At 39.9% G+C, this 123,965-nt stretch overlaps 4 protein-coding genes across 9 annotated transcripts in view; 1 reads left to right on the top strand and 3 right to left on the bottom strand.

Annotated features, from left to right (window-relative positions):
• Positions 1–8,694: 8,694 nt before the first annotated feature.
• Positions 8,695–55,162, bottom strand: LOC108266669 (serine/threonine-protein kinase Nek5). Of its 5 annotated transcripts, none has more exons than XM_017470299.3 (22): positions 55,011–55,162; positions 54,543–54,666; positions 52,008–52,104; positions 41,467–41,564; positions 41,222–41,305; positions 40,779–40,849; positions 39,551–39,637; positions 38,045–38,099; positions 36,068–36,268; positions 35,141–35,216; positions 29,741–29,850; positions 17,849–18,090; positions 17,580–17,658; positions 17,335–17,436; positions 17,057–17,137; positions 16,670–16,750; positions 16,510–16,596; positions 16,336–16,425; positions 14,829–15,057; positions 14,366–14,488; positions 11,042–11,201; positions 8,695–9,051 (listed from the first exon to the last, which is right to left on the bottom strand). In XM_017470299.3, the coding sequence occupies exons 2-22, from the start codon at positions 54,660–54,662 to the stop codon at positions 8,886–8,888; spliced, it is 2,439 nt and encodes an 812-aa protein (XP_017325788.1). In that variant the 5' UTR covers positions 54,663–54,666; positions 55,011–55,162; the 3' UTR covers positions 8,695–8,885. The 5 variants fall into 5 exon arrangements, with proteins under 5 accessions (XP_017325788.1, XP_017325789.1, XP_017325791.1 ...); XM_017470300.3 differs by having other exon boundaries at positions 11,042–11,195; XM_017470302.3 differs by lacking the exon at positions 55,011–55,162 and adding an exon at positions 52,772–52,827 and having other exon boundaries at positions 54,543–54,631.
• A 2,394-nt stretch (positions 55,163–57,556) lies between these two features.
• Positions 57,557–70,551, bottom strand: itm2b (integral membrane protein 2b). Its single transcript, NM_001200774.1, is given in 6 exon segments — positions 57,557–57,663; positions 58,992–59,142; positions 62,020–62,130; positions 63,713–63,928; positions 65,364–65,495; positions 70,367–70,551. Coding segments are annotated over 6 exon segments (780 nt in total). The 5' UTR covers positions 70,448–70,551; the 3' UTR covers positions 57,557–57,574.
• A 24,266-nt stretch (positions 70,552–94,817) lies between these two features.
• lcp1 (lymphocyte cytosolic protein 1 (L-plastin)) overlaps positions 94,818–123,965 on the top strand; it is a 45,232-nt gene continuing 16,084 nt past the window's right edge. Inside the window, exon 1 of one of the 2 annotated variants that reach the window (XM_053680857.1) lies at positions 94,818–94,830. The gene's annotated coding sequence lies outside the window, so the exon portion shown is untranslated. Of the gene's footprint in view, positions 94,831–120,231; positions 120,301–123,965 lie in introns of those variants that run through there. The other variant, XM_017470297.3, reaches the window with a different exon arrangement.
• On the bottom strand, positions 97,520–111,088 carry LOC108266668 (uncharacterized). The gene is made up of 7 exons (XM_047156342.2): positions 110,575–111,088; positions 109,314–109,432; positions 108,647–108,745; positions 107,163–107,299; positions 105,706–105,789; positions 105,056–105,197; positions 97,520–99,556 (listed from the first exon to the last, which is right to left on the bottom strand). Exons 1-7 carry the CDS (start codon positions 111,086–111,088, stop codon positions 99,227–99,229), a joined length of 1,425 nt encoding a protein of 474 aa, XP_047012298.1. The 3' UTR covers positions 97,520–99,226.

Below are 123,965 nucleotides of genomic sequence, written 5' to 3'. Positions count from 1 at the left end.
GCCCCTTTTATTTATATATATATATATATATATATATATATATATATATATATATATATATATATATATATATATATGTATATGTATATGTATATGTATGTATGTATGTATATGTATATAAACTAACTCATATTTATCCACATTTTCATACTCAACTTTATTTACACAGAAAGGGCAAGTCAAGTCAAAACTTTTATTACAGACTCGGGTCCAATTAAAATACAAGACAATGCATTAAATGATCAGCATACATAATAATAATATTAAAAAGAAAAGATAATTATAATCAGTGTGTTACAAACATGCAATGGTACCACTGTCTCCCCAGCTTGGATTGGTAGTGTGTAATACTGACCCTTATATTCGATAAGGCCACAATAATTTCATTTTCTGAATTGTTGAGCTGACAAATGGACTTATACATAAAATTTCTTAAAACAGCATGAAAAGTATTAACTCCTGCAGCCACAAACATTTCTCTCGCACTATACCATCTAGGTTTCTTTAATAAAATTCTCAGTGCATAATTATAAGCTACTTGAAGTCTTTGTAAACTTGCTATCCTATAGTTTGACCACAAATGTGCAGTGTAGAGTGACATACAATATGCTTTAAACAAAGACATCTTCACTCCATCTGTATTTGCACTAATCTAAAATTATGTTAGCCTGTGTATACACCATGCGGAGTTGCCTTTCAATGTCATCATCTGTCATCTACTCAGTAATAAAATGTCCATGATATTTTACCTTCACACAAACATTAAGATTCTTTTCAGACAGTTTAAAAACAGGAAAGTTTAGACATTATTCTCTTTAGTTCTGCAAATCATAACAACACTCTTACTAGCATTATATTTGATATCATGTTCAAAACCATACAGTGCATCCGGAAAGTATTCACTGTGAATACTTATGTACATGTGCTTTTTTTTGTTTTATATTTGTAATAAATTTGCAAAGATTTCAAACAAACTTCTTTCACGTTGTCATTATGGTGTATTGTTTGTAGAATGATCAGAATTTTGTAGAATGCACTGTATTTTTCATACAGCAGGCCTATTTACAATAAACTAACATTAACTGCACCACAATATTAAGAAAAATCATCTTTCCTACACAAAATATTCCACAAAGCTGTCATGTCAGTGTCTTCCTCCTGTTCCCTGTGTCGTGTTTTGCTTTGAGTGTCTGTAGCAGTCCCATGTCCCTTACGTATCCATGAGTGCACAAATGGCTCTGGATTGAACTTGTAAGCAGTGGGCCCACAAACATCAGACGAGATGGTGGGGATGAGAAGGAATACATGCTGCGAGCTAAAAATGAGATTCATTTTGGAGAATCCCCACTCACACTCCACTCATGATTGGTAATCACAGTAGCCAACAACTGCCTCAATCCTTCTGGAACTATTGTGTATTTGAGTCCCTTTACTCAATAAAAGCCCGAATTACTGTAAGTGGGTTATTATTTAATTCCTGGCAGTTAATCTCACTTTTAAAGGCATGCAATTGACAACATTTTTTGCCATCCTCCTTCTAAGCGGTTCTAAAAACCTTCCACAATAAGACAAGCATTATCACTGCTAGTCATGCTAGTCACCAAAAGGCTTCATCAGTGACCTGCTGTCACTCACTCTCTTGGACTCTTGCCTTTTTAGTATTTTGTTCTGTTTTCTCACTGTCATTCTGTTCTTAAAAAATGCTGATAATGATAACTGCTTTCTTTTTGCCATGATACTCTACAACGCATGCTATGTGACTGTAGGATTCACTTCATGACAACGAATTCAGGTGAACATTGAACTTGAAATCATTACGTTATGTGAGAGGCTATTGATTGTCTATTAGCAATATTTGAGAAATGGTTAGCATTTCTGTTGCTGTTTTTTTGTTGTTCTATTTGACTTTTGGTGAATTAAAAACTAAGACTATTTGTCTTGATAATATTGATGAATGAGACTTTAAACATCTGCTGCCGAGTTGACGGATCCACATAAAAAGGTTCCAGAACACAGGTGTGATACATTTTAGAAGTGCCAGATCCTTTTCCGGCAGGATCTGGCTCAAATTAATCTCTTCCATGCTTGCTTTATAAGCTCTTTGTGGCGTATGGCTTTTCCACTTGGATGTTATCAAGATGATGTCAGGAAAATCCTATAGGAAAAGCTATATTTTATTTGGGTTTAATCACCCACTTTAATTGATGGCAGGTGTATACGAATTAATATTTAACATTAGTTGATTCTGAACTTCCCAATTATAAAAGTGGTGCTCACACTTATGTAAGGTGGCTATTGGAAATTTTTTGTTTTTCTTTTTTTCCCCAAAAACATTTCGGGTTGCTTGTTACTTGAATTGTACATGTTGCAATTTCATACAGATAAAAATGTTCTTACATGGTTTAAAAAAAAAAATTACATCACAAAAACCTGCCATTTTAACACGGTCATGTAAGCTTTTTAGGTCTGCTGTGTATTAGGGGGGGAAAAAATCACCTGGTCTTTTTCTAGTCTTGAGCTGTCCAGTTTTTGTGAATCTGTGCTCATGATAGCCTCAGGTTCTTGTTCTTGGCTGACTGAGGTGGAACCTGATTCTGCTAATATAAACTCAGCAAAAAAAGAAACATCCTTATTTTCAGGAGACTGTATTTTAAAAGATAATTTTGTAAAGTCCAAATAAGCTTTACAGATCTTTATTGGAAAGGGTTTAAACAATGTTTTTCATGCTTGTTCAATGAACCATAAACAATTATGGCAAATTATTGCACCTGTGGAACAGACCTTAAGACATTAACAGTGTACAGGAGGTAGGCAATTAAGGTGACAGTTACAATAACTTAGGACACTAAAGAGACCTTTCTACTGACTCTGAAAAACACCAGAAGAAAGATGCCTAGTGTTACTGCTCACCTGCGTGACCATGCCATAGTCCTGCTGCAGGGAGGCATGAGGACTGTAGATGTGGCCAGAGAAATAAACTGCAATGTCTATAATGTAAGATGCCTAAGACAGTGCTACAGGGAGACAGGAAGGACAGCTGATCGTCCTTGCAATGGAAAATTACATGTAACCATTTGTCCTCACCCAGATGTGATTTTGCAAGTGCAAATGCCTTGGTCGTAGAATGGAGTAACATCTCACAGCAAGAACTGACAAATCTGGTGCAGTCCATGAGGATAAGATGCGCTGTAGTACTTAAAGCAGCTGGTGGACACCAGACACTGACTGTTATTTTTGATATTTGCTTGTGTGTGTGTGTGTGTGTGTGTGTGTGTGTGTGTGTGTGTGTGTGTGCGTGTGTGAGGGATGTGTGGTATACCGGTACTGGAAAAATACCAGTATATATTATATTTCAAACGGTACAATATCATAATTTTGCTCAATTCTGTATTTGATGCGCTGCTGTTCTGAAGTTCACAGTGTGCTATCCAAACTGACGTGAAACCGGCAAATGTGACAACGGAAGAACACAATGGATCAAACAGATAAAACTCATTCTACATGCCTGAAACTAATAAATGAAGAGCACAGTAGGAGTGAAATATGGCAGTACTTTGCTTACAAAAATGATGAAAAAGGTGAAGCAACAGACTTTAATGCACCAATCTACAAATCATGTGTTGCCACAGGAGGCAACACATCAAATCTTGCTAAGCATTTGTTGCTTGCTCATCCTGACTTGTTCAAAGAGTTCAGAGATTGACAGGTGAGTCCATCATTCAACTGAATTCATTTAGACTTTTATTCACAACACTGATCAACGCACATACATAAGAGCGTATCAGTTAAATATGATACGGTAAACACAATTTACTCAAACATGAGTGCGTGGCATGCTAGAACCAATGAAGTTTAGGTCTCAAAATATTTGCACTTATATTAATTAAATTTGAATGACTAAAGAGATTAGTAATATTAATTTTAGTATTAGTAATAGTAATATGAACTACGACCCCTAGAGGAAGCAGCTGAGAGAGAGAGAGAGAGTAGTATGAATATTACTAATATAAATGTTAGAATAACACTTTACAATAAAGCTACATTTGTCAACATTCATTCGGTAAAATGACCTAAGAGTATTATAGCATTTATTAATCTAGTCAATCAGTAATTATTGACAAATATACTAATTTAGCATTAATATATTGTTTAGCATGTTAACATTACTTTATGCATTAAACTAATATGAACCCACATACAAACCTAACAATAACCAAGATTAATACATTTTTCCAAAATCAAAATTTAACCAAAATTTAACATATGTTCCCTGTATGTTTTTTGTTACATTTTGTTACATTTTGTTTGCCATTTGTTACTGCAGAGTTTCAAGCAGCGTTTTTCATAAAATTGCTTTCAATTCACTTATTTTTAGAAGCTGGTTATTTGTCACCTATGGTATCGATTTAGTTTTGATACCGAGGTATTAGATTCTGGTATTGTACTGAAGCCAAAATTGTGGTATTGAGTGATCCCTAATGTGTGTCTTCTGAAAAGCAAAAGCAACAATAAAGAGAATAAAGAGCCTTTTTGAGTTGTCTTCTGTCTGCCTCCCACCTTCTCATTCCAAACCCAACCCAGAAGTGTTACAAGTGTAAATAAGGTCTCAAATTGCTCTGGAAGTGTATCAAGCAGAGGCCAGCTAGCCTTTGGAGAGCTGAGTACATCCAAAAGTAGAGGAAGAGGAAGGAGAGGGAACTTCTACAAGAATCCCTTCAAGTATGCCAGGCAGCTGTTGGGGGAAGCAAAGAGTGGGAAGGTGGAAATGACCAGGGAAGAGCTGGAAGAATACATCAGAAGGCAGTATAGTGACCAGCAAGGAATGAGCCATTAGGTTCGCTAAGGCATGTACCTCGTACAGCCTTACCTGTGTCCCAGTCTAACATCTTCCCCCATAAGCTTAAAGAAGTTAGAGAGGTTATAAGAAAAGCCAGATCATCAGCAGCTCCAGGCCCCACTGCAAAACACTACAATCCCTATAAGAACTGCTCTGCATTGCTGAAACTGCTGTGGATCCTCATGCAAGCCACCTGGAAAAAGCAGTGCATCCCATCGGAGTGGCGAAGAGCAGTGGTGGTATTCATCCCGAAGGAAAAGAACTCTAGAATGATCAGCCAATTCAGAAGTATCTCCTTGAAGGAAAGATCTTCTCTGTTTTGGCACAGAGAATAACCAACTACCTCACAGAGACACCAGTTGCCAGAAGGAAGTGGTCTCAGGCTTCCGTGTGTGGTGCACTCATCGGTGATGTGGGAGCAGATCCAACTGGCCAAGCACGAAAAGAAAGATCTGCATGCTGTTTGGCTTGACCTCACAAATGCATATGGATCAGTTCCACATCAGCTCATCAACTATGTCACTGAGTTCTTCCACAAGCCGACAACATCAGGAGCCTGTTCTCAAATTACTTCAAGTACCTGCAGATGGGCTTTGCCCTCCAGGATTTCACTACTAGATGGCAGCATTTAGAGGTAGGAATCACCATGGGATGCTCAGTCTCCCCCATTTTGTTTGTGGCCACCTTAATACTCCGTAATACTCATTGGACAGATGGGGAGAGAGAAGCTACAAGACAAATTGGGAGAGGAGAAGCTACATGGATGATGTTACTAGCCTCCTTCTGACAGTGTCATGTGCAGCTTGGCTGCTGAAAAGGATGGATAAACTGATGTCCTGGTCAAGGATGAAGATCAAGCCTGCTAAGTCCTGAATTCTCTCTGTCAGGAAAGGGGTTAGGAACAACAGCACCATCTTTGTTGTCTGTGGTGAGAAAACCCCATTGCTGGTTGAACTGTCCATCAAAAGCCTTGGGAGACAATATATGGCTAAGCTCTCTGACAAGCACATGGGGAAGAGTATGCTGAAACAGCTTTCTGACAGGCTGGCAAGGATTGACCAAAGCCAGCTTCCAGGAACGTACAAGGTGTGGTGCTACCACACTGTATCAGAGAATAATGTGGCTGTTGAAATTGTGTGAAATCCCTTTATCTCCAGTAAGCAAGATGGATGGGAAAGCCAAATCTTTCATCCAAAAGTGCTTGGGCTTGCTGCGATGCCTATCTGAAATTGGTCTATTTGGAAAGAACATCTTACAGCTGCTGTTGCTAGAAGCAGGAGAAGACCAGGCTAGTGTTGAAGCGGTGGGAGTCCACTGACCAGGAAGTGAGGAGTACAAACGTCCAGCTCCACATGGGCCACAAGTGGAAAGCCCATGCAAAAGCCGATCTGGCAATTAACAGACTGCAGCACAAAGTGATCATCGGAGTCCAGACAGGAAGGTCAGGTCTTGGGTGTGGAGAAGCTCTGCAGGTCTGGTCTAAGGCCAGCAGGAAAGAGAGGAAGGAACTGGTGGTGTCTGAGGTGACGAGGATGGAGGACGAGGGCTATAAGATCAAGGCAGTAGCACAGGGACAATAGGGGGACTGGACAATGTGGGAAGGCATTGTTGGCAGAAACATCAACATGGCAGACCTGTGGAAAATCCCAAAGGCAAGGCTTAGATTTCTTAAAAGGGCAACATACAACGCATTCCCTGCCTACTGAACTTGCCATAAGTAGAGGTCATTCTCCACCAGAGTGTCAGCACATCCAATTCATCAGAGAAAATGGGGGCAACACAAGTGCCATGCCAAGAGTTCCATAAAGGATAGTTCCCTTCACCCAGGACCAGAGAATGAGAGTCCATCTGGACAGGAAGCTCCAGTTCCCTAGTAAGAGCACCAACAGAAGTCTCCACCCTGATATAATGATGTGGACCAGCGGCATCAGGACTGTGCTCCTCATCGAGCTACAATGGGGGAAATAAGTATTGGATGTGTCAACATTTTTTTCAGTAAATATATTTTCAATGAGGCTATTCACATAAAATTTTCACCAGACATCAGTATTAAGTCAAGAAATCTGGAAAAGTAAAGAATTCACAACATTAAAGTCCATAAATAAAGTTAAGTGTAATAAAGTGGAATGATACAGGAAAAAAGTATTGAACACGCTAAGAAAAAGCAGTTCTCCAAGGCAAGGAACCAGCTGTAATCTGTAAGTAATTATACCCCCTATCTGTGCAAATTTATATCAGCTGGGTTAGTAAATTGATGAGCTATAAAAAGGCTTTTTGTTACCAAGATTTCACACAAGAAACATCTCACGATGGGTATAAGCAAAGAGCTCTCCCAAGACCTTCGGAACCTTATGGTTGCAAAACATATTGATGGAATCAGATACAGATGTATTTCACATTTATAACGTTTAATAAAGTGGAATGACACAGGAAAAAAATATTGAACACGCTAACTGAAATTTATTTAAAACTTAGTGGAGAAGCCTTTGTTTGTAATGACAGCTTCAAGACGCTTCCTGTATGAAGAAATGAATCGGCTGCAGTTTTCAGGTGTGATTTTGTGTCACGATTCCCCCTTGAAGCGGTGTGCTCTAAGCGCAAATGCGCGAGCACCTGCTTTTCCGCTGTCGACCGTAGTGACATTGGGACACGTGTGTTTTGTTTATGTTTGTCATGTCTCCTCCCTGTTCCGTCATTGGCTGGGAATTCATGTGGGTCTGTATTGCGCCCAGCTGATAGCAGTTTACACGCTAATCATGTCCGCATATATACTGCGCGCTTCCCAGCATACAACGCGGAAGATTAATAAGTCGTAAGTAAATGTCATAGTCATAGTCATAGTCATAGTCATAGTCATAGTCATAGTCATAGTCATAGTCATAGTCATAGTCATAGTCATAGTCATAGTCAGTTCGCGCTGGATATCCGCTTCCAGTTCATCGTCATAGTTTGTTTCTTGTTTTGGTTATCGACCTAGATTCCTGCCTAGCCCCGTGTATACCTGTTTGCCAATCGCCTGACCTCTTGCCTGTTTATGAATTACGTTTTGGATCACGTTTTGGATTTGTCTGCCTGCCTGTCTCTTTAAATAAACAACTGTTATCCTGCACTTGCATCCGCCTTATCTCTGCTTCGTATCTCTGCTACGATGTGTGACATTTTGGCCCATTCTTCTAAACATATTGTCTTTAAATCTTGTTCAGTTGTATTGGATTGTATCTGCTCCTATACTTTTGCTCGCCTAAAAATTGTGTGGATTGATACAAAAGGTTCTACGTGTTAAGTTTGTTTAACACATCTAGATGTAAATACCAGGAAATAAAAGCTGAAATTCTAAACTCTCATCCCATATCCATCATTTGATATCAAGCCCAAATTTCTTTGGCGTAGAGCACAAACAAATCAATTGGCCTAGCCATTCCAATAGTTTTAGAGGGGACTGTACAAAACTTCATACTATTTACATTTTATTTACAAAATATTATATAATATTTTAGAGTAATAATGTAAAATATTAGTATTTTAGTTTGTTTTTTAGGGAAAAAATCAAACACTAAAAAATTTATCTTAACACATTACAGTAGTGAGAATTCAGAGGAAAATGTTGTCACAGGTGGGGGCATGGTGTAAAATGGGTAAGTACTGGGAGAGAGTTGTTTATAGATGAGCTAGCAGAGTAATGACTAACATTACACCCAGGGCACCAGTGCCCAAGTTGTCCAGTCCTTCTCAAAACTACAGGAGCAGCAAGCTCAACTAAAGCGTTTGGGGAAGAATGTAGTGAGATGAGTATGTGTGTGTGGTTGTGAGCAGAGCTAAGAAATTGCTATGACAAAGTCATGTCACAAGAGTCCATACTGGAAAGAAAGGTGTAATTAAATGTTTATTTCAAACTATTAGTATATACCATTACTGATTTTTTCTATTACACAGAAACCTATACATATCAAAACATGTAAATACACTCCAGCGCTCTCTTAAACTTGCATTAAAATACATTTGGTGCTCCTCTGGGTTCAGGGTCTTTTAAAAAAAATTTTTGCTCAGTCTAGGAGTGGCTCTGTTCCAGGGCCGCTGGTATGTGAGTCTCTGTATTCCTACCCTCCTCTATCGCCTTAGCGCTCTGTACCTCCTCATCCTCCACCGAAATAAATAGGTTTCTCATGGAATCCTTCACCTCCTCCCTAAGCTCATCCTCTGACTCCTCAAAGTTCCTGAGAAGACATGGGAGAAGGAGGCATTAGACTGTTTAACCCTACTTTTCTTTGGTAGAAGGGCAAATAACAGGCAATGACATTTTTAAATGTGAAACAACTCATGAACCTGTGGTTTGTCACTCTCATAGTTAGGGCTGTATTCTTATTATCTTAAGTCCAAAAGTTATGTCAGTATTTAAATTGGGAAAGTTACTCGTGTTTCAGTCCATACAGGATGTTTGGAGTTTTTTTGTGATTGTTGTGGCCAAAAAAGCTTGATTTTGCTGCAGCTTTTTTCAATATTTGCGATGCAATTTGTGGAGATTTTTATGCTTTTTTGCCGAAAACTACTTGAATCTGTGAAATTCTAATTGCACGAAATTGTTTTACACTGCCTTTCGCAGTGATGTTTCTTGGTGAATGAGACCTTATAGCTGTGCTCATGTAAGACGCCCGTGATTTGAAGGGGGCTTTGGCTGAATGCGTGTTGTGGTGATATCACATGGCACGTTGTGATGACATCACATGATGCATCTTGGCCCAAATCTGTGGTAATTTTGAAAAATTGCAAGCTCTTGCGATTATTGTGCTGTTTCTTTGCATTAATTAATTAATTTTGCATTAATTTCTGCGATCGCAAAATCACAAAATCCTGGAGGGACTGATATTTAGAGTAGGGCTATGCACATGTGTCAAGCAGTGGAAATAGTTACAGTTGCAGGTGATGCTTGCTAAACTCGGGCAAACAATCCAAAACATGAAGCAAAATCAAGATCAGAAATCCAGAAATTGGAAAAGAAGGTAACAAAAGAAATTCTAGACCAGAATAGCAAGAAGCACAACAAAGGCATGGTACTGTAAGTCAGGAAATAATACATTGAGCATTACTTCATAAAGTTGTGAAGTTTTCTGTGTGCTTATATAGTGTTGATTGTGATTGAGACCAGGTGCATGTAATCAGTCCTAAACAAGTCCTAAAAGTAGATAAAGAGAACCTAATTAAACAAATGAGACAAAAATATTATACTTGCTCATTAAGCCAATGGAAATGTTGTGAAAGTCCCTGAAGCAAGCAGTTCATGTGAGGAAACCCACCAACATCCCAGAATTGAAGCTGTTCTATAATGAGGAATGGGCTAAAATTCCTACAAGCCAATGTGCAGGACTGATCAACAGTTACCGGAAACACTTAATTGCAGTTAATGCTGCACAAAGGGGTCACACCAGATGCTGAAAGCAAAGGTTCACATACTTTTGCCACTCACAGATATGTAATATTGGATCATTTCCCTCAATAAATAAATGACCAAGTATATTAAAGTATATTATATATAATATTTTGTCTCATTTGTTTAATTAGGTTCTCTTTATCTACTTTTAGGACTTGTGTGAAAATCTGATGATGATTTAGGTCATATATATGCAGATATATAGTAAATTTTAAGGGTTTAAACTGTAGCTGGCAGAGCTTGCCAAACACACATGCACACACACCCGTACACACGTCATACACACGCCTTGACATAGCTAGAGCCATGAGTTGTCCTGTGTTGTTAAGTTTTTCAAAGTGCGCTGAAAAGCACACACTGAATAAACGCGAACCCTGAGCTTGGCTAAAATTCCACCTGTCTCCCATGTCTTCTTCACAGACCAGGTTCTACAACTGCCAATATGGCTGCTACACTTATTGTTGCTACATTACTCAATAATTTACAGTCCATGTTCTGTGTATTTATTGTCCTGTATATTTATTGTTCTGCACATACTGTTCTGTGTATTTATTGTCCTACATTCATCTTACACTGTTGTGTATTTACACTTTATGTACTCTTTATGTACTTTTATGTGTTGCACCATGGTCTTTTAGAAACAACATTTGGTTCTTGTATTTTTCTTATTAAGCCAAGCATTTTTAACACAACAATCTAACTGCATGGTTTTGACCTGAACTGAAAGTTTGAGAAGCCTTTGCTTTGCTGCTTTGATTTTTTTTTTTGGCAAGGCTCACGTGTCATCATCATCTGATCTGGGCTCCAAGCGCTCCTTGTCCACCTCCACGTCAGAGTCGTCCTCTCCTTCATCGTCAGTGTTGTCTGTTTTTTTATCTTCCACAATCTTTTCACTCCCTTCCTGCAGTTCACTGTCTTCATTCAATGGTAGGACTGTTCCTGACAAAGAAGTAGAGAAAGGCAAAAAAGTAAGACTGTAGCGAGTCCTCCCAAAGAACCAATGTTGGGCCCTTAAACAGTTCTAGGTTTGGAGTGCATCAGCCAAATGAATTACAGTGCTATAAAAAAGTATTTCCTCATTTTCTGATTTATTCTATTATTAAGAATTTGTTACAAATTAATGGTTTTATATCTTTAGACAAAATTCACCATCAGACAAAGAAAACCTGTGTAAACACAATTTCAGAAGACTCAACTTAAAATGTGTGTGTATATATATATATATATATATATATATATATATATATATATATATATATATATATATATATATATAGTGTGTGTGTGTGTGTGTGTGTGTGTGTGTGTGTGTATGAAAAAGGCAGGAGATGTTTATTTACAGTGCCCTCAAGTAATACTGGCACCCTTCGTAATATGACCAAAGAAGGCTGTGAAAAATTATCTTTATTGTTTAACCTTTTGATCTTTTATCCCAAAAATTCACAAAAATACTCTGCTCTCATGGATATAAAACAATTGCAAACAAAACACATGTTTATAAAAAATATATATCTTTGTTAAATATAGTTGTGCAACAATTATTGGCATCATTTCAGCCATAATCTTGTGCCAAGATAACAGCTCTGAGTCTTCTCCTATAATGCCTGATGAGGTTGGGAAATACATAGCAAGGGATCTGAGACCATTCCTCCATACAGAATCTCTCCAGATCCTTCAAATTTTGAGGTCCATGCTGGTGGACTCTCTTCTTCAGTTCACCCCACAGGTTTTCTATGGGTTTCAAGTCAGGGGACTGGGATGGTCATGGCAGGACCTTGATTTTGTGGTCAGTAAACCATTTTTGTGTTGATTTTGATGGATGTGTTGGATCATTGTCCTGCTGGAAGATCCAACCACGGTTCATTTTAAGCTTTCTGGCAGAGGCAGTCAGGTTTTCATTTAATATCTGTTGATATTTGATAGAGTCCATGATGCCATGTATCCTAACAAATTGTCCAGGTCCTCTGGTAGAAAAACAGCCCCAAAACATTAAAGAGCCACCACCATAATTAAACGTGGACATGAGGAACTTTTTCATATGGCTACCACTCTGTGTGCACCAAAACTACCTCTGGTTTCAACATTTTGGTTTCATCTGACCATAGAACCTGATCCCATTTGAAGTTCCAGTAGTGTCTGGCAAACTGAAGACACTTGAGTTTGTTTTTGGATGAGAGTAGAGGCTTTTTTCATGAAACCCTTCCAAACAACTTGGTGATGTAGGTGACGTCAGATTGTAGTTTTGGAGACTTTCTGACCCCAAGACCCAACTAACTTCTGCAGTTCTTCAGCTGTGATTCTTGGAGATTTTTCTGACCACTCGAACCATCCTCTTCACAGAGTGTTGAGACAATATAGACACATGCCCAATTCCAGGTTAATTCATAACATTTCCAGTTGACTGGAACTTAATTATTGCCCTCATGGTAGAAATGGCCATTTTCAATGCTTTTGCTATATTCTTATAGCCACTTCGCATTTTGTGAAGCTCAACAACCTTTTGTCGCACAGCTATATTTCTTGGTCTAACCCATTGTTATGAATGACTAAGGGAATTTGGCCTAAGTGTTAACTCATATTTATACCCCTGTGAAACAGAAAGTTATTGTTGAACAATTTCCTGTTCCTAGTCACCCAGGTGTACTAAAAAAAATGTAAAATATAATTGGGAATATACTTCAAATATATTTTTCCTCATATTAATTCACAGGGGTGCCAATAATTATTGCATACCTATATTTAACAAAGACATTTAACAGACATGTGTTGTGTTTGCGATTGTTTGCTATCCATGAGAGCAGAGTATTTTTGGGACTTTTTTTTAACAAAAGATCAAAAATATAACAAAAGATTAAACAATAAAAACTAAATCTCACAGCTTTCTTTGCTCATCTTCACCAAGGGTGCCGATATTAGTGGAGGGTACCGTATCTTTTATGGAAAAAATCTCCACTTTCAGCACTTTGTAACCATCCGTAAGTTTAGTAAACTTGTTACATGCTACCACAGTGGTTCTGTGCTAGCAACAAAATATAAATAATAGTGGGTTCTGCCAAAGTGTCCATGTTGAGCCCTTAAACTTGGTGCTTAACCCTTTGCTACTCAGTTCTAAGCTTGGATCGGATTAAATCTCACTTAACACTTTTGTGTAAAAGCATTGGCTAACTGAATACAGTGCTGTAAAGAAGTACTTTTTTGATTTCCTCATGTTTATGTGCACGCTCGAATGTCTTACTGTTTCTATAATAAGACCTCAATCTCAGGGACTCATATTATTTATCGTTATCATTAACTTACACAACACAAGAAAGTCTTCAGAACAGAGGACTTGATGGTGCAAGGGAAAAATGTATAAATTTGTTGTATATTATTAATTTATATGTTTCTATAAAACTGTTTTGTGACAGCTTTCCATACAAATAAAATTGAGTTGAGCTGAATTGAATTCAGAGAGTGCTTTTTGGTTGCTCGCTAACATAACAAGGTACGTTTTTTGTCTCATTAACTGAAAGAGAGAGAGGAAATAAACTAACTTGTTTCACTGACATTTGAAAACGTTAAATGCAACTATCAATGGATAAAAAGTATAATGTGTTATCTGTTTATTAATAAAACATTGTTTGCTGTGGTGTAAGAGGAATAAAACTATTCAGCACATGCTGTTATAGGAAAATAATCAACTTCAGGGTGGAAAGAGTAACTGTGGTTTGTGTCAGGCTGAATCACACCAAGTCATTGTTGATTTTTTTCCTATAAAAGGATAGAACATGGGGGCAGTGGTGGCTTGGCGGTTAAAGCCCTGGGTTACTGATCAGAAGGATGGGGGTTCAAGTTCCGGTGCTGCCAAGCTGCCTCTGTTGGGCCTCTGAGCAAGACCCTTAACCCTCTCTGCTCCAGGGGTGCCATATCATGGCTGACCCTGTGCTCTGACCCCAGCTTCCTGACATGCTGGGGTACACAAAGAATACCCCAATAAAGTGTAACCAATAAAGAGTCATCATCAATATGTGCAGTGTGTATAGAATACAGAATAAGCTTCTATAATAATGTGACAGATAAACTTTTACATTCATCAGCTTCTACTGTATACTTGGCCATGTTACCCAGTGTAGAGTTGGTGAGCTGTGCCTTAGCCAGAGCATTAAGGAGTGTATCAGGTGGGCAGTCTGTCCATTTTCGCCGCCCTTCTGAACATTGCTCCTTCTCTTCCTGATCAGTAGGTCTGGCTACAATAAAAAAAAAATGTAAATAAGCAGGTGTTTATATGAATTCTGGACTCCAGGACCTGGTCTCCCCAATATCATTAATACTGTGACTCTTGAGTGGGGAACTGCTAGATGTTATTAATTTGAATTCTGATATTGACATCTGTGGCTAAGAGGACCATAATTCACCATACTCTCTAGGTGGGAAATAGAGCAACACTGGCCTGTCGAGGGTTTCTCTAAGCACATGTTTTCCAATAAGTGCAGTTAATGCGCTCCTGCAAATACTTCTTACTGCTCTATGATTTTACATGCTCACTGTTTATTGTATATGTGTGCATGTTCTTCATGTGCCACTTACCCTGTGTAGATGAATATGTGGAACAAATGGATGAGACCTCCATGTTTGCCAGAGCATTCAGAAGAGTTTTAGGAGCTTCATGTCGCCACATCCCTCTTTTCACATGCTTCTCTCCTTCTTCACTCCTACCTTCCTCGAATCTTTCTTCATGCTTGATTTCAGTCTCACCTGCAGGTCTCCAGAATTTGAGCTTTGCATCAAATTTCAGTGTTTGATTCAGGGGATCCTCCTGGAAAGCAGCCACATAGACACATTTTTAAATATATTATTATTTTATATATTATAGCAAAAATGGTTTTCTCACATCTAAATCAACCTCTGTAACGAAACAAAAAAACATTTTACTTGTTAGTTTAATAAAAGACTGGTAAAAGTTTCCTGTGTTTTTCTATCATGCAAATAAATCATGACACTTATGTAGACTTGAAGCATGGTGGTGGCAGCATCAGGTTTGAGGTTGCTTTTAATCAGGAGGTACTAGGAATATGCTCAGGATTATGGGTAAGCAGAGAAAGCAGGGAAAATGGGCAAGCGTAAGGATCTGAGCAACTTTGACAAGGGCCAAATTGTGATGGCTAGATGACTGGGTCAGAGCATCTCCAAACAACAGGTCTTATGGGGTGTTCCCCGTATGCAGTGGTTAGTACCTACCAAAATTGGTCCAAGGAAGGATAACTGGTGAACCAGTGACAGGGTCATGGGTGCCTAAGGCTCACTGATGCTTAAAAAAATAATGCTGGCTATGATAGAAAGGTGTCAGAACACACAGTGCATCTCAGCTTGCTGCGTATGGGGCTGCGTAGCTGCAGGCCGGTCAGAGTGCCAATGCTGACCCCTGTCCAACATGAAAAGCACACAGATGGAGCAGTGGAAGAATGTGGTCTGGTCTGATGAGTCACATTTTCTTTTACATCATGTGTGCATGTGCATACCAGGATGCACTATGGGCAAGTCAGCAGAGGCAGTGTGATGCTCTGGGCAATGTTCTGCTGGGAAACCTTGGGCATTAATGTGGCATTAATGTGGATGTTACTTTGACATGTACCACCTACCTAAACCTTGTTGCAGACCAAGTACACCCCTTCATGGAAATAGTATTCCCTAATGTCAGTGGTCTCTTTCAGCAGAATAATGCGCCCTGCCACATTGGAAAAATTGTTCTGATATGGTTTGAGGAACGTGACAAAGAGTGGAAGGTGTTGACTTGGCCTCCAAATTCTCCAAAATCTCAATCCAATTGAGCATCTGCGGGATGTGATGGACAAGTCCAGTGGAGGCCCCACCTCGCAACTTACAGGACTTAAAGGATCTGCTGCTAATGTCTTGGTGCCAGATACCAAAGTACACCTTCAGTGGTCTTGCAAAGTCCATGCCTTGATGGGTCAGAGCTGTTTTGGTGGCCCAAGGGAGACCTACACAATATCAGGCAGGTGGTTTTAATGTTATGGCTGTTCGTCGTCTATAATGTAATACGTTCTAGGGTATTTTACTGTAAGTAGTATTTTACCTCATTCTTTTCATCCATTTCCTGTGGTTCTTTGTCTCCTTCACCCTGCATTATGTCACCTTGCAGCTTGATCTCAAACATGACTCCCTTCTGCGTAACAGAGGGGAGACCTTCAGTGCTGATGAGCAGTGAAGGCTCCCATGTGTACATCTACAGTTTGAAGAATGTAGCTACCTTGTCATTATATTTTTTCTGCAGCTCTCTCCTCTCTTTCTGATTCTGCTTGAGAATCTGCCTCAGAGCTTTTTCCATATCTGTGGGCTAAAGAGAAAAGCAATCAGCTTATGTGTCTGTTTGTGTGTGTGCGTGTGTGCGTGTGTGTGTGTGTGCTTACCTTTTGCTCTTCACTGGGTGGATGTGTGTGATTTTCTGTAGGCCGCTCCAACAAGTATGCACCTGCTACATTTGGCTGGACCTGAGGAGACGTACAATGAAAGCAGGAAATTAATCAGGTTGTTTATGAAACTTATGTAGCTAACATTTCCCTAAACAGAGACTAATTTCTCTTTTGTTTTCTATTGGCTTGGGCTTCCAAGCCATTCATGTGGCCTCCGTTATTCAAGTGACTGAATTAGTGAATTGATCTATCTGGGTTAATTAAAAATTATTGTTGGTGGGTAGAAACAAATTACTGTTCGAGTGAGTGCCTTTCCTGCCTGTTTTTTTTTTTTTTTTTTTGGAGGGTCCACTGTTCTGTAGTTAGTGTGTATGTGTGTGTTACCTCAACATAGGCTCTCTGCCTCATCTCTCTGATCTCATCATGATAATGTTGCCTGATTTGCTTTAACTGCCTGAGATACTCCTGCACACACACACACACACACACACACACACACACACACACACACACACACACACACACACACACACACACACACACACACACACACACACACACACACACACACACAAAAAAAAAATCCATATACTCACACACACTGCATGAACAATTCATTAATCTATAATTTCAAAAGACAACCAAATGGCAGTCCTAGAGACCTGTTGTCCCTGTATTTTGTCATGTGGTCCTTGCTGAGGTGGAGTGGCTCTCTCATCAAGGCATTTGTACCGTTCAGCATCTGCTGTACTTGGCCTCAGCCCCTGCATACAGTATGATATAAGGCTATGTAAGAGTTTTAAGACTAACAGTGAAACTATTGTGTGTGTGCGTGTGAATGTCTGTGTGTGTGTGTGCGTTTGTGTGTTTGTGCTTGTGCATGTGTGCGTGCTTGCACGCATCTTACCAGCTGTTTTTCGGCTCTGAGTTTGTACTGGCTGGCTTCTTGTCTTCTCTGTAGGTATTCCTCCCTTGCTGCTGCCACACTAGAAAAAGAGACATAAAGAAACAAGAGAGCCATCTGCTATCTGTCAATCCCTTTTCCATCCATTATCATCTGTCTTACATATTAACATACAGACATAACTCTAATCCTCCCATCTCCAACCAAATGCATCTCTTGTCCACTAAAATAATAAAACACATTTTTCAGTTCTCTCATACACACACACTCACAGCTGGTAGGGCTCCAGAGCATTCCGTCTATTGGCCGGCCTCTCCAGCTCCATGGGTTCTTGTGCAGCAAGACGAGGTGGAAAAGGAGGTTGATGAACACATGGCTGGTGTTGCAGTTGGTCCCGATGGTCACAGTGCTGCCTGTAATGCTGCAGATGTGCATTAGGCTTGGTCTCAAACTGAGCGGGTGCTCCTGCTCGTGCCTTTCCCACTTCTACCACTGCTGCTTGGCCTGCCACTTTCTTGGAATGAGACAAAATAGGACTTTAAATTTCATGTTACTTTATGAGTTTTATATAAAACACACACACACACACACATACACACACACACACACACACACACACACACACACACACACACACACACACATAATTTCCATGGGTTATGAAATCACACACACACATTTGTATGTTACCTGGACAGTGACAGTACAACTGTAAGCTTAAATTGCAAAACTTTACATTGAGTTTAAAGGGTATATATACTGGTATTGTAGGAATATCAGGGCTAGGTCACTAGCCTGTTATGGTAGTTTTAAATAATGGATTCTGTGTCACTCTTTGGGATATTCAAAGTTTGGGTTATTTTGTTTAGACGTTTGTATAGACTTGTTTTTATAGTTCCTTGATCTTCATGATGCCATCTGTTTAGGTATGTTCTCTAACAAAGTATAGGATGTTCCAGGAACAAGTGTATTTATATTGAGGTGATGTGACGCTTTAATTGCACACTGGTTAACTCTATTCAACTAATTGTGACTTCTCATGGCACCTGGTTGCACCAGAACTAATTCAGGGGTTTCGCAGAAGGCACTGTATGCGCCATCTAAAAAATACTCATCAGTCAGTTACTGTAATCAGTTACAGTAATCAGTCAGTTACTGTACACTGTGCCATTTCTTAACAATGTCAAGTTAATACACTACTTTTGTTTCACAAATGATATATGATGTTTATTTTGCTCACACTTTCCCATTCCATCACCCGTATACAGTGGCAAGAAAAAGTATGTGAACCTTTTGGAATTTCATGGTTTTCTGAATAAATTTGTCATAAAATTTTGACAAATATAATATGTGTAAAATAATAACACAAATAAATTCTGGTCTTTCATGTCTTTATTGAGAACAACCAAAAAAACCTCATAGTGCTTGTGGAAAAAGTATGTGTAACCTTGAGTTAATGACCTCAAAAAAGCTAATTGGAGTCAGGTTTTAGCACACCTGGAGTCTCGTTAAGAAAAATGAGTTTTGACTACAGCTACTTTGACTGATAAAAACCCCTCAGACTTTTGGTGTTTGCTCTGCACAAGAAGCACACGCTTATGTGAGCCATGCCTCGCCAAAAAGAGCTTTCAGAGGATCTACGATCAAGAATTGTTGATTTACATAAAGCTTGCAAGGGTTATAAAGTGATTTCAAAGACTTTAGAAATTCACCAGTCTACAGTTAGGCAAGCATTCTACAAATGGAGACACTTTGGGACTGTTGCTACTCTACCATGAAGTGGGCGCCCAGTCAAAATGACACCAAGAGCACAACGAAGACTCATCAATGAGGTAAAGAAACAACCCCAAATGACAGCCAAAGATTTGAAGGCATCATTGGAACTGGCTAACATCTCTGTTCATGAGTGTACAATACGTAAAACATTGAACAAGGAGGGTATCTATGGAAGAACATCACGAAGGAAGCCACTGCTTACTAAAAAGAACATTGCCTGAAGTTTGCAAAAGAGCACATTGACATTCCACAGTGGTATTGGCAAAATGTTTTGTGGACTGATGAAACTAAGATTGGACTATTTGGAAAAACCACACAGTACTACATCTAGCGTAGAAAGGGCACAGCATATCATCATGAAAACATCATCCCAACCGTAATGTATGGTGAAGGAAACATCATGATTTGGGCCTGCTTTGCTGCATCAAGGCCTGGCCAGCTTGCAATCATTGAACGGAAGATGAATTCCCAAGTATATCATACAATTCTTCAGGATAATGTGAGAATGTCTGTACGTCAGTTGAAACTGTGTAGAAGTTGAGTGATGCAACAGGACAATGTCCCAAACACCAGAGCAAGTCCACAACAGAATGGCTTCAGAAAAACAAAATCCGCCTTTTGGAGTGGCCAAGTCAGAGCCCAGACCTCAACCCAATAGAGATGCTATGGAATGACTTGAAGAGAGCCATACACATGAGACGTCCAAAGAATATGACAGAGCAAAAGCAGTTCTGCCAGGAAGAATGGGCTAAAATCCCTCCTGAACGATGTGCAGGTCTGATCCACAACTACAGGAAGCGCCTGTTTGAGGTTATTGCTGCCGGGGAGGGGGGGTCAACCAGTTATTAATTGTAAGGGTTCACTTACTTTTTCCACTGCCATTTTGAATGTTGAATGAGAGTGTTCAATAAAGACATGAGGGATCAGAATTTATTTTGTGTTATTGTTTTAGGCACATTATATTTCTCAATACCCTTGACTTAGATGAAGATCAGATCACATTTTATGACAAATTTATATAAAAGCATTCATTCATTCATTCATTCAAATTCCAAAAGGTTCACACTTTTTCTTATCACTATATATATTTGTGCATCTGATTGAAGGTTTTCTAATATGGCATTTCCCAGTATCTGGAATAAACTGTAACAAATACTACACAAGGGAGAGGTGGCAGTGCCTCTACACCTTGCACCATGACTACCCCTAGTCATAATAATCTGCTCTTTTATTTCCAAATATACAGCAAATACCATATTGCATTTTATATTTTTATATTTTTGAACAGTACTGGATGCTATTGTTTTCTGTAGCCGCAGATTCCTGTTCTTGGTTAACCTCATGTGGTCTTCTGCTCTTGTCGCCAGTCCCCCTCGAGGTTGAATATGTTGTGCATTCTGAGATGTTTTCTGCTCACATCGGTTGTAAAAAGTGGTCATTTGGCCATTCTCCTCTGCCTGCTCTCACCAGCAAGGCATTTCGGCTGTCATAACTGCAGCTTGTTGGATGTTTTTGCTTTTTGCACCATTCTGTGAAAATTCTAGTTTACTGGATACACTATCAGAATCTACTACAAAGGCAGGACATAGTGTTGCTGCGAGTTACATTACATTTACACTTAAAGCATTGAACAGATACCCTCATCCAGAGGGACTTACAGAAGTTAAAGGACATTGAATTTTAGCTCATTTATACAATCAAGAAGTTAAGGGAAGTTGACCTTTTCTGGGATTTGAAATCACAACCTTCCGATTAGTAGTCAAATGCCTTAACCAGGTAAAAGTTTAAGAAAGGATCTGTGAATTGTATGGCAGTTTGTACAGAAATATAGTAGAAATATCGTTTTATTTTGGAGCTCAGTAAGGCAGTATTTGTATATGTTGGGTTACTGGCACAAACCACAGATGAGAGCAAAACAAATAGTGTGCCCCCAATTTGTATCATGTTAAGTAAAAAAAAAAAAAATCTCTGACACTCTACCACTATCAAAAAGTTTCAGATGTGAATATGACTTACATTAAAATAAACAATGTAGCTACAGTATGATACTAAATGCAAGAGACTGGTCTAGTTTGTAAAAACTGTTCAGAAAATGCCAGCTCTACTTTACATGGTCACCAGACAAGATGTCTACCTGCTGCCTACAGTAATCTTTCACTAAAGTCAACTGGGACCTGGCCAGCTTGCAATCATTGAACGGAAGATGAATTCCCAAGTATATCATACAATTCTTCAGGATAATGTGAGAATGTCTGTACGTCAGCTGAAACTGTGTAGAAGTTGGGTGATGCAACAGGACAATGTCCCAAAACACCAGAGCAAGTCCACAACAGAATGGCTTCAGAAAAACAAAATCCGCCTTTTGGAGTGGCCAAGTCAGAGCCCAGACCTCAACCCAATAGAGATGCTATGGAATGACTTGAAGAGAGCCATACACATGAGACGTCCAAAGAATATGACAGAGCAAAAGCAGTTCTGCCAGGAAGAATGGGCTAAAATCCCTCCTGAACGATGTGCAGGTCTGATCCACAACTACAGGAAGCGCCTGTTTGAGGTTATTGCTGCCGGGGAGGGGGGATCAACCAGTTATTAATTGTAAGGGTTCACTTACTTTTTCCACTGCCATTTTGAATGTTGAATGAGAGTGTTCAATAAAGACATGAGGGATCAGAATTTATTTTGTGTTATTGTTTTAGGCACATTATATTTCTCAATACCCTTGACTTAGATGAAGATCAGATCACATTTTATGACAAATTTATATAAAGGCATTCATTCATTCATTCATTCCAATTCCAAAAGGTTCACACTTTTTCTTACCACTATACATATTTATGCATCTGATTGAAGGTTTTGAGTTCAAGTGTCAGGATGGCTGAGCGGTCTAAGGTGCCAGACTCAAGGTTCAACTCTTCCCCTGGTTAATGGAGGATTCTGGTCTCCAACTGGACGTGTGGGTTTGAATCCTACTTCTGACATGAGATTTAAAAAAAAAATTTAAAACTCGGTTATTGAATATAAATACAAGGATTTTAACATGACTATAGTTTTATACTTATGTATTAAATTGAAGATGACGTCCAACACTGGAAAAGTTCATGTGGGGTGAATACTTCTATTCAGTGCCTTGAAAAAGAAAAATAATCAGATTTGTGTGGATTACAAATGACACTTTCGCAGATTGTTCCAACCAGTATTTTTTTTTATTGCCTACCAATATGATCTTAAAGCAAACCTTCAGACTAGTACTTAGACTGGTAGAACAAACTTGTTCCTGGAAAAATAGCTTTAAGTTTGTTGGAGTAAGTGCAAACCAGCTTTGCACACTGTTTGAGAGTGATTTCTGCCCATTCTTCCTGGCAGATTTGCTACCGGTTCTTCTGGTTGATTGGACGTTGTTTGTAGACTTCAATGTTCAAATAGTGCCAAAGATTCTCAAAGGGATTCAGATCTGGACTTTGACTTGGCCATTGTAGAACATTCACCTTTTTGTTTTTAACCAATCCTGCATTGCATTGGCCATAGTGTTTGGGATCATTGCCTTGCTGAAAGGTAAAATTTCTTCCATGCTTTTAGTTTGTTTGTGTTTTTGCAGACTGCAGCAGGTTCTCTTGTAATATCCACCAGTTCTGAAGATGAAAAGCATCCCCAGAGCGTGATCATATATTTCCCCACACCATATTTCATTGCTGGGATGGTGTTAATTGAGGTATGGCCTGTGTTAGGTGTATTATATATGTTTGCTACACATGGTGTTTTGAAACCTGCCCAAATACAGTATCTCGATCTTGGTCTCATCACACCAAAACCCACAAAAAACACATGTTCACTGGTTAACTATTCTGCTTTCATGTGGCTCTTGAGCAATGGTTTCTTTCTCACCACCCTCCCACACAGTCCTCAATTATGCAGAGCTCTTGAAAGGGTTGTCTGGTGTACTTTCAATCCACTCTCAACCACTGTAATCTGTAACCTTGTATAGGTAGTGCTTGGGTGGTGTGATGCACCTTCCACTTTCTTCAATATTGAGAAAAGTGCTTACTGAGATGTCCAACCTCTTAGATATAATTTTACACACTAATACTAAGTTATGAAACTCTATTACCTTATCATTAACTGTTAGATACAATTTACATACTACTGCTATGCATTAAGTGACGCTTATAGGACTATTGGTATTATTTCGCGTATGAAGGAGTAGTTATTAAAAACTAGCTCATGCAATCTGATTTACTGTTGTAACATTATAAGTTGGAGAAATACCCAATAAACAACAAATGTGGCAATGAGGTTAATGAGAAGACTGTTTTTTGCCTTAAGAAAAAGACAAGGGGAAAGGATTAAAGGTATGCATTTTTCTTCAGTGGCTGCTGAAGGGTGGCTGCTTTTTTGCAAAAAGGGAGGACAATAAATGAAATGTTGTGAAAAAATGTACAGTGGGGTCCAAAAGTCTGAGACCACATTGAAAACCTGCATTTTTTTTTTCTTTAAAAATTGGAAATAAATAGAAGGTTTTAGAATTTTTATATCGTAAATATTCTGTACTATTTCTAGGTCACTGTTTTGTACAAAAGGTCACATTTTCCTCATGTCTAATCTCTTCTATTGAAGCATGTGTTCATAGAACACTCTGATAGATTTGATCTAAAGGGCTCATAAGGTTTTGAACAAACTTTTGGAGTCCATGCCAGCTCAAGTGTACACTGTCATTAAAGCAAAAAGGGGACAAACCAAATACTAAGAAACTCTGAAATTGATGTAAAGGTTTCAGATTTGACTTTTCACTCAAGTTATTGTCAATAATATAATTTGTAATGAAAACTGTTGTATTAAATTGTAAAAGAATGCAATAGAAGCATTTTTACTAGGGCTTTCCGACTTTTGGACATCACTGAATTTGTGGCAAAATGTAAAAAAAGTATATTTTTATATTTACAGTGGCAAGAAAAAGTATGTGATCCTTTTGGAATTTCATGGTTTTCTGAATAAATTTGTCATAAAATGTGATCTGATCTTCATCTAAGTCAAGGGTATTGACAAATATAATGTGTCTAAAATAATAACACAAAAAAAATTCTGATCCCTCATGTCTTTATTGAGAACAACCAAAAAACTTCATAGTGCTTGTGGAAAAAATATGTGAACCCCTGAGTTAATGACCTCAAAAAAGCTAATTGGAATCTTGTTAAGAAAATGAGTTTGGAGGTGTGGACTACAGCTACTTTGACTGATAAAAACCCCTCAAACTTTTGGAGTTTGCGCTGCACAAGAAGTACACGCTTATGTGAGCTACGCCTCGCCAAAAAGAGCTTTCAGAGGATCTACGATCAAGAATTGTTGATTTACATAAAGCTTGCAAGGGTTATAAAGTGATTTCAAAGACTTTAGAAATTAACCAGTCTACAGATAGGTAAACATTCTACAAATGGAGACACTTTGGGACTGTTGCTACTCTACCATGAAGTGGATACCCAGTCAAAATAACACCAAGGGCAGAAAGAAGACTCATCAATTAGGTAAAGAAACAACCCCGAATGACAGCCAAAGATTTGAAGGCATCATTGGAACTGACTAACATCTCTGTTCATGAGTGTACAATACATAAAACATTGAACAAGCAGGGTATCTATGGAAGAACACCACGAAGGAAGCCACTGTTTTACTAAAGTTTGCAAAAGAGCACTCCACAGTGGTATTGGCAAAATGTTTTGTGCACTGATGAAACTAAGATTGAACTATTTGGAAAAACCACACAGCACTACATCTGGTGTAGAAAGGGCACGGCATATCATCATGAAAACATCATCCCAACCGTAAAGTATGGTGGAGGAAACATCATGATTTGGGCCTGCTTTGCTGCATCAGGGCCTGCCCAGCTTGCAATCATTGAGGGGAAGATGAATTCCCAAGTATATCAGACAATTCTTCAGGATAATGTGAGAATGTCTGTACGTCAGCTGAAACTATGTAGAAGTTGGGTGATGCAACAGGACAACAACCCAAAACACTAGAGCAAGTCCACAACAGAATGGCTTCAGAAAAACAAAATCCACCTTTTGGAGTGGCCAAGTCAGAGCCCAGACCTCATCCTAATAGAGATCCTATGGAATGACTTGAAGAAAGCCAGACACATGAGACGTCCAAAGAATATGACAGAGCTAAAGCAGTTCTGCCAGGACATAACTGGACTTCTTCAATAACTTGTTGAGTTTGTCAGCCTCCCCAGCCTTAATTCCACCTCCCCAGCATGTCACAGCAAAGAACATGGCACTGGCTACTACAGACTGATTGAACATCTGCAGTAGCTTGCTGCTCACGTCAAATGACCTGAGCCTCCTTAGAAATAACAGTCTGCTCTGTCCCTTCCGGGAGAGAGCTTCAGTGTTTTCCGACCAGTCCAGATGTTGAGCTGAAGGTGGTTATCCTCAGACCATCTGAAAAAGCTCTCCAATACGCCTCTGTACTCCTCCTCCTTATCTTCACTGATGCAACCCACGATGGAGGAGTCATCAGAGAATCTCTGGAGGTGGTATGTACCAGAGTTGTAGCTAAAGTCAGAGGTGTATATGGTGAATAGAAAGGGTGAAAGCACAGTTCCTTGAGGTGTGCCGGTGTTGCACATCGCCACATCTGACAGGTTGCCCTGCAGTTGGACGTACTGTGGTCTGCTGGTGAGATAGTCCATGATCCAGGCCACCATGTTGTGGTCTACCCGCATGTCCCAGAGCTTTTCTGCAAGTAGGGGGGGCCGGATGGTGTTAAATGCATTTGAAAAATCGAAAAACATGATTCTGAATGTGCTTCCCATCCTCTCCAGGTGTGAGTAAGCCCTATGCAGTAGGTAGATGATTGCATCGTCCACGCCGATCTGGTATGCAAACTGCAGCGGATCAAGGGAGTCACTTACGATCAGCTTCAGATGCCTCAGGACCAGTCTCTCAAAGGTCTTCATGACATGTGAGGTCAGCACCACAGGTCTGTAGTCATTTGAGGTACTGGGATGACTTTTCTTGGGCACCGGAACAATGCAGGAGGTCTTCCACAGTTGGGGCACCTTTTTCAGCCTTAGAGAAAGATTGAAGAGGTGTTGAAACACACCTGCAAGCTGTGTGGCACACACCTTGAGCAGCCTGTGGTTGATGTTGTCTGGGCCCATAGATTTGTTGATTGGGAGCTTGGATAGCTCCCATCTCACCTGGCTTGATGTTATTAATGAGCTGGTGGAGGGGAAGGGGGTCACTGGGGTGCCTGTGTGTGTGATTATTCTTGTATTGTCCGCATCATCAGGAGTGGGCGAATGTCCATTTGAGCTCTCAGGGGTGGGGGCTGTGTCAAACCTGTTGAAATACCGGATTAGCTCATTTGCATGTTCCAGGCTGCCCTCCATGGCTGGTCTGGAATTTTTAAGCCCAGTAATCCTGTTCATGCCCTCCCATACCTTTTTGGTGCTGTTTTTTTTTTTCCAGCTTGCACTCTAGCCTCTCCCGGTAGCTGTGTTTTTGCTTTCCTCAGCTCCCTCCTTAGCTCCTTTTGGACTGACCTGACCTCCATATTGTCTCCTGCCATGAATGCTCTCTTTTTCCTGTTTAAGAGGGTTTTAATGTCTTTGTTGATCCATGGCTTGTTGTTTGAAAAACAGCGGACCTTCTTTGTGGGTACAATGCTGTCCTTACAAAAGCATATGTGGTCCGTAATACACTGGGAGAGTCCCTCAATGTCCTCTGCGTGATCCTCAAGGAACAGGTCCCAGTCTGTGGTGTCGAAGCAGTCCTGCAGGGCCTTTTCGGCCTCACTGGCCACACCTTTACGAACTTGGTGGTGACAGGCTGCTGTTTGACTACAGGCTTGTGCACAGATGCAAGGTAGATCAAGTTGTGGTCTGATCTGCCCAGAGGGGGAAGGGCAGTGGAGCTATATGCCCCCTTCACATTGGCATACAGCTGATCCAAGATTTTATTCTCCCTTGTTTTGCATTTTAAATATTGTGTGAAGTTTGTAAGGGTTTTAGAGAGGGGGACATGGTTGAAGTCCCCGTTAATAATCATGAGTGCGCTCGGGTGTTGTGTCTGAAATTTTGCAATGGCGGAGTGGATGATGTTACAGGCGTATGCCACTACTGCCGATGGTGGAATGTACGCAGTCACAACAATGGCGTGAGAGAACTCCCTGGACGAATAGTATGGTCTCAGTCCCACAGCCAGTAGATCTACATCTGGCATACACATGCTCTCCTTCACCGTTATGTGTCTAGCGTGGCACCATTTTGAGTTAACAAAGACAGCTATACCTCCTCCCTTCTTCATACCGCTCTGTTTTCATCGGTCAGCTTGCACTAGTGTGAAGCCAGCTAGCTCTACCAAAGAATCATTAATGTTCCCTGTTAGCCATGTCTCCATGAAGCACAACAAACTGGCCTCCCTGTGCTCACGTCAGTGCAATCTCATCTGTCTTGTTGGCCGATCTTACATTCCCCATAACAACTGATGGAAGGCAAGGTTTGAGTCTCCTTTTTCTTTCCCGCTTCTCTCTAACCTTCGTGCCTGCTCTCATCCCTCACCTGTGCCTCTGTAGCGCCGCTGGTATGTCCGTCGGCAAGGCCGTTGCTCTAATCTGATACATCAGGAGCTGCTCCCTTGAATAAACAAGCATTGTCCGAGTAATCTTGGTGGGTCCAAAATACGGCAAGAAAAACATTTAAAATGACAAATTCAGGCATAAATATAGACAATAAGGTGAAATAAAAAGTCTGGCATAAAACCAGAACGATAGAAAGTCGGAAAGAGGTGAAAAAAATAAGTTAAAATTAATAGCTGCAGGAGCTGCTGTGACCGGCTGCTGCTCGTGTCGGCGCCATTTACCAAATTTCATTATAATATCAGCAGATCTTTAAGTCTCTGTCTTGTTTTGTGGGAGAGCCTTGGCTAGGTAGTGTTTGGGTGGTGTGATGCAGCTTCCACTTCTCAATATTGATCCAACAGTGCTTACTGGGATGTCCAACCTCTTAAATATAATACTTATGTAAGAAGCAGCATTTTTCAGTTTTTGCTTTTCTTCAAAATACTTGTTGACCAATAATTCATTTTGACTTTGAAAATTCACTGTAATAGTGAATACTCCCTGAACTAGATATAGTATGCAACTGAATTATCAGTCTAATATGGCATTTCCCACTATCTGGAATAAACTGTAACAAATACTACACAAGGGAGAGCTGGCAGTGCCTCTACACCTTGCACCATGACTACCCCTAGTCACAATAATCTGCTCTTTTATTTCCAAATATACAGCAAATACCATATTGCATTTTATATTTTTATATTTTTGAACAGTACTGGATGCTATTGTCTTCTGTAGCCACAGATTCCTGTTCTTGGTTAACCTCATGTGGTCTTCTGCTCTTGTCGCCAGTCCCCCTCGAGGTTGAATATGTTGTGCATTCTGAGATGTTTTCTGCTCACATCGGTTGTAAAAAGTGGTCATTTGGCCATTCTCCTCTGCCTGCTCTCACCAGCAAGGCATTTCGGCTGTCATAACTGCAGCTTGTTGGATGTTTTTGCCTTTTGCACCATTCTGTGAAAATTCTAGTTTACTGGATACACTATCAGAATCTACTACAAAGGCGGGACATAGTGTTGCTGCGAGTTACATTACATTTACACTTACAGCATTGAACAGATACCCTCATCCAGAGGGACTTACAGAAGTTAAAGGACATTGAATTTTAGCTCATTTATACAATCAAGAAGTTAAGGGAAGTTGACCTTTTCTGGGATTTGAAATCACAACCTTCCGATTAGTAGTCAAATGCCTTAACCAGGTAAAAGTTTAAGAAAGGATCTGTGAATTGTATGGCAGTTTGTACAGAAATATGGTAGAAATATCGTTTTATTTTGGAGCTCAGTAAGGCAGTATTTGTATATGTTGGGTTACTGGCACAAACCACGGATGAGAGCAAAACAAATAGTGTGCCCCCTATTTGTATCATGTTAAGTAAAAAAAAAAAATCTCTGACACTCTACCACTATCAAAAAGTTTCAGATGTGAATATGACTTACATTAAAATAAACAATGTAGCTACAGTATGATACTAAATGCAAGAGACTGGTCTAGCTTGTAAAAACTGTTCAGAAAATGCCAGCTCTACTTTACATGGTCACCAGACAAGATGTCTACCTGCTGCCTACAGTAATCTTTCACTAAAGTCAACTGGGACCTGGCCAGTGTGCTCAAATGTATAAGTTAAACATGTATGACAAAAAAAACAAAAACAACGTTTTCAGTTCAAGGGGCTAAAACTGACACACTGGTCATATCCTCACAAAATTCCCTAATATTAGACTGGATATTAAGCATAAAGTGAAAACATGGAGGAAGAAGAAGAACAATACTTTATTCTGTGTGATGCAAGGCTTGGTTACTGCACATCTTCGCTCTGGTCTGGGAGGCAGCTTGCTCGGTGGATGCTTAGGCTTTACTGCTGGACCAGGCCTTGGTGTAACTTTGGACAGAGAGAGAAAGATTCAAGGAAGTGCAAAAAGAGGCTGGTGAGAGAATGCCTGTTTATAGCTGCTATAGCATGAGTGGGACCTAACTTAACCCCATTAAATATAACTATAAACAAAAAATGGATAGTGTTATAGAATATGTCGTTATAGGAAAATCAACCTTCATTTTGTAACATTTACTTCACTTCACATTTTACTTAGTACAAGTATTGTTTTAATTTGTCTCATATGTATGTGCTGTAATACTGTAATACTGTAATACTGCTGTAATACTGCTACGTGGAAGCTTATAGGCACTTTTCTACCACAGGAACCTTTTTATACTTCGTAAAATATACTCTATATATACTCTAAATATACTCTAGAAAATATTGCTGACATAAAATATGTAGGGAACTTAGCCAGCGGTGGGCGGAGCACAGACACACAGGAGGCCGTTTTAGTGTTGCCCATGGAGAATCTTTATTCAAGATAGTTTGTGAAGGGGGGTGTGCGTGTGTGTGTTGGAATGCGATCGTGCGGTGAGGGTCTCAGTCGTCTGCGGGGTTGCCGGGGTCGCGCTGGGGTTTTCCTGAGTGACGGGGCTTCCGTTTGGCTTTCAGCACTGGGGCGCTGCTGAGGGCTTCTTTCAGGGCTTGGAAGGCCCGCTCTGCTTCTGCCGACCACTTCACCCGGTCCGGCTGGCCCTTCTTGAGATCTGAGAGGGGGGAGGCTACAGTGAAGAAGTTAGGCACAAATCTGCGGTAGTACCCCGCCAACCCCAAGAAGACAGGTACCTGTTTTTTTTTATGTAGGCCGGGGATAGTCCCTTACTGCCTCAATTTTCTTCATCTGGGGCTTTAGTAGGCCCCGGTCAATACGGTACCCAAGATACTGTGCCTCAGTCAGACACAGGTGGCACTTTTTGGGTGTCAGCCCAGCCTTCCGGAGCTCTTTCAGGACCTCCCCCAGGTAGAACAGGTGTTCTGACCAAGTGGAGGAGTGGATGACCACATCGTCCAGGTAGGCAGCTGTGAAGGCCCGATGAGGCGCAGGACAATATCCATCAGTCGCTGGAACACTGCGGGTGCCCTGTGGAGCCCAAACGATTGGACCCAGTATTGCGTGTGGCTATTCACCGTGCTGAAGGCCGTGTTTGGTCTCACCTCTGGGGCCAGGGCCACTTGCCAGTATACTTTGGTTAGGTCCAGGGTGGATATGAACCAGGCCCTCCCCAATCGTTCCACTAGATCGTCCACTCAGGGGAGTGGATAGTCGTTGAACTCTGAGACCTGGTTCAGCTTCCAGAAGTCATTGCATAGGCACATACTTCCATCGGGCTTCAGCGCGACAATGATGGGGCTGGACCAGGGGCTGTTGTATTCCTCGATGATGTTGTCCCGCAGCATTCAGCCCATCTCCTCCTCGATAGCCTTGCGGCGGGCCTCTGGGACCCGATAGGGCCGCTGCCGCACCACCACTCCCGTCCGGGTCTTGATCTCATGGTGGACCATCTGCATCATCCTTGGGGAGGTAGAGAACAGATCCGTGAATTGACCCACCAACTCGTATAGCTCCTGTCTTTCCCGGGAGTGAGGTCTTCACCCAGCGGGACCAAGGTACCCTCGTCATGTCCTGTGTCTCTTGCCGCAAACGCAGACACTACTGGCGCCGGCTCTACCCATTTATTTTGCAAGTTCACGTGGTATGTTTGTGTCTTCGCTCGCTTACCGGGCTGTTGCAGGTGATAGTTTATGGCCCCCTTCCGCTCGAGGACTGTGTATGGCCCTTGCCACCGGGCTAGGAACTTGCAGGAGCTGTTCGGCACCAGTAGGAACACCTGATCGCCAGGTTGGAACTTCAGGGGTTGTGCCGGGTGGTCGTCCACTCGTTTCTGCTCCTCCTGGGCGGCTCTCATATGCTCCTGGACGAATGGGGCCACTCAGTCAATCCTCCCCTGCATCTCCTGCATGTACTCGACAACCAAGCGAAACGGGGAGGGCTGTTCCTCCCAGACTTCCCGGGTCATGTCCAGCAGTCCTCGAGGTTGCCGTCCGAAGAGGAGTTCGAAGGAGGTGAAGCCCGTGGAGGCTTGGGGGCACTCCTGGATGGCGAAGAGGACATAGGGTAGGAGGAGGTCCAAATTTCTCCCTCTTCATCTACCACCCATCGTAGCATCTGCTAAAAGGTCTGGTTGAACCTCTCGATGAGCCCGTCGGTCTGTGGGTGGTAGACGGACGCCTTTAGGTGCTTAACCTGCAACAGCTGATACAGATCAGACATTAGTTTGGAGATGAAAGGCGTACTTTGGTCCGTCAAGATGTCCTTTGGTATCCCCACGCAGCTGAACAGGAGCATCAGTTCTTTTGCGATGTTACGGGAGGTGGCTTTGTGGAGCGTCACCACCTTGGATTATCAGGTGGCGTAATCCAGGATGACGAGTATGTACTCGTGGCCCCGGGCGCATTTGGGGAGTGGTCCCACGAGGTCCATGCCAACCTTCTCAAAGGGGATGCCTATGATGGGCAGAGGGATAAGGGGAGCTGGCGGGGGCCTCCGTGGGGCGGTGCGCTGGCACTGGGGGCACTGTTGGCAGAAGCTCCGGACCTCTGCATCCATCCCCGGCCAGACAAAGCAGTCTTTTAGCTTTTCTATGGTGTTTCGTGCCCCCAAGTGGCCCCCGAGCAGGTGGGTGTGGGCCAGGTGCATCAGCGTCTGTGTCTAGGTCTTGGGGACTACCAGGAGGTCCACAATTTCCCCTCAGCGGCTGGCCCGTTGATGTAGGAGGCCTCCCCTGATGAGGAAGTAGGAGGAGGGGAGCCTCTGGTTCGGATTCTGGTCGACCCCTTCTATCTGCCGCATCTGGGCCCAGCAGTGTTTCAGGAGGTCGTCCTCCTTCTGCTCCTGCCCAAAGTTCCCCTGCCAGTTTACCTGTTGGAACACAGATGAGATCGGGTTTGAATGTGTGTGCGGCTTACTGTGGCGTCCCCCTCATCTTGCGCCAAGCAGGCATGCCAGGTTCGTGTCTCTTTCGCTCACTGGGGAGCCCTCCTGGATTTGGGAGCTGGGCTGGCCGGGAACCTTGGCCAGTCTCTTTCCAGAAGCAGCGGCACAGGGAGGTCGGGGATGATGCCGACTAGGAGTGGCCAGGTGCATGTTTTACCCGGTATCTGGACCTCAACCGCGGGGACTTCCTGGGCATCCCCATGGACGCAGGTTACAGTGATAGTCCCGTTACGGCTGATTTCTTTTGGCAGGATTGTCAGACGGGCGAGGGTCACTGTGCTCCCGGAGTCCAGCAGGGCGGTGACCGGGCCCCCTTCGACCCACACAGTCAGGGTAGGGGCTCTTGGTGGGTTTGGCGTGTGGAGGGCGCACTCTGCCAGCCAGGGTTTCTGGGCCTTCTTCGGTGTCTCCTGGTCCGGCTCCGTCGGCATAGGCTCGTCCCCGGGCGTCCCATAGGCGGGCTGGGAATATTCTGGGCAGGCTGCGGGACCGCCGTCCTTCCCTGCCGAGTTCAAGGGTGGCCAAGGCACGCTTCAAGGTGGTTAGGAGTTCCTTGGGGCTTCCCCGGCGCCTGCATTCCCACTACCTGGTGTTCTGTGGGCAGGAAAGTCCTTAGGAATCGATTCAGGCCACCTTTTCTGCCACCTCGGTGGCGGTATATAGGTCAGGTTGGAGCCACCTCTTGGTTATGCGTAGGAGGGTGTCCATCTGACCGTGTGGCTTGACCTCCAGCCGATAGCTCCACCGGTGGAACTCTGCCGCCTCTTGGTGGGGGGTTCACCCACACCATGTCAGGATCTCCTTCTTCACTTCCTCATAATCTGCTGCCTCCTCTGGAGAGAGGGCATAGTAGGACGTGCGCGCCTCTCCGGAGAGCAGCGGGCCGAGGATGCATGGCCACTCGTTGCTGCCCCAGTCTTCGCGGTGGGCGAGTCATTCAAAGGCCTCTAGGTAGACCTCGATGTCATTCTCGGGGGTCAGTGGGGGAGGCATCGGACCTCATGGCTGGGATCGTGTAGAGGCGTGGTGGCTGAGGGGGTCGTTGCTTTCAGGGCCACCAGTTCCCGGGTTGCGACCTGCAGACTGTGAGCGAGCTGCTGCGTCACGGCTTGCTGCTGGAGATTCGACTCCATAAGATGCTGCAGTGTGGGATCCAATTTTTTTTTGTGTGTTGTGTGAAGTGTGAGGTTTTACCAAGAAGGGAAAGAGGAAAGAAGGGGGGGAGGACATTATCTCATTATCTATTAAATTTTTTTTCTTCTTCAGGTGGGTGGGTCTGTGCTCATGCCCACATCCTCCACCAGTGTAGGGAACTTAGCCAGCGGTGGGCGGAGTGCAGACACACAGGAGGCAATTTTAGTGTTGCCCGTGGAGAATCTTTATTCAAGATAGTCTGTGAAGGGGGGTGTGGGTGCGCCCACGCGTGTGTGTGTGTGCGCGGGGTTGCCGGGGTTGCTGGGGTTGTGCTGGGGTTTTCGGGAGTGATGGGGGTTCCGTTCAGCTTTCAGGCAACACGCGGTAGCAGCCAGGGGGCAGAGTCTTCGCTCGCGTCGGAGTCATATGTACTGAGAGCCTTCTCTCCCTTTGCGAGCGGAATATCCCCCTTTTATACTCTCCCCTCACCTACTGGATGGTGGAATTCTTCCATGCTGTGCGCCATTCACCGGCCGTGTGTGTGTCGGCAACCCCACCCAGCCGCCATGTGCTGTCCGGCCGTCCAAAACATTGGTGGTGCTGAAGCAGAGCTGTCTCTTCAGCACCACCGCGGCAGTCACGGGAGGAGCAATCTTTGACTCTTGTGCGCCGGCTTCCGGCCCATCGTCACAAATAGTACAAATAGTACAAATAAATAATTTTTTAAAAATCTGGACTACAACAAAAATACTGTTTTTGCAGTGTAGAGCAGGGGTCAAGCTCATTTTAGTTAACAGGCCACATTAGACTGATTCCAAGTAGGTTGGACCAAAAAAATCCATTTAGCAGATTAAGTCCATATACATTCCTTATAAGTATTCACTCTCTTGTACTTTTCCACATTTTGTAGTGTTACAATCTAGTAACTGTTTCTGGAAACTTGCTAATAAACAATTACCCATCATTAGCACATTTTGTTAGTAGCCAGGTTTATAGCTATGAGTTTACTACTCTATTTTGCCCCCTAGTGGGGCAGACAATAGCTAATTTTTAGATTTAACTTAATCCGTGTTCTAAATTAAAATCCTCGTTGTACTGTAATTAAGTAGGTTAGACACCCTTGGGGTAGAGTATGTGTGCTGTGTGTAGGACAGTGTTGGGTACCTGCAGTATGTTTGTTCACATGCTGTGCTACAGGTTCTCTGTGCAGAACTGTGTGACTAAATTCCTCCTCTATGAACTGCAACACAGCCAGAGACAGAAACCCACAACACACACACACACAGTGTAAAAGAAAATCATGTGTCTGTCACAACAACCCAAGACAGTACCCCTCGCTGCCAGCAGAGGTCAATAATGAGCTGTTCATTTCCTGTTTACTTCCTGGGTTGGGCACATGCTCTTCAGTTTATATTTGCCATTGAGTCTTGCCATTCTCAAGTTGCGTCATGTTTTTTTGGTAGCCTATTTGTGTGTTCTGACCATTTTGCATTTTGACCATTGCCTGCCTAACAACAGACACATCCTCCCTCTTCTACTGATTCTGGTTCATTACATGAACTACTTGTATTTTATTACTTTTAATCAACTTTTATATGTTAATGTGTCTTTTATGTATTTAGAATTAAAGGCGCATTAGGTAAGTTTAGTTTCTTTTTTATAGATTAGGTCTTAAACGTTTAGGTGGGTTCCATACTTGAATGATTTCCAACCCATGTTCATGAAGCTCCGCCCCCAGGATCTATAGTGGCCCATAGAGTAAAGTGTCTATAAAATGATTGACAGGAGGCGGATCTAAACACAAGCCTTCAGGAACAGAAGTCATTTTTCCAAACAAGATTTATCAGTGAATTAATACACTAAGGCAATGGCTTAATGCCTTGCTTTTTAAGAATTTTTTTTTTTTTGCCATGTTTTATATATATATATCTTCCAGGTTATTTGGACCGATTGTAAGGAATAAAAAAAAAAGGTTAATATAAAACTGCATTTTCAAATGAACAGGTCATAGGTCACCAAGATATCAGCACTTTAAAACTAACACTCATATAGCACAACAACACTATGTCTGTGTGTGTATTTGTGTGTTACCTGTGGGTCCAGGTGCTTGCTGATGTGTTTGACCAGAAGTGGGCGTTTCAGCAGCGAGTTGACCGAGGGCCGGTCTCGGGGACTGACCTTAAACAGCTGTGAGAGCAGCAGCCTGAGTTCAGCAGTGTAACGCTGTGATATTGGAGTGTAGTGCCCCCTACATATCCTCACGATCAGCTGCCTCAAACTGCTGCCTTCAAACTGTTAACACATACGCAGTATCACAGACAAGCAAATGCACCCACACTGATCCAATAATCAGAAACACAATCTTTAAAAAATCTGATATGATATGCAGGAAATTACTGACATTCTATTATTATTATTATGGATTATTATAGTTTGGGTATAAATGAATGAATGAAAGTACAGTAAATGTAAGTGTTCATAAGTTTCTATGTGTATGGGTTAATGTGTGTGTGTGTGTGTGTGTGTGTGTGTGTGTGTGTGTGTGTGTGTGTGTCAGACATTTTCACAAGTCCCTCAGGTCCAAGTCAAAGGCAAGTCTCAAGTCTCTGTGGTGGAGTCCAAGTCAAGTCTCAAGTCTCTGTGGTGGAGTCCAAGTCAAGTCTCAAGTCTCTGTAATGGAGTCCAGGTCAAGTCTCAAGTCTTTGTTCTATTTTTAGCAATGGTTCTTTCAGCTAGTTATTGTAATTAACAGTGTATGAGGATAAATCAATTTTGAAATATTAAAACTGAAATATGAAAACATAAAACTAAACATGAAAAGGACATGGAAACATTTGTACTTGTTGAAAAGGGACAGCAAGCAAGCCCCTGACAGCTGTGTAACACCACAACTTCCCATTGGATTAATTGATCGCTTTTCAAATTAAATCACAAGAAGATCATCATAAGGTAAGGCTTGGCTATATTGTTATTGTTTGTTGTTCATGTATATAACAGAACTTTTCCAATAGGTGATGAACACGCGCCTTCAGATGCATCACGCGTGTATATAATAATCCTGGCTTAGTGTGTTTAGAGATTAATTGTTGGGATATTTGCTGCTGTAGCACATACTGATAGAGAATGAATGACTGAGGAATGAATAGAAAAATTTGATGCTATCATGTGGGGTAGTAAAGAAAGAACGCAATCGGGAATGCCAAACCAAAATGACTTGTGTTTTTCATGAGTCTCTATCTTCAAGTCCAAGTCAAGTTTTGAGTAATTTTTTCACGAGTCCAAGTCAAGTCGTAAGTAATTATACAATCACCTCAAAAAGTGTTAAAGAAATCAAAAGTTATGTTAAAGAGATTAAGTTATGTTAATGAAAAGTTAAAGAGAAATCAAAATTTCTATTTAAGGCGGAGAAAATGTGCATTTTGATTCAGAAATAAATTTACACGTGGTCATTACCTTCACTATTTATATTTGTCTTGGAAATAAATTTCACCAAGAAGTGTTTAAGAAAACCTCTTTAAGGCAATGAAAAATATATGTTTAATCTAGTGTGTCTAATTCTTTGGTGTACATGTGCTCCTGAATGATATTGATTTAATTCAGTTACATTTTAATTTGCATATTTTATTTATTGTTACAATACTGAAATTTAGAAATCAGATTTAGATTTAAATCCCTAATGAAAAAACTAGAAGCGAAAAAAAAAACCTCCCTGAGATGACATGAGGAAGAAACCTTGAGAGGAACCAGAGTCAAAACAGAACCCATCCTCTTCTGGGTGACACTGGATAGTGGGATTATAAATAATTTATATGTTTGTCATATTTTGTGTGTGGCTTTGTGTGTGGCTTTGTGTGTGAGATTGGAGGTGTGTGCACGTGTGTGTTTGCACGTGTGTGTGAGAGTGTGTGTGTGTGTGCACGTATGTCTGTGTGTGTGTGTGTGTGTGTGTGTGTGTGTGCGCACGTGTGTCTGTGTGCGTGTGTGTGCGTGTGTCTCTGTGTGTGTGAGAGTGTGTGTGTGTGTGTGTATTGTATGCGACTGCAAATAGTGGTTTGTTCTAGCACTCACTGGGTGTCTTAGTGTGCAGAGCTCATAGAGGACACAGGCGAGAGACCAGATATCTCTGTAGAACAAAGACATATATAAATACACAGGAGCGAGAGAGCAAGAGAGAGAGAGCAGGAGATATATATATATATATATATATATATACATATATATATATATATATATATATATATATATATATATATAGAGAGAGAGAGAGAGAGAGAGAGAGAGAGAGAGAGAGAGAGAGAGAGAGAGAGAGAGATGGAGAGAACCACAGAGCTAGTTTTTCATCTTAGCTGCTAAAAGTTTCTGTGGTTTCTCAACTTTGCCAGCTTCCTTCCTAAGCACTACGTGGCGTCTGTGTATGAGAAACTGTACAAGCACACACAAACACACACTGTATGTTTAATGCTTTACAGTTTGTTTATCAAGACTTATACAGGGTCTGATTTTGATAGATTATACAGAGACCTATACAGGTCAGAAGGTGTTGAAGGTGAAGAATTTTCTATAACAGTAGCTCAAACAGCATATAATTCATATCAAAGGTTTATATTAATGTGATCCTTTTTTCATATTAACAACAAAAGACAGAAAAAAATGATAGGCTGGCAAGAGAACAACTGTAATTTAAATATTTAACAGTAACTACAAAAATAAATGTAACTATAAACAGATAAAAAGTAAGATGTGTCTTTATTAAATGAACAGTTGTAATGGTTGGCAAATTCCTGTGGTGTAAGCGGAATAAAACACTTTGGAACATAGGAAAATAATTAGTGTAGTAGCCTTATTTCAGGTTTCTACTGTTTAAATTCATTATAATATTTTATAGTCTTATTTCAGGTTTCCATTGTTAAATTCATTGATATATTTTACTTGTGTTAAGCAGACATTTAACATTGTTTATCTTTCCTTTGTTCTCACTGGTTCTTACTGTGCATGCTCAGTAATGGTATGCTAGTTCAGCGTTAAGTAACAGACGTAAAAAAAAAAAGGCTATTAAGATGTACACGTTTGGGAGAAAACAAGCTTTTGACTGTAAGGGATTACAGTATGTTAGACAACAAACAGATTGTTGAGAAGATGTGATAAAACAAGTGGATTATACTGTACAACAATTGAAAGAAAGTTTGAGTTTGAAGAATAAAGAAAGACTAAGGATATTCCATGGACAGGGTTGTGAGTATTTCAACATGAAGACAAGAGCTAAGATACAGTATGCATCAAACTTGTAAACTAACTTCAAGAAAATCACGTCACGTACAGTCAGGGTGGTAACAGTAATTCCGCTTCATCACACTACTTCATCGTTAATTCGCTTCCTACAACTGCATGCCCCAAGTGTTTTATTCCATAATTATTATACAGTGATCTGTAAAGAACTAAATGACGGATCAGGCACATTTTCTTTTAGGTTAATTTTAGATCCGCCCTTATATGGACGGACGGACACACACACACACACACACACACACACACACACACACACACACACAACATGCAATGTGTCACAGTACATACGTTTTGTTGTTATAAGGCTTATTCTCACAGATTTCCGGAGAAATATAGTATGGTGTCCCAACACATGTTCTTGCCAGCTCTGTTGTGCTGCACCAGCAAAAGACATGAGTTAGTTACAGTTTTATTTATATAGTGCTTTTCTAGATACTCAAAGTGCTTTACATAGTATGGGGGGTGGGGTCTCCTCAACCACCACTACTGTGTAGCATCCACCTGGATGATGCAACGACAGCCACAGTGCACCAGAATGCCCACTACACACCAGCTATTAGTGGAGAGGAGAGAGTGATGTAGCCAATTCAGGGATGGGGATTATTAGGAGACCATGATAGAGAAAGGCCAATGGGGGAATTTCGGCAGGACTCCAGGGTATACCCCTACATGAGGCATCTTAAAATACTGATAAATGCACATGTAAAATATTTAGTCATTCAGAAAGGTTTGGAATGGTGCAGAAGCTCACTGAGGGCTTCACAGATTAAATATACAGTACTCAGAGACAAGCAGGAAAAAGAAGTAACATAAATTAATAATAAAATCAATTACAGTGAATTTCTATGTGGCCAATCAGCTGTCTCCAAAGTACACCTCTTCCATTTCCTTGTAGCTCTAAACAACATGAACTTGTTACAATCAGTCTGTGACTGAGGGAAATCAAAAACCTTATTAAAATGAGTAAAATTCTTAATGTTTGAGTAAAATCCAGAATTACTTTAAGATCACAAATATCATAGTCCACTATATGAAATTAATTAAGGAAGTCCAAAAACGTAATAATAATTCAAATAGGATTCATTTAAACATGATTAATAGTGTATCATTCACATCCATCTGTCCAATCTTCATACTGCCTATCCTACACAGGGTTGGAGGGGAGACTGGAGCCCATCCCACGGTATTCAGGTACAAAGCAGGGGACACCCTCGATGGGGTGCCAACCAATCGCAGGGCACAATCACACACTACAGACAATTTAGAGATGTCAACTGACCTACATCACATGTCTTTGGACTAGGGGAGGAAACCGGAGTACCAGAAGGAAACACCCACGGCAAGGGGAGAACATGCAAGCACCGCGCACACAAGGTGGATGCGAGGCAAGATGCGAGGCAAACATGTTAACCACTAAGCCACCATTCCTAATTCAATTATAAAAAACACCTATAACCACCACCACCCCCCCCCCCACACACACACACACACAGAATAACATATTACACACACTCACTTGTTTAACATTCGTGCGATGCCAAAATCTCCGAGTTTGACTTTTGTCCCTCCTTGAGTGAGAAAGATGTTCTACCAGGTTTCATAAAAACAATACAAGAAAAAAATTTTACAAGAATTTTTTTTTATATTATTCAATTATTCAATTATTACAATAATTTCTATCAATGTAAAGCTTATAAACCACTTCATGACATCCTGTTATAGGAAAATTATCAACCCCGTGGTGGTAACAGTAACTCCGCTTTGTGTCATCGCACATCACACCACCCTGTCACTCATTATTTTCCTAAAACTGCATGTCTCCAAGTGATTTCAATGTAGTGTTTTGAATGGTTTTGCTGCCTATTTGAATACCATATATCATGTATCGTGAAATATATTGTGATCAGTATTATTGTGATATTTCGCCCACCTTGAAAATTAAATGTAAGAAGTGTGTACCTGAGCTTTGATGTCTCTGTGCAGAACTTTTCTGTCATGAATGTGCTTCAGACCCAAACAGATCTGAACAAACCAGTCTATTATCTGTAAAGAGACAGGAGTAATTATTTAAGAATTCATTCAAACTAATTACAGACAATTATTATGAGTGAGAGTGAGAGAGAGAGAGAGAGAGAGAGAGAGAGAGAGAGAGAGAGAGAGAGAGAGAGAGAGAGAGAGAGAGAGAGAGAGTGTAAGACATATACCTGTTCCTCTGTGAATGGCTGTCCTCTTTGCAAAGTGATTTTCTTCATGAGATCCCCACCATCACAGTACTCCATCACTATATAGAGAGTATTTCTTTCTGAAACACACACACACACACACACACACACACACACACACACACACAGGTAATAACCATCCTTTTTGCATTATACTCCAGCTTATTTCTGGGTCACATTACAAGACTTTTAGTCAAAATCCACGTTGAAAATATCCTCCTAATTGTTCTTCAGTAATCAAAGCCATCGCAGATTTGCCCAGAATAGAACATCACGTGCTTTTTATGCTCATGGCGATTGACCCAGACAATTAATACCTGGGATTTACAGCCAGTGACTTACCACAACATTAAATGTAAGTAAAATAATCAACTTCAGGATTGCAACAGTAAATGTGCTTCATCACACTTAAAGGTAAATGGCTAGTTTAATTGTCAATAGGGTGCAATTACAGTCTCCTAATTGTATAGCCAAGGAGTGGGCAGAAATACCTACAGAGATCCTGATTATTTAGATTTCTTAAATCAGTGTTGTTACATTTATTGTTTTCTACTATATAACTTTTGTACAAATTCGCCATCTCAGCGAATGACACGGTTCAAAGTGTGGTGTGTGCTGCATTTTTGTGTAGTTTTGAGTTCACTTCATGTGCTTTTGTTTATCCCTACATTGTGAAATTGTTATGGTATACCCTTGTGCCATCATTGGTCTGTTACCCAATGTGTGCACCTGTTTTCAGTTCATCCCTAGGGTTAGTTTGTTTTTATATACTCTCATGTTTCTTTATCTTGTTGCAAAGTCTCTCTCATTGTAGTGTACGTATCTGAGCCTTAGTTTCCTGTGGTCCCTGTTACCAGTTTTACTTCTGTGTTGAGATCTTTATGATTATAGATTCTGATGATTACCCTGTTTGCCTGTACTGTGACCCTAGTATTATTTGAACTATGGAGACTATGTGCGAGACTATTCGACTAGTCGACTAAACGGTACAGCTGCTACTAGTCGCCAAAGAATAGTCAATTTGTTACGCCACGGCCAGCAGAGGGCACTGCGGTACGGCCGCTGACTGGTCACGTGACTCTTTTGTTTTCGTTCACTTCCCGCTTGGACACTGAGTTAACTTTGTCTCTGATTTGCCACAGGTGCACATGTTTTGAGTTAATTAGGTTTGTTAGTTAAACCCCCGTGTGACTGCGCACATCGCGCAGTATTATAGTTGGTTTAGTTCGTCAAGTGAAGGAAGTATACCAGTATGTGCTAATGTGTAGCATGCTAGCGGTCGTAGCTAGGGGACCAGAGTGTGTAGAGTCAGTAGAGACCGCGCTCCCTGTGTTTGTTTATTTGTTTCTGGTTTAAGTAATAAAGACTGTGACCTGCACCTGCATCCGCCTCCAGTCTGTTTCGTAACAGAATACTGCGCCCAAAATGCGGAAGCAGCAAGTCGCCATGAGCGCCGCCGAAGAGGCCAGGATTTGGGCGCTCCTCCGTTCGTCCCTGGAGTTGAGCGAACAGCTCGAAGAGGAAATGGTTCAGTGCAAAGCCGAGCTGCGCGCCGCGTCGTCCCTCGCACCGTATACCCCGTCCCCGCCACCAAGGAGCGACGCCTCGCAACACAGCCAGCAAAGTAGCCTGAGCATCTGGGGCTTTCCACTGCAGGGGAGGTACACCTTGCTGCGCAGTCCAGAGGTGAAGGCTGGCCCAGAAATTTTTTTTTGGGGGGGGGGCAATGAGGACAGCAGAGCTCCAGCCTGAGGCCTACGGGGAGGTCTCAGCTGTGGAGCTCCCACCTGAGGTCAACATGGCGACCTCAGAAGGACAGGCAGAGGAAGCTGTCCTGCTGTCCAGCCCAGCCGAGGAGGCTGTCCCGCTGCCCTGCACAAACGAGGAGACCGCCCTGCCGCCCAGCCCAGCTGAGGAGGCCGTCCCGCTACCCTGCACGGCCGAGGAAGCTGTCCTGCTGTCCAGCCCAGCGGAGGAGGCCGCCCCGCTGCCCTGCACAGCCGAGGAAGCTGTCCTGCTGCCCAGCCCAGCTGAGGAGGCCGTCCCGCTACCCTGCATGGCTGAGGAGGCCGTCCTGCTGCCCAGTCCAGCTGAGGAGGCCGTCCCGCTATCCTGCACGGCTGAGGAGGCCGTCCTGCTGCCCAGTCCGGCTGAGGAGGCCGTCCCGCTGCCCAGTCCAGCTGAGGAGGCCGTCCCGCTGCCCTGCACAGCCGAGGAAGCCGTCCCGCTGCCCTGCACGGCCGAGGAAGCCGTCCCGCTGTCCAGCCCGGCCGAGGAGGCCGTCCCGCTGCCCTGCATGGCCGAGGAGGCCGTCCCGCTGCCCTGCATGGCCGAGGAGGCCGACCCGCTGCCCAGCCTGGCCGAGGAGGCCGTCCCGCTGCCCTGCATGGCCGAGGAGGCCGTCCCGCTGCCCAGCCCGGCCGAGGAGGCCGTCCGGCTGCCCAGCCCGGCCGAGGAGGCCGTCCCGCTGCCCCGCCCGGCCGAGGAGGCCGTCCCGCTGCCCCGCCCGGCCGAGGAGGCCGCCCAGCCCTCCAGTGCCGCCGAGGGTGGCACCCAGAGTTCCAGAGCTGCCGAGGGTGGTGCCCAGCATCCCAGGCGCGGTGTCCTGTGTCCCAGCGCCGCCAGGGGCGGTGCTCTGACTTTCAACCCCGGTGGGGATGCTGCTCTGCTCCTCTGCTGCCCGACGGAGGCTGCTTCGCTTTCTGTCGCAGCAAAAGACAGTTCGCACAGGGGCCCGGGACCCCCGTTGGAGGGGGGTTCTTGGTGCTCCGGGAGGAGCACCCTTTGGAGGGGGGTTCTGTTACGCCACGGCCAGCAGAGGGCACTGCGGTACGGCCGCTGACTGGTCACGTGACTCTTTTGTTTTCGTTCACTTCCCGCTTGGACACTGAGTTAACTTTGTCTCTGATTTGCCACAGGTGCACATGTTTTGAGTTAATTAGGTTTGTTAGTTAAACCCCCCGTGTGACTGCGCACATCGCGCAGTATTATAGTTGGTTTAGGTCGCCAAGTGAAGGAAGTATACCAGTATGTGCTAATGTGTAGCATGCTAGCGGTCGTAGCTAGAGGACCAGAGTGTGTAGAGTCAGTAGAGACCGCGCTCCCTGTGTTTGTTTATTTGTTTCTGGTTTAAGTAATAAAGACTGTGACCTGCACCTGCATCCGCCTCCAGTCTGTTTCGTAACACAATTATACACAAATAAAACATTAAAATAATGCATAAAAAAATACATTATTTTTAAAAGTGTATCTGGAACAGAAACAAAATCTTTTTATTTTACCTCAGATCTTGCGTGCGTTTTCTCCTTGTCAGTTGCAGCGGGCTCAGAAATGACCACTCAAAAGACAAGCAATGTGTGGGAGTATAAAGAATAAGCCCAACACTATTTAATATAAATATAAATGAATTGGCCTTCATTTTAGATGCCCACGGTCGCACTCTACATGACTCAGCGGTCAAATTCCTGCTGTATGCAGATGACCTGGTCCTGCTGTTCCCCAGTGTTCAGAGTCTACAACAGAACCTGGACGTGCTGCAGCAGTACTGTCAGACCTGGGCCCTAACAGTGCCAACAAGACCAAAACTATTATTTTTCAAAAAAAGATTCAGAAAGATTCATGTGTCAAGGAAACACATCACACATCACTGTATGGACACACAATATAGAAAATTCTAAAGAATACAATTTCCCAGGATTGAAAATTAATTCCACAAGAAATTTCATTCCAGCAGTCAATGACCTGATAGAGAAAGCATGCAGGGCATTCTACACAGTTTATAAAAAAAAAAATTTAAAAAAAAAAAGTTTTTTTTTTTAATCGAAGCAATTTTTTTGGAATCAAATTCCAATCTGAATCTGGCTCAAACTGAACCAATTCTGCTGTACAGTAGTGAGGTCTAGGGGCCACTTACAAATCAAAACTTTACAGAAAGGGACAAACACCCTTTATGCAAATCCATTCTACAAGTTTGACAAAGAATGGCTGCAAAGCTGAATTACATTTACATTTACATTTATTCATTTAACAGACGCTTTTATCAAAAGCAACTTACAAATGAGAAAATACAAGCAAAGCGATATATCAAACAGAGAACAATACAAGTAGTGCTACCATACAAGTGCTTTAATTGAGTTCCAGAAGAAGCAAAGTGCCAGACTGAGATTTTTTAATGGGTTTGGGAAGGTGTTCTCTGAAGAGGTGGGTGTTTAGCTGTTTTTTGAAGATGGTGAGAGATTCTGCAGTCTGGATTGAGGTTGGAAGTTCATTCCACCACTGAGGAGCAGTTAGTTTGAATGTTCTCGAAAAGGACCTTGAGCCACACTGAGTAGGTACTACTAAGCATCGGTCGTTGATTGATCGCAGATTGCATGAGGGAACGTAAGCCTTCAGGAGAGAGTTAAGGTAGGAGGGTGCTGTTCCAATTAGGCTAATTCCCACAACTGCTCAAAATTCAGAAAAGATCTATCAAATATTGGCTCCACCTTAAACACAGTGACCCCCAAACTTATCACTACAAAGCCCTGCAATGCCAAGAGCTGAACAGAAAGAAGGGTCTCCTCACCTGGCTGGTCCTGAACCTCAGCTCACTAATACACACTAAACAGTTCTACATCAGGAGCAGCCAAACACAAGAACCATCAGACCTCACCAAATTATAACACTACAAAATCAAAACTACATCACCCATTGGAACAAACAAACACAAGCACAAAGTAAAGTGCAGCGCTATCTGGGCCTGAATCGACAGTAAACTGTAGCTGACTATCTGAACACAGTGTCTGAACACCAACACAGAACCACGCTGACAAAGTACAGAGCAGCACACACACACGAGAGCTGTCACTGTTAGAGATGGGCTGCTATAAGTACAGACTCGGCGCACACACACTGGCCATTAAGACAGGATGCTATAAGTACAGACTCAGCACACACACTGACCATGGAGACGGGCCGCGATAAGAAATCATGGCTCAATACAGCGCAGTGAATGTGCACAATGCAAAAGCAACACAGTAGAGACAGGAAGGAACCCAGTGGTAAGGAATGCACACCTGCAGGGAATTCTACTAATGAGTGTGTATTCTCTTGCAGTGAGCCAAGGCAAGGATAAAAAGGAGAGAGACAGGCACCTCGAGAAAACCAGCACAAAGCTATGTGTCTGGGTGCATGTGTGTTGATAAAATAAAACAGCTGAAAAGTGAAAGTAAAGAGCAGAGAATAAAGCACCTTTTTGAGTTATTCCAAGCCTACCTCCACCTTCCTCATTTCTGCCTGAACTTGGGAAAGTGTCACACAGGTGCTGAAACCCATTATAAATTGAGGAAGAGTGAAGAGTCCTCACCACCACTGGCCGAGATTGTGAGGTCCCTCACCAGCCTCAACAAGACCGAGCATCAGGCCTTCCTCCATCGGAGACAAGACCAAGAGCAGCGCATCCAGGATCTGCTTGAGGCCCAAGCAGCAGACAAGCAAGTATTCCAGCTGCGGTCTCATGCCACATGTTGCCCTCGCCAAGATGAGATTTCAGGTCAACCCGGAAGCGTTCTTAGAGCTCTTTGAGTGCACCATGGAACCGTGGGGCTGACCTGATGCCCAGTGCACTGCCCACCTATTGCTGCTCCTGACTGGAGAAGCCCAGCTCACATCCCAGCAGCTGCTGGTCGCCAACATCCTGGAGTACCCGACCTGAAATGGGCAATTCTGCAAGGGCCGGCCGCACCCCTGAACAGCACCGTCAACAATTCCACACGCGGTGTGACCAGGTGGGACCAGTGCCACCAGCCAGTGTAGATTGATGAGGAGGTCCAGCTGGCATAGGATCACCTGGCGGCATATCCAAAGGCAGGTGAGCCCCTATCTCCTGTCTCTCTCTCCATCTCTCTCTCTCCCAAAATTCACCTCACCCATTCCCCATCCCTGCACCATGGAAACAGGGACCAATTCCCCCAAAACCAGATCCAAACCCGCATGGTGCAGCCTAAAGATCATTGAGATTGCTGATGGTACCTCTTAAAAACCATAAAGATGGCTTTGGACCTCAATTCACATGAACAGTTATGCTATAATGGCTTAGGACTGCAATTGCCACAAACAGTTTTGCACTCAGATCTCCATCAGTGAACAGTGGATAAGTTCAACAAAACAGACCTCATGTAAAACCTGTAATGAATTTCCTGGTTACACAAATGAACTATTTCACCATGTAGTATTAGCACATTTATAGAAGGGATTTTTATTTTTTTTATTTATTTTTTATAATTGTACTGATGTCAAGCAGATGAAGATGGGTTCCCTTTTGAGTCTGGTTCCTCTCAAGGTTTCTTCCTCACATCATCTTAGGGAGTTTTTCCTTGCCACCATCGCCTCTGTCTTGCTCATTAGGGATAAATGCATACATTTAAAATCTATATTCAGAATTTAAATATTTCTGCTCTTTTGCTGTCCAAATTAAACTGGGTGTTTAAATGGGGTTGTAGTTCAGCACTCGGACGGCAGTTACACAAGGAGCATGGTTTGTGTTGTGTGTGTGGGCTACAGGCCCGCAGTCACAGTTCCTACCCAGCTGCAAGCTTACTGATGGCGAGAGATGAGTCCAGAGGGCATGTCTTCTCGAGAGGTGGAGCCCAGGTGGAGAAGTAGATGATGACATCGTCCAAGTAGGCAGAAGCGAACTGGCAGTGCAGCCTTAAGACAATGTACATCACATGCTGGAAGGTCGCTGGCATCCCATGTAGGCCGAAGGTGAGAACCCGGTACTGCCAGTGGCTGCTTGCAGTGCTGAAGGCGGTCTTAGGTTTTGCTTCTGAGGCCAGGGTGACTTGCCAGTAGTCCTTCGTCAGATCCAGATCTTGCTGGGATGGGGCCAAGTCTGGCTTGGTAGGCATGGGGGTGTCCCATAGGCGGGGTGGCTATCCTGAAGTCTTCTCTCCCAGTGCAGACCAAGCCCCGGCCATCTTGGAGCTTGGCCCTGGCCAAGCTGTAGCAGGCTGTCCCTCCACTGCATTGTTGGGGAGAGACCACAGCGGCTCAGAATCTCAGCTTTTAGTGTCAGGTAATGGGAAGCTTGGTCGGGCAAAAGGTCGTGGTAAGTGCACTGGGCCTCCCACAACAGAAGGGGGGTGAAGATGTTAGCCCAGCATTCTTCTTCTCATTGTTTGTCCTCTCTGCCTGCTGCTCCCTTTTATAGCTGCCTGTCTTCTGCAGGAGGGTGAGGAACAGCCGCTCCACTCATCAGTTGTCAGCCGTGTGTTTCTGCCGCCCCACCTTGTAGCCGCGCGCTCTTTTGCTGTCCCAAACAAACAAGTGGTCTCCATTCAGCACCCGGCTGGCAGTTGCGTATGGAGGAGCCGGTGTGTGTGTAGTCTGCAGGCCTGCTGTCACAATATGCTGCTGCATATTTAGATGATTGTTACGACCCTTTATTTTTGTCTTTTTTCCTCTCTTTCACTCTATTTCGGAAGTGTTTGTGTCCAGGTACAGTGCTGGTTGGCTCCTGCAAGCTAATGAATGGTCCGTCCTGATTGGTGCAGTTGATTCCAGGCATGCATCATAAGCCCTGCTGTTAATTCCTTCAGGAGTGCATTGTGTTCTGTGGGGAGTATCGTTGGTTTGACTGTTTGTTTAGACAAAGTTTGAATATTTAAAGCTCTGATTGGGAGTTAGATATTGTAAGTAAGAAACTGTTTGGTATTTCGACCCCATTGTCTGATTAACGACACTGTGTTTGGTTTGCCCTCTTAATTAGTTTGCTCTGGTCTGTAAATAGCTTGTAAAATATTGAATATAAACTCGGGAAAAGTAAGGAGTTTGATGCCATTTTTGTTTACCTACAGTGAGGGAAAAAAGTATTTGATCCCCTGCTGATTTTGTCCGTTTGCCCACTGCCAAAGAAATGATCAGTCTATAATTTTAATGGTAGATTTATTTGAACAGTGAGAGACAGAATAACAACAAAAAAAATTCAGAAAAACGCATGTCAAAAATGTTATAAATTGATTTGCATTTTAATGAGGGAAATATGTATTTGACCCCTCTGCAAAACATGACTTAGTACTTGGTGGCAAAACCCTTGTTGGCAATCACAGAGGTCAGACGTTTCTTGTAGTTGGCCACCAGGTTTGCACACATCTCAGGAGGGATTTTGTCCCACTCCTCTTTGCAGATCTTCTCCAAGTCATTAAGGTTTCGAGGCTGATGTTTGGCAACTCGAACCTTCAGCTCCCTCCACAGATTTTCTATGGGATTAAGGTCTGGAGACCGGCTAGGCCACTCCAGGACCTTAATGTGCTTCTTCTTGAGCCACTGCTTTGTTGACTTGGCCGTGTGTTTTGGGTCATTGTCATGCTGGAATACCCATCCACGACCCATTTTCAATGCCCTGGCTGAGGGAAGGAGGTTCTCACCCAAGATTTGACAGTACATGGCCCCGTCCATCGTCCCTTTGATGCGGTGAAGTTGTCCTGTCCCCTTAGCAGAAAAACACCCCCAAAGCATAATGTTTCCACCTCCATGTTTGACGGTGGGGATGGTGTTCTTGGGGTCATAGGCAGCATTCCTCCTCCTCCAAACACGGCGAGTTGAGTTGACGCCAAAGAGCTCCATTTTGGTCTCATCTGACCACAACATTTTCTCCCAGTTGTCCTCTGAATCATTCAGATGTTCATTGGCAAACTTCAGCGGGCATGTATATGTGCTTTCTTGAGCAGGGGGATCTTGCGGGCGCCGCAGGATTTCAGTCCTTCACGGCATAGTGTGTTACCAATTGTTTTCTTGGTGACTATGGTCCCAGCTGCCTTGAGATCATTGACAAGATCCTCCCGTGTAGTTCTGGGCTGATTCCTCACTGTTCTCATGATCATTGCAACTCCACGAGGTGAGATCTTGCATGGAGCCCCAGGCCGAGGGAGATCGACAGTTCTTTTGTGCTTCTTCCATTTGCGAATAATCGCACCAACTGTTGTCACCTTCTCACCTAGCTGCTTGGTAATGGTCTTGTAGCTCATTCCAGACTTGTGTAGGTCTACAATCTTGTCCCTGACATCATTGGAGAGCTCTTTGGTCTTGGCCATGGTGGAGAGTTTGGAATCTGATTGATTGATTGCTTCTGTGGACAGGTGTCTTTTATACAGGTAACAAGCTGAGATTAGGAGCACTCCCTTTAAGAGTGTGCTCCTAATCTCAGCTCGTTACCTGTATAAAAGACACGTGGGAGCCAGAAATCTTTCTGATTGAGAGGGGGTCAAATACTTATTTCCCTCATTAAAATGCAAATCAATTTATAACATTTTTGACATGCGTTTTTCTGGATTTTCTTGTTGTTATTCTGTCTCTCACTGTTCAAATAAATCTACCATTAAAATTATAGACTGATCATTTCTTTGTCAGTGGGCAAACGTACAAAATCAGCAGGGGATCAAATACTTCTTTCCCGCACTGTACTTTTGATCTTTGTTTTGGGGTAGGCTGTCAGGGAAGGTGATTGTATTTTTTTTCTTTTCTTTTGTTTTAGGAAAATAAGGGTTGAAATCGGTAGTGACTTTTTGTTTGATATTCTGGCCTGGTCAACTCCAGAAGCAATCTCCCTATTCATGTTTGATTGTTGGAATCTTGTTTATATCATTAAAATAAACCCACAAAAAATCTCCCTGCTTCCACTCTCTCCTTTCATGCTGCACCCTTTTCAGTGATATAATCATTTATAGTAATTATTGGCAATGGCACCTACATCTGAGGGCTATCCTGATATCCTTGAGATGAGCAGTACTCACAACTGGACAGTTGGACGGGTGGAAGTACAATATCTGAGCTTCCACCTGTGAGAGTTGATTTGTTTGTGTCTCTTTTTGCTTTCAGTTGTCTCCGACAGAAGCAGAGTGAGAGAGAGAACAGAGAGACCCAATCAGCACAGAGCGCGGTGTGTGTGTGTGTGTGTGTGTGTGTGTGTGTGTGTGTGTGTGTGTGTGTGTGTGTGTGTGTGTGTGTGTGTGTGTGGAAAATAAAGCCACTTAAAAGCGAAAGTAAAAGATAAAGAATAAAGTCCCTTTTGAGTTGTCGCAAGCCTGCCTCCCACCCCAGGAGAAGTGTTACAAATACAGTTACAAATAAAGCTTGTGAAACTGAATTGAAGTGTTAAAATTTTAAATCTCATTAATATTATTACTATTCAGTATATGACAGTGACTGCTAGTGTAAGCAAAAGTTAGGAGGGTTTTTTTTTTTCCTCTACTGTGAAAAAACCATGTTAGGCACTCCCAATAACATTACTGCTTCCTCTTTTCAAATATTGCCTCAAACACTTAAATAATGTGCCTTTATTTATCTTATGTATGTATGTGGAGGCCCAGATGTGAAAGATTGTATAATAAATGCCCTATATATAGAAGTATTTGTCTTCTGATTGTACAAATGATTGACGTCTGGCAAATAAACACAGAGAGCAAGGTGTGTGTCTGTTTAAGTTAAACAGATCTCTGTGTTTAATTAAAGCTGAGTGACATATCACTTCACTGCACTGCACTAACCATTAAATGACTGGAAGAAAGCCACAATGTTAGGATGTTTCATTTTGGACAGTAAAGTCACTTCCTTTATGGCTGCTTCTCTTTCTCGAGTGGACATCTACAGGAGAGAGAGAGAGAGAGAGAGAGAGAGAGAGAGAGAGAGAGAGAGAGAGAGAGAGAGAGTGTGTTCCAATAAGTACTAAAATAAGTTCTTATTTACACTGCCTTGAACAAGTGTTCACCCCACAGATTTTATATATATATATATATATATATATATATATATATATATATATATATATATATATATATATATATATATATATATATATATATATATATATATATATATATATATAAACTGGATAGCTCATAGAATACCAGCAGTAGGTGAAGCCACCAGAAGTGCTCTGGCGGCCATTTTACGATTCTCTACAGACAGAGGGCACCATCAGTGGACAAGATGACCTGCTGTGCTGCTTTTAACTACAAAACAATGTTGCTATAGGATGTGACAGAAGTGCCCACAGGTTGTAATTTATACAGACCATGTACCTATTAAGCACAAATGCGTCGTTATCCCCATGTAGAGTAGGGAATCCCCCGCCACAAACACTGTACAAAATACCTAATCATTTAACGACCATTAGTATAATAAAGTAATTATTTTTTTGTATCTTTTCCCTCCGTAGATTACAGTTGTGTTGAAGTGTTGGTGTTTAAGTGTGACTGTTTTAGTGTTTAAGTGTTTAGCCTCCGGTTGTTGTTAAGCTCTCTGTTCTTACCTTTTGACTACAAAGCTGATATTCTAACAGCATGGAGTGAAATCTCTATAAAAACACTGAAATGAAACACACATCATCCCATTATGTGGTTAAATATTCTCTGTATGCAAATATCTGCTCTATTTTTATATTTGTTTTATGCTTCAGAGCTCTGACCACTGATCTTATATATATAGATCAGTGATTATGACCCATAGTGAGTTCAGAATGTTAGGGAATACAAAGATGGCAGCGCAGTAGCATCACTGTTGGTGATGTCATGAGTTATCCAGTTTATATATGTATATAGATCAGTGATTCACATCCTAAGAATCAGATTTTTACAATTCAATTTACAGAATATTTTGAGGTGCAAAATATTATTTACTGTGAAAGTTAATTAAATCTCTCACTTTCATAAGTATTAACCCTCCTGTGCCAGTAGGCAGATTTGGCTGCAATTACATCGGCAAGTCTTCTGGGATATGGCGTTATCAGGTTTGCACATTTGCATCCTGATATTTTTTTGGCCATTCAGCTTAGCACAATTCCACAAGACCTGTCAAATTGGGCTTTCAGTGAACAGAAATATTTTCCAGTATTGACACAGATTCTTAATAAGACTGAGGTCTGGGCTTTGACCAGGTTGAAGCAGTAACTGAAGTTGAATGAATGAAAGAAAGACACAGTATGAGGGGCGGTGGAGAGTATAATTTAGAGTTTAGTCTATGATTATACTTGATTATTGTATTTTCCTTTCTTTTTTTTTAATTGTGTGTATTTTTTTAATTATTATTTTTATTATTATTTTATTTTTTTGGATATGTGAGTTTATATTCGATTGACCACAGGGGTGTTCGTGGGGGGACCAGGGTGGGGTGGGAGGTTGGTAGGGGGAGGGGTTATAGTGGGGATTTATGTTAAAATAGTTTGATTCATTATATATGTTATTTGTCTCTTTGTGTTAACTTGTGAATCAAAAGTGTTAATTACAAAGAAAGACACAGTATACAAACTTAATAAAAAGGAACTATAATTCATTGTAGCTATGGCAATATCTGTAGTGTCTGTGTCTTGTTGGAAGGTGATCCTGAACAGGTCCTACATGCGTTTGCATGTTTGTCATTAAATTACAGTTTTTGAGCAAAAATAGCTTTAGGTTAATCGCAGCATGTATAAATGTAGCTATAATTTTTCTATAATATAGCTATAATATTTTTAGTGTAATTGCATGTGAAAGTGAGTGCTAAAACTGTACACTGTTAATAAACCACCTTTGTTTTTACAGTTCACTACACTGATGTCGATACATTTCCTTTTTTGTAGTTGCTATATCTTTCTGTCATTCGTTCATCTTCAGTTACCGCTTAATCCTGGTCAGGGATGCTGTGTGTTTGTTCAAATTTAATTTTAATATTGTCGGGTCTAGGGACAGGTGCTGTGGAGAGATTTTAGTGTCTGATTATTTCACATTGCAAAATATGCATTGTGTAACACATAAAGACAAACACATAATACAAACAAGGGTATGATTAGTGATTTTCAAGAGAAATAAAACTTTGGTTGTAGCCAATATGAGACAGTAAATAAGTGTATAGTAGTGCATTTAGGTAGGCCACAGACACCAAAATTGGAAATATACACCATGAATAATTGTGTAATTGTGTAAATATTAAATATTAACATAAAATATTATGGTAAAAAATATTACAATAAGGTAAACATTAATGAAGTTACTGAAGTTAATAAAGAAATGGAGAAGTGTGACACAAAAGGGAATAGAAGTTCTCACCCGGGACAGGCTGACCTGCTTCACCACACATTGGCGTCCTGAACCCATCTTCTCTCTGACCAGCAGCGCTTTCCCAAACGCGCCCTCTCCAACCTGACCCAAAACCATGTACTCCTCCATTGCCCTGATAATAATAATAATAATAATAATAATAATAATAATAATAATAATTAAAGTAAAAAAAATAAATACTACAACTACTACTACTACTACTAATAATAATAATAATAATAATAATAATAATAATAATAATAATAATTTTAATGCATTTGCTACAAATAGTCATCGACAGAAGCAGTAAATTATAATTTTAAAAAAAGTTATGTAAAAAAAAATTAAGATTAAAAATGGACGGAAGTTGAGCGTGGCTGGTGCGTAACCATAGCAACGGGGCAACAGTTTCGTTGAAGTATTTAAAAATTCAACAAATGACATCTTTATTTGAGCGGAACACAAGCGGTTACTCACCGAGCTGACGAGGAACTCAGAGTCCTGGTTCATTTTCAATGTGAAATGCCAAAAATGTCGTGAAATTCATGTCAAGTAAGAGACTAAAGACACGCACAGAGCAGCTGGCTACGTGATGACGCATGCGTGCGCGTGAGCGGGGCGTACAGACCCCACGTGACTAACTGGCTCTATGGGACTTGTAGTTTCAGCCGGAAACAGCTCAGCAATATAAAAACAAAACAATGTTTACTGTGAATTGTACTACTCTAAAGCTTACTGTTATTATTCTTAATTATTATTTTTTAGTTTAATGTAATGGGCCAATATAAAACGAATAAAGGTTAATCATCAGAAGTGGGTTTTTTTGTTTTTGTTTTTAAAAAAACAGTTTCAGTCATCCGCCATGTTGCACTGACTCTGCTGTTGATTTGTGTATTGGTTTCCTCGATAAAAATCAAGCACTCTGTAACACTGATAGTGTATAAGCGATGCAGGCAGTGTGGATTCAAGATAAAAACATGCAGTGGGTGATAAATATATTCAGACACTGTTTTATTTTAACGCTATATGGGTTTTTTTTTTCGAAACAAATAGTTTTCTGGGGACAAAGTAACAAGTGAGACAGGAACATTGGCTAGAGATATGTGTAATGGACATAATTAAAATTCAATATAAAATGTATTGTTAATAATATTCCTATTCTTTAAGCTTATGTTGTCTTTTGTTTCCCCTCTTTTTAACAAAACTAAATTAAGCATTCTTCTTTTTTTGACACTGAAATAGTGGCTACAAAAAAACAACAAAAAAAAAAACCTAGTGGGCTATGTAGCTTCAGTCTATAGTGTACATATCAATTGTTTTTAAACATTTATGTGTTGTTTGGAAGTCTGCTTGGTTCATCACCTTGTTGAAACCTGTATCTGTGGTAAAGTCCTAACCTCCTGGCAGAAGCAACCAGATTTGGGCTGAAATATCCTGGTGCATAGAAGAATTCATGATGCTATTAATCTTCACAAGAGGCACAAAACATCCCCAAAGTATCACTGACTCACCTCTGTATTTTACACTGGGTATCAGGTGCTTTTCCTTAAATGCAGTCCTACTTTGTCACCAAACATGCCAAAATGGCCAGAATGTTTGGTCACATCTTACCAGAACACATGGTGCCAATAGTAGTTCTAATGATGCTTTGTGGCAGCTAATTAAAGTTGGTTTTAAAGCTCCAAAGCCAAGAAACATCAGTTCTGCTCAGGATTCATACATTAATTTTTGCTCACAATTAATGGTGACAGGAAAGGTGACATTTCTGCAGACTTCAACTGTTGAGTTTTGGGTGAGCCTGTGCCCATGATAGTCTTAGATTCTTGTTTTTGGATAACAGTAGTGGAACCCAATGTCATCTTCTGCTGTTGTAGCTCACCCGCCTCAAGGTTTGACCTCTGAACATTGAGTGTTGGGTGAAAAATCCCGGGAGATCAGTAGTTTATGAAATAACCCCCCAGCAACGCTCTGCTGTGAGACGATTTACTGATTAGAGAATTGCATGAATGAGCGAGTGTTCCTTATAAAGTGGCCCATGAGTGTATATATGCTACACATCACAGTCTCATAACTGCCTACATGACTGCATGTTTGTGTGTGTGTGTTGGAGACTTTACTGCATAAATATGTGAACATGTGCACACTGTATGATAAACTTATATCTATCTCTCTCTCTCTCTCTCTCTCTCTCTCTCTCTCTCTCTCTCACACACACACACACACACACACACACGTCAAGAGTCAGCATCATCAGAAAAGAACACACCATGAAGACAGTTTAAGACTTTATTATTATTGTTGTTGTTATTATTTTTACAGAAATGCTATTAATATAAATTAGAATTACACTTACTGTGTGATTCTACACACATTTATCCGATTATGAATGTTATATTAGGATGTGAGAAATTTAGAAGTAATTTATTCTCAACTGTTAAAGCCACAGGCACAACATGGTTCAGTGGTATAAAAATTACTTTCATTTTTACCTTCATGCCAGAATATCCTCTATTAATTTGAAAATATACATATACATTCAAGATATATTTGAATTTATTTGAATATCCTAAAATTTCTCAAATGTTTATTTTTCACTAATTCATATCTAAACGTTACTGAATAACATCCAATACCAAAAGAAGAAATCAACAATAAAAAATAAACTATATAAAGCTTACATCACCCTGATGAAACATGCACTCTCTTTCTTTCTTTCTTTCTCTCTCTCTCTCTCTCTCTTTACACACACACACACACACACACACACACACACACACACACACACACACACACACACACACACACACACAGACACACACTATTTTATAACATGTTACCCATGAAGAAGAATTAGAAAAGCTTAAAGCATAATGGAAATTGATGCAATCGTTAAATGACTCACAACATTAACATGAGTAATGTGCAACAGAAAAGTGACAAAACTGAAAATAAAACAAAAAAATCATTTTCTTTCTCTTGCTTTCTCTCTCTCTCTCTCTCTCTCTTTCTTTTAATTCATCTTCTTTTCATTACATTTCTCCTCACAGCTCACAGATCAATGTCTCCACAGCGAAGTGGTTCTCGAAATGCCGGATCTTGTGACAGTTCAGTGCTTCACGTTTCTGCAGACCTGTTTATTCAGATACAGAAACAGCATATCATGTGTGTGTGTTTGTGTGTGTGGGTGTGTGTATTTCTGCCAGAAAAAGATATGTAAATAACTTTATTTGATTGTCATTCTACGATGGAACCTTTCAGTATTTACCACAGGAGACATGAATTCAGCTCGTTGCTTGCTGTGCTGTAACCTAACTCACTGATAATGCTGGTGCGCATTAGTAACACACATCAAGGTTTGGTCACTACATTTGACAAATACAATGTAGTAAAACCAGGTGGGTTTATTTTATGAGTAGTTTATGTATGCCAGTAAATAAACATCAGAACACATTTCTCTGGAATTCGAGACCAAGGTTGAAATAAAATTATTTTGTCGAATTTTGGTTGATCACCATGCGTCATTGTGATTACTATTAGGAAGGAAATGTGAAACTAAACCATCTTGAATAAATGAAGTGGCTTAGATGGCTGATAATATTATATATAGAGAAAAAACATTTCCTTTCTGCAAAAAAAAACCATCTCATTACTATGAGAATTTTATTTTTTTTTTTGCGTTACTACAAGAAAAATATTCCTGTTACAAAAAACTTCGTGTTACTATGCAAAACACCTCTCATGATTACGAGAAAAATATCTCGTTACTATGAGAAAAAAAACATTGCGGTACTACAAGAAAAAAACATCTCATTTCTAAAAACATTTCTTTATTGTTAGAAAACCATCTTGTGAATATGAGATGAATGTTATTAAATTTTATTTTATAAAAACCATATAATTGATCAATTTTTTTTTTTTTTTTTTTTACAATATAGTCTACATGATTGCCAACAAGATTCTGACAAATGGCGTTGACAGAATTAGTCAAATTTTACGTGACGCTTGGCTTAAGCCAGAATGTCAGTAAGCAGTCTAGATCATTGTAACAATTTTTTTTTTCTCCTTGTTTTTCTCCAAGACATTTTTGTCTTTTTTCTTGCAATGTGCTTCTGTCATAAAAGTAGAACTTTTTGGGCATAATTCTAAAAGATTTAAATGTTTGCCACAAAAACAAGACAGCTTATCACCCAAAGAACACCGTACCCACGGTGAAGCATGGTGTTGGTAGCATCATTCTATGTGGCTGAGGGGATTTTGGATAGCTCCAAATACCAATCTACAAAACCTGCAGGCCTCTGTTAGACAGCTAAAGATGGAGTAAAATTTACTCTCATGCTATTTACATGCTAATTTTACTTAGCATGATAACAACCCAAAGTCAACAGAGGGATGGCTTCAGAAGAAGGAGAGCAACATTTTGGAATGGCCCAGTCATTTTGTGTGTGTCTGTGTTCCTACCAAGTATGGTGTCTCGGCGTTGCAGTCTGTACGTGTCTTTGTTTTGGCACACTTTGTAGATGTAGGTACCCAGGGGCTCGATGTCATCCAACTTCTCAGTCACAATCATCTGCTCATGCACCAGATATGTCTGTGGCAGGTAGGTGCCAGCCTGGAAACACACACACACAAAAAAAAAAAAAAATAGAGCACAAATTTATACTTGGGTTTTCAAGCCCAGATTCACTACTAGTTAGTTCCGTCCGCGCAGCGGGGCGCATCGGGCAATAAGCATTCGCCAGCGGGCTCGGTCGGAAGCGTCGATTTCCACATGTTCCCACTTGACATCGAGCGCTCGTAGATCTTCCATGAATGTTCGTCGCCATGTATTCTGCGGCCGCCCTACTCTTCTCTTCCCCCGTGGCGGCGTCCAGCGCAGCGCGATCTTTGCGTGGCGGTGGTCAGACATCCGTAGAATGTGTCCTGCAAAGCACATTCTTCGCTCTACGACCATTTCTGCCAGGCATAAACCGCTGTGGAATGCCATATAGCCGTGCGATTTTCCAAAGCGATTTCCGGTGGACGCTGTCAAACGCCTTCTTAAAGTCTATAAAGTTGACCAAGAGCGGTTTCTGATATTCGGAGCTTTGTTCAATGATGTTTTGAAGAGCAAAGATTTGTTCAGTGCACGACTGACCGCTTCTAAACCCGGCCTGTTCGTCCCGTAGAGCCTGATCGACTGCTCGCAGTATCCGTTTGAGGAGGACGAGACAAAATACCTTGCCTGGAACAGACAGAAGGGTGATGCCTCTCCAATTGTTACAGTCTGCGAGATTACCTTTCTTAGGTAATTTGACGATGACACCCTGTCTCCAGTCATTTGGGACACGTTCCATGTGCCAGCAGTCATTGAGCAGCGTAGTGAGCACCCGTACAACTTCATCACCACCCGCTTTCAGCATTTCTGCCGAGATTTGGTCAAGACCAGGTGCTTTGTTGTTTTTCAGATGACGAATCGCTGCAGCGACCTCAGCATCCATGATGTCGCTCATGTCCACTTCCAGCTCACAGGGAGGAGGAAAGACTGTAAAGTCGTGCGTGGCTACGGGAGCCGGCTGGTTTAGGGTGTCTTTGAAATGTTCCACCCAACGCGCGTCCTGCTCTTCTTTGCTAACTAGCATCCTGCCGGTTGTATCCCTTATCGGCCCAGTGGAACCGCTTTGGGCCCGAGTGAGATCTCTGACCACACGAAAAAGAGTCCTGCTGTCACCCTGGTCCGCAGCCAGTTGTGCTTCAGTGCCCTTCCGGTCCAGCCAGTCCTTCTTGTCTGCTCGGCAACTCCTCTTGACCCTGTGGTCGAGTTCTCGGTACGCCTGCGATGCTTCATTTCGCTCCTCTTCGGTCTTTGCTTGATCGCGCTGACGTTTCTTGACCCGTCTTTCATCGAGCAACGACCATGTCCGGTCCTGAATCCACCGTTCTCGCTGCGTTCCACGCCGTCGACCAATCGTTCTCTCTGCCGTCTCTATGGCAGCATCCTTGATCTGTGCCCATTGTTCTTCGATGCTGGCCGAGTTGTCAAGAATCTGGAATCGATTAGCGAGTTCAATGTGGAAGTGCTCGGCGTTCACGCGGTCCTTCAATTTCTCGGAGGCAAATGACCGAACGGTGTTGTGTCCGGCCACTCTTTTCAATTTTAGTCGGATTGAAGTCACAAGCAAGTGGTGATCAGATCCGACGTCGGCGCCGCGAAAAACCCGTACGTCACGTAAAGCCGAGCGCCACCGTCGATGGATGCATACATAGTCGATTTCATTGTGAGTGGCCCCATCTGGTGACCGCCACGTCTTTTTGTGAATCCGTTTGTGAATGAAATATGTATTCCCGATGCAAAGGTTGTTAAGATTGCATAGGGATAGGAGACGCTCTCCATTATCGCTCGTTACTGCTGCCGATCCATGAGGTCCGATCACGTTTTCCCAGCCCTGCCGGTCGCTACTGAGTTGCGCATTCATGTCGCCAAGGAGGATCTTTATGTCATGGTTGGGGATAACCGCGATTGTGTCTTGCAGCTGGTCGTAGAAGGCGTCCTTCTCTTCATCATCTGCCTCATTTGTCGGTGCGTAGACTTGAATAACAGTAATTTTAGCATGGCGAGACTGAAATCGGGCGGTAATTATGCGATCACTGATCGGTTTCCATCCAACGAGTGCCTGTGCCGCGGTTTTGCTCAGGACCATCCCGACGCCGTGCACGTGATGTTCTTTGGCTCCCGAATACAGGACGATCTTCCCGTCACTTATCATTTTTCCATTACCCGTCCACCTCATTTCGCTGACACCAAGAATGTCAAGCCGGTAATTGTCGAATTCGTGCAGAAGCTGCTCCAGTCTCCCACACTGGTACAACGTTCGCACGTTCCAGGTTCCAATTCGTGTGATCGTATTGGCGTAGAGTATCCCATTTTGCATCGGGCGCTGGACGACCTTTCGGCTTTGCTCCAGCACCGTCATCAAGGGAGAAACAGGGTCATCGCGCCGGTATTGTTTAGACCGCTGGTTTTTGCTTGTTGTTTCCGTAGCAAGATAGATTTTACGGGATCAGGGTGCTAGCCTGATGCCCAAACCTCCTCCTTTTTCACCCGGGCTTGGGACCGGCGTCGGCGGAGATTCACTACTGCATATATTAAATAGAATTATAATGTTAATATAATTAAATATAAATTTAGTTCCTGCATTCTGGTGGTACATTAATTTACACACAAAAGTAATACTTTCAGGCTGCACTAAATCACACTCCAGGTACCCACTTTGCCCTGACATCATTTGCACTTTTCGGTGAAATCACACCAAACTGCATATTCGTTATGATACACAAGCAAAATCCTACAGACAGCATGGTAGTAGTTTGCACATGTACATGTCCACCTCTTTAGTAAATCAGGTGTACAGTGTATGTTTATCTTTTAGTACCTTATTCTCAGATGTGATTGAGATAACCAGTCCAGTAACTAATAAAGAATGTAAATAAACAGTAACTATTCTTTCACCTTGAGCTTGGCCAGCAGATCCATCAAGTCGTGAGGAGGCATGACCACGGACGTGTTCAGGGGAATCACATAGCATTTATCCAGAGTCAAATCCAAATACGCTGTCAACCTCTGAGAATCACACAACACAACACAAAAACACATATATACAGCCTATTTTATATATATATATATATATATATATATATATATATATATATATATATATATATATATATATATATATATATATATATATATATATGCACATACACACATAAACACACACTATATTATATAGTATATACAGTATCTCACAAAAGTGAGTACCCCCTCATTTATATAATAAATATTTGATTACATCTTTTAATGTGACAACACTGAAGAAATGACACTTTGCTACAATGTAAAGTAGTGAGTGTACAGCTTGTGTAATAGTGTAAATTTGCTCAAAATAACTCAACACACAGCCATTACTGTCTATACCGCTGGCAACAAAAGTGAGTACACCTCTAAGTGAAAATGTCCAAATTGGGCCCAATTAGCCATTTTCCCTCCTCAGTGTCATGTGACTTGTTAGTGTTACAAGGTCTCAGGTGTGAATGGGGATCAGGTGTGTTAAATTTGGTGTCATCGCTCTCACACTCCCTCATACTGGTCACTGGAAGTTCAACATGGCACCTCATGACAAAGAACTCTCTGAGGATCTGAAAAACAGAATTGTTGCTCTACATAAAGATGGCCTAGGCTATAAGAAGATTGCCAAGACCCTGACACTGAGCTGCAGCACGGTGGCCAAGACCATACAGCGGTTTAACAGGACAGGTTCCACTCAGAACAGACCTCACCATAAAATTTAATTTATTACATTCTTTTGAATGTCCATGGAATAAAATATTAGAAGTCACAAATGTACCTTCTGCCATCATTTACACATTTGAATGGCTATGCAATATGAAGCAATATGATAAAAAAATTTATTAAAAATGACCTTATATGGCCATGGGCACTGTTTCAACTCAGGACAGCTGTCATTTGCTGCTATTGTCAAGCAACTGTTTGACACTGTACACAACAGCACTTCGCCTTCGTGCATTCGCTGAGAGTAGACTGGTGGTTGAGGGGCAGGAATTTGGCCAATAGTTGTGGCAAGCCTTTTATAATCGACCAATTGGTGTGCGAGAAGACGGGAATTACAGAGAGGGGTTAAAGCACACATAGTGTTAGACCATAAGCACATCATAATGAAACTAATCCCGGCTGGACGCTTTTTTAAGGTCTGAAAAAGAGGACGTACGGTCACTCTAACAAAAGTATGTCAGAGAACAACAAATTTGCGCATGCACCAGGAGGTTGCTCATGTAAGCCACGACTGGCAAGAGAGAATCAGACCTATAATCAAGCAGCTGTCTACATTGTGTTATGTCAAAAGGTTAATTTCTTTGCTTTTAAATGACAAAAAAATGTAATCCTGATAGTATTCCCATTTTTTACTAAATGTACCTGTAATCTGATTACTTTGTTTTTGACATAAATGTAACAGATTACAGTTACCAGTTTTTTGTATCCTGATTATGTAATGCCATTAAAAGCATTCCGTTACTCCCCCAGCCTGATAATAATAATAATAATAATAATAATAATAATAATAATAATAAATGAAAAGTAATCAAAACAATTTGAATAATATGTTGTGTGTGCAAATGTTCCTCACCCGTTTGAAGTCGTGCACAATGATGGCCGGGTCGCTGTCGCTGAAATTGGGCACCTGGACGTTGATGAGCTCCACCTCTTCGTCCTGCAGCACTCGCACGATCTCGTCAATCCTACGCAAGCTCAGGTCACACTCCTGCAATAAATCATCATTCTCCTCCTGGATCCTGTAGTTCTCCTCACGGTACTTTATGCCGCACACAAACACCTGCCCTTCCTACACTCACACACACACACAAACACGGGAATGAACACATGACTCTGACATCTTGATGATAAAACATAAGAAAGGAATAAAAATTTGGGGGCATGCTGTTGTAAGATAAAATAATCACTGACTTGGTGGTATGAGACTGTTACTCTGACTATTTTACTATAACAGCATGCCCCCAAATTATCACAGCTATAAACAGTTGTTGTCTTTTTTCTCCCTCTTGAAGTTACTAAGACAATAAAACACAGCTTGTCAACATCTTGTCATGTTACCAAAAAACCCCAATACGTAAATTCCTCTGTCCTAAAGACTTTCCCGCGGCAAAGCGCTGACACTGGAGACTCCTTCGATAAATGTTAAATAAATGTCTCTTTGCAGAAAACTTCAACGATTTTACATTCAATAACACAATTCTAATCATTTTATTATTATTCTTAGCTGATTAAGTCGCTGTGTAAGTTATTACTATAGAATCAGTAACAAAATTAGAATGAGGGTATTAATATTTGATTTTTAATCATAATACTTCTCTTTAAAATTACCAATTATTAATATTTTTGCACAATTCAGTGTTGTTTACACTCATCCTCATAGCACTGTATTATACACTGTTTTCTTTTCTTATTATTCAATTTGCACTATTTGTTCCACATGAAATCTCACTTGTGTTTTGTCACTTTATGCTGCTGGTGTCATGTTAACCATACACGCACCACTATAGTACAAGAATTTCACTGTTTCTCATTTACTTTGTATTCTGGAAACATATTGACAATAAAACAAACCCGAACTTGAATTATAGCCAGAATTACAGTCAGAGCTGCCGTTATAGAACATTAATCAACACTTGAAATCAAGACTTCAACAACACTTTGGTATAATATGGTGTAATAAGTCACTTAATATTACCTGTGGAAGTCAATAACAATTAACTTCTTAATCTACATTCCTCACTCTCGTAACAGTGGGTTAGAAGTGGTTCCCATTTGAATTGAATACAAAGCAAAATAACAAACAATGTGTCAAAAGGACATTTAAATGTATTATAAAATTTCATACAGCGATGTCCTCTAATAGCTAAAAAGCAATTTGTCTTAGTAGAAAATAAAGTTCAGTAGGAGTGGTGGATCTTCATGTTAGTGACTAATGCAACTGATTCTCAAGAAAATCCTGCTTAAGTGTGCTATGAGGTGTATTTTTTCTTCTCCCATAGCAACCTAAAGCGTCTTCATGATAAAACCATACATAAGGAGAAAAATACCATTTCATCATGTTAACTGTTCTGTAAGTGATCTTTTTCATTCACAGTTGTGAATAAAATTTATTTCTTTTGTAGATGTAGATATACACTTATTTCCAAATTTGTGATAGAAAACATATATTTTCTTCTCTGAGGATATCAAACACACATGAGAAAATTCTCACGCAGCGACCTCACCTCCAGCACATAGTACTTGTACAGGTAAGCTCCGCCCACAACCACACCTGACAGCATGAGGGCCAGTCCCAGGTAGAAGCACCAGCACCACACCCTTGACGGATGACCCACAACCTGCGCCGCCTCAGGGTCCTAGAGACAAAAATCAAACATATTCCTGTAGGTCAGGTCTCATTGTGTAGAGAGACATTCACATCAGAAAGTCACTGTGAAGTTGTGAGATTAATCTATTCATTCAACAGAACACAAGAAGTATGTACAATAACAATATTCTAGTGTTTATATAATGCCGTGGCTGAGTGTCTGTCTGTTCCTGGTCCATGACCAGAGGCTGAAAAATGGAAGCTTTGTTTGGCAGAACAGGGTGACACACCCGTATGCAAAGAGACCAGAATAAAAACAACGACCAATTATGTGTGCATGTGGAGTCTGCATTAAAGCCTTAAAGTATAGGCTCCTGATCATGTTGCAATAATCCGTTCAGAAAGCATGCCTGTACATGGGAATGACAACCAAGCCCAGTCTTTAAAAAACCCAACCCAACCCAATCTCTCTCTCTCCAATCAGATCCCAGAGGATTTCTTAAATGTCTTTATCTGTGGTATCTGTGAGCTTAATAGTAACTTATATGCATTTTTTTGTTTATTACAAAAATGTCTTGATTTTTGGTATCATGTGTGCATCACTATACATATTTGGCCTTCCCTTTGACATAATAAAACCAGTTAAATTCATGGTCCAGTTGTTATCTAACACACCTAATGTACAGAATAATAGTTTTTCAGGATCAACTGAATATGTTGCTAGATTAGACTTGGATTAAAACCAAAGTGCATTTATTTTATTAAAGGAAACAAGATGTTTCAGGTATTTTCTTGTACTGGATTAATTCAATTCCATTTTATTTGTATAGCGCTTTCACACTAGATATTGTAATGTAAATGACTAGATTCAGATCCTTAAGGAACAAACCAGAGTTGACAATGGTAAGGAAAAACTCCAAGGCTACACGAGGAAGAAATCTTATAAGGAACCAGGCTGAAATGAGAGTCCTTCTTTCTGAGAGTGACACCGAATAGTGCGATTATAAATCATTACTCTTCTACAATTGTATATAATTGGAAATAGTTGTAAATGTGTTGAAAGTACGTCCATTATGAGCATAAGGGTCTTTATGAGTATAGCAGTAGATCTTAGGTACTACAGTGGTACTACAGGTACTTAAGTCTACAGTGTCTAGTTCAGTTATCTACTGAAGAACGGGTGAATGTTAAACTGTGTTTGGGAAGTGTAAATCCTTAGGTCATCCATGTGGGACCATCCACAACAGCAGAAAGTCAGTCACAAATAAATTGAATTAAATAGCATAAATTCGAGTAGGTCAGGGCTTAATTTATTTTAAATCAGCGTGTTACTCATGTGTTTATGTGTAAAACTGTTAAAAAGGATAAGCTCCCATTTAACATATATTACATAAAGGATATGATTCTAAAACTATTAGTAAATTCTGCAGTGTCTATATTAGTAATGTAGATAATGTGTACCTCAATTCACCAAAATCTTTAGTTTTAGACAGCATAGACAACATTAACTCTTACAATTTACAGTCAAGTGCAACAACTCAAAAGACTTCACCATGGTACACAGCAACCGGAAAAGGGCTCCACGTCCTGAACATTCGTCCCCTTATTATTATTACTCTTATTAACTTCAAAAGTAAGAAAAAGGGGAAGCTGGTGAGGGAACGACTGTATACATTCGCGATAACACAAATGAGAACAGGAACTAACTTGTATTTCAAAAGTCCCACAACATAACAAATGGCTAAAAGTGCAATATATTAACAACTTAATTACAAACTGTAATAGTGGTAAATATGGTAGAAGAAGAATAAAACACCACCCCCTTGTTGATTACTTGAATATCCAAAACAATATGCCACGTTGTGTTTTATTCATTATATAAACATTACATAAAACATTAAAACATTGTACAATCCAATGCCCAATTACACTGCAACTAAAGTATTTAATATCCAACATATTAACTACATGTATAATATTAATCACAGAAATGGCCATTTAAAAAAAAAAAAAACCCTCTCATTGTTTTAAACAAATGACATTTTAAGAATTCAAATAAACAAGATTCTATAGCTTTCTTTTAAGGAAGTAAATTTGTAATCATGAAAAAAAAAAAAATTAATGTCAAAGCAAATTCCTATTATTCGTTTTATTATTAATTCTTATTATTTTTATTATAAATATAGTCTGTATTTCAACCCCTGATTTTTTTTCCAGATTGTTTTAATATTTTTTCTTACTAATTAATAGCCATATAAAGAAGAAACACTGGATATGATTGAACATTAAATACTGGAGTAGTAAAAGAATAAATCCTCCTCACCATGTCATCATTAAAAACTAAGGTAACTTTAGTGCAACATTGAAAGTATATGTGATTTAAAAACAATAGAATAATAAGGGGGGGGGGGGGGGGGGGGGGGTCTGATAACATGCAGTATCCCAGAAGTGGAGGTGACTAAGCATATTTACTAAAGTCTGGATTTTAAGTATCTGTATCACCTGAGTTTTTGTTTGAGTCTCACAAATTTCAAAGGAAAATCTCTCATTTGTCTATAATCATATATTAATAAATTCACATGGTGACTTTTAAGCATCAGGCTTCTTCAAGTAGATGTAAACTTCTAATAAATCTAAATTGAACAGATAGGTGACAACATGAATGAGACCTAATACACACCGGTGTAATCTATCTGCTGTTACACACACTTTATATTGATCAAGGCAGATAGCTATGAATTATTCAGATAGATATTATTATAAATGTTATGCTAATAAAGCTGTTGTGAATTATTACTTAGCTAATGTTCCCCCATGTTCCCTGGTTTCTTTCTGAAGGAAAACGGTGATTGACCATCAGTTACCAAAATCAGTGTGAAGAGAAGAAGACATATTTTTATTTTGTGAAACTTTCTTGCCATTTTACTTTCCTAGGCTACTTTTAGCCTTTTGTAGCCTTATATACTTTACCTTGGAGAATTTGAAGCTATACTTTGCATTTTTCTAGAGTATTTATTTATATGATTAATTACACTTGAAATTTTTGACAGAAATATATCCATCAGCATTATTTTCTACTATGTTTCTGACTAACACTATTCACACACTGTCTCTGTCTGTGTGTGTGTGTGTGTGTGTGTGTGTGTGTGTGTGTGTGTGTGAGAGAGAGAGAGAGAGAGAGAGATAGATGCATGCAAAAACTTGCCCTAACAAGTTTTGCATTTCAAAAGCGTCCGGCATTTCTGAGACGAGTCATGAAAACTGTTTGCGTGTAACTGAAACTGCTATTTGTTTTTATGTGTGAGTGAGATAGAGAGAGAGAGAGAACCACTCTCGCAAACACACGACAACATCACGGATTCACAAGTTCAATTAGGACTAAATACAACTCTTGCTTTTCACATAATGACCTGGACACACTCACAAACACACACGCACAATTGCAAAGAAATAAATGTTCTTATACACACAGCTGGAGAAAAAAAAAGATTCCTAATTTATAACATGATTCAATCCAATAACTTCCTGCTGAAATGTGTTAAACATTAACACCCAGATAAGCGAAAGCCAAATCAGACAAATCAGCCTTTCTCAACAACTTTGTGTGTGTGTGTGTGTGTGTGTGTGTGTGTGTGTGTGTGTGTGTGTGCGTGTGTGTGTGTGTGTTCACCTCATGGTAAGTGACTGACTGAATGATCAACCTAGATTTTTTATTTTTTTGCTTAATTTACAGCCTAATATATAAACAATGCAATAATAAAAGCAATAGAATAACAACTTTTACACCGTGTCTAGTAGCACTAATAACCAAATGGTTTCTGCTTAGAACCTTTAGAGTACTAGAACCTTTTTTTTACCTAGCACAAGTTTACACTCTTTTACATAGCAAAAAAAAAATTAAATATTTTTAAATTTAATAGTTTAATAGTTTTAGTTTAATGGCTCATTAAAAAAGGTCAAGTCTAAAGACTCTTTAAAATGGTTAAGCCTAAATGTATTTATTTTTTTTTTAAGTTAAGGTTGGGTTTAAAAGCTCTCATTAAAATTCTATTAGAAAGCAGCTTTCTTTTCAATTCTCAAGAAAGAAACCTTCAGAAAGCTAGAACCCTTGTGGAACTCACCCTATTTATGATATAATGTACAGCATAATGAATCCCACAACCTGCGTAGCTCACTACGTGTTAAATAAGAAACATTTGCTTTGTATAAACCTGTGATTAATGTTCACTCTTAGAGGGTTCCTCAGGGGACAATTCAGGTTTCTTAGCTTCCTGAATTGGTTCTACCTGTCTGAAAGGGTTTACTATTGACAGCACATACAATTTAAAGAAGAAGAAGAAGAAGAAGAAGAAAAGGTTCCTCACAGGGACAAACCAGAAAGAGTTCTGGGTTTTCCCTCCCTAGACTATCAGGGGAAAAAATGGTACTAGACTGTAGCTTTCTTTGTTGCTGGGGTGGAACCCATATCTCTTGTAAAAGATACACAATAGCAACAAGGAATGGTTACGTTTAGTACACTTTTATTTATTTTATAGAGAGTGTATGAGGGAGTGTGCTTTGAGAAGAAAACCAGCCTCCATCAGTCTTCCTGGTTGCCATTTTAACTGTATAACAATTCAGCCTACAATTAGTGAACCAAAAAAGAGAAGCCTGACAGGAAGCATCTCAAATCAGTCCCTACTCCCTGCACAAGTGCACTACATGGGCTATGAAATGAAAGCATTCTGCACCCTACAGAGAGCCGTGTGAGATAAACGGACATGCGGCAGGATCAAAGTACAAATGTTCAAGTAAAAGCTTAGACACTCTCCGTCATCCACTGATCAAAGTGTGGCGGAGAAAAGACATGAAAACACCATGTGTGTATTTAGTCCACGTCTCTGTCTGATGAAGATGTTTGTTGTGGAAACAAATCGTTACCTTGTCATCGGGAATAAGCGTCTCGCTGTCCTTCTTCACCTCCTTTTGGGCAAGAGCCGAATTAAAGGTCACTTTGACCATGATGGATGATTTGGAAAAGATCAAACACAAGAAACACCGCGTCTACTCTTCACTCCCCGGCCAGGAACAATGTTCTGCTGTGACGCAGATATGAACACACACACACACACACACACACACACACACACACACACACACGGAAGTTGAAGATTAAAGTGACAGTAGCTTATGGCTGTGCAGCAGAGTTTATTTAAGGTTATTTAAATGTCTAAATTCATATTTATTTATTTATTTATATATATATATATATATATATATATATATATATATATATATATATATATATATATATATATATTTATTATTATTATTATTATTATTTATTTATTAGAGCCATAAACCCTTCTATTCCTGAACTATCCACTGACTGAACACATGTCCACTTATCTTTTATTTTTTAGCGTCCAGTCAAATCAGCTAATAGCTACAAGAAGTCAGTAATAAATATAATAAATAGGATTATGAAGAGTCGTGATTTCCAATTCAGGGACCCTCTGACTGTGCTTCAGAGACCCCTGAGGGTCCCCAACCACACAAGGCATGCTGTGAATATTCCATAGATTAAACCCTTTACTCCAGTATTCTCAGTGGTGTACATGTCTCGCATTTGCTTAAGTAGCACACCATTTTAACTTTGTTGGATATATGTCAAATTTCCTCCAAAAAAAACAAAAACAAAAAAAACAAACAAAAATAAACATTAATTTTGTAACTAGCCCACCAGCTGCATGGCATTTCAACATTGCTGAACATCCCATTCCAGATTTATTCCCCCTTTTTCTGTTATAATATGCTCCACTCCTCTGGGACGGCTTTCCACTAGATTTTGGAGCGTGACTGTGGGGACTTGTGTTCATTCAGCTACAAGAGCATTAGTTAGGTTGAGTTAAGGCACTGATGTTGTGTAGGGAGGCTCAGGGGGGTTGAGGTCAGGGCTCTGCGCAGGACACTCCAGTTCTTCAACGTTCTTCCAATCTTTACACACCATGTCTGCATGGAGCTCCCTTTGTGCATTGTCATGCTGGAGCAGGTTTGGGCCTCTTAGTTCCAGTGTAGGGAAATTGTAACGTTACAGCATACAGAGACATTCTATACAGTTGTTTGCTTCCAACTTTGTGGCAACATTTTGGGGAATAACCACATGTGGGCACCATATATAATTTTTTTTTGTTTCTTTAATAAATGTTTTAAGTATTATCAAAGTTTCTTGGTTAGGTTCATTTATGTTTTGTTAGCTTGTGCTCCTCCTATAGGCAATGGGGTAAGTTTTCTTATTTTCTCTATTCCAAACCAGAAGGGGGGGCTGATACCTGCACAACCGACATTGACTGCAAGATGTCTCTGCAGCATGGAATGGCATGCTTGTGGGACTTGCAATACTTTCTTTTATTTCTTTTAAATTTATTATTAGAAAACGAATGTCAAATATTCATCAAAGTGACTGCATCTCATTCTTGCGTGTCAAGACATACAGTATCATAATATACGTAATGTATACACAGGACACCATTGAAACAAACGGTGTTTTACCAGTACACCACATATGGGTGTGATGGTCAGGGGTCTACAAATGTTTGGCCACTTACTTAGTGTACTTAGATAATAAGAAAATGACACATTACAAATAATAATAATTAATATATTATGTATAATTATATATAATATTATTACTAATAATTAATATAATTGTTTTCCCAGGAAGGTGTATAGAATAATAAAGAATTGTTTAAAGTTGTTGTTTCGAGTGCTCATAAAATCAAAATTGGTGTTTTAAAACTTTTTGTATGAGACTCTTTACACTGTAGACACAAATACACAAATAGCACAAACATGTTTTGTACAGTATATATTCTTATTTTAATTTGACTATTTTTCATTTCTGTAGAAATATGATTCTTTTTTTTTATTCCTCAAATTTGCTCTCCAGAACACATTTATCCCATCCCTGTAAACAAACTGGACAGGACAAATCACTTTACAGTAATAGCAAGTTAGCATTCAAACATGGTTCATGTGTAGTACAACTTCCTCCATGGTATTCTTCCAAACAGTTTGTTGTGTTCTTAGCTCGAACATCTATGACTATAGTCCATCACTTGACAACCCCTGACACAGAATAAAGGCCTGAGCACATCAGCATGTTTTATTCATTATATGATTAGTGTGCAATAATTTTACATCACAGATGGTAAGTAGGCACCTAGAGGATGTTTAGAGATTTTTAAGTGTACTTCATTTTAGTGCAATTGATCACTTATGTAGACCTTTATGGTCTAGATTGCATTTTGTAATGTATTTTAACACAGTGTGGCATATATAATGAATTCATTAGGTATTGGTTTTGCTGAGCATTATACTGTTGGTCTTATTGCCAGTGATAAGGAACCTAAAGACTCTGGCACACTGTTAGAGTGTTAGAGTTCTTACCAGGATTTTTTTTTTTTTACAGTAACTTACTGCCAACCCTGTTGCCAATAAGTTACTGTAAAAGCTTGCATAAGCTAAGCTATTGCATAAGCTATTGCAATGGCTGTTTACAGTTATGTACTAATTACTGTAATTGGTGACTGGAATATATTACTGTAAAAAAAAATACAGTAACAAGCTGTAATTGTCCTGTAGAGTAAAAATATATATATATATATATATATATATACTGTAATATATAACCATATTATTGCTGTTAAATTGTTTTGATTTTTTATGAAAAAGGTTCATTCAAATAAATTTGTATTTTAAAATATATTTTATTGGTATCTTTCCATATACACACTGTATATTTTTTCCTTATATAGTAAAATATATAATACATGGTGTCCCAAAAGTCTCCATACATAGGGGAGTATGTTTGCCAGCACCACGTCGGATGTGCTTTCATACATGGTGTCCCAAAAGTCTCCATACATAGGGGAGTATGTTTGCCAGCACCACGTCGGATGTGCTTTCATCATTGGATGTTCATGGACGTTGGTTGGTCCGCAGCACTTCCAGTCTTTTTGAATTTGTTAATAAGTTTGGCAACAGTGTCGTGTGTAATGTGCTTGCATTTTTCCTGTAAAAGTCCATCGCAATCTTGCGTCAGCTTGCCGATCAAGCCATGAGTGATTTCAGTATGTACTTCTTTTGTCAAAAGCATTCTTAAAGGCTATCTGGAAGAAAAATAAATAAATAAATAAATAATACATATTTCCAATTAGGTTATTCACATGAAATTTTCACCAGACATCAGTATTAACTCAAGATATCCAGAAATATAAAGAATTCACAACATTAAAGTCTATAAATAAAGTTATGTGTAATAAAGTGGAATGACACAGGAAAAAAGTACTGAACATGCTAAGAAAAAGCAGTTCTCCAAGGCAAGGTAAGGCAAGGAACCAGCTGAAGTCTGTAAGTAATTGTACCTCCTATCTGTGCAAATTAATATCAGCTGGGTTAATAAATTGATGGTCTATCAGTGTGTCTATCTAACACACTATATATATATACTATATAACAAAATGTCACCCAAAGGACAATCTAAATACAATCGGAAGCACCTGAAGTCATCACATAGCATCCCCATAGTGATGAAAGTCTTCTATATCTGGCTAAACACACTTTAGTCACATACTTAAACAAGTATAAATACAATCACATAAGACAAGGTTTTCTTAATATTTCCATAAACAGATCTGATCATTTAAAATAATAGTTCATCCAATGAAAATCCTGTCACTACTGTATGTACTTTACTGTTGACCCACTAATAAAAACAGACAAAAGAATTTGAAGAATTTTGGAGTGGTCAATTCTAGCTAATTTTGTGGTGGAAAGGAGGTGCAAGGAGGGAACATAATTAGCTTGTGTTAACTGTTGTTACATTATTGAACTATATGTTAAAAAACTTTAAAATAACAGAGAAAGAACTTGGATTAAAGAAATTAAAGTGAACTTTAGATAGAAGAAATGTAAAATGGTTCCACCATCCATCCATCCATCTTCTACCGCTTACTCCTTCTTCAGGGTCACGGGGAAACCTGGAGCCAATCCCAGGGAGCATCGGGCACAAGGCGGGGTACACCCTGGACAGGGTGCCAGTCCATCGCAGGGCACAATCACATACACACTCACACACACACACACACTCATACACTACGGACACTTTAGACACGCCAATCAGCCTACCGTGCATGTCTTTGGACTGGGGGAGGAAACCGGAGTACCCGGAGGAAACCCCCGCAGCACGGGGAGAACATGCAAACTCCGCACACACATGGCCCCGGAGGGAATCGATCCCCGGACCCTGGAGGTGATGGTTCCACCATTTCCTAAACAAAAAAGAGGTAGAGAAACTTTCTCAGTAGTGACTTTTGTGGCACTACTGCAATAAGAGAGTTCTCTCTCTCTCTCTCTCTCTCTCTCTCTCTCTCTCTCTCTCTCTCTCTCTCTCTCTCTCTCTCTCTCTCACACACACACACACACACCAGTTATTATTTCTGTTTGTGTTCCATTGCAACATTAAATGTAAGCGTATTGTTGTGGAACATCTCTCCAATCTAAATCAAAAAATGTCCAGAGACAAGGGGTTAGAGATGTCAAAAGAAATCAAACTTTATTTACATCAGATAAAGCTGATCCATCTGCAGACAGTCTGAATCACACAATCATGGCACAGGCTTTTATACTATCCTGAAACTGAGCTCAGTTAGATGGTGTTTACCCATTTTTTCTTTGGAAACAACCTGACATTTTTGCCACAATTAATTCCTTCTGGCCATATGTTGTTTATACTCGTGGTCTAGTCAGGTTTTTTTTTTTTTAAAAAAAGGTTTTATTCTTACAAAATTCACTCTTGCAACATGATCCTATGTCTAAATGCTGTTTTTGGCTTCCATATTGAGTTGTTTCAACTTCCTTAACCCTTTACCTTGATAACATTAACTTTTCCACCTCAAGTCATTCTTAGGCCAAGCCAGTCATAGGGCTTAAGCATGATCATAGACATTCCAGACTAATACACTTCTGTGAATATTTCTTTAATTATCTTATCCACTGGTTACATATGAGATGGTCAATGCACTTACTGAGTCAAACATTTCATACATGAGTATGCACTTAATATGTCTAAATGCTGGTTTATTACTTGGCTGTTTTTAACCAAAAAGGTTAAATGCTGATGAAAACATTCCTCTACTGCAAGATACAGGATTTTTGAACATTCCTCTAATGGAAGATACAGGATTTTTGAACATTACCCAACTGGAATATACAGGATATTCTAACTCAGTACATACTTATATCATTTACTTGATTAGAAAATACTCTATATATTTGAAAATATATATCTCCATCCTCTGGGACTTACTAAGTCCCACCTGCCTCAAGAGAGATGTTTCACAATTCAATCCCTTCAATCTACACTAACTAGTGATCTCTGTATGATCACTCCATTCATTTGCCAATGATCAAATCCTGAAACACTCTCCTACAGACTACAGAACCAAACAGCTCCCTCCACATTAACAGTGGAGTGGAACACATACCTAGGATAGAGAGAACTTGTTTCTTCGTCAGAGACTTGGGAATCTTCTGGATTGCAGATACTCTTTTAGCGGAGTTTCATTCCCTTTGCAGAAATGTCATGACCCAAGAAATCTCACTTCTTGTTGTACATACTGTAATTTGGAGATACTGGCTTTGTGTCCCTCTTTGGCAAGATGCTGCAACAATTTAATGGTGTCAGTTTCACACTGTGCCCTGGAGAAAGTGGTAGAGGTGCTAAGCTGTCCTTTAGCATTTGGTTGTATATCATTAGTGACTCACAATATCCTTAACACAAGCCAGTGAAAGTGTAAGGACGTCTGTCAAATATGAATGCAAACTGAAACTGTCTGTCTTTAGCAAGAGATATACTGAAAAAACGCATTAGCTAAATCTACAACTGAATACCATTCACTATTTGCTGGAACCTGGCTTAATATAGTGTAAGAATTTGGCATGACTGGAGCTCTCTGTTTGACTGCTGCATTAACTGCTTGCAAATCTTGTACAAATCTCCATTCATCAGGTTGTAGGGTTGTTTTTTTTTTGCTTCTCACACTGGAAATATTGGAGTGCACACTGACAAATCAGAGCAGGGAACATTGACCCCTGCCTTCAATAATGAATTTAAAACTGGTTTATTTTCCTCAATAGCTTCAGGTTTAAGAGGGTATTGAGATTGTCTGGGCCTAAAGTCAGATTTTGGCGTGATCACACTTTTAATCAGGCCTACGTCATGTTTCCCTTGGGCCCACAGCCTGAGAGGCACCTTCTTCAATTGTGGGTGTATCTCTAGAGGTGTGGGGTTTGTCCCAAGGTTCAGAAACATTCCCTTGTCATGACATATTACATCCAGGTTAACCTTGCACATTTCCTGAAAGAATTTTTTATAAACTCCCAGTGTCTGGCTGTACCACATGTTGGAGGTGGGTTTCTGTTCCAAATCTGTAATTTTCCCACTCTCACATAATCTGACCCACGGTCCCACTTCTTTCTAGTGTTTGTTCTTTATTTTGGCTAATGACACATGGGGCGTGGATTCTGGGACAAAAAATGTACGCAACTGCGTGTCACTCAATTTGACTGAACATGCACAAAATTTGTCACACCAATATAGGTACAGCTCTTCACTTTCTGGGATATCCATTAACCATTCTTTCTCAAAATTAAAGTCTCTTCCTTCATGCACTTGCGCTGTGCAGTGAAGGGCAGAGGACAGCATAAAATCAACATAGTTATCCTTCATCTTATCATGTGCCAACATCAACAAACGAGCACAGGCTCTAGGCTTGTTATGCATGAACCATTGATAAACGCAGAGCTCTGTTTCTTTAACAAATGGAGTTCCCAAAGATGAGTCATCAATTATTGTTACTCCCTGAGGTGAGGACATCAAATTTAATTGTGAAACACACATTAAGTCCCTGCCCAGTAGATTGACTGGACATGAAGACGAAATTAGGTCTAATACTGAATGTCCTGGTACACCCATGGAGTGCAGTGGCCGTGAACTCATTTTCGGGGATTCTTCTAATTTGCAGTGTTTTATTACTGAATACGTTGCTCCTAAATCTATCAAAAATGTGACACTTTGTCCGTTAACTACAAGAGATACACATGGTAACTGTGTAAAAGGAGAGGCATTATACTTTAAAAAGTTAAGGGTCATGACTGGTTCAGACATTTGTGAAATGTCAGTCTGACTAATGTTGGATGTGGGTGTGTGCATATATTCCTGTTCTTTGTGAGTTAACTTATAGTTTTGGTGTCTGATGTCACCTCTTCTGTTCCCAGGTGCCTCACCCTTCCCTTAGCTCCGCTCGTCAGTTCACTTCTGCTCTGGACAGTCTCTTGCAAAACATCCAACTTTTCCACAGTTGTAACAGTTTAATCCTGGTCCATAGCCCTGACGGCCGGGTCTTCCTTGTCTGCGTGCTTTTGGTCTTCCTCTCCATCTCCATCTTTCTTTCTTTTGCCTCTTGTACGAGCGTCTCCGCGTGGATTGCATTCCTTTCCACTTGTGTGAGGTTTCCAGTGTCCCAGTTGATACATTGTTGTTTGACTATAGCGGCAATTTCTGGTTTCATGCCGTTCATAAAGCTGTTTCTGAGATGTGCCTCCCATGCTGTGACGGCTGCCTGCCCATCTGTCAGAGCGACGGGTTTCTCCAAGCCTGAGTTTGCATCATGGATCTCAGTGAGCCTGGACAGGTACTGTGATACAGTCTCTGAATCTTGCTAGTAGTTATATTATACACTTTCTGTCAAACTATCAATCAAAGTAGTGTGTGCTGATTTATGGCCCTTTGTGCTTCTCAGGCCCATGTTTCTGTAGGTGACCTAATTTATGACCAGGGGTGGGGGTAACCCTATCGACTGTATCAGTGGGTCATTCTGGCTCCTGTGTGTCTGGGCAGTGGTGGAGAGGGGTGTGTGGGAGAGTAGACCCTCCCAACAAAGGTGTTTATGTTAATGAGTCTGGTTTTTGGGGTGTGAAATAAGTCTGAAAAGCGTATCAATGGTTAATATTGGGTATGCGTTTGTGTTACTGTGTGGGGTTATTTCGTTTGTGTAACCACATTATTAGAAAAAGCATGATGTTTGAATGTGTACATATATGAGTACAATATTTGTTTGTGAAATAAATTAAAACAAATGTTGATTACGTTTTTAGGGATCCCGGTTTGCCATTGAATAAAAAGTTTAGGAGGTAAAGCGTGTTTTAAAAAAAAAAGAATCTGTTTAAAAGAATCGCGTGTATTACTTCTAAACACAAACCTTTAGGAGGTAAAAATGGTTAAAAGAGCTGTTTAAAAAGAATCGTGCGTATTACACGACTTCTAAACAAAGATCATTATGAGGTAAAAATTTTAAAGTGTTGGCTAAAAGAATCGCCGTAATGTTTCAACTAGAAGATAAGTTTTCTCGAGATGTCTTCCATTTGCTGGGTTAAAGCATTAATGATGTTAAACCGAATCACCTCTCCCTCTAAACCCCGCCCACACACAGGTGTTTCAGACACACCTCTCTCTCTCTAAACCCCGCCCACACACACTTATTTCCGACACACCTCTCTCTCTCTCTAAACCTCGCCGACACACACGTGTTTCAAACACACCTCTCTCTCTCGCTCTCTCTAAACCCCGCCCACACACACCTGTTTCAGACACACCTCTCATTCTCGCTCTATAAACCCCGCCCATGCACGTGTTTCACCGGTAGACAGTACTTTCTGTCAAACTGTCAATCGAAGTAGTGTGCTAATTTATGATCTTTGTGTTTTTCCTGAACGACAGTTTGTAGGTAGTCTAATTTATGGCCCTTTGTGTTTTTCCTGAGTTTTCAAGAGTTTTGTGGGGAAGACACTTATTTTATGACCAGGGGTGGGGGATAACCCTACTGACTGTATCAGTGGGTCATTTTGGCACCTGAATGTCTGGGTTGTGTCCTTCCTTTTCTCTCTCTCTCTCTGTCTGTCTGTGTTTGTGTGTTAGTGTGTGTGTGTGTGTGTGTGTGTGTGTGTGTGTGTGTGTGTGTGTGTGTGTGAGTGAGAGAGAGAGAGAGAGAGAGAGAGAGAGAGAGAGAGAGAGAGAGAGAGAGAGAGAGAGAAATAAGGTCATGTGTTTCCTGGGGGTTTGCTGACCAGAATGCTTACAATGTGTTTATGTTATTGAATTAAGGGACGAGTCATGCATTTCAGTGTTTTACGACCCCTACCAATGTGTACATTTAGTAGTTTAAGTGAATCTTTGTTTCTGAAATTACTTTTGTGGTAAGTATCAGTTTGTGTAACTAATCTATGAGAGAATATTAGACCTGGTGTCTGAATGTGGTAGATGTATTAGAATTGTGGACATTTTATGTGTGTGTAGCTACCTATGTGTATGATTTGTGTAATCCTTCTGTCAATAAATGAACAGACAACATTTATTGCCTATGTCGTTGAGAAAAACACTGATGTGTAAAACATTTCTACATTCCTTCAAGGCTGTATGAGGACGTTATTCTCTTTTACTGAAATAAAGACCAAAACCATCAGTGTTATTCATTGTGGAGACTGAAGTGACAATATGTCTGAAGAAAATAAAAAATATTTATTACATAGCCTACTTTCCAAACAAGGTACTTTAAGGGTAAAAAAAACACATACCTTTTTTAAAAGATGGTGTTTTAAAAGAATCGTGTGTTTTGTTTCAACTATAAACAAGTTTTCAGAAAATGGTTCGCCAACGAGGATACTTACACAGAACTGTTGCTAAATACATAAGCTTTTGTCTATGCTTTGACATCCCATGTCCCCACTGGCTGACAGTCAAGTCGTGTAAATTTATGACCTCTGGTAACACTGACATGAATGTGTGATCTTCCCTGGCAGTTGTCTGTCTGTGGGAGACAGAGAAATGTGATTTCTGGGGGTTTTGCTGACTAGAATGCTTACAAATGTTTATGTTTATGTTTATGTTGACAAATTAAGGAGAGAGTCATGTGTCTCAGTGCTTAAGTACTGGTTAAGACTTTGTAGTTAGAACACAGAAGAAATTCTGCAACTATCTGTTACAATGGCTGCTCCAAGAAATCCTAATACCCCTAGAGGAATGCTGTGTATTCACCAACAAGAGGACCTGTTGAAATGAGAGAGGACCTGACTTTTGCTCTGAGAAAAAAAAAAAAACCCAAGATGTTAGTTTGACAATTAATTCATGAAGATATTGTAAAGATGTTGTTGTTTAACCCTGAGCAGGTTGTCAACAACTCCAAAGATCGTGTCTTAAGTCCGGAGGTTTATTTAGGAGGTAGAAAAAACATTTAAAGATGATGTTTTAAAAGAAACGGGTGTTTCGTCCAAAATGGTAAAAAAGAAAAATGTTTGTACTCCAATGTGAAATAAATCAGTGGAGACACACTGAGTACATTTCTGTTCCACAGTCTATAAGGATCCCCGCCCTTAATGTAGACTGACAAATGTACACACCTTCCGTGACTACGTTATTTAAGGTTTAAACATTTTTATTTTGTGATGGCAACAAGACAAAATTGTTGTACATTTGGTATCTGGTGATTTTAGAATTAGACCCCAACTGTCAAATATGTTTTGACATAGAATGTGAATTGCTTTTTCAGGGAAAGAGCACGATGGTATGGAAAGAGTATGATGAGGTGATCTTATGCTTAGGAGTTCTACAGAACTTTGACTTTCGAACATTCCAACATGGCCCTCAGAGAGGCGTTATCTAAAGTACATATATATAATATAGATCAGATCACCAGTATGTCTTTACCCACTCCTGATCTGGAGTCAAAATTATTTCTTTTTATTTCCTTGTATGGTTTTATGACAGTGAGCAGTCATATACACTATAAGTCAAAGTTATAGAAGCCGTCGAGTTATTTTTAAAGGTTCCAAAATATTTTAACAGTTAAGACATATTTCCAACAGAACAGAATATTAGACATTTAGTGTAAACTAGTGTGAAAAAAATTCTCTGAAATATTTCGGTGAAATTTTTTTTCCATTTTAAAGGCATCATATTAGAAAAGATAGTACAGTCTTTGTTGATAAGTTACAAACATACTTTATAATAATTTGTTTAGGAGCATCTGAATCTGGCAAATAACTTTTATTCCATTTAGGCATGCAATAAAAGTTAATAAACAAATTAGGAAGAAATGACTTGTACACTACTGCTGCAGATATTAAGTCAAACCATTCTGTTCAAACTTCAGCGCGATCCATAGAGTAGCAGAAATTTATGGCACCTTATGAATAACGTGTGAAGGATTAAGTTGACTAGTCACTTATAGTTACAAAGACATATCCTTGTGCAGGATCACTTTCACACCAGCATTGCCCATTGACACGTCTTCTACCATGTCAACATATAAGAAAAGGCAAAAAGTAATATGAGTCCTAGTTTCCAGCCATCATTACAGAATGGGAGAGGAAATCTTTGTTCATCAGATGTGTGATGTACATCTAGACAATCTGATAACAAACTACACAAAAATTTATGTTGAGAAAATTCAGCTTGCTCTTTGTTCCCAAATAACATTGGACCAGATCCATAGTTTACATCATCTGCCTACACGTATTTAATCTGTATTACAAGTACTGAACAAGTTAGAGGAAGAGAACGTGTAGCTTTACTTTTCATTGGAACTTTATTGCTTATTTGGATCTGTCCTGATTCATTTTCATATTCAGGTTTTTTTTAAAAAATTCATTTCATTATTATTTTTTATGAAGTATCTTCAACCTAGGAGAGTGTGGCATCTAACATAACGTATGAATGTAGGAACATGGATTTTCACCATGCGCTCCACCAGCTCCCTAGTTGAAAAGAAAGTCAAACATGTTAAATCTTCAAAGATCAGGCAGTGCAGGAGTAAGGAAAATAAAAGCACATCACCTATTTAGATTATGTCTATGATTAAGTTCACTTTCAATTAAGAAATGAAGATCGTGTTAAGGCTATTTCTTCCATAGATGTCTTCAGAAGAAATTGATGACCAATTCCCTAGGCATTGTGCCTCCATTTAAAAATGCAGATACAGAAGATATGATATTGTGCACAGATGCAAGACAGACAGGAATATTTGAAATGAAATTTATAATATCTATTAACTATCATATCTACTTAACATATCTATTTAAGTACTTATTAAGATTACTGTGCTAGTGAGTGTGTCAGATGTTCTCTGACCTTTTTTACTTGCTCTAAAAATACCAAATGGGAATGATAATTTTTCTATGACAAACTTTGTTCTCACTACAATATAGTTCTGTTTAAAAACCAGTTTTTTCCTCACAATTTCATCACTAGATTCAGATGTGGATAAATTTCAACATGGAAGGAAAAGTGAGGAGCTAACTTATTTTGACCCAGATACAGCTTATTTGAAAAAGAAAAACCCCAACAAGGTAACTACTGAAACAGCACCATGAACACTCCTAGATTTCACCTGTTGTAAATAAGGATAATGAATTGTTGCAATTCCTGGTTGAGCTTTGAAAGATCAAGAGCAGCATTATCGACATGGCGTTGAGTATACCAAAATACTGAGCTGTTACTTGATCTTTGTTCATCAGACAGTCAAGCCTAGTCTACTAGTGTCCTGGAGGACACTGTTGGAACACTGAATGAGTTTGACAGAACATTCTTTCAAAATCAAATTAGACAGTTTTAAAACATGCAGTTAGAAGTGTCATGCCCTCCTCCAGCAATCTCTAAACTTGTTCTGCTTCCACAGCCTTCTGCTTACCAACTCCTGACTATGGATATCAGATAGTTGTTTGTTCGTGCAATTTTGTGCAGATGCATGTTGTAGTATTGCGTTATGTTGTCTAGGAATCTGATTAGTCTCTTATTGGATGCATTTGGGTGTGTTAATTAACTGTTAGTTTTTTAGTTTACTGATTTTCATTCACTCAGTTCAAGCAGGTCATTCCTGCTGATATCTATTGAAAGGAAATTCTCTTTTATCATGTACTCTTTTATATTAAGAACTTCTATCAAATACCTATGATGAATGTATTCATTTAATTACCTTGTATTCATTTGATTACCTCTTTAAATAAGCTGATCAACTGCTATCCTTGATTATATCATTATGTATTTTCATGTCAACATGACACAGGACTCGTTCTGTATCATGACTATGTGCTGTGTGTTTTGTCTAAATCTGTCTGACACCTGGACCAGTAGAAACCATCCACGCACTGCTGTTATCAATGTGTACAATGTGTATAAATACTTCTGTTTTGAATGAATAAATAGGACATCTCTGTGAGCATGCCTGTGTCAGTGAGTGTTCATTAGACTCCCCAGATCTGAAACGCTCCGAGGAAAACCACACTTTCTAGCTCATAGCAGCACAGAACTAAAAGTGATAGAAGTAAATAATTGTGGAATTGTAGAATAGGCTAAAGAAAGCATGGCGGAGATCAGGAGACATAAAGCCGAGATTCCTGAGATGAGTGGAAATCTAACAATTTGGTGTCAGAAGTGGGATTACTCCGGACCAGGTGAGTGTTTTTCTTTCCTCCTTGGTGTGGTGTAATTCGAACCCTTAATTATAAATAGAGAAATGAGTGATTGTTAATAATCAATGTGTACTCTGGTCTAGGATCCTCTGTAACGTCATGCCGCCTAATATGTTTTTATACTTGTAGAATAATTTGATGATTTGCCATATTTTGTCTGTGTGGTTTGCCTACGAATGTTATATTGTTTGTTTAGTATTATTGTATTATTGTGTTATTGTGTGTATTGTTTTCCAAGTTAGTTATTGGAGGGTCACCGTCCAGCCTGGTTCTTCCGTCTCCTGGCATGACACCCAGAGACTGGATAAAAGCCGTGTTAGGCGGATTCTATACGGTTCCATATTTAGATTGTGTACACGGCTGGTCAGTTGCATGCGTGCCGCAGCTTCAAATTATTTCACTCCGTGGTTCCTTTGAGCCGCGTGTATTTGCTCAGATCAAACAAATGATCCATTTTGGGATTATGAGTATATGGCAAAATGTTATATGGGATGGCTTCGCCTACTACCCTTCTGGAATAAACATTATAATTTAAAAGACACACTCCCTAAAACGTTCCATGTGAATGATAAGACACCTCGCGCAACACCACGTAGAACTAAAGTTCCAAGGCTAAATTCCAGCGCCGCTGCTGCTCCAATTTCGAAGCAAAAACCCACTCATGCTAAACCGCTCACACACAAACCGCTAGCGTTAGCCACTGTTACTCCCGAGGGAGAACAATCTGTTAATGGAGTAGAATCACCTCCCCCTCCGCCCGAGCTCTTGCAGCCAACTAATTTTGTCATGGCATGCAGACGAAAGGGAAAGGAGGCTTTCATGTAGCCCCAGCTTCCCTAGCTGATTTGACTTACTGCGCTCAGGCTATTAATGTGCACAATCCTAAAAAGGAACCTGTTAAATGGGTAAACGCTCTTATTTCCTGTAGTGCTCATCTCCAATTGACGTGTCCTGACTATCGTTTCCTTATTCACAGCGCATTAAAAGACGAATATGATGAGGAGGGATTAGTAGAGGAAGTAACTGTCCTTAATACTTGACACGATAATGTTGGAATCGATCTCACAGGAGGGGTTAGCGACACTGAAACACAGGAGGGGATAGCGACACCGAGACAACCACCACAGGTACAGGTGAAAATAGGGTGACTAACACCGTTAAAATAAGAAGGACAAAACCTAGACAAACCTTATATTGGGCTGAGCTGGACAATGTCATAGAGTTTAAGAATGACCTCCTGCAATATCTCGCTAAACTAAGCTCTGCTGCGCAAGATCTGACACAAGTCACTGTTCTCACAATGGGAAAGAGTGAAACCGTACAAAAATTCTTAGAACGGTTCACAACCCAGTGGCGACATGTAGCGCTTATGAAGTATGATAGTGTAGTAACTCTGAGAGCTACAGTACAGTAATGAGTTTATCTATATTTACTCAAACCCCTATACAGGAATAGTAAATTGGTGTGTGATTTCATGAAAAGAAAAGTAGGTTCTGTGTGCATAAGAAACATAGAAAGATCATTTTCTGAAAGGAGCCGCATGAAAAGATTGCAAATTGCTAATTCTTTGCCTGTATTTGGACTGCTGCATGCCAAACCTCATGAAATGTATCTTTGTTGCTGTAAAGTTTAATTATAATGCAAATTAGTTCCATCAATGAATGATAGTGCTGTAGAGATTTGTTAAGTCAATAACATCACATTCACATCATATGAAGAAAAAACTTAACTACATACATTAATACATTAGATGTATTGTACACTAGCATTACTGTCTGAAAATTAAGCTTAATTTCTGACAGGGTTTTGAATGTTTTCAGATAGAGAGTATATATTTATAAGCAAAATGCTCAGGTACAGGTCTAATACACAGCTCCCAGACTATTGTGGATGTTTAAAACTAGTTGTACATAAAAACTTGTTTAAAGTACTCAGAGATATAATTCCAGAGCCTATAATGAAAATATGGAAACACATGCCATGCAAAAAGTCATGACAATGAACTCAATACTCTTATCTGGACTTCTGATACTTTTCTGGTTGAACAGATCATGGCCCTATATGGTCACATTCTGTGTTTTTGTTGTTCATAGATGAAGGTGGGTATGCCCCGGATTATATGGAATCCTTGGTGCCAAGGTTTGTGGCACATTATCTCCAATCTTGGGAAACCTTTCATATCTCAAATTTGCTCAGATTTTTAAAATTAATTAATTTAGTTATTTATCTATTTTTGCAATGCAGATTTAATGGATCTATTTTGTGACATCAATCACAGCCAGAACATATTTTTAACATGAATCCACCACAAGGAGTGTTGAAGTTCATTTGAAAAATCATCATCATTACAAATGCAGTAAATAACAAGATCATTGAGTATTGCCAGCCACTGTTCAAAACTGTTTCATCTACTTGGTTTTCATATGGTCCGTATCCATCATTGCAAATATTATAAATTTCATTTCAAATATTCCTGTGTCTTGCATCTGTGCACAATATCATACCTTCTGTATCTGCATGTGAGTGTTTATTTTAAATGGAGGCACAATGCCTAGGGAATTGGTCATCAATTTCTTCTGAAGACATCTGTGGAAGAAATAGCCTTAACACGATCTTCATTTCTTAATTGAATGTGAACTTAATCATAGATGTAATCTAAATAGGTGATGTGCTTTTTTTTCCCCCTTACTCTTGCACTGCCTGACCTTTGAAGATTTAACATGTTTGACTTTCTTTTCAACTAGGGTGCTGGTGGAGCACATGGTGAAAATCCATCTTCCTACATTCATACGTTATGTTAGATGCCACACTCTCCTGGGTTGAAGATACTTCATAAAAAATAATAATGAAATGAATAAATAAAAAACCTGAATATGAAAATGAATGAAGACAGATCCAAATAAACAATAAAGTTCCAATGAAAAGTAAAGCTACATATTCTCTTCCTCTAACTTGTTCAGTACTTGTAATACAGATTAAATTTGTGTGCACAGATGATGTAAACTATGGATCTGGTTCAATGTTATTTGGGAACAAAGAGCAAGCTGAATTTTCTCAACATAAATTTTTGTGTAGTTTGTTATCAGACTGTCTAGATGTACATCACACATCTGATGAACAAAGATTTCCTCTCCTGTTTTGTAATGATGGCTGGAAACTAGGACTTAATGGCATATACTGTAGAAAAGTAATACTGTACTAGGGCGGCTGTGGCTCAGGTGGAAGAGCAGGTTGTCCACTAATTGTAGGGTTGGCGGTTTGATTCCCAGCCCACATGATTCCACATGCCGAAGTGTCCTTGGGCAAGACACTGAACTCCAAGTTGTTCCTGATGGCAAGTTAGTGCCTTGCATGGCAGCTCTGCTACCATTGGTGTGTGTGAATGGGTGAATGAGACACACTGTAAAGTGCTTTGGATAAAAGTGCTATATAAATGCAGACCAAAGTCATATAGAACATAGAGAAATCTCACTTAGCACTTTGGGAATTAAGTCACCTTTCACATTGCCTTTTATTCTGATCACAACCAGACAGCTATATTGTTTCTGAGTTTAGTCTTTGTTTAGACTTTGTTGATGCCGAAGAAGCAAAAGTCTAAGGAACCCTTAACCTTCAGACTAACGATTTGCAATTTCTGTACACAATGCTTGAAAAGAAACACGTATAACGAAGTTGAAAAGGTAGAAAGGGGTTCTATGAATTAGTTAATGGGCTCTCTCTCTCTCGCTCTCTTTATATCGCTATTAAAGTAGTGCTTAAACAGATACATAGCAGACAAATACACATATAGACAGTTTTATTTTGTACCTGCATACCAACTTAATCTTCACGTATCACCATTCCCTGTTAACGAAATCTGTCACCATCTAATAAAACAGTTTAAGCCATTAACCAAAGTAAGTACACAAACTGACGCTATGATAAAAGAACAAAAACAATGAACCTTTCTTAAAGAAATTCCTAAATCCTCTGACCAAGTATATGGCTGTGCCATCTGTCTATTAAATAAATGCCAGTCCTTCACGCTGAAAAAGAAGGATCAAAATATTCTGACAGTAGTTTGGCACTGTGACTCAAAAAGTTGTTTTTCATCTGACATCTGAAAGCTAACTACTGTCCCAGCTGCCGCTAACTACTGTCCCAACTGTACAATACTGATAATGCTCTTACACTTAAGAGGGCTGAATGGCAGACCTTGTTAAATAATATTATTATGTTTTTTCATTATAATGTCTTATATTTGTTAAAATATATTCTTATATATCTCATATTACTTTTTGCCTTTTCTTATATGTTGACATGGTAGAAGACATGTCAATGGGCAATGCTGGTGTGAAAGTGATCCTGCACAAGGATATGTCTTTGTAACTATAAGTGACTAGTCAACATAATCCTTCACACGTTATTCATAAGGTGCCATAAATTTCTGCTACTCTATGGATCGCGCTGAAGTTTGAACAGAATGGTTTGACTTAATATCTGCAGCAGTAGTGTACAAGTCATTTCTTCCTAATTTGTTTATTAACTTTTATTGCATGCCTAAATGGAATAAAAGTTATTTGCCAGATTCAGATGCTCCTAAACAAATTATTATAAAGTATGTTTGTAACTTATCAACAAAGACTGTACTATCTTTTCTAATATGATGCCTTTAAAATGGAAAAAAATTTTCACCGAAATATTTCAGAGAATTTTTTTCACACTAGTTTACACTAAATGTCTAATATTCTGTTCTGTTGGAAATATGTCTTAACTGTTAAAATATTTTGGAACCTTTAAAAATAACTCGACGGCTTCTATAACTTTGACTTATAGTGTATATGACTGCTCACTGTCATAAAACCATACAAGGAAATAAAAAGAAATAATTTTGACTCCAGATCAGGAGTGGGTAAAGACATACTGGTGATCTGATCTATATTATATATACGTACTTTAGATAACGCCTCTCTGAGGGCCATGTTGGAATGTTCGAAAGTCAAAGTTCTGTAGAACTCCTAAGCATAAGATCACCTCATCATACTCTTTCCATACCATCGTGCTCTTTCCCTGAAAAAGCAATTCACATTCTATGTCAAAACATATTTGACAGTTGGGGTCTAATTCTAAAATCACCAGATACCAAATGTACAACAATTTTGTCTTGTTGCCATCACAAAATAAAAATGTTTAAACCTTAAATAACGTAGTCACGGAAGGTGTGTACATTTGTCAGTCTACATTAAGGGCGGGGATCCTTATAGGCTGTGGAACAGAAATGTACTCAGTGTGTCTCCACTGATTTATTTCACATTGGAGTACAACCATTTTTCTTTTTTACCATTTTGGACGAAACACCCGTTTCTTTTAAAACATCATCTTTAAATGTTTTTTCTACCTCCTAAATAAACCTCCGGACTTAAGACACGATCTTTGGAGTTGTTGACAACCTGCTCAGGGTTAAACAACAACATCTTTACAATATCTTCATGAATAAATTGTCAAACTAACATCTTGGGGTTTTGTTTTTTTTCTCAGAGCAAAAGTCAGGTCCTCTCTCATTTCAACAGGTCCTCTTGTTGGTGAATACACAGCATTCCTCTAGGGGTATTAGGATTTCTTGGAGCAGCCATTGTAACAGATAGTTGCAGAATTTCTTCTGTGTTCTAACTACAACGTCTTAACCAGTACTTAAGCACTGAGACACATGACTCTCTCCTTAATTTGTCAACATAAACATAAACATAAACATTTGTAAGCATTCTAGTCAGCAAAACCCCCAGAAATCACATTTCTCTGTCTCCCACAGACAGACAACTGCCAGGGGAGATCACACATTCATGTCAGTGTTACCAGAGGTCATAAATTTACACGACTTGACTGTCAGCCAGTGGGGACATGGGATGTCAAAGCATAGACAAAAGCTTATGTATTTAGCAACAGTTCTGTGTAAGTATCCTCGTTGGCGAACCATTTCCTGAAAACTTGTTTATAGTTGAAACAAAATGCACGATTCTTTTAAAACACCATCTTTTAAAAAAGGTATGTGTTTTTTTACCCTTAAAGTACCTTGTTTGGAAAGTAGGCTATGTAATAAATATTTTTAATTTTCTTCAGACATATTGTCACTTCAGTCTCCACAATGAATAACACCGATGGTTTTGGTCTTTATTTCAGTAAAAGAGAATAACGTCCTCATACAGCCTTGAAGGAATGTAGAAATGTTTTACACATCAGTGTTTTTCTCAACGACATAGGCAATAAATGTTATCTGTTCATTTATTGACAGAAGGATTACACAAATCATACACATAGGTAGCTACACACACATAAAATGTCCACAATTCCAATACATCTACCACATTCAGACACCAGGTCTAGTATTCTCTCATAGATTAGTTACACAAACTGATACTTACCACAAAAGTAATTTCAGAAACAAAGATTCACTTAAACTACTAAATGTACACATTGGTAGGGGTCGTAAAACACTGAAATGCATGACTCATCCCTTAATTCAATAACATAAACACATTGTAAGCATTCTGGTCAGCAAAACCCCAGGAAACACATGACCTTATTTCTTTCTCTCTCTCTCTCTCTCTCTCTCTCACACACACACACACACAGAGAGAGAGAGTGAGAGAGAGAGAGAGAGAGAGAGAGAGAGAAAAGGAAGGACACAACCCAGACATTCAGGTGCCAAAATGACCCACTGATACAGTCAATAGGGTTATCCCCCACCCCTGGTCATAAAATAAATGTCTCCCCCACAAAACTCTTGATCAGGAAAAACGCAAAGGGCCATAAATTAGACTACCTACAAACTGTCGTTCAGGAAAAACGCAAAGATCATAAATTAGCAAACTACTTCGATTGACAGTTTGACAGAAAGTACTGTCTACCGGTGAAACACGTGTATGGGCGGGGTTTATAGAGCGAGAGAAAGAGAGAGAGAGAGAGAGAGAGAGAGAGAGAGAGAGAGGTGTGTATGAAACACGTGTGTGTGGGCGGGGTTTAGAGAGAGAGGTGTGTCTGAAACACGTGATTGTGGGCGGGGTTTAGACGGAGAGAGAGAGCGAGAGGGAGGTGTTTGAAACACGTGTGTGTGGGCGGGGTTTAGAGAGAGAGAGAGGTGTGTCTGAAACACGTGTGTGTGGGCGGGGTTTAGAGAGAGAGGTGATTCGGTTTTAACATCATTAATACTTTAACCCAGCGAATGGAAGACGTATCGGCAAAACTTATCTTCTAGTTTAAACAATGCAGCGATTCTTTTAGCCAACACTTTAACATTTTTACCTCATAATGATCTTTGTTTCGAGGTCGTATAATACGCACGATTTCTTTTTAAACAACTCTTTTAACCACTTTTACCTCCTAAAGGTTTGTGTTTTTTAATACGGATTCTTTTTAAACAGCTCTTTTAATCATTTTTACCTCCTAAAGGTTTATGTTTAGAAGGTATGTAATACACGCGATTCTTTTAAACAGATTCTTTAAAAAAAAAAAAAAAAAAAAAACACTTTACCTCCTAAACTTTTTATTCAAAGGCAAACCGGGCTTCCTAAAAACGTAATCAGCATTTGTTTTAATTCATTCCACAAACAAATATTCTACTCATATATGTACACATTCAAACAATGTGGTTACACAAATGAAATACCAGAACACAGTAACACAAACGCATACCCAATATTGATATGCTTTACAGACTTATTTCACAACCCCCCCCCCCATGTGTCGTGGTGTAGTGCGTCATGTGTGTGGTTGTGTATATGCAGATTGTTGCTCGTGAGCGTAGGCCCGTATAGAGGCCTCTTGATAGAGAATTACGGTCTCGTTCTCCTATTGCAGTCCCGTCTTCTCCAGCTCAGTGCTCGGCTCTGGCACACTCCTGCAGTGGCTCGCATGCATCCACATGGCTCTCTGGCTTGCCTTTACCACAGAGTGAGTGACAAAAAGGATCTAGAATGGCCTAGACCACCGTGGCCTGTTCCACCTGGTCCCTTGCGGAAGACCTTGATCACGATCCACTCTCCGGGCTTCAGATCATGCAGCAGGCCCGTGGCTGGAGCTGGAAGTACTGCCTTTACCTGCTTGTGGATAGCGTGCAGAGCAGAGGACAGGGATGCACAGTAATTTAACATTGCATCACCACATGCTGCAGCATCAGGAAGAGGAGCTGTCACAGGTCCAATTCCTTGGTGTGGAGGTCTCCCAAACAGTATCCCAAAGGGGCTAAGCCCATCCTAAGCCTGTTTCAGAACAACATTTGCTCAATGTATTTTTTAGTGTCCCATTTTCTCTCTCTACCACCCCACCACTAGCTGGATGATATGCACAGTGCTGCTTTAAGTCAATACCCAAATACTCACCCATCTACTTAAGGGCATGGCTCACAAAAGGTGTGCTATTATCACTGGAGATTATCATTATCACTGCCGCATCTGAGTCCTGTTTGAACGTAGGGATGTGGCCTTCTTTACCTTCAAACCTCAACCCATGTTATGAGTTGCGCAAACAGCGTAAACAATTTTATTTATTTATTTTTTTAAGATTAATTATAGAAACCAATGCTTTACCGCAGCTATCATTCCCCCTTTTGAAGCATGGTCCCTGCCATGCGTCAACAGTACATCATTTTATAGTGACATTCAGCATGTCTAGTAGTATATTGTTATGGTGCAGCCACCATTGGGTGGACAGGTGTGAGGTTTTCTGTTCAAGTAGGAGTAACAACATCTCATGTGAAACCAAGAGGAAAGTATATGATATAACTACTCTTGCTGCTTGCACTTTGGTTTTTTAGTCATGTCCATTTGCACAGGAAAGGTGTTCGTCATCTTCTGCTGGAGCACCATGATTTGTGCTCTGTACCTTGTGTTGACTCCATCATCCCACTTTGGGTTGATCAGGCGGATATTGTTCTCTGGGAATTCAGGTGAAACCTTGACCCAGTCTGTGCCAAGTTTCGCCAGGAGCAGTCGTCGTAGTTCATGAGTGGTGGGTCTGAATTCTCTGCAGTGTATCTGAAGTTCATCCCCAAACTTTCGCCCTCCTACTTCGTGGAGCACCGGCAGATGCGTCATACTGCTCCTGATGTCTTCCAATGTCCGGGGTCTGTGAACTAGCATAGGGCCTCCTTCTCTGGCCACTTCTAGCATTGTGGCATTTACCACGGCGTGCACTGTCCCTTCTCTGACCAATTTTGTTGGTCTGAAGCCTTCAGGCAGCAATGTTGTTGGTCCCTTCACTTGGGATCTCATGTGTAACACCACCGGTGAAGATAGGACAGCTGGAGCATAGTTTGGTGGGGTTTTGTGGCTCAGTTCTGACAGGTTCGGATGGAGTGGCGTAGGATGGGTCACTTCATTGTGAGGAGTTGCCTCTGAAACTGCAGGTTCCTCCCTCCTTACTGGCTCTGGGCATCGCGGTGGGGCGGAGTCCAGGTCGGGATCGGCTTTCTGCAATTTAGCACACTGAGGAACAGGTGAGGGCCCTGCCTGACATTTTTTCCTCTCTTTTATGTGCCTTGCTCTGCCATTCAGCAAATGCCATTTCAGTTGTTCTAACTGTGAGGCTAAAACTACCTTTTTCTGGGAAAGCACATTCTTTAACCCATACATCATATTGATTCAAACATCCTTCCCCATAATTCACACATATAAACATGATATTACTATCAAAATATGAGCACCCTGTACATACCATAGCATGTGTCTCAGGATGTGCTTTGCTACATGTTTTTCCCGTATTTTATTTATTTATTATTATAAATTTTTTTTCTTTTACAGCTTCTATAACTTTCAAAGTTTTAATCAATTTAAAATGCTATGAAAATGAAATGAATATGCATTCCCGTGCACAGAGAGAAAAGGTTCAAAATGTGTGCCAAATCTCTAGACATTTAATTAATCATATAACTTATAGGTTCAATAGAGCAAACCTTAAGAATGTAAAAGAGTTTACCTGTGAGGGCGAGTCCACATACAGAAATTTGGTAGGACTTACAGTTTTCTCTTCCCTTCTTTTTTTTTTTAAATAATAATTTATTTTTTATTATTATTATTATTTTTTATCTCAGTAAAATTTACTTGTGCGTTAAATTTGCCAAATGTATCATGTATTGCTGATATGATGGAATGAGTCAATGGGGCATGCCACTTGATAATAACTTCTTTCTAAGTACTCTCTTTACTTATTCATTGCTTGAACTGGACTCTTTCCGTTAGCAAATATTTTTACCGTTATTATCTCTCTATATATATATATATATTTACCCGTCGGTATATATCTTAGTTTTGAAGCTGTCATCTAAGAAACACCAATCTCTCTGCCGTCGCAGAGGCGAAGTTCCTGGAACTTCTTATAAGAAATCACTCCATGTAATACTTCTCTCAATGTAATGCGTGCATTTCTTATATCATTGTCTCCCTTCCATACAGACAGCAATACACAATGACTTCATAAAATTCTAATTCTAAATCATTGACTCCTTTCCACACAGACAGCAATACACTATGACTTAATAAAATTCTAATTCTAAATCATTGACTTCCTTCCATAGAGACAAGAATACACAATGACTTCATAAAATTCTAATTCTAATTCTAAATTCTTGATGATTCCTACCAGTCAGTGGTACGGCTGCATCGATCTTTCACTCTGCATAACAAAGGACAAACCGCCTTTGCATCAACACAGACTTCAGAGTGAAATTTTTCTACGAACGTTTTCTGGTTTGCTTGTTGCCCAGAAAAGCTGAAAAGACACGCAGCCCAGCCAGGAGACGCCAAATAGTCGTGGAAATTACATAACACTTGCAGACTCGTCCTCTGAAGGTAAAAAGGTTTATTACAGAAAGATGGTTAATACAGGATAGAATAAAGCAGGATAGAATAATGAGAGTGCTCTGAAGCCCTTGTACTAAACCACTACTATATATATGAAACGCAGAGCATGACATAATTCTGTGTACCGATAAGAAACAGTTTGAGGCAATTCAAACAGGCTTTGTTTTAGGATCTTGGACAGAGGAACCTTGAACAGATGAACATGTTTGTGTCTCTGTAAGCAGATAAACATTCTGCACTGATCTCAGTGACATGACAAGGCCTTCTTAGGCGTTATCCTCACATGAGAATGAAACAGAACAAGAACAAACTTATTACAAAGTAAAAATGAGTAATTTCCCTAACAGGTGTGAGACCGTTTAGTGCTTTAAAGGTCAGTAGTAGTATTTTATAATCAATGCGAAATTTTACTGGGAGCCAGTGTAGAGTGGATAAGATCAGGGTGATGTGGTCAAACTTTCTGGTTCTAGTAAGGACTCTTGCAGCTGCATTCTGGACTAACTGGAGTTTGTGTATGCTCATAGTGGAACATCCAGACAATAATCTAGCCTAGAGATGACAAAAGCATGAACTAATATTTCTGCATCGTGTAGTAACATTATATTTCTTATCTTAGCAATATTTCTGAGGTCAAAGAAGACTATCTATATTATCTACATGAGCATCAAATGAAAGACTGGAGTCAATTATCACACCAAGGTCTTTTACTGCTGTACATGATGAAACAGAAAGACCATCCAGAGCTAGTGTGTAATAAGAGAGCTTACTTCTAGCTACATGTGGTCCTAGTACAAGTACTTCTGTCTTGTCAAAATTAAGTAAAAGGAAGTTAATAAGCATCCAGTGTCTAATGTCCTTTACACATTCCTCAACGTTATTAAGCTGCTGTCTGTCATTTGGCTTTGCTGAAACATACAACTTTATATCATCAGCATAACAGTGGAAGCTAATGCCATGTTTACGAATAATTTGACCCAGAGGTAACATATATAAAGTAAAAAGCAGTGGGCCTAAAACAGAACGTTGTGGAACACCAAATTTAACCTTGGTATGTGGGGAGAAGTCGCCATTTACATCTACAAACTGATAGCGATTGGTCAAATAAGATCTGAGCCAGAAGAGGGTTGTTCCCTTAATGCCAACAACGTTTTCTAATCTATCAAGGAGAATAGTATGACCTATTGTATCAAAAGCTGCACTAAGGTCAAGTAACACAAGCAATGAGACACAACCCTGATCAGAGGCCAGTAGTAGGTCATTTACTACTTTAACCAGCTCTGTCTCTGTGCTATGATGAGGCCTAAATCCTGACTGATACATTTCATGAATGTTATTCCTATGTAGGTACAAGCATAGCTGCTGTGCTACAACCTTTTCTAAGATATTGGAGATAAAGGGGAGATTTGATATTGACCTATAGCTAGACAATTGACAGGGGTAAAAGTCCGGATTTTTAATCAGGGGTTAGATAACTGCTAGTTTAAATGATTTAGGTACATAGTCAGTGCTAAAGGAAGAAGGGGTTCCATTACTCCTGGACAAATCTGTTTAAAGAAAGATGTAGGTAAGGGATCTAGTATGCAAGTTGATGATTTTGCTGAAGAGATTAATGAAGCTAGTTCAGTCTCTCTAAGGGGAGTAAAAAATTCTAATTGTCAATCTGATATTGCTATATTATCATCTACAGGGTTAGTTATAAACTGTCTGGTTTATGGTTTATCAAACTTCGTCCTCACTTGAGGAGCTGGAATCTGTTCCATCCTGTCATTATTTTGGGATCCAATCTGATTTAGGGGGCCAACCTGGTGTGGGGTCAAAATGTTCTCTCACTAGTTCATTGTCCTTTTGCAGATTATTGTCCACAATTGTCCCATTCACAATTTGTTGAGACATTTCTTTAACAGTAACTCGTACCAAAAAAGATTTCAGTATAGCTACAACAAAACAAAACTATTGCCACGATTATTCCCAGTTTTGTCAACCATGCCCCCCATTGTCCAAACATAGACTCAAACCAATCCCAAGTGTGCATATCTCTTCCAGCATTTTCAGTGACTTCCTGTCTCAAGTTCTTAAGTTTGTTCATAGCTTCAGTAAAAGTTCCCTCTTCTGCAGTATTGTTAGGAATAAATGTACAACACTGTCCCCAAATAAAACACAAACACCCCCCTTTTCTGCCAAAAACCAGTTCAGTGCTTGCCTGTTTTGCCATGTAACTTGGCTTGTGGCATCCAGCTGTTCCCAGAATGCTGATAAAGCAGCATCAGTGTAATAAATGAACCTCTGCTGATTATAGTAAATATAGTTAATCCATTCTGTGTTTTTATTAGGCAATATCCAAATTAATATGGTCTCAAATTCTGCCTTACCTTCATCTCTGGCCTCATATTTATTTGGTATGCCCCTTGGTTGCCCTATTGCCTCTATATACACATCAGTATCTGTTTGGTAAGCCCTTTTTACCCTATGACCCCCTTTTTTACTCTCCTGAACGGACAGGTCTACTTCCCAACTTGTCATTGTGATTTCTTGAAGCAGACACACCCTAGGTCATATTCCTATCCATCCTTTTGGCAGTGTGACTCTCAAACATTTTCCTCCACAAAGCCAAAAGAAATCTGCTACTGCTATTGTTTGCTCTGCATATGGGTATATCAATGGGAATGCTAGAGTTTGGTTTACATAACCTAACATATTTCCATTTTCCATTACAGTTACTGTTGCATGTTTCACATATTTCCTTAGAACATCTGTCTGTTTAATAGTTCTGCTGTCTACGTGCCATATTACAGTGCAATTATCTTGAAATTGACCCATATCATACCTTCCCTGTGACTTGTTGAAACACTCATATTCAAGCGTATAATCAATCTCATATTTGAAATGGGTTTCCCTCTTTTTTTTTTAGGTCTATTCACATGTCCAGGTGCTGCCACCATTGTCCCCATTGTGATGAATTATAATTCCTCTTGTAGTCTGGGTTACCTAGGAAATCTAGATCTATAGTCATATGGGTTGGGTATTACCATGAGCCTTTTTATTGGTGATGGTGTACATATCAGACAACTACTCATCTGTGACTCTTTTGCTGTATACATTTCCCACTTATACCACTCATTATCTTGTGCTATCTTTAGTAGTTTTTCCTTTTCTTCTACTCTAGCGGCCCTTTATCTTAATTTTTTTCTTCCCTCATTTGGTGCTTGTCCATCGAGAACTGGTTTAGTATAGTTCTGGGGCTGGCAATTTGAAAAAACAAAACAACAAAAGCCATATTCCTTGCCCAACTAATTATTTAATTCAGTTTTTGTTTTGTGAAAGTTAGTTTAGTGCTGTTCTGGAAACCAGTCAAGGGCTGCGAAGTCAAGTGTGGAAAAGTCAGCCTGAAAGTTATGGCTGCTTGGGCCTGGATCAGTGTGAAGGTCTTCAAAAGGTAAATTAATACCATGCTCAACACCAGGATCTTCTTCTACCTCCTGCTCAGGGATTAGCAGTGGTTCATCTCTTTCTCCTTCAGCAGCTGTAGCAGCCATGTCAGAACCATCCTCTTTTGTAATTAACACTTTTATTGATTCACAAGTTAACACAAAGAGACAAACAACATATATAATGAATCAAACTATTTTAACATAAATCCACACTATAACCCCTCCCCCTACCAACCTCCCCCCCCACGAACACTCCTGTGGTCAATAGAATACAAACTCACATATCCAAAAAAAAATAAAATAATAATAAAAATAATAATTTTAAAAAATACACACAATTAAAAAAAAGAAAGGAAAATACAATAATCAAGCATAATGATAGACTAAACTCTAAATTATACTCTCCACCGCCCCTCCTCGAGTGTCCCCCAAAAACACCAAATAACTGCTCCATTTCTTCCTGAAGGAATTCCCAACTCCCATCCTTCTGCTCGACCCCTCCTCAAAGGCAGCCACCCTCCCCATCTCCACACACCACTCTGGAAACGAGGGCGTGCCATCTGATTTCCATCCCCTTAAAATAACCTGCCTACCAATCACACTGGTCAAAACCCAATCTTTTTTGTACCTATCCTCCAATTTTGTGACCTCCCCATCTCCCAAAATACAGAGTCTAGGGCAGAATGAGATCTGAGTGTTCAACACCTCAAATACAAAGCTCTGCACCTTCAACCAAAATTCTTGGATCTTACGACACCCCCAAAAAACATGGGTGGTGTGTCCATCTTCTGAATGCCATCGCCAGCAGGTGGATGTGTCTTTAAGACCAATCCTATACAATTTAGAGGGGGTCCATGTCAGAACCATCCTCAACAACAGGAGCCCCCTCTCTCTCTCTTGCTCTGTTAGGGCAAGTCCCTACTCCCCTCCTTCCTCTTCATCACTTGAGCCTGCCATTAGTCCTTCTTCACCCTGATCTTCAAACCCTCTCTTGTGTCTTCCTGACTTTCTTCTGAAGTGTCAGCTGCTTGACCTCCCTCCTCTTCAACCACTTGAACTTCCAGTCTCCTAGGTTTTATTTTAGGTACTCTAGTACAATGGTTCAAATGATACCAAGAGGTGCTACCTTCCACCTGTACTGCTTTTGGGGTTGCTCTTACCACCTTGTATGGCCCTTCCCTTCTAGGCTCATTCCACTTCATCCTTAACACCCTTAGGTACACCTGTTCTCCAGGAGCCAGTGGACAAGGAACTTCTGTTTCCTCTCTCGGTCCCCTGCTCTGTTCCTGTGAATAGATAGCTTCATGTATAGCAGTTAGTTGTCACATATATGCTCTTAGTTCCATTTACAATTGCTCCAGTGGTGGTCTTTCATAAGGACCTCTCAGATATGGTACAGCCATCACTTTTTTTAAAGCCTCTTTGTTTCCAAATGGCTCCAAACAGGTGACACGCCATGGGCTTAAGCTGAGTCATGACATGCTGTCGTGAGAGCTGTTAGATTACATGCACAAAATAATTGTTTTTTCACTCCTGCGTACCCTGCATGAATAACTGCCTGATCTCTAAAGCAAGAGCCATCAACAAAATAGTTAATGTCTGCATCTGAAATAAGTGAAGACACTAAGTCAGGTCTGAGACGAGTAAAGGCTGATGTTTCTGCTACACAGTCATGTGGTTTCCCTTCACATTCCGGGGGAATCATGTCAGCTGGGTTTACTGTAGTACAATGCTTGACATACAAATGAAACGGTTTGGTGTAGTATGGGATAGCTAGTGCGAGCACAACCTGAAGTTCCCTTTTTAATGACTCAAAGACTAAACGAGCATCACTTTCATAGTAATGGAGAACGCAAATTTTGATGCCAAAGCTTGTTTCATGAGTGCCCTCAATGGAGCAGATTTGATCCAGTCTGATCTAAACCCCAGCATACCTAAAAAGGTCATCATCTGTCCTACAATCTGTGGCAATGGTGCATTACTTATGCCCTCAAGTTGTGCTGGTGATATAGCCTTAGTTCTATGTGCAATTATGCATCCTAAGTACTCCACCTGTGGTTGACAGTACAGTAACTTTGTTTTGGAGGCTTTATGTCCTCCTTGAACTAATTTAGTCAATACCTTGATAGAATCTCTGTGGCATTGTTCAAGTGATGAAGAATAAATCAATAGATTGTTCAAATACTGCAGCAACATGCTGTCAAAACACAGATCTTCAAAGTCAGCCTTGAGAACCTGATTAAACACATGTGGAGAATGTTTAAACCTTGTGGCATTCTGATATATGTGTACTGTTTACCAGCATAAGTGAAGGTGAATAAGTGCCTGCTCTCCTCAGCAAGAGGAACACTAAAGAAGGCAGAACAAATATCTATTACAGTAAAGTATTTGGCATCGGAGGAACATTTGTCAGTAGCGTGTGTGGATTGGGAACTTCTGCTGGCCAGTCTTGTACTACCTCATCGATTGCTTGCAAATCATCTACTAGATGCCATTTTGACTTATCTGATTTGGCAAAAGCTAGAATTGGATTATTGCAATAGCTTGATGTTTCAACTAACACCCTTGCCTGAATTAATCCTTCAATGGTTGGTTGAATACCTTGCTCAGTGTCAGGATGTAACGGGAATTGTCTTTTGTGTGGAAAACATGCACCTAGTTTTAGTCCTATTCTGACTGGGCTAGCGGATTTTACCAAGTCCACATCAGTATTTTGTTTTGAACTATAATTCAATTGGCACCTGTTTTTCCATGTATTTTAATAACTCAGCTGTTTTAGTTTCTACTACAAGTCTTTCTGTCTTTTGCATTTAAGTGCTTTCATCAATCACTATCTACTGTGGAACTCCTACTATGTTGGTTGCACAGAGAATTTTAAGGACTGATTTGTCAGCTGATTAGTAAATTAAAGGATGCTCAGTAGCTTCCCACTCACCTGTTTCTTCCTCCATTATTGGTCCTAAGTCTTTTGACTCCCATCCACTATTTACACTAAGAGTCACAGGAGGAACTGAATTTGGAACCTGAAACTAATTGTTAATGAATTCACAATTGTCAACCTGTATAGCTGCTCCCTGTGTCCCTACTACTATGTACTGTGATCGCACATCATAGGAACTTCCTGTTCTTTGGTTCAGCTCAACCACTGTTTTTCAATTTCTGGGTCACAGTCTGTCATAAATCATTCTGCAATGAAATTCAGTTTCTCGTTTCTGCACCCCAGGGATCTGTGCATCAGTTATTCCTTTACTGTCTATATATACTCCATCCAGGGAACACCGAATTTGGAGATTCATTTTACACAGGGTATCTCTTCCTAACAAATCGATAGGAGTGTGTTCTGATACCAAAATCTGTATTTTAACATTTGTGCTAAAGTTTGTAGACAAACGGGAGAAGTCATAGGAATTAGCTGCATTTGTCCTGAGAATCCTACTGTCTTTGCAAATCTTCCACACATGGGGAGGTGGCATAATTTGGACATGACTCCAGTGACTACCACCATGGGTGTAATTTTACCCTCTATATTAACCTGCAGGATAGTTTCTTGATTAGCATTGGTTGTTATAAATGGAAACTGACCCTCCCCTGTAGGATTTCCAGAGCAGTTTGCCATGGATTGGTGGGGCAATTGTGTCTGTTTTGTCCAACCTGCCCACACCAACATAACCCTGTAGGACCAGAACTGAATCTGCCTCTCCATTTCTCTCCTCTCTGGGGTGGCCTTTTCTGCCAGTTCATGTTCCTTGGTTGCTGGTAGACATTTATGACAGGAGCAGGGTGCTGCTACGGACAAGAAGGAGCTGCCTGATGGTTTAGTTGAACAGCAGGTGGGGGAGGTGTGTTCATAGGTGCCATCACTGCTGATTGTCCTGCTTCCTCTTTGTCTCTGACAGGAGCTTAAGTCTTTTTCTTTTTTCTGTTAGTCAGTTCTTCAAACTGCAGCTGTGACAGCTTTCTCTGCAATTCTCTTTCTTGGTTTTTCAGTTTTTGCTCATTCGTTCTGTATTGTTCAACATCATGGGTCACATAGTCACAAAATTCCTTGTGTACTTTGGAGTTGAAACCAACCACGTCTCCTAGCTTGGTCTTTACAGCTGGTGGCATAGCATCCACTATTGCCTCTCTGAATGTGGTTGTCACAAGATCTCCTTCAGGATCCTTCTCTGTTTATTGTTTGCACCTTTTTAGCTGTCGTTGAACATAAGCAGTTGGGTTTTCTGTTTCCCCTAGCTGTTCCCCTTTCAGAGACCTGGTACCCATCGGGTTGGATATTCAGTTTTTAGGGCCTGCCACAAATTTGGTGATCAAAGGAAACCCTGTTTGCTTGTGCAGTCCCCACAGTCCCTCCCATGTATGTTGCTGTCAGGATCTCAGTCATCTTGGCTCCTCCCAGAATCTTGGGCAGGAGTGCCTTTATATCTCTTACAGCAAGCAATTTACCCATTGTTTCTTCTTCAAACACTGTGATCCACTTTCCAGCCCCCTCGTGGATGTCAGGAAGGCGAGAGATCAGCCCATCAAGATCCTGTGTGTCCCATGGTTTTCTGCTGTCTTAGTGATTTTTCTGCTACCCTTATGTGTTTCCCAACTATTTACAGCTGGTCAAGTGATCTCTATACCGCTTTCTTGTTATTCTTTTTCTACTCGTTCCTTGGTCCTATCTAGCCTGCCCTCATCCACAGGGCTTCCCTTAATCTAGACCAGAGGTTCCCAAATTTTTCCAGGGCAAGGCCCCCCAAACGGCATTAAAATTTGACCGAGGCCCCCCTTTTGCAAGATGTCTTTAAAACACATTAAAAATACAGACTTATGAATATATCCTTTTTTTTATTATTAATAATGACATCTTACATCTTTACATTACATTAGGAATTGATTGTGTGTGTGTGTGTGTGTGTGTGTGTGTGTGTGTGTGTGTGGTTGTTTGAGAGTGAGAAAGAGAAAACATACATTTATTTATTTTTGACACCAAATTGTTGAGGCCTCCCGGGCGCCCCCGCCGGCTCCCACTTTGAAAACCACCAATCTAGACCACCCCAGCTTTTTTCAAATAGCCTTTCCCAGCTTTGCAGCTCTCTTTCTGTTAACTCCCCAATAGCTGCATCTTGCTGAGAATAAGCATCAATGTATTTTTTCTCTTTTGCCTTACCTTGTATTTCATCCCTGTCTTCTGAGCTCCCTTTCTTTTCTCAAGATGTACCTTTCTTCTTTCTCTATTATCTACACATCCAAGTTTCCATTGCATTGCACAATGGCATGTCAAATGTCATTTCCTTTGGCCACTTTATTTTCATAAGTTTAGTTCTTTTTTTGCCATTTCTCTGAGATTTTAGCTATGTACTCCTTACATAGTGGGTATTTAGACCAACAATCCTCAAAGTGGATGCCAAGAGTCACCAAAGTTGTTAATCTTTCTAGTGTCTGTGTTAGGCAATGCACAAGTTCTTTGGCTAATAATGAAGCATCTTTTCTTAATCCCACAGGAACTTTAATTATTTTTCTAATCTGCTTCCCACAAGTCCTATCACTCCCTATTGCTAGTCCCTATCATGACAGTTGATACTCATCCATATTTGGTATGCTGGTCACCACTATTCCTCTCAAAGTAATGTGTTCCTCTATTTACTCTATCCTCCCCTTTGTTGTCTGTTTTATCTGTTTCATCTCAGTATGGCTCAACCTGGAGAGCAATGGATGCTCTATAAAAGTGTAGCAAATGCTCAGGGTATTAACAATTTTTCCAAAACGTCAACTGTCCAGTTTCTTTCTATCAGTCCCTGCTTATTAACATATAGACATTCTTCTTGTACCTCTCTTAGATTTAATATTGTAGTTAATTGCACTAAGTACATGTTCTTTTTTTGCTCTGTTAATAGTTGCATTCTTCCTATGATATCCACATAAAATTGCTCCTTCCAAAAATTATTACTGCCTCCTTGTGTTTCTCCTAGCAATTTAATCAATTCTATATCCATATAACACTTTAGTTCTTAATTTAATGTGCTTCTGTAGTTAAAGGAATACGTGCTCCCATGAATGCGCTTTCTTCGATATTCATATATGCTCAACTGTCCAAAGTGATCTCTAGTCTGACACAATTTTGAATTTCCCCTTGGGGATCAATAAAATAAGTAAGTCGGTCGGTCGGTCGGTCGGTATCTATCTATCTATTTATCTATCTATCACAAAAATAAAACTTTAGATGGCACATATAAATTTTTCCCCTCATTGAATTGCTTTCCTTAATATCCTTGTTGCGAAAGGAGAAAATTCTTCTATGCTGGGGCTATCTGTGGTATACACTAATCTGATCCATCTAAAACCAAATAGTATTAATGAATGATGATTCCAGTAATGAGGGACTTACAATTTTTTACGATTGCTATGACAATTTTTACTTTTAACAATTTTTCTGTACTCTTAATGCACCAATTGTGTGTTGGTGCATTAAGAGTACAGAAAAATTGTTAAAAGGATTTGCTTACGGCCCCGAGCCACCAGGGTGCCCCATAAGAATGCATATCACAAACCTGATTGTAGTTAGCAATGGGATAAAATAATGATTTAATGTTGTAAAAGCAAAGAATTAAACATGCAGCAGCACAAATAAAATTATTGACATGTGTGTGAAAAAAAAAGTTATAATAAGAGAAATGTTAAACAGGGGAGAATGAGAGGTTATAGACACATGCGGCAGGTCTGAAAGAGAGAGAGGTTACAAGTTACAAACACACGTATACTCGGTCTGTGTGTGTGTGTGTGTGTGTGTCTGTGTGTAATACCTGCTGAGTGTGTGTGTCCTGCTTTGACAGCCGCGAGTGTGTATAGCTCCTGTCCAGTTTTAGTTGAGACAGCAGGAGACGAAGCAGGCCAGCGGGCAGAGCTGCTAACTGATTCCCCTCTATATTTAAATAACGCAGTGATCTAAACACACACACACACACACACACACACACACACACACACACACGACGGTCTGTTTATTAACTACTACAGATCTAATATAATATAATATAATATAATATAATATAATATAATATAATACAATATATCACTTTTCTACTCAGAGGCAACCTCATTAGGAACACCTTCACTGTTGTTAGCAAAGCTTACCACATAGGTCACTTTGTAGGTGTACAAGCAGCACAGCAATGAGACGGACACATAATAACCATGAATAAACCAGGCATAGAAGTTTTTAAACAACTCACGGTCACAACCAAAAAACCCATCCATCTAACCCCTGTGCTAAAGTCAGAAACTGACACAGATGTAGGTTGAAGGAAGATCAACAGAAAGTCTGCACTGAAATAGAGGAGCTTAAGGTTCTAACTGTACACCAACAAAAGTACATCAGAAAGGGAGGTGAGAGTAATAAAGTGGCCACTGTGTTGAGATTGAGAACTTTCGTTTTATCCATTTTTTTTTAAACCTGAGGTTACTGATGCTGTTGCTCAATTGGCCGATGAGGTTGTGTGACACGTCCAGGTGCTGCAGAGAGGGCAGTTGGTATAACCTACAAAACACATACATATTATTAAACAAACAGGTTTGTGTAGGTGTGTTATATTTAATACAATGCCATTATCTGTTATTTGTATATGTATCCTATCGGGGGTTGGGGCGGTTGAAGGGGAGTGGTCAGATGTCCTGTAGAACAGTTCAAGAAACTGTTATTTTAGTGGAAAACAATAGCCATCTAATCAAATTTAATAATCTGTGTTTGGGTTTGTTTCATTCCCAAAAGATCAGAAAAGTTCTCTAGACGCACAATCAGACACTTCTATAATGCTGGACACATTTTCCAGGTAGATTTTCTTTTAATAACACTTATTTAAGAACGCTGACAAACATGCACAATGAATGTACAAGTTAATATTTTTTAAATTAATGAATTGATTATTTTTGAAGATCTGTGGAGTCCTGTGCACATCCTGCGGTCTTCATGGTGCTTAGGGAGAAGCATTTCTATTGTTTGTACAGAAATATTGTAGAATTTTTTTTGTTGTTGGAGCTCAGTAAGGCAGTGTTTAGGTTGGAATACAGGAGCAAAGTATTTTTTCCTTGACCAGAGTTACCAGGTTCTGCGTTTAATGTCCGAGTATTGCAGATAGATTCTGCAAGTCAGAAATGTGCACCAGTGTTAACTTGTTCAACCGAAAAGACAAAAAAGAGGAAAAATGTGTCTACCTTTTCCTAAGTCTGAACATTTTGTGTTAGTTTCAAGACTCTGTGTGTGTGTGTGTGTGTGTGTGTGTGTGTGTGTGTGTGTGTGTGTGTGTGTGTGTGTTTTTGTTGTTGCGGTTTTTGTTAAAATCACAAATTTTGGTGGGAGCACCCCTGTAAAACAGCACATTAAAGTAAAATTCTTGTGTATTCGTATTGGTTTAGGATGCTTTATCGGTTCAGTCTGAATAATGTATTCAAATTCGCTTACACCCCGAATATATAGAATGATATACAGCACTTTTATGACCATATTTTTTACCATTTATTTTGCTTGTAATATTCATGAATATAAAAATATCTTTTGATGCAACACAGGTGTGAAATGTTTATTACTACCCTTGACCCTTCACTGAAAGGTGTTTTTTTTGGACATTCCATGCCCATAATATCATCCTAAGATGTGATATTTCTTCCTCCTCCTCCTGCCTTCTACAGCTCACTCATCCTCTCCTGCTGCAATTTTACAGTGCACTTCTATATGTGTAACATTTACAAACCATTAATCTACCTCCTCATATGGCTGTCACTTCACTTACCACTAATTCTCATGATTCTAATTTTTAGATAATTCCTCCGAAACAGACATCAGAGATCAGTTTAACACTTTACTTCCATTACTTATTGTGTGTGCATGAGTGTGTGTGTGTGTGTTCTATTTACTTGGACGGCAGAGCAGTGAGCTTGCAGAATGAGACCACCAACATCTTGAGGTTGATCAGCTTCTGGATCTCGGCTGGGATTTCCTCAATCGGGTTGTCTCTCAACTTCAGCACCTCCAGTTTAGTGAGCTCACATACCTGGCACAGCCGGAAGGAGTTGGTGGGGGGGTGAGGTGGGGTAATGGAAAGAGAAAGAGTAGTAATGGAAAGAGAAAGACAGGGATAAAAGAGGCCAACTGTCAAAAACACATTTTAAAAAAAGGCAGTGCCTTTTGTGCTACACAACCGATTCTGGTTATGTGAAAGTTTATTCGCATTGTTTCTGCACTTGTTCACGTAAGGGGAAAAAAAAACAACAAAAACATAGAAAGACAAACTGCAGAAATACAATTGGAAATAAAGCTCAAAAAATCATGTTCATATGGTGAAAAGATTTTTTGTTATTGCTACATAATTGCACATAATGTGATGTTTTTACTAGGGATGCACCAAAATGAAAATTCTTGGCCGAAGCCGAAACCAAATATAAAGAAAAACTTTACTGAACACGTTTTTTCGCGTTTTTTTGCATTTATTTTGCCATTTTTTTCACCATTGCATAAATTAAATAGTCAAAATGTGCTTTTTACTATTTTGTCTTGCTTTTCAAAGAAAAAAGTCAATTACAAAAACTACCATTTCAAAATATTTATTTAACACTGAACATTTTTTTTTAATTCCAGCAGGCATAGGCTACCAACAAGGCACAATATAACTTTAAATAAATAAATGAGTAAAATAAAAATATTTTGATGTGGTCATCTTTGAGCCCCCCTTGAATAGCCTATGTTAGGCCTATAACTGACTGCTGAAAGAATAGCCTACAACAAAAAGTGCATTAAAAAGTGCATTGACAAGAGTGCGATAAATGGTTATATTCGGTTATATACGGCTGACTATATTGGGGATATATACCGCTCGCATCCCTGTACACCTCGCAGAGTATTATAGTAGATATAGGATTTGTCTGCCTGCCCTTAAATAAATACGTCTTTACCTGCTTCTGTACTCTACTCCCTTACGTCTCGTGACATGACAGAAACATGCTCCGGAACAGAAACAAAACAAACGCACGTATCCACAGCTCGTGTATGCGCGCATCCCCTCATCGAGCTCGTGACATTTGCGCGTCTCACTCTGGTTGCTAGGCTATTTGGTCACGTCATCAAACACATCATTGTTCGGTCAAATTTATTCGGCCTTTTCACTTATTCGGCCGAACACCGAAAATGCTTTTTTTTGCTATTTTCGGCCGAATAATTTCGGTTGCCGAACAGTCGGTGCATCCCTGGTTTTTACTAATAACAAAACATGTTTGAAAATGTTATTTTTTTGCATTTTTTTAATAACGTGACAAATGTGTGTGTGTGTGTGTGTGTGTGTGTGTGTGTGTGTGTGTGTGTGTGTGTGTGCGCATGTGTGTCTTAAGATAATCATCAAACTCACCTCCACAGGAAACAAACTAAAGTCATTAAATGAAAGGTTTAGGTAGCAGATAGTTGAAATAAGAAGAGACAGATCAGGTAGCTGGTCAATAAAGTGAGCCTGCAGGAATACACACACAGACCGATAAACATTTTAGGATTCCAAATCGTCTCATTCTGATGACTCTGATGAATTTTTGTGGCTATGTGACCACACTGAATGAACTCAGACCCTCTAAAACAGCCCACAAGTTTTACTTTACACCTGGTGGCTACTCATATGTAGTGCTGTAAGACAATGAAACATCTGTGTGTCTGTCTGTCTGTCTGTCTGTCTTTCTGCCCGTTTCAGACCATTTAACACATACTATTCTCCAAGTAAACAAAATGAATAAAGAAAGACACTTGTTAATTGTGTGTTGTGTGAGAGTGAAGTGAAAGAAGAGCATGCAGAAGTGCTGAAGTTCCTCTATTTCTCTTCATTTCCCAAAACAATACCTCTGTGCGAAGACAGGGCTCACTGGCGAAAAAGAAAGTAGAATGAACTACAGTAAAGCAGACCTGAGCACTGAGCTGGCACTTTCCTATCTGTCTCACTCTCTCACTCACTCACTCACACACACACACACACACACACACACACACACACACACACACACACACACACACACACACACCTACCTACCTACCTTGAGGTTGAGAGTGGCACCGCCTTTCTTGAGGCACTCTACAACTGCACGTTCAGACGGGCTGACTGGAGCGAGGGAAGGGGAATGTGATCGGCATGAACCCTGGAAGCTCAGAACTACTGAGGAAGAGAATGGAAGAGGCCATACTTAATCATGTTTTCATGATGTTCACTGACACAACACGGATCTTTGCACATGGTCTTTTTTAGTTAATTGTCTACTGAAATGGACATTGGATACATTGCATGCTTCCAATATTTGCATATTGTGTGTGTGTGTGTTTGTGTGTGTGTCTTGCCTGGGTCTTTGTCATACTGTGTGTGTGGGCATACAGCTTGCATCATATCTGCGGTCCGTAATAGTTTGTCATGTCCTTGATGCACCCAAATCACTGCTGCCAACTCTAGACAAACACACATGCACACACACACTAATTCTGTTCAACACTATGTTCTGTGTCCCTGTAGCCAATGTCTCCCACCTGGTGTCATGTGTGAGGTTATGAATCTTTCCTTGACCATTCTGTGCCATTCTTTCCTTATCTCCTCTTTAGCTCCTTGGCTCATTTTCCTAATTTAGCTATGTTAAGCTTTTCCTTACTTTGCTGGATTTGTGGATATGGATCAAGTGGTAACCCTGTCTGCTTTTGTTTTGACCTCCATCAGGAAGAGATGGTGAAGAAAACACCATGAAGAGGTGTGGAAAATAAACAATTAACTCAGCACATATGTACATATGAAGTGCTGGTATGTTAATTCATGCTGTGTAGTGTTGAGTTGGACTGTGGCATTATGTTAATTTAAACTGTTTGGTGTTGAGTTGGACGGTGGTATTAGTTAATTTAAGCTGTTTGGTGTTGAATTAGATTGTGTCGTTATTTTAATTTGTGTTGGACAGTGGTGTTGATTTGTCAGTTGGATAGTGCATGTGTTAGTTTGTGCTCTGCAGTGGTGAGATGGCCTGTGTTAGTCTGTGTTAGTCTGTGTTAGACTGGGCCGGTATGTTAATTTGTGCAGTTATTTCTGTAGCTTTTGTTTTGTTGGAACGTACAAAGTACGTTAATTTGTTCTGAAGTTTTGTCGTATTAACTGGTGTTTTGTGGTGTTCAGTTGAACTTTGTTGCTGTGCTAATTGGGTTAACCTCATATGATGTCCCACCATATGCACAGTAATTTGTGTTAATTACGCTGTTTGGTAGAGTTAGACTGTCTTCATTTGTATTCAGTGCTACACGTTATTGTGTCGTGTTAATTTGTATTACCACATATGATCTGCCGTTGTGGGATCCTGCGTTCAAGTTGAGGCAACTGCTCGCAGCTCAAAATCTGACTGGCCACTTCTCTCTGCTGCCCATCATGCAGCTCAGACAGGAGGTGATCGACAAGCTTCCTGTAGTTATACCCTGACAGGTACTGGACCACTTTCTTCTGTGATTGGCTGGTCTGGTCTGGTTCACTCTCTGACTGAGTGGGTTTCAAGAATTCCAGGAGGAAGTTTGGGGGTTGAACTGTGTAACGAGGATCATCTCTCAGTACATCTGAAATACGGGCTTTTGGAATACTTCTCCGTGGTCGGGAAGGGAAAGAGTTGATGATTTTGTAAGGCACAATGGGAGTTTCAGCAGGGAGGAAGGACAGATGTGAAGATGGCAGACCGTTATTCCATGGAAGAGCGTTGCCATGGTCACTCCACTCGTTTCTGCGCTCTGTTCCCTCTTCTTGGACTTGTGCAGGAATAGACTCTGCAATCTCACCTAGGAGGAACACAGGCAACATCTTAGGACAACATAAGTTCAACACACTCTTATGTCCTCAGGTTAACATAACTGTGGAGTTCAGGAGCAGATTTTACCCAGATGTCATTGCAATCTGATACAATAATTTTGTCTAATATTTCAAAAGTATCATATTTGCTTCTAATTAGATTTTATTTAGACAAGCAGAAATTATAAAACTGGAACCCAGGATCAGAGTATCATGTAGACCAGACTACCTACAGTTTCATGTTATTTTGGTAGAGGATGTACTGTCAGGTCCATGAATATTTCACATTGCACACTTTCAGCTTAAATTTGAGGCTAGCACCATCCAAATCAGTTGAACGGTGTAGGAACTTAAGCACTTTTTATATGTAGTCCCCCCTTTTATAAGGGACCAAACTATCTGGACAAAATAACTTAACCATAAATTCATTTGATATTTTTAATGCTTGGTTGCAAATCCTTTGCAGTCAATGACTGCCTGAAGTCTGGAACACATGAACATCACCAAATGCTGCCTTTTCTGCTGCTGTCTTCATTTCCTTCTTGTTCATGGGGCATTTTGCCTTCAGTTTTTCTTTCAGCAGCTGAAATGCAGCTCAGTTGGATTTAGGTCAGGTGATTGACTTGGCCATTGCAGAACATTCCCCTGCTTTGACTTAAAAAGTCTTGGGTTGCTTTCAAATATGCTTCAAGTCCATCTGCAGTATGAAGAAGCTCCATCCAATGGGTTTTGAAGGATGTGGATGAATGTGAACATATAATATAGCACTATACAATTCAGAATCATCATTGGTTTCTTTCTTTTTAAGGACATTCCAAATTGGTGGGGCTATGCCTAATGTTTGTGAAATGCCTCCGATTGATTTCCTGTCTTTTGGCTTGCTTTTCTCCCATAGACAGCTCTCTGATCTTCATGTTGGCTTATCCTTTTTAACAACAAATGCAGTCTTCAATTGGATTAACAATGCACGAGAATTCTCGCACCCCCCAAACGATTAGCCCCTCCTCTTACTCCACACATAAGATGACCCCTCCCACGTTAACAGCTTTTGTTTTGCAAATGTATCACAATCACTCAGTCAAAGTCATCCCCAGCCAGAAGTGAAATCTTTAACTGAACTCTGCATTGAAGAGTTCATGTAACAGTGTGTTCTAAGGAATTATATAATGCACCCGTTGATATATCGTAATTTCAAATACATACATTTGATGTGCGTTCTTAGTCTACAACGTTGTGTAAATATATCATGAAATAAGGAATGTTAGGTCTTGTAGACCAGAGGTTCTCAGCCTTTTTGTAACTAAAGCCCCCCAAGCCTCCCCTATCATGTGGCATGCCCCCCCCCCCTCCATATTGGAGGAGACCAGGTATAATGATTATCTATTCTATATCAAATTTATTTATATATAACTTAATCTATAATCTGTTTAGATAGATTTTTTTTTGCTTTTGTGTTTTTGTACTTTTTTTTTAATTACTTTTCATAATATTTTCATACTTTTATGATTTTACAAAATAAATTTAATGACTTTTATAAAACTATATAACGGACAGGTATGGAACATGAATTATCTTTTTGATTGATAAAGAAAGGGTGATCTTGAAAATTTATCTTGTTTCTGAACACTATAACTACTTTGAACAAAAGAACTAGGCTGTAATAACGTGTACTATTTTGCATGTAAAACATGTTGCATTACGTTCATCTTGCATTGTAAAAACATTCGCATATGAATGATGAATATTGGGATGAAGGGCGCGTCTCGATATCCATGACATTGTTAAATCTCCGGCTCTCAGCCTGTCACTGAACAGAGCAGATGCAGAGAGAGGTGAGAGTGCAGCAGGAAAGCAAGACTTTGTGCTTGCAGGACAGTGCTGGTGACATTTGCAAAGTTGCTAAGGCTTGTCTAAAAAGTCACTAGATTTGTCACTAGGCACCTTTCTGCAAAAAAAAAAAAAAAAAGCACTATAGGGCTCTGAAAAGTCACTAAGTTGGCAACACTGGTCTGCACTGACAGCTAGATAAAAGGCAAGCTAAACTCTGCCTCTCCCCAGCAAAAAGAAAATAAAGAGGAAGAGGGAACATTGGGTTTTTCCTTTTATGCATAATCTATTTGAAAAGCAATAATATACACAGTGTACCCAAATGATGCCCTGTCTGTGTTTTTTTCTTGAAAACAATTTGTGCCCCCCCCCCTTTGAGAACCACTCTTGTAGACCATGCTAAAAGGGAAAATAATTATATATAATAAACAAATATTGTTAACTTGAGGTGTGAAATGTGTGGACTGTAAAGTCCAAATATCAGACGGTACAAAATAAAGATGTGTGACTGCATGTAGGTGTTTGCGAGTATATCACATTCAAGAGGTTATATTTGGTATAGATGCATACATTTTATCTGTGTCTGTGACAATCTGTGTAAATTTATTATGAAGTAAGACATGGTAGTTGTAAAAGTTAGTGCTAAAAAGACAAATTATTTATGCTTGCCGTTATAATTACATGCATTATAAATGTGCCACAGAAGTAAGGTTGTTGTCACACAATATCACTCTGACTTCCTGTTTTAAAAGAAAACACATCAATATATAGAATCAAATCACAGCTTATAATCTATTTCATGGAACTTTAAGCCCTTAATGAGTTGGGCCAGATGTGCTGAGGGTAGAAAGAACTGTGCAGAGCAATGACTCCCCAGGCCTGTAGTTTTGAACTCCTGCTTTAAGGTCAAACTTAACAAACGTCACTCAAGCTGTGAAAGTACCTGAACAACCCTTAACATTGGAAGTACCACGAAGGGGGTATTTTACAGGGAAGTGAAAGAAGGCACGTTAAAATTCGGATTGATATTTGACAAAGCTTCTACTCTTCTCTAACAAACATAAATACTGATGTTAACTCACAGTGTGATGGGGTGTGTTTAGGGGAAGTGGTCTCCTCAGGAGCTGGATGTCTTTAGATGACATTACCTGTAAAGAGTCCACTAGCTCATTTGTGCACAACAAAATCCCTAGTGTTGAATTAACACCCGGAGTGTTTATTTGAGTCCAGTGGACTTATATAAACACTGTAGGGTGTAAATTCAACACTGTGGGTATTAAATCAACACTGGTGATTTTGCTGTGTGGAGGAAAGCACAAAATCAAATATTTTAGTAAATAGAATATAAATAACACAATTAGTAACAATATAGATAATATAGCTATAATTGCAATTATTTATTATTATATAGACCTGTTCAAATCCGGTATTTGTATGGGACAAATTATTGTAATGGGAAACGTTCTTTATAAACTAGTAATATATATCGAATGTCTAGTATTTGGTGAGAAAAGTTGTTTTGTTTTTAAGCAATTCAGTTTAATTTTAAAGAAGAAGAAAGAAAAGAAAAGAAAAGAAAAGAAAAGAAAAGAAAAGAAAAAATCTTACTTTCTAACGATGTTTTCCAACGCGAGACTTCCGGGTTTGTTTTGCGGAAACCATAGCAGCCGTTCAATCATTGCCAAGTGTCATGATCAGTGCTGTAATATGGTGTTGCATTTTTAAATGGTTCCAAATAAATTACAGATGTGTTCCTTTTTTTTATCTTCAATTTTTTTTTTTATGGTATCGGGAAAGACACTTTGCCCTGGTTTGTTTAAATTTTGAACACTGAACAGCAAAACAGAAATAAAATAAACCGTCAAAAAGTTGCCAGGTTGCCAGATTGGACTCGATTCACTTACATTTTTCTGGAATGTCGATGTCCAATATAGTTTATGTATAATATTGGTGTTAATAAACTCAGTTTGAATTAAATTGTATTGAAATCTTAAGAATGTAAACAACTATGGCGCCAGAGTACCATATTGTGCTCCTTTGCCTGTATGAGTGTTTCGCAAACCTCACCCTGTATTCAAGCCGTCAGTTTCCTAAGAAGTGTGAACTGGGTTCATGTTAGAGATGAGAAAACATCTAAACTATTCAAGGCAGAGATAGTACAGGACTTTAACCTGAGAAAGCCGGGATGTGGGTCTGCATTAAATATGTGAGGAATAAAATCCTCAGTGGTGTGCTGTTATAGGAAAATAATCAATGATGAGGCAATGTGATGCAGCCTGAAGCAAAGAGACATTACTGTTTCCACCCCAAGGTTGTTTATTTCAAAAGCAAGAGTATTTCAATAGTGTATAATTCCTCTTATACCACAGCAATATGCCAACAATTATAACTGTAATGAATTTAATTATTAATGAATGACTACAACCTTGTCTGTCCTGAAGACCCCATGGTGGAAAACTTTCGTAGTGACTTGCATCACTATATAACTTTTCTTTGTTAAATAGCAGCATATTTTTAATCAGTTTATAACCAGCCTTAGATTGCGTGAATCCCTGTGGATGAGTTTTTATGATACAGACGATAACACATTAGAATGAGTGCATTAATATAAACCCTGGGTTAATCAATACATTCTGACCAATCAGATACAAGAATTCAACAGCACTGTGGTCTGTTTGTGACTCAAGTGTCTCTACTGCCAGGTTTATAATTAATTCAATGGGCTCACTACTTTTGTCACAGGAGAAAAAGCACTACAGCACTGTTTATGAAGTTGTTCATTTGTAAAACACCCAACAAATTCCATATTTGGATAAAAGCTATTCGCACATAGCAACTGTATACCTGTACGAACATGATAGATCAGGCTGGTTATTCAAATCTGGCCCTCGAGGTCCACTGTCCTGCAGAGTTTAGCTGCAACCCTGATCAAACACACCTGAACAAGCTAACCAAGATCTTCAGAATTACTAAAAATATACATGCATGTAAGTTTGGAGGATCGAGCTAAACTCTGCAGATTTGAAGAACATGATAGATCATGATAGATCATGCTGTTCACTGTTGCCAACATCAAATGCAGTAACATTTTAGACCTCATTGACAATCATAAGCTACTGTATGCCAATCATAAACATAATTACTGTAAAATACTGTATATTTTTATTATTTGTTATGCTTATATTACATCTGTTCATTTATCAAAATGCATGAATAAAGTAGACTTTTCTCCAGATTTCTACTAGTCCTAGGTCTGTAACCAGTAGGATCTCAAACTCAATTTTTTTAATTATTTTTTTTACAGAATACAGATACTACAGTAGAGGACTTATTTCTGTGAAAATGTCAGGTTTATATCTGGTCCCCCACCAGAGATATTCAAACTAAAATTGAGCAGAATTTTAAAAAATAATAATACATGTTTTTAAAAATCACTTTCTCGCATACATACTATACTTACCTAGGTACCCCCTAAAAATTAAGACTGAGACTCAAACCCTTCCTATTATAAACTTACCCTAAATGTGGAACTGTGAGCAATCTTGAACATTACATTTGGATTTAAGTTCTAAGTCTAAGGAACATGAATGTTGTCATGTCATGTGAAAAAATACAGTGAGGGAAAAAAGTATTTGATCCCCTGCTGATTTTGTACGTTTTCCCACTGACAAAGAAATGATCAGTCTATAATTTTAATGGTAGATTTATTTGAACAGCGAGAGACAGAATAACAACAAAAAAATCCAGAAAAACGCATGTCAAAAATGTTATAAATTGATTTGCATTATAATGAGGGAAATATGTATTTGACCCCTCTGCAAAACATGACTTAGTACTTGGTGGCAAAACCCTTGTTGGCAATCACAGAGGTCAGACGTTTCTTGTAGTTGGCCACCAGGTTTGCACACATCTCAGGAGGGATTTTGTCCCACTCCTCTTTGACTCCTCTTTGACTTCTCCAAGTCATTAAGGTTTCGAGGCTGACGTTTGGCAACTCAAACCTTCAGCTCCCTCCACAGATTTTCTATGGGATTAAGGTCTGGAGACTGGCTAGGCCACTCCAGGACCTTAATGTGCTTCTGCTTGAGCCACTCCTTTGTTGCATTGGCCGTGTGTTTTGGGTCATTGTCATGCTGGAATACCCATCCACAACCCATTTTCAATGCCCTGGCTGAGGGAAGGAGGTTCTCACCCAAGATTTGATGGTACATGGCCCCGTCCATCATCCCTTTGATGCGGTGAAGTTTTCCTGTCCCCTTAGCAGAAAAACACCCCCAAAGCATAATGTTTCCACCTCCATGTTTGACGGTGGGGATGGTGTTCTTGGGGTCACCGGCAGCATTCCTCCTCCTCCAAACACGGCGAGTTGAGTTGATGCCAAAGAGCTCCATTTTGGTCTCATCTGACCACAACACTTTCACCCAGTTGTCCTCTGAATCATTCAGATGTTCACTGACAAACTTCAGACGGGCATGTATATGTGCTTTCTTGAGCAGGGGGAACTTGCGGGCGCTGCAGGATTTCAGTCCTTCATGGCGTAGTGTGTTACCAATTGTTATCTTGGTGACTATGGTCCCAGCTGCCTTGAGATCATTGATAAGATCCTCCCTTGTAGTTCTGGGCTGATTCCTCACTGTTCCCATGATCATTGCAACTCCACGAGGTGAGATCTTGCATGGAGCCCCAGGCCGAGGGAGATTGACAGTTTTTTTGTGTTTCTTCCATTTGCGAATAATCGCACCAACTGTTGTCACCTTCTCACCAAGCTGCTTGGCAATGGTCTTGTAGCCCATTCCAGACTTGTGTAGGTCTACAATCTTGTCCCTGACATCCTTGGAGAGCTATTTGGTCTTGGCCATGGTGGAGAGTTTGGAATCTGATTGATTGATTGCTTCTATGGACAGGTGTCTTTTATACAGGTAACAAGCTGAGATTAGGAGCACTCCCTTTAAGAGTGTGTTACTAATCTCAGCTCGTTACCTGTATAAAAGACACCTGGGAGCCAGAAATCTTTCTGATTGAGAGGGGGTCAAATACTTATTTCCTTCATTAAAATGCAAATCAATTTATAACATTTTTGACATGCGTTTTTCTGGATTTTCTTGTTGTTATTCTGTCTCTCACTGTTCAAATAAACCTACCATTAAAATTATAGACTGATCATTTCTTTGTCAGTGGGCAAACGTACAAAATCAGCAGGGGATCAAATACTTCTTTCCCTCGCTGTAAGTACACCCCATGGAAATTGTTGGCTTTTTTGACATATTTGCACACGCAAACATTTGATCCTCTTTGAAACAGTGCCTATTAATAAAGTTGATATATCTGAACCAAACCACAAGGAAAATTAGCTTTTTCAATCATTTATTAAACAGAAATATCAATAGATGTGATATTCTTCTGTAGAAAAAGTAAGTACATCCTTGACCTCAGAAGCTAGTATTGCCCCCTTTAGAAGAAATAACTTCTTGTAGGCATTTTACATAATTGTCCACCAGGCTTGTTGGAATTTTTCACCACGCTTCCATGCAATGTTCTTTCAGTTGCAAGATGTTTGAGGGTTTTCTTGCATGTACTGCCTGTTTCAAATCCCCCCACAACATTTCAATGGGACTCAGATCCGGGCTTTGACTAGGCCATTCTATAACCTTCCATTTCTTCTTTTTGAGCCATTCCTTGGTGGATTTGCTATTATGCTTAGGATCATTATCCTGTTGAAAGATTCACTTTTGGTTCAACTTCAACTTTTAGACAGATGGCCTCACATTATCTTCAAGCATTCTTAGATATGATCCAGAATTCATAGTTGAATCAATGAATGCAAGCTGTCCAGTCTTTGGGGCAGTTGGTATGAGGTGCTTCTGCTGAATAGCTGTCTTTAGTCTGTGCCAAGCATGTCTGCTCTTACTGTAGCCAAACAACTCTATCTTTGATTCGTCTGTCCAGAGCACATTATACCAAAAGGCCTGGTCTTTGCCTATATGCTCAGGCTTTATCCTGGCAAAGGTCAAATTTGTGCAATCTCTTTCTGATTGTAGCAGCATACACTTTGACACCAACAATTGCAAGACTTACTAGCAGATCCTGTGATGAAACTTTGGGGTACTTGGAGACTTCTTTTTGCATCAGACAGTATGCTCTTGGGCTGAATTTGCTGGAACAGCCAGTCCTGGATAAATTGGCAGTCGATTGAAACCTGTGCCATTTGTAGATTATTTTCCTTACAGTGGAATTATGTATTTCAAATAATTTGGGGATCTTTTTAAATCCCTTGCCAGACTCATAGGGATCCACAACCTTTTCTCAAGAAGGTCTTACAGAACTCTTTAGACCTTGGCATGATGACATCACACACCTCAATATTAAGGGAACACCAGACACTAGATATGAGAGGAGTATAAATAAGACAGGTTCTACCTGCACTCACTAAGCTGGTTCTAATCACTACCACCCAATCCTGAACACCTGCTTCTAATTTTATGGACTTGAAGGTGTGATAAATGTAGAGATGTATTTACCATGTGACTGATCTGTTTTTTGTTAAGTTAAATTGTGAAAATTACTACAAAATGTCAATTTTATGTCATTTGATTTAGTGCATCAACTTTATTAATAGGCACTGTTTCAAAGAGGATCAAATCAAATGTTTGCTTGCCCAAATATGTACATTCCATGGGGATGTACTTATTTTTTCACATGACTCTCTAAAACTGGTGGTTTAGTAATACCAATACATAGAGGTAGTCACTCAAAAAAATGAGTAAAATTAAAAGTGTTTATGAAACCTGCTTTGGACCACTTGAGATGAAATGACCCAATGCACATTTTCATGCACCCTGATAAATATTTATCATTTCAGCTTTGGTTATCTGTTACATCCTGTACTGTGCTTTCGCTAGTTTTTCCCACTATAGAACATTTCTTAAAAAGGTTAGGAACTCATATTGACAGTGTGTATGGAGACTTGCTTGTTAGTTCCTGATTCAAAGAGAGTCACATGGCAAATACTTTGCAGTAGTTATAAATGTGTATGCACACTTTTTTGAAAATGAAAAAAGTGATTTTAAACAATTTTTCACCCAGTTATTTTTTTTAATGGTGTTTTAATGGGTTGTACAAATTGTACACATCTACACTAAGGTCCTGTGAAACATTATTGCTTATCATCAGGGTCTCCAACCTGAGGCCCAAATGGTGTCATTTTCTGAAAGTGTCACCTTTGCCTAGCAGATTGCCTTATAAAGCCATCATGAGCAACGTTCCTGTTTTCGCTTGCTTGTCACTTCCTTCCTCTCTCATTTGAATAGATGTCATTCTTTGCTGCTCTACACACTGCTTGTGTAAAGCAGATTATCAGAGAGAGAGATAGAGACAGACCTGACACTTACTTTTCTCAGGTAAGAATTCAGCTGTATCTGTCCATATATTAATATGCATGTGTATGTATGTATGTGTGTGTGTGTGTGTGTGTGTGTGTGTATGTGTGTGTGTGTGTGTGTGTGTGTGTAGTGTGGCAAATCTTGAGAGATCATGCGTAGCTCAGTAATGGTGCACGGATTATCAATCACTCTGTGTTTTATACATGTACAGTTAACTTTTATTATTTATTATATCGTCTCACTCTTTATAATTTACTGCTGCTTTTCTTTCTTTTTTTTACAATGCACTTTTATGTTACTCTGACTCCATTCAAAGGTCATAAAGGCCTTGGCCTCATCAATGATGTGTACTATCATGTACGCTAACGATCACATCTAACAAGCACACACACACACACACACACACACACTCAACTGGTTTCCAATATATCTTGGTTAACTTGAAACTTAACAATTTTAACATAAAGTAAGTGTGTGTGTGTGTGTGTGTGTGTGTGTGTGTGTGTGTGTGTGTGTGTGTGTGTGTGCGCGCCACTGAGTTGCATAAAGTCGAAGATAAAGCTATGCTGTGCAGTTAGAGTGCAACAGGAAGTTGCGGTTAAGCTCTCTGCTCTCTCGACATGTATCTCCTCTCCGTTCTTCTTTTGCCTTGGAGTCAATGTTCAGAAGAAAAAAACAACATTTTGGACAGACAGAAAATGACAGAAGATAATAAATAGGATCCATTTGAGCTATAGCTTCTCTTAGGGGTGCAGTGGTATGAGAATGTTCACTCTAATATTTAGCCGTTCACGCTAATATTTAACAGCTTTTAGTGCATAACAACTTCACAGTAAAAATATACTTTTAATGTGAAATAATTCTGCCACTGCAGAATAAAACTTAAAAAATATGGTTGTGAGAATATTGTTTAAGGCAGAGTTGCTAAGGGGATTGCTGTAGTGGTTAGCAGTGTAGCAAATCACTGTTTCCTTGAAAATAATACTTTTTAGCAGATTTTGAATGAAATGACACCTTTTTCCATGTTACTAATAATAACGCTAGTGGATATTCTCAGTTGAACTATTTCAGATAAAAATATCAAGGTCATCCTACATTGCTTCTGTAAAGGCCTCATGGCCATGTAGGAAACTTCCATGTTAGTATATCCTGACAAAAACGGTGAGAGTGAATGCATGGCATAGAAGCTGGCGGTCCTCTGAAATACTCTGCAATCCAGGGTTCATGCTTTTCCCCCCTGCTTTTTAAAAATAAATAAATAAATAAATTAAATGTTTTAGGCTCTGTTAGAGAGTGTTAGACAGAGTTCCCCAAAACTCTGTTGCTTTAGTTCCATCATTCTGTATTTTTTTGGCAAAGGCGACACAATTTAATTTTGTGAATGATTGTAAAAACATACTGATTGTAAAAACATACTGTAATTGTAGGTAAAGTAAAAGAAAGAAAGAAACAAACAAACAAAAACGAGCATGGCACCTCAGTTTTATCAAGCATATGCAAAGGTATTTTTTATTATCTGGCCATTTATGGATGAATACAAATGTGGCAGTGAAAAGGAAGAAGATTTGCATATGAACACCAAAGAAGTGTTACAGAACGATATTTAATCTGCGCATTTCCACAGAAAAGGGGCCTCTAACAAGATTAAAGCTACCACGAAGAGTTAACAAGTTATATGGAAACAAAAATGGGGGGTTCAGTGGGACTCTGGCAACTTTTTTGACTGTTTATTTTGACTCGCTATACGGTAAAATAGCTTTCCTAACATCATAAAAAGCTTCGCCTATAAATGGCTAACATTTAACATTTGAAAAGTTTTTTTTTTGGTAATGTAATACTATATTAGTCTACAGCACATCTATTCACACTTGGCACCTCCATTGCTCATCAACACGGTTGCTATGGATTCCGGAAACAAACCCGGAAGTCCCCCGGAAGTTCTCAGAGCCACATTGGGCATTAATCATAAATTGAATTCATAAAAGCAATTTTAAACCCATTAAACAGGTCTTTGTAGCTCTTCCACCAGTGCAGTAGTACTACATCCTTTTATTATTATTATTATTATTATTATTATTATTATTATTATTATTATTATTATTATTATTATTTTAGAGTTTAGACGGTTGTGTAAATATAAAAAGCACATTTTCTGTTTTTCAGGATGTCAAATAAAGTCAGCCGGAAAAAAAAGAAATATATTATGGATATTATTATTATTACAGATATTATAAAAGCAGCATATTAAGTCCAATAGGGTATTACAGAGAGGCATTTCAAAGGGTTTGTTTTCCTTAATGTGTATATAACTTGAGGTACAGAACAAGCTTTTGCTCTGTGTTCGAAATATTTTGCCACCTTAAAAGATGACAAGGCATGTTTGAAGGAATTAAACCCAGACAAATAACATTTTATCAGTACTAAATGACAACTGGGAATATGCTCGTATGATATGTAAGGAACAAGACGAACTGTGTGTGTCATACTTTTTTAAAAAATCCATTTATAATTATGTTATAGTCAAGATAATCATGGTAAAATATTGGGCAAGTTCTTGCAGTCCATGTACCCATATATGACCAATGCATTCTCCAAATGGAGAAATATCACAGCAAGATGTAGTAACTGGGACTCATCCTCAAGAAGTCACGAGAGCAGCTAACTTCCTCTTCATGGAGTCCCTAAGAAGTAAAAATAAAAACAACAGCCCAGTGTGTTAGCTTTCAAATGTCAAATCTGCCATTCAGTTGGAAAATAACTTAGTGTATTTCTCTGGCAAGCAAAGAAGGAGAATTAATCTTGTTCATGGCTTTATCAATGGCTCGCTTAAGATTTCAACTGACAATCTTTTGCTCATTGCACGGATTTCTGCAAAGTTGAGAGGAACTTGTTAGGTGCACTGCACAGTGGAAAAACACAAATTACTCATCACCCCATGGCCAAACACTAAAATAAACTTTAATTATGTCACTGAGTTATGGCCTCAGTTCTTGAATTTGCCATTTGGTAGGAAAATGAACTGTTCCCTTATGTCTTGAAGAGATGAAGTGCTTGTATTTGTCATTTGTTCTATGAGCATCATCTGCTCATTGTTACAAGAACAGATTCCAAACATTTTTAGGTTTAAAGGTTCACAGCACATATACAAAAATAAGTGTGGTTAAGCATGGTGTTGCGATATCCACTTAAATCACCTCCTCTCACTTAAATGACTTACAGTTTATATAGTTGTTGTTGTTGTTTTTTTTAAGGAGAAGTATAACCAGCTGGCTGACAGAATATTACAGCAAATATATTTTCTTTAAGGGGTTAAATATATAGATATCACACTAATGCAGAGACTGAAAGGCATTAAAGTGAAAAAAGATTATGCAAATTAGTAACATAGAGGCGATTGACACCGAGTTCACTGGTGCATGTTTCCTGCTAAAACCACTAAAAGATTTACACTTTATTGTGCAGCCTAAAAGACAATCAATGCCGAATTCTCACATTTGCTACAGTTACTGGATTTTTCAATAATGCTAAGATCATCATTTGAAAAGGGGTCTACATAAGCATCAAATGAAGATAGTACTTTCACTTTCTACAAAGAAAGTGAACCTATTGCAAAACAAACAAACAAACAAACAAACAAACAAAGTAGAGAGGCCATCTGAACTCGTGTAAAGTGCAAAATTGAC

This window comes from Ictalurus punctatus, chromosome 6 (genome assembly GCF_001660625.3).
Source record: "Ictalurus punctatus breed USDA103 chromosome 6, Coco_2.0, whole genome shotgun sequence".
Classification (NCBI taxonomy): Eukaryota; Metazoa; Chordata; class Actinopteri; order Siluriformes; family Ictaluridae; genus Ictalurus; species Ictalurus punctatus.
Note: the sequence above shows the minus strand (reverse complement) of the source record. Positions and strands in the feature narration are given on the sequence as shown.

Coding starts and splice junctions, on each gene's coding strand:
- LOC108266669 (XM_017470299.3), bottom strand. CDS start 54,662: ATGGAGGAGTACATGGTTTTGGGTCAGGTTGGAGAGGGCGCGTTTGGG. Junction 16,751..17,056: donor GGCAGAGAGCCTATGTTGAG/GTAACACACACA, acceptor ACGTCTCCTCAG/GTCCAGCCAAATGTAGCAGG. Junction 14,489..14,828: donor CACATATTCATCTACACAGG/GTAAGTGGCACA, acceptor TTTTTATTGTAG/CCAGACCTACTGATCAGGAA.
- LOC108266668 (XM_047156342.2), bottom strand. CDS start 111,088: ATGTTGCCTGTGTTCCTCCTAGGTGAGATTGCAGAGTCTATTCCTGCA. Junction 109,433..110,574: donor ACAACGGCAGATCATATGTG/GTAATACAAATT, acceptor TCTCTTCCTCAG/TAGTTCTGAGCTTCCAGGGT. Junction 107,300..108,646: donor TTAGTTTGTTTCCTGTGGAG/GTGAGTTTGATG, acceptor CGGCTGTGCCAG/GTATGTGAGCTCACTAAACT.